The 144,179-nt window shown below is 32.0% G+C and overlaps 3 protein-coding genes and 1 long non-coding RNA gene across 7 annotated transcripts in view; 1 reads left to right on the plus strand and 3 right to left on the minus strand.

Moving 5' to 3' along the window:
• Nucleotides 1-4,785: 4,785 nt before the first annotated feature.
• LOC139517918 (uncharacterized) lies at nt 4,786-7,139 on the minus strand. The gene is made up of 4 exons (XR_011663234.1): nt 7,020-7,139; nt 6,463-6,529; nt 6,075-6,146; nt 4,786-5,133 (listed from the first exon to the last, which is right to left on the minus strand). It is a non-coding gene; the product is annotated as an uncharacterized lncRNA (long non-coding RNA).
• A 5,057-nt stretch (nt 7,140-12,196) lies between these two features.
• On the plus strand, nt 12,197-38,588 carry LOC139517925 (protein IWS1 homolog A-like). The gene is made up of 16 exons (XM_071309476.1): nt 12,197-12,360; nt 14,867-15,075; nt 16,271-17,168; nt 17,739-17,769; nt 21,715-21,778; nt 23,212-23,272; nt 25,987-26,110; nt 27,369-27,519; nt 28,651-28,733; nt 29,147-29,198; nt 29,574-29,651; nt 30,434-30,551; nt 31,403-31,511; nt 34,310-34,366; nt 35,058-35,175; nt 35,740-38,588. Exons 1-16 carry the CDS (start codon nt 12,339-12,341, stop codon nt 35,863-35,865), a joined length of 2,301 nt encoding a protein of 766 aa, XP_071165577.1. The 5' UTR covers nt 12,197-12,338; the 3' UTR covers nt 35,866-38,588.
• Nucleotides 38,589-39,831: 1,243 nt separating this feature from the next.
• Nucleotides 39,832-93,977, minus strand: LOC139517926 (A disintegrin and metalloproteinase with thrombospondin motifs 18-like). Its single transcript, XM_071309477.1, has 27 exons — nt 93,842-93,977; nt 90,665-90,878; nt 88,302-88,365; nt 86,976-87,036; nt 85,484-85,742; nt 82,712-82,868; nt 80,739-80,917; nt 78,515-78,601; nt 77,959-78,059; nt 77,183-77,308; nt 76,654-76,770; nt 75,476-75,573; nt 75,061-75,140; nt 71,123-71,239; nt 69,720-69,877; nt 69,125-69,185; nt 68,707-68,842; nt 67,671-67,849; nt 66,559-66,676; nt 65,816-65,905; nt 58,633-58,805; nt 55,089-55,152; nt 53,861-53,944; nt 50,855-51,094; nt 50,420-50,476; nt 49,508-49,607; nt 39,832-39,963 (listed from the first exon to the last, which is right to left on the minus strand). Exons 2-26 carry the CDS (start codon nt 90,728-90,730, stop codon nt 49,534-49,536), a joined length of 2,946 nt encoding a protein of 981 aa, XP_071165578.1. The 5' UTR covers nt 90,731-90,878; nt 93,842-93,977; the 3' UTR covers nt 39,832-39,963; nt 49,508-49,533.
• Nucleotides 93,978-97,052: 3,075 nt separating this feature from the next.
• LOC139517928 (A disintegrin and metalloproteinase with thrombospondin motifs 16-like) overlaps nt 97,053-144,179 on the minus strand; it is a 78,852-nt gene continuing 31,725 nt past the window's right edge. For all 4 annotated transcript variants that reach the window (XM_071309482.1, XM_071309480.1, XM_071309483.1 and 1 more), the window contains 26 exons: nt 143,795-143,858; nt 142,813-142,873; nt 141,730-141,988; nt 141,061-141,217; nt 140,511-140,689; nt 138,160-138,246; nt 136,910-137,010; nt 135,767-135,892; nt 134,999-135,115; nt 132,811-132,908; nt 130,554-130,633; nt 129,877-129,987; nt 120,881-121,038; nt 120,440-120,500; nt 115,465-115,600; nt 114,808-114,986; nt 113,807-113,924; nt 111,964-112,053; nt 109,985-110,157; nt 108,566-108,629; nt 104,042-104,125; nt 102,344-102,583; nt 101,940-102,056; nt 100,527-100,583; nt 99,408-99,445; nt 97,053-97,394 (listed from right to left, as the gene is read on the minus strand). In XM_071309482.1, coding sequence (XP_071165583.1) covers nt 97,368-97,394; nt 99,408-99,445; nt 100,527-100,583; nt 101,940-102,056; nt 102,344-102,583; nt 104,042-104,125; nt 108,566-108,629; nt 109,985-110,157; nt 111,964-112,053; nt 113,807-113,924; nt 114,808-114,986; nt 115,465-115,600; nt 120,440-120,500; nt 120,881-121,038; nt 129,877-129,987; nt 130,554-130,633; nt 132,811-132,908; nt 134,999-135,115; nt 135,767-135,892; nt 136,910-137,010; nt 138,160-138,246; nt 140,511-140,689; nt 141,061-141,217; nt 141,730-141,894 — 2,763 coding nt within the window. In that variant the 5' untranslated portion in view covers nt 141,895-141,988; nt 142,813-142,873; nt 143,795-143,858 and the 3' untranslated portion in view covers nt 97,053-97,367. The remainder of the gene's footprint in view (nt 97,395-99,407; nt 99,446-100,526; nt 100,584-101,939; nt 102,057-102,343; nt 102,584-104,041; nt 104,126-108,565; nt 108,630-109,984; nt 110,158-111,963; nt 112,054-113,806; nt 113,925-114,807; nt 114,987-115,464; nt 115,601-120,439; nt 120,501-120,880; nt 121,039-129,876; nt 129,988-130,553; nt 130,634-132,810; nt 132,909-134,998; nt 135,116-135,766; nt 135,893-136,909; nt 137,011-138,159; nt 138,247-140,510; nt 140,690-141,060; nt 141,218-141,729; nt 141,989-142,812; nt 142,874-143,794; nt 143,859-144,179) is intronic.

Here is a 144,179-nt window from a genome sequence, read left to right on the forward strand (position 1 = left end):
TCACCAAGCTTTTTAAAAAATGCAATTTTGATATTGCAATACCAGTTTTTATTTGTTTAATGACTGGGTAAATAGTCAATGTCAAAGTGCCATAAATAGACTGAAAGATTGTGAAAAGTTTAAATTTCAGAAAGTATTGTTTGAGCCAAATCTCAGATATTTTTTATGCTTGGTTTCATTATGCCTTATAGGATGATAAAGAAGCCTTATGATCTGTATGTCAAAAGGGTTAAAGTATTCATAGACTAAAATTTGGCAAAAAATGTTGGATGGAGGCCAATGAGCCATGATTTAAACCTTTTTCGTATTTGAATATCTTTTTTTGTTGTTTGTATATTCGATCTTACAGGAGGAATGGACACATGAGAGGAAAACCTCCATGATTAATTGTGATGTCTATGGGTCCAAATGTCAAAGTTACAGCAGAGATTGAAAAACAGATTTGTCTGTCAGACAGACAGTTAGCCTGATCTCGACCTCATTCAATGTATCAGTGATTAAGGTTAGAGTTAATACATAGTTGGGTCCATTTCTCAAATACTATAAGCAGTAGGTAAACTATATTTGATGTATGAAATGATTGTAATGGGTAAATTTCAGTCTGGCAGGTTTCGTCCGAACGTGACCTCATTATCATAGTTCATGTGTCAATGTTGAGGGTTTTTTTGTGTGTCTGTTTTTCAAGTACTTTAAGCAATATATATACTATATTTGGTGTATCAAAAATTGTAAGGTGTATATGGTTGTCTGACTCAATTTATCTGACCTTGAACTCATTGTTACTGCTTTTATACGACCACAAACATTTTTGCGGTCGTATATTGGTATCACGTCGTCGTCGCCGTCAGCGGCATCCGAAGACGGATGGTTTCCAGATAATAACTGTAGTATAAGTAAATAAAGATCAATAAATAATTTTAACACACTGTTTATAATCACAAAAGGAAGGTTGGGATTGATTTTGAAGGTTATGGTCCCATCGGTTTAGGAATTAGGGGCCCAAAGGGGCCCAAAACATTCATTTATCTAGTTTCAGGACAATAAGTTGTGTGTATTAGTATTTCAATTACTCTGAAATTGTACCATAATTTTCATACCATTAAGTAGCATGTTGGGATTTATTTTAAAAAAAAGGGCCAAAAAGAAGCATTTTTCTAGTTTACAGACAATAACTTAGTGTGTAAGTGTATGTATCTCACTGAAAATACACTACAAGGTTTTTTACTACAAAGGAAAAACTGGAATTGAGTTTTGGGGTTCTTGCTCCAAGGGGGTTTCAATAAGTGAGGGGCCAAAAAGGGGCCCAAATAAGCATTTTTGTAGTTTTTAGTCAATAACTTGTGTTTAAGTGTATAAATCTGTCTGAAATTATACCACAAGTTTCCATACTACAAAGGGTGGTAACAGGGGGTAATGGAACAAATCATTAAGCATTTAGGGGCAAAAAAAGGGGGAAAACAAGGGTTTTTCTGGTTACAGGACAATTTAGACAATTTCAAAGCAGTGTAAGGGAGGTAATCAAATCAAAATTAGAATTTAAAGAATACTGTTATATATGTTTGATTACCTCCCTTACACTGTTTGAAAATTATGTTAAAGGAAGTGATAATTGTCTTGAGATGTGTAGCTGTAAATTTATTTTCAGAAGTTACTGTTAATTAATATCAGTTTTAACCATGACTGTAAGTTATTTTATATTTTAATACTTTATGATATATTTAAATGAATAGTTATTGTTGCCATCTTAATTAGAAATTTGAATTGAGATTATTTTTGGAATAGGGGATTGGGGGGAGGTAAAAAAAAATGGGGAAGAGTGGGGGTAAACATTTTCTCATTTCAGATTTCAGAAATTAAAAAGAATTTTTCATCAAATAATTTTTTTGAGGAGATTTATATTCAACAGGTGTCAGAAACTTTTGCTGTGTCAGCTATTTAATCGCGATCCAAATTAAGAGCTGTACCAAGCTTGAATTTTGTGTCCATACTTGCCCCAACTGTTCAGAGTTCAACCTCTGTGGTCGTATAAAGCTGCGCCCTGCGGAGCATCTTGTTATAAATGTTAAGTGTCTGTAATGCGTTTAGTAAAACCTTTATCTTTAAGACTTCCAACAGAACATCAATTGGCAAGGGGCGGACCCAGCCATTTTAAAAAGGGGGGTCCTAACCCACATGTTCCCATTGATCGTCCGAAAAAAAGGGGGTGCCCCCCCCCCCCCCAAAAAAAAACCCATTGGATCCGGCACTGGTCAGTTTAACAGGCAACACATTTCAGCGTGTGCACTCTTGATTAGAATATTAGCTCCTTTTTTGCCAACAAAATTCAACACATGTACTTTATATTAAACGTAAATTACTTCTGGAATTATGTTTCCTTAAATAGTTAAACATTTTTAAAGTATAACAGTAAACACAAAATGAATATACATACATAATATAACTATATTTGTGGTGAAACTATCAGTATTTACAGGACAGATAGCTTGTGGGTGAAAGCTGTAATAGTCGGGATGCAGTAACTGGCATTCTCCTGTTTGGATCAACAATACAATACACAACAGCATTCTGTATAACTTCATTCTGACAGAGAAAACAAAATTAAAACGATATAAAAATACAATGTTCTTCCTATTTATTTCTTCAAAATAGTGTATAAATAATTAGATAAATGGATCTTTTCATTTCTCTGGCATATTCTCGTCTCACCAGAGTTATTAACTCATTCCAAGGAATTGTATATTTAAATTTCTAACATCCCAGTAAGCATATATCAGTACGCAATAATTAAACCTTGCATCGTCATTGTTTTTCTGTTCTTTCTACAACAAGCTCGTATCCCGGATTTGTTTTTTCTCAATCGATTTATGACTTTCGAACAGCGGTATACTACTGTTGCCTTTATAGATTAATTTTCTAATATGATTTACTCCTGACCTTCCATCGATTCATTCTCAACTCATCCTAGCAAAACTGCTTTAATAAGTATTTGATTGGTCTAGGAACATTATATCTAAAGCCGAAATATATGTTCCTGATTGATATACAAATAGAAACTAATAGTATGGTTGTTAACTATACGCCACTGACGACTAGAATGGGAACAATTATAGGCCATCGTACGGCCATCGACAATGCGCATAACCTATACTGTTAGCTGTTAAAATGTGAAATTACTCAAACCAGAAAACAAATAAATCCAACGACACAAGAACCATGAACAACAGACAGGCACATAACAAATCTGACAAGGCATGTTTAAGAGCGCTTAGTCATCCCCTAACCTATAACAGTGATGTAACAGAACATTGTAACGCTCAGTTGGAAATCGGCATAGTATACAAACATGGACAAAATGTAAGCTCTAGTGAGCTTTTAACCGACATATACATAAGTTATCTGAACTTAACGATTTTACCATGCAGAGTTTACGTCTCTGCACTGTGGATTTCACTAAAATGACATTAATTTTATTAAGATAGTATGACATCTTCATGGCAAATGAATGAAGTAACACACACTTTTTTAATCGTTTACATTTAAAAACATAAATTATTTCTTATTAATTATGAGTGAATTCTAAGATCAAATACAATCGTATCATGTCGATGTTACCATGTTGTTCGTTTTTTCTTTGTCATTAAATATCATTAATGTACGGATGACTTTTTGAGTGTATGTTTAAGGTGGATCCCTACAGATATAGCAAAATTTTTTTCACCATTGAATTTTTCTTAAAATTTGCATACATATACTATGCAATGGCCTCTATGAAAATTTGAGTTAAAAATAGTATGTCACCAGACTCGTTTCCATGGTAACGGTCACCAAAGTTGGTACATCACGTGTATGCATAAATACATACCTGATGTAGAAACTCTGGATTTTTTTCAAGCCTTTGAAAGTATTTTGAAGGGTTTGTTCTTCATTTATTACAAAATTATTATTTAAAATGTAAATAAAACACAAATAATGGCAGTTTAATTCATTTTCATTTATTTCGTCTCAAATTTCATCAACACTGCTCCACAAAAAAAAACACAGATTTTGTTAAAAATTTCTATTTTTCTTAAATTTCCAAAAAAATGGTCCAATGAATATTTTTTTAAATTTGACATAAGATGGTCATAACAATGAGCTTTAAAAAGAAATAAAAAAAAATATGGGTCACCAGACTATTTTTTGCACGAAAAATGTTTTTGTGACCCCTAACGAAACAGTGATCAACAGCAGTTTTTTGTATATCTTTCATCATCGGTGATCAAAGTGTGACATATGTTGTCATATCCTTTGTTTAACTAACACAGAATAAAACAGTTTCACAAGGCAATCAAATGAGAACAATTTTTTGGTTTCTATGAACAACGGTTACCATGGCAACAGGACATGAAGTTGGAAAATTCAAGTTTTTGCATTGTTCTGATGTGCAAGATTAACAACCTAACAGACAATGGCAGATCAAATACCATGATTTCAGACCAACAACACATGGCTTCTATGTAAATGTAAACAAATATTATGAAACATTGTAATGCAGCTTATATTAGCATTACTGTGGTCTTAAATGAGCAAAATAAATTACTCAGAAGTTAGTGAAAATCACCAAATATATTTTTTTTTAAATTATCGATTCATAGGTAACAGTCATGCAAGTAAATGGATTAAAAAAGACTTTGTCACCTTTTCCCCAGTTAATGATTTAAGTTTGATCGAGCATAATGATAATACATTATATATTTCAGTTGTCATAGTAACATAACCAAAAAATGATGAAATAATAACTTTTTCAAAGGTTTTTCAACTTTCTTTATTTTGAATGCCTCAATAATCAAGCAAACATATAACTGTTATATTTACAAATGTGTAAATAGTTTACTCCTCTGATTCAGTCAAGTACTTATTGATAGTCATAGCATTATTAGAGTTCACTTTGTTCTCAGTCAAAATTGTAAATCCTTCCATATTAAATAGTACATGTTGTTCCCAGTCAGATATATCATATTACTATTAGTGGTAATTCTTTTCTTTTAAAATCTTTGTTTTCTGGTTATCTGTTTGCCTCTCTAATTTCTTAGTCATACTTTCCCAAACTTTCTGCGTAAATTTTCCAGGGGAACATTCCATTGCTGCATTTACCTGAAAGGTGTAATGTATACTAATAAACTACTAAATCTATATAATATTTCAGTGAGTGCAAAATTAATCCAATCATGCATTACAACATCAATTTAAAAAGATTATATTATACCTGACTAACAAAGGTACTCATTAAGAGTTTTATAATATGATATATGGCCAGGTTTTTGAAGTGATTGCAATAATTAGGTCAGCTGATGGGTATGCATTTTATATTGCTTTTGCATATGATGGCCATCCTTTTTAGTGGTTTTTGTTTTGTGTACAATCATGGCAATTTGGATTGCATTAATTGACAACATAAATGATATAGGGAGCATTATAGGGTCCAATTCAAATTCAAGGTATACATGTATATTTAATATGTGTGACCTTTACCATATACCTTAAATCAATACAGTTGAACTGTTCTTTTTGGTAAAAATTTACATATACAGCATGTGACCAAGTTTGCAATAAACATAAGTTATCTACATCACATAGTTATCTTCATTGTCAGAATTGTGGCACATAAGAACCAGTGGCAGTCTTGATAATATACTTTGTATTTAAATTATAAAATAAAGTACAAATCAATAGTGTAAAATGTGGATCACTGTGACCTTCTTTGCCTGGAAGCTGAGTTACTGAGACTCTGAGAGTGTATATATAAGTTTGCATGATCTGACACCTTTTAGTTGCTGAGATATACATTTGTTGGATATGAAATTGGATGTTTAATGTAACCAAAGTCAGTGAAGTGGAAAATGTAGGTCAGTGACATCTGTGTACAAGTTTACATGATCCTACATTTTATAGTTGAGTCTACTAAATATATTGTCCAAAAAGAAATGTTATAAATGCCTGCAAAACACCATTATCAGATTAAAAAGTCTCAAATGAAACCTAAGTTTTTTTTCAAAGGTAACTACATGTAATTATCCTAAAATGTATGTATTTACCATTGACAGTCATCCTTCATTTTTCTACAAAACTTCTGCTAATAACCTGCTGTTAAATGATAACCATGAGACCTACATGTACAATTGATAACAAATATAACAAAAATTAAATAAGTAAATTAATATGATATAGGATTCATAAAAAGTGAGAGTTTTATATTACTTGTTATCAATGTTGGTTGTTGAATATCAAAATAGTGAAAATAATGATAAAAAAGCCATATTCCATATAATAACAAGAGCATTAATGCTAAGTATGGCATCCTCTCACCATAGAAGACTGTTGCTTTCACATGGGTGTTTAGAATCTACAATGTCCACTTTCACCTTGACATTTGGGAATATCTTTTCTATTAATAAAGTTAAAGTCTAAATTCTTTAAATTTACCTGTATTACTTTCATAGTTTCAACCAGTACCAAACATTTGCAATTCTGCAACAAAACTAGCTTCAACCTAATGAAAAAAAGTGATAACAAATATATATAAATGAAAGTGCATGCAGTGTTCAAATACTATAGCTAAAACATATTACATTTAAAATTAACTGGAAACTCAGGCTGTTAACAATGAAATTTGTAATAATAATATGTATAAAGGCTTTCAAAACCCAATAGGTTTCATTAAATTTGTTGAAATTATACTTAATATAGATTTCATTTAATAAATACAAATGTAACTAATTCTAGTTCAATATTTTTGTTGAAACAAATTCTGTCATGTTCTATACATGAAAGTCTTCAAGTATATATAACAATGCTTTACCACAAAATTGATTTGAAATATTGACCCTAAACTTGAAATTATTACCAAGATCTGTTAATTCATTTTTATGACTGCTTAAGTGCAAATATGAATATAATTATGGTCCTCTTATACTTTATATATCTTCTTATGAAAATTATCAAAAAATACTTTGAAATTATATGACTAAAGGTTTAATTACCTTCTAATTATTCATTAAATTAACCATGTTTAAAACTGTTTCTTCTTTTGACTTTATTTACAGGATTCTTTTGCAACTGCAAATATTTTCTTTCCAGTTTAATTCTCCTTTTGCTTTAAGTATGGCTGATAAATTCACAGAAAGTACTATCAATCCATTAAGGAAATTGTTGAAATGTGTGGCACAAATTTCTGCATGTATCATTACTGAAAAATATGATATGAAATGTCAGTTTGCACATGTATTTGTTAATTAGATAAACTATAAACTATTTAGACTTGAGTTCATAATTTTATTTGGAATATACAATTGATTTTTTGAATTTATATTTATATAATATGATTGTGCATTCATGTTTACCTTTATTCTTATAGATCACAGACTCACATTTATTTCTAATAATGTGGAATGAGAATGGCTGCCCCCCTTCTTAATTTTCTTTTTTGCCTTCATGCATTATCCTGCATTCTACACATCATTCTAGGTGTTTTTAAATGACTAAATATGTAAGGTATCAGACCACTTGGTCTCTGATCACATGCAAAAGATGACTTAATATGAAAATTCTGATTATAAAATAAAGAAAACTAATATTTTGAGTTTGTAAAACATTATTTTTGTGAATGAATCATTGTGACTGCAATTGTTTACTTTTTCAATTATAATTTTATGTATGGTTATATATTAAATTGCTACCAAATAAGTATTTACAAAATAATCCTCTCCTTTTGGATACAAAACTAAAAAGCCCCTTATGTATAGATGTCTTTGTGTTCATTGCAAAAATGATAAATAACTTCCAGGGGCAAAATTCCAGAAAAATTACTAAGTCCAGCTTCATTAAAAATTTGGGCAGCACTTCCCCTCAAAATAAAGCTTTTTACCCTCAAACCACATAAACCCCAGACCATAATAGAGTGGAATTAAAGAAAGAAAATTGAAAGAGAGGTGTGGGGCAGGTTCATTTATTCAAGACATGAAACCATACACCTTCTCCAACCAGTAAAATGTGTAAAGAGAATATATAATAAAGAGAAAATTGAACTCTCTTACCATGTGCAGCTTTTGAATTGATAAAAAATTCACCAGTCCCATTTTCCCCCTCGTTTCTACACTGTCACACATGATATGCAGGTTACATGCACTGCAGCTACAACGATATGGTATGGACAAAATGCTCCACGGCCTCCACCTCCTGGTACAAGCCTTGAAGGTCGTATTTCCGTTCACAGACAGTATCCGCAGGGGACAGTTTTACATCTTAACGAACATATTCTGCGCTAGGTGATCAACCAGAGCTAGCCGTCGACCTTCTTTCCAGGTTTCGTCAAACAAAACATCACTGTCTGTGATCGGACGCCGAATTTCTCCAACTTCCAAAAACTTATATCATATGATATTATAAGTTGAGAATCATTTAAGACTGAGTGAACTTTCAGGCTGAAGCTATTCATATTCTTTATTTTTAAAGAACGCATGCATTTATCCTTTATGATAAACCTTCCTTTCTTCTGAGCGATGAGCTGTAACTTGGAAGTTGTTTACACACGTTGACAACAGACGACATCGGAACTGTTACCGTGACCTAGATATACAGGCGATATATCCTAAATTTTTAAACGGGAACCAGTTTTACATCAGTAAAATGTTGTTATCTCCCTTAGTATCGGAAGTCACCTTAATATATTCTCTAGTACACCATGAAGTGTAAGACGTAAACAAATAATGATTTGTTATTTCTTCTATTTTCTTGCCTCGTTTCTAAGACTTGTGATTTTTTTTCTGTCTTGACGCTAATGGATTTCCGTTTTTTTTCCTAAATTCGTTCTACACTTCGATATCTGAAAATCATATAAAATGTACCACACTGACAGAAATAATTAGTCAGTACGACTATTTAAAATAGTTATAACGACTTCAAAATAAGAACCAAAAGAAGATGATGGACATTCAAACAAAAAGTTCGCTTTGAAACCAGCAAATTTACTAGAGGTCGGCATAGTTGTAGCAACAATATGTATACGTAGTCCCATTTTGGAATTAGTATACATATTTCGTTAAAGACAGACCATTCGTAGCCTCGGTGAACAATATAAAGAACTAATGTATAATTTCGACCATTAATAAAACAGTCTTTGTTGAAATTCCTCAAATATTCAAAATAACATTAATCTTATTATTTACCTGATGCTTGAATTTTTCTCATTTTTTTCTAGATTTCTAATACACGATGTAAAGTAATCATTTCGATATGATGATAGATTTATGATGTGTTCCGACAAATAGCCGTAAGGTTAAATGTTACATTGGAAAATATTACACCTCCTGAGTTGAATTAAGTGTTAATATCTGAGGCCCGGTAAAACAGGGAGAGATCTGTTTGCGCCAAAAATGCGCCACAACTTTTTTTCTTCAATGCTACGTTTGCGCCACCTGTTTTAAAATTACATAGTATCATTTGCGCCCAAAACAACATACGATTGTGCCAATTAGAAGAAAAATTACTTCCCACCTATTTTATTCGGACTTGGAACCGGCAGTTTACACGGCAAATTTTCCTTTTCTGAAACAAACTTTCTGCTGCTGTTGCATGGGTCTTTCCCAATTTAATATATGCAGTAGCTTGTAACTTCTATCGTCCAAAAACAAAAACATTGAAGGATGAAATGCATAAAACAGTTTATAATGATTCCTGTGGAATGTTTCTGCTCCATTACTGTTACGTCTTGTGTAGACGTATATAGTTTCATCCAATACGGATGGTGGGAAGTGTTGGCCATCGACATATGTGGCTAACACATAATCACTTTTCTTCTCTTTTGGTATATCTTGTAATGAATATCCAGCAAAGCAATAAGTTTTCTCCTCATTCTGTACATGGACTATCTAATGCATTTCAAGTAATTTCTCTTCAGATGCTCATCTTCATGGTGAAATATCTCCGAAAGATTGAAAAATGTTAAGCCAAAAATAAGAATAAATATTAATCATTAATATTTATGATAGATATGTGAACATGTAAATTGGCGCAAATGAGTTCCCGATTAATGGCGCAATTGATACATTTTGAGAACAAAATTTGGCGCAAATGATACCCCTGAAAAACAGTTATTGGCGCAAAAGGACTGCTGTCGTAAAACATGTATTTTGCCTACCATTTTTTTTTTTTAAATATTCAATAAACACGAGGGGACGGTGACGCAAAGGAAATAAAAAGTTTTCAAATGTTTGACATGCATTCAGTTCTTTATTTAGATGTCAATAAGGAGTCTTAAATTTTGTCATTGTTTGCAAATTAATACATTGTGACTGTATAATTAAAGATTAAAAACTCTTTATCTGTTGTTTCAAACTTGCGCAGGTCTCAGTTTGAACACAGTCTGAGATGCGGTGTCGGAACATTATGTCATCGTTAATATAATAACTCCAAGATTTGATCTTCGTTTTATGACACTGTAAAGTTATCAAGTAACGAAAGTCGTCATCTTCGAATGACCACAGACATGCGTTCCAGTTGCGAGTGTCGTAACCACAATCCAACCTCTTTTCCTTTCCTTGATTTGGTCATGATCATCACCGAATTTGTATTAACTAGTGGCACAGGATCTTCTAACTTTAAAGAGCACATGTTAGTATCGCTTGGTTTTTTTTTGGTTTTTTTAAAGTTTTATATGTATTGTTTTATGGACTTGTTTGTCTTTTCGTTTTTTTGTTGCTATAGTGTTGTCAGTTTTACTTCGATTTATGAGTTTTGAATGTCCCCTTGGACCCGAATTTCACGTCACCTGAATAATTGTCGGATCTATAAATGAATAAATTGGTTTCTATTCTTTAAATACTTTTTGAATGAGTCTGGATGCATACGATCGGTAATAGAGCAGGAGACTCTTATCCTCAGCGAATAGATGTTTTACTAACGACTATGCAAAACACATTTAATAACAAGATCAAGACTTTAATGTATCAGTATTGTAATATTGAATGTATTCTGAGCAAGTCTGTTATTAAAGGTATTGAAAACAAACTATTTAGTATGTACCAGAATAAATTGCATTCAAATTTACTAGTTAATAAAAGCAGTAAATTGAATACTTACAAGTTATTCAAATCAAATTATTGTAAAGAAAAAATATTTAAGTATTTATACTATGCCGGAAAAATATAGAAGTGCAAATATGCTAAATTCAGAGCAGGTGTTGCTTCGATCAGAATTGAAACTGGTAGGTATGAAGTTATAAATTTAATGAAAGGTTTTGAATTAATTGTAGAAAAAACGGTTTGAATATAATTGTAGAAAAAATTATTTGAATATAATTGAAGATGAAAAATGTTTTGTTAGACTGTCCAGAATATGCAGATTTGCGAACGATATTTTTTTTAACAGTATGTGTTATATATCTAGAAAGTAGTTTTAGTAATTTGAGTAATGAGGAAAAGTTTTTATTTAGGTTTATTGATGACAGAGTTTGCTATTTTACAACCAAAATTGCACTTTTTTGTACGAGAATTTACCAATTTTTTTTTTTTTTTTTTTTTTTTTTTTTTTTTTTTTTTTTTTTAGATATTTCGTTCATCAAATCTTTGACTGGCATTTTTTTTATCTGGCTGAGAGTTTCAACCAATCTTTTACCCGAAAATACCAGTAAATCCCTTGTTAGAAGTAAATAAAACATTGCCTGAAACTAAACTATGAAACTTTGCATACATTCCACCGTTTTGTTTATCCAAATTATTTGTGGTGTCAATTTAAGAAAAATTTATACTTTGAAAGTTTGTGGAAAATACTGCACTAGACTTGTTGAAAACTTATAGTAAGAAATGCATTTCTTGATCAAACGTCACAAAGAGCTATAAAATTATATCTAGATATAACACAATAGAAAAAGATATTCCAGAGACATATAATACATTATATGTCTCTGGATATACTAAAGATCACTAAACAAATTTTGTCAATGAATGAAATCTAAAAGTATCTAAAATTTCTCTTTTGAAAGTGGTCTACTAGACTTGTGATTGCCTCGCCGATACCGTATAGTATCCCCACAGGCACTTGCAATTTCCCCCCCTATATACCTTAATAAATAGACAAGTGCATGTGAGTATCTCCCTGTATAAAGCGAATCCCAAATTACACCGTTTGTTGGTGCGCCCGACAGAGGCGGAATTTACAGATTACATAACAGGTAAGGAACAGGTGCTCGCCCTTGTTTCAAAATGTTGAACTTCCGCTTTAAGGAAAACGCATGAAAATAGACATTATCCATATATACTATACAGCTTCTTCAAGTTCTTATTTAGTGCTAAGATTGTTAACCCATGGATGTGGTAACTTCCCCAAGTAAGATTATACATTAAAGTTTCTGTCTTTATTCAGAGTATTCTGAGTATAAGGAACGAAAACAATTTTGTTTTGGGTTCGGCATATTGACAAACATTTGAACATACATGATACAATCATAACAATGACATTTTCTCCGAATATGCAAACAAACATCACTAACCTTTTACATTTTATCTGCGCCTGTCTTCCCTACGTAACATAACTTAATATAAACTCATCTTCTTTCAAACTTTAAATGTTTATCAGGTCAGGAATAACCTCCAATTCAGGCAATTGGTGGATTATACCTCAATTGACGTATAATCCCATATAAGGCACCAATTGAGGTATTGTGTAGTAATCTGTTCTCGATAGTAATCAGTTCTTGATAGCAATACGCGTGGTTAAAATAAAAGTAGTTCGAGAAATCACACTATAAGTTTGGGCCATACATGTACATGTATCTTATGAACTATAAAATTTAATTCAATTCAATTATTGGAAAAGTAATGCCATTAAATATTGTTACTGTGACAGTAATAATAGTTGTGACAACATCTTATGACATATAAGAATTGTTTCAATAATTTAAAATCCTCTAAATTTTATATCAAATGCATATTATTGTCCTTGAGTGATAATTCCTAGGATATCGGTTAAAGATGCCTTAATTGATCGATAAGGCTAAAATTCATTAAATTTTTTTTTTCTAGAAACAAATGCAGTCTGCAAGGTTAGCCACTAGTCCGATGCCCCAGACTAGTTAAATTCATTCGGACTAGTGAGTTTTTGCAAAATTTTGTTTGGACCAATAAGAAAAATGTCAGAATATTGGTCTTCGGACTAGAAGTTGAAAAAGTTTTTGGTGCAGCCTGCAAATGATAGTTAATCATGTTAATTGATACTTTTCTTCAATTTGCACACTTTTAAATCTTCTATTAATATCAAACATGCTTACCTAACTATACTTTTCACAACTATCGAGAACTGATGACGTATTGCACACAATTTCAAAATTGAGCACAACAGATGTTTTGATTTTTTTCTTGATTTACGCAAGAGAAAATTGTGAGAATAATAGGAAATGAATAAAAGTATCTACTAAATTAACACAATCAGCTTTGACCAAATTTGTTTGAAGAATTGGCCCAACGGAGCGAAAGTTTGTTACACTATCGAGAACAGATACATGTAACACCAGGATATACATGTATTGGTATAGACCAATTGAAGTATAATGCAAGTTTTTTTGTAATAAAAGGCTGGTGTGAGTTAGGAGCATCATTTTGAAACTTGCAACCTATTTAATGACCATTGTTGAGTCCTCCTAAAATTTCAGTTTTGTCAAAACCTGCTGCATCTCTTGAGAATGCATGTGTACAAGAATTCTTTTGTTTAAACATCTGTACTATTGACCATAATTGACTTTTAATAATGAAAGTCAAGTATTAACAAAGAGCTCCATCCGCCTGTGGAATTGTACTCATAATCACATAACTGCAGACAGTATTGATGTTCATTGACAAGTGATTAGTGCCAATAGTGGTTAATTTGCCAATCAAGAATTGACAAGATAACAATAGAAGAAACTGCAAATACAATTATTGATTAAATGCATTATGTTATGTCACTATACTAAACTAGAAATTTTTGACATGTTTTCATACCATAATATGGTTTTAAGAAAACAATGCTCCATTTGTCTTGAATAATTTGATTTGAAAAACAAAGAATTATACATCCATGACATCAATTGGTTTATACCATTATATGTCAATTGGTGGATTATACGTCAATTGAGGTATAATCCACCAATTGGTGGTTATTCCTGACCTGTTTTATATGTCTTTATCCTAATCATGCTAATCCTGATCATAAGGTCAATATTTTGGTACAACTGTTCTCTTTGTGCTGGATTTTTTCACACTGGCAGTCCCTGGTACTTAATTTCTCCGTTAGTATTTCCACACAATACACATTGGTTAATTTGTTAGGCACAGGATCAGGGTTTATCAAGGCTAAATGAATCTTTAAATCGCCCTGAACTCTTTACTTATTCTCCAATTATATCTGCTGTTTTTTTGTATCTCCTTACTTTCTGGTGCTAATAGGGTTCGAAGATCTATTTTGATGTTTTGAATCTCCAGCTGTCTTTCCATTTCTTCTCTTTCCTGGCGGATTAGGATATTTAGTACATTGTAGGTAGTGTTCAGTGTTTTCTGTTTCTCTACATTCACCTTTGTCAGGAAAACAACACATTAACAGACAGGAACTTCATTTCTGGTCAAAATAAACCATAATTTATAAGATGTCTCCTTCAGTATAATTCTGTGCTCCTGTAAATATGTGTGTGAAAAAGCATACATGATCCTACATCAATGAACTGTAAATGAACATTTGATGAAAGAAAATTAAATCTGGCAGCACAATCTTTATACACAAGTGTGGTCTGCAAAGAAATTAAAAAAACATTCATGTAGACTTAAATGAGAAATAAACGACATTATCTGTTTGTACATTACAGGAAGTGGTGGAAGTACACCAGTACAAGATGAAGATGGAAGAGCTACTCCTGTGATGGATGAGATGGAAGGGGGAGGTACCCCAACACAGGATGAGGGAGGGTGTACACCAGTACAGGATGAGGGAGGGTGTACCCCAGTACAGGATGAAGGCAGATTAACCCCAGTACAAGATGAACCTCCAACATATGATATGAGAGCTTCACCACAAGTAATTACATAATAAAAAGGACTAATCAATCAAAATAAAAAATACAGGACATTTCTCACAAAAAATTGTTTGAATAAGGTATGAATAAACATGATAAAAGATTGAGAGCATAAACTAATCGGATTATACCTATTTTAAAAGTAGATCACATGATTGGTTCATTATCTTAAACCATAACCCAATTTTACCCAGAGTAGATCACATGACTTGTTCCTTATCTTAAACCATAACCCAATTTTACCCAGAGTAGATCACATGACTTGTTCCTTATCCTCAACCATAACCCAATTTCACCCAGAGTAGATCACATGACTTGTTCCTTCTCTGAAACCATAACCCAATTCACCCAGAGTAGATCACTTGACTGGTTCCTGATCTTAAACCTTAACATTATTACCACTGATATAAAATATCACTTGACTTGATCCAAGATTCCTTACGTGTTGTTTACTTCCAACCATAACAAGATTACACCCAGAATAGATTCCTTGGAATGTTGGTTACTACAAATGACTACAAGAGATCTCATGACTTGTTGTTTACTTCAAACCATAACAAGATTACAATCATGACAATAAGAACATTCAATTAATTAGTGATATAAAATTAAAAGGCATGAATGAAAGAAGAAAATGAAAGTTTAATTTTCAGACAATCATATAAGGGTCTGATATTTTTAAAGATATATTACTTATTAAAAAAATATTCATTCATTTCCTTTAAAGTCATATGATAGTGGATGGCATACAAAGGAATATTTTTTTTCAGTAAAAATTAAGTGAGCATGTTTATTGTATTTTACATGTATATACATGATAAGATAGGGAAAATGCTAGTACTGTGGATTCATTATTATTCGTTGGATACCAATTTTCGTGGATTTCGTGGGAACAGTTGAACCACGAAATTAAATGTTCAACGAATGACAAATTTTCTTCTGGCTTGTATGCAGACTTCGGCAAAACCACGAAATCAAATATCCACGAACATGTAAGTTTTCCTCAATCCACGAAAATTGGTACCCACGAAAATAAATGAATCCACAGTATTGTGTTTGGTGAATTTCATTTTTTATTTGTGGGCTATCCCAAAAATTTAAATGAAATTAAATGTTCATGAAAATGTAGGTTTCCCTCAATCCAAGAAAATTAGTATTCACAAAATAAACGAATCAACATTATATCATTTATTTTAGGATGCAGAAATGGAAAGTGATAATGAAACAGACAGAGGTGGAGGAGGAATTCTGGGTAATAATGATGATGAATATGTAAGTGATGGTGGAGAAGTTGAACGTGAAGAAGTAGAGCCTCAGTCACCAAATAGTGGTCCAGCATCACCTGACCAGAGTCCACCTAGATCACCTGATGTCAGTATGTCTCCAATGGGTAGTCCAAGAAGTCCACCACGGTCTCCTGGTAGTCCGGTCATGGATGAAAATGGACCCCAGTCCCCTATAGGTAGTCCAGCGGGTAGTGGTAGCCCACGCTCTATGAGAAGTGGAAGTGCACCTGCTTCACCAGTAGGAAGCCCACGATCAGTTCATAGTGAAAGTCAAAAGTCACGTTCAAGAAGTCGCAGTAGGTCAGGCTCTCCAGTAAGAAGTAGATCTGGGTCTCCAGTGAGAAGCAGGTCAGGTTCACCTGTCAGAAGTAGATCTGGGTCTCCTAGAAGTAGGTCAAGATCACCAGCTAGAAGTAGGTCAGGATCTCCAAGAAGTAGGTCAGCATCACCTGTAAAAAGTAGGTCAGGTTCTCCTAGAAGTAGATCAGGATCACCAGCCAGAAGTCGTTCAGGATCTCCCAGAAGTAGATCAGGATCCCAAGTAAGAAGCAGGTCAGGATCTCCTAGAAGTAGATCAGCTTCGCCAGCAAGAAGTAGATCAGGGTCTCCAAGAAGTAGGTCAAGATCACCAGCAAGAAGCAGATCAGGGTCACCTGTCAGAAGTAGATCAGGATCACCAGCCAGAAGTAGATCAGGGTCAAGGAATAGGAGTAGATCTGGATCACCAGCAAGAAGCAGATCAGCATCTCCAGCGGGAAGTGGACGAGGATCAGACAGTGAAGATGAGGTTAAAACAAAGAAAAAGAAAGGTATTCAAATCTTATTTCTAATTAAGTTATAAAGTCAGATTTTTAAATGAAATTACAGAGTGGTTGAAATAGTTTGAATTAAGGATTGGGTTTGTTCCCTTTGTTGATCCAGTAATGCTAACTCTATGTTATTGCACAAGATTTTAAGATGGAGCAGGTGTCTAAATTGATGGGATATTTTGAAACCTATGTTGTGTTTTATGCGAAAAGTAAATACCACTGCTATCATATACTACCAACTTTTGACATGTAAATTGCCAATTGATTGAAAAAGTAAGTTCACAAATGCTACTTAATTCTAACTTCTAAAATATCAAGTTTATATGGGAAAAAATCCATACTTATTTCAAATACTATTTTAACAATTAAGTTATTGACAACTGCCATAATTAACAAAGCAATTCAACTCAATGTACATGTATGTGTTTTGATTGGAACATAGCACATGTTATTTATTCCAATGAAGAATGAACACTTGTTTGATAAGAATATAAATGTTTACATACATTTTTGTTACGATGAAAAGTTTTGGTTTAAATACAAATTATTTATGATTATTTTGTTTAACAGGTAGTGATGATGAAGATGAAAGTGACAAAGAGTAAGTATAAAGCTGTCAACATTTCCTCCTATATACATGATATACAAGTACTACTTACTTAAAGTATAAATGTACTTATTTATGCATGAAATATATAAAATTGAGAACAGAAATGGAGAATGTGTCAAAGAGACAACAACCCTACCAAATAGCAGATGACAACAGAAATTATTCACATATACAAATATATAATAATTTACATATAAAATGCAAACTTATTCACTTATACAAATGTATATTTATTCACTTATACAAATGTATATTTATTCACTTATACACATAGACTTATACAAATGTATACAGGGTTTCCCCTCGGTCAATTATTTTTTTCGCCACCTCTTTCGCCAAAACAATATATTTTTCGCCACTTTATTATTTTTTTCGCCAATGAACATAAATATATTTTTCGTTTCAAATTTACCTTTTATCTACCCCCCCTTAAATAAGATGATTTTGCCCCATTGTGTCTATGACTATTCTCTCAAACTTATTTTAGAGTCTACATTTTAATGAATAAACACTAAACATTTACTTTAAAACAACAGAATTTTTTCAACCTAAAAGGGAAAAATATTCATTGTATTTTAAACAACTTTCCTAGAGTAGTGAGGGGCCCACTATACTTTGATAATAAAGAAGATATAAGTCCTGGAATATAACAAAATTAATGGACATGTATTAGTCATATAATACCAGTATAGTTCGTAGGGAATTTTTTTTTTTTAAAGAAAAATACTAATGTTCCCTTTTATACTAAGGAGTGGTTTTTAAAACAAAACAAAAGCTTTTATCATATGAAATTGAGCCCTCATTTCATGTGTAGTCGTTACATTAAAGGGTTAATCTCATTTGAGGGGTTGTTCCCAACCTTTTGGATAGATTTCTTCATAACAGTTTTCTGTCCTTGACCATCGTAAATGAAACAGTTGAGACGTAAAACTATGCTTGTAACACGTGTGTCACTTAAACGACTTTAAAGTAGTCTCTCTAATCAATTACGTATATTAAAGTCAAAGGATAATTAAAGTTTTAAATCGGAGATTTTTCTTGCTTTCGAACATTTTTCGTCACAAAATCATCTTTCTTTTCTAAACTATCTTTAAAAGGGGAGGAGACGTCAAAAGTTTTCTTCAAACACGTGCGTCGCAAAGTGGTAAATAAGTTCTGTATTTGACATTTAGTAGAAGCCATTTAACCGTATCATCTTGTAAAACAATTCAATCAACACCTTTATTAATTAGTCTTTTGTTGTCGATAGCTATAAAATGCAATCAGCTGATTATTGATGGTCTGTCCAAATCTTAATGATGTCAACGTGAGTTCCGAGTATTGTCTATCAGGTAAAGTCTGAGAAACTCGAAAAAAAAGTAAATAAACAAGATGGAGGAAAATAAATGTTGTATATATTTTTTTTGCCAAATTCTTTCACAGATGACTAATTTTTATCGCCACAATTATTATTTTTTCGCAAATGGCGAAAATGGCAACCGCCAGCGGAAACCCTGGTACACTTATTCACTTATACAAATGTATGCACATTCACATATACAAATGTATACTTTCACTATACTGTATCAAAATGTTTATGAGGCTGTAACAAATAAAGATATTACTCTGAAGAGTTCAATTTCAGTGGACCTCATCTAACATACAAGTATGTTGACCCTAGATGTCATTTTGTTGTTTATGTTGATAGGTTTCTGTATCAAATCAAATCAAAGTTTTATTTATTGTTGATACATAGTAAACAAAGTAACACAAGCTCTAGTGAGCTTTCAAAATTGACATTATAATAAATTACACACAAGCAAATAACATGCAAACAAAACACACATATTAAGACAAACATAAATACATTACAGCATGATATTTAAGATGGCACAGTAGTATTTCCTCGCCCATAAGGGATAATGATAGCCTTTTTAGAATTTTCACCACTTTCTAACACTGCAAAAAATTCTACATTCAAAGTTAACTGAAGTACTTTCATTTTACTATTCAGAAATGAATTTGAATATGTATCATGACCGTTTACTTTTTTTGCTATTTTTAAAAACCTAAGGCCACTAGTACTTTTAGGTCTTTTATGGTGCAGTGAATACAAAATTAAAAAAAATTCTCAAAAATTCATTTTCATCTGTATGTAAAATTATTTCATATTTTTCTACACCGGATTCATCCCTCAGTTTGGGAAAGTAAGTTCAGTTGATACTGTATTTTTTGTCCAATCACACTGTTTAGATACATTTACCTAAGTAGGGTACACAAAAGAGCAACCTAAATTCTGGAATGCAAATACTACCGTGCCACCTAAAAGCACATACATGACATAAGCAAATAAATTAATACTGTTCATGCAGATAAAATATAAAATTATAGCTAGCTAATTTTAGTATTTATGAAAAAAGGGGAAAAAAGCAAAAATAAGCTCAAATCCCAAAGCACTAATGGCATGCATTACAATGGCATGAGCTGTCATTCCAGGTCTGTATTATATTGGAAAATTGAGTTAGAGAATTTACCTGTCTACATGGTTTGGCAGCTCATTCCATAACCATGATAACTGCAGCACTGAAACGAAATGATTTTAACCTATATTTTGTAGTTAACTCTGGGTATGTCAGCTGTATCCTTAGATCTAAGTTAGAACGTTGAGTTTTGATATTTATTAGGTCATGAAGATAACTGGGACTTTTCTTGTGTACAATTTTAAATGTTTCAATTCCAATGGTTCTAAGTCTGTGAATTTTTAAAGATGGAATTTTAGAAGTTAAAAGTAAATTTTCATAGCCACTTACCAAGGTATACAATCTTCATATATGAAGTGGAGAGCTCTTTCCTGTATTTTTTCAATTTTTTGTGTTTATTTTTCACTACAGAAATGCCAAATTACTGGACAATAATAACAATTTGAAAGAATGAAAGAGAAGTAAGCTGTTAGACGTCCCAACCTGTTTAGATATTTGCCAATACCTTTAAGAATGTTTAGTTGTTTAGAAGTTTTTTTTACAAATTTATGAGATATGTTTATCAAAATTTAGTTCAAAATCTATCGTTACACCAAGGGCAAGGAGTTTAACATCTTCATCACATGAAATTTTATTGCCTTCTAAATTAAAAGTTAAATTATAATTTTTTTGTCTTTTTCCTAATAGCAATTGCTTTCATTAAATTTTGTGAAAACCATTTTATCATTTTTTCACTGTCATTTTCAAGTGTTTTTACTAAATTATCTACATTATTGTCACAGTAAGACAGTGTATTATCATCTGCATAATTATAAATTGTAATGTCTTGAACACAGTAGAAAATATCATTAATAAAGACATTAAACAACACTGGACCAAGAATCAACCCTTGGGGCCCCCTTATCAGTATTTCACAGTCACTGTAAGTGTTGCCAATCTTTATACGTTGCCTTCTTTTTTCAAGGTAACTTTTTAATAATTTTAACGAGCTTTCAGAGACGCCATAAACCGTAATTTTAATAAAAGTAAATCGTGGGGCAAACAGTCGAAATCCTTTTATTCATGCTTGGACTGTTTATAATAAATGGAGCATGAGTAATGGCATATATTCACATTTGCTGATAGTCTAATCAATATAGCAGTTAACCTTAAACAAATTGCAACAGAATATTTTTTTTCATAGAAATACATTGTTGGACAGTTTAAACAATATATCAAAAATCTACAATTATCTGGACTGCCATACACTATTTTTTTTGCAACATGAATAACATGGCTATAATGTTTATTTTTTCTTCAACATCTTCAGAAATGCATATATTCACTGTATGTCCTTCATAAATTAGTTTATAAAAACAACATATCAACTTCTTCTTGTGTGACCAAAAGCATTTGGGATCCCAAATTAAAATTTAGTTCAATGAAAACACAACTATATACAATTTCAGTCTATAATTTTATGATAACTTTTTTACAGATCAGAAGTTGGTGAATTGATTGCAAACATTTTTGGCTCCAGTGATGAAGAAGAAGAATTTGAAGTAAGTTTATAGTTTGGTGTCACAATATCTCAGTAGCATGGGTTCGAATCCTGGTGAGGGAAGAACAAAAAAAATGCGAAAGCAAATTTACAGATCTAACATTGTTGGGTTGATGTTTATACAAGTTGTATATACAGAATGTACACAGCCATGTATCAACATCACTGCTGGTGATCTGCTGGATAAATCTGTTGTAGAGTTGTCACTGGTTCAGACGTACTTATAAATATAATTATTTCTGTGACTGTATCTTACATTAATTTGTAGGATTCTTTACTATAGATAATTTAGCTGATCTGTAACAATAACATCTTCATGCCTTATATATCATGTACTGTAGTACGCCGCTAAATTAAAACTGACGAGGAAAGGTAACACACGGCCAGCGAAAGCTCTTTTTATGAGAGCCCAGGTGGTCGTGTGGTCGTGTGGTCTAGCGGGACGGCTGCAGTGCAGGCGATTTGGTGTCACGATATCACAGTAGCATGGGTTCGAATCCCGGCGAGGGAAGAACCAAAAATTGGCGAAAGCAAATTTACAGATCTAACATTGTTGGGTTGATGTTTAGACGAGTTATATATATATATAAACATATATGTAGCCGTCAAGCTACAAAATTTTTTTTGTCATGCATCTGATTTCACCTAGATAGATGCACACGCCCGATGAAGCTAATTTGTTTAGCGAAATATTGCATGAATAATATATAAAATATAACAACTAATTTTATAACACTCATTAGTGTGTTAAAGTTACATTCTTAGACACTTATATCAATTAATTTAGTAACTGCATCAGTTTATTTACAAACTGATCCACACCTAGATAGATTGAATGTTGATTGTTGCTATTTTTAGACACTATATAAACATATACATATATAAATAGTGTCTAGAAAATCAACCTAGAGATGTAAGAGTAGATCTGATAATATATATATATATGAACGTTAGGACTGCATGAATTTGAAATTATCTCAACTAGACAATTTCCTTTTCAAAAGTAATTTTATACCTTGCCATTCTGTGTGGTCCCTTTATCATTATTTGGAGTACATTCGGTGTATGATGACATTCACCCTTTTTCTTTTTTATCTTTTTCAACTGACAATACATTAGATGTTTGCACTTTCATGGTGGGGATCAAATATATAGATGTTATCAGCTTATAATTTTACCTTGAATATTTTATTTGTTAAAAATTGTTACCTCGAGAAGAAGGTACAAAAAGTTCTAATTAAAATAGTACAAAGACAAGTGATTAACTGTCAGTCAAACTGATAGTATTTTTAGCAGCTTTCAGCATTTAACAAAAAATGTTACAAAAATCATTTGAAATTTACTAAACCATCTTTTTAATCAAACTCAGGTTTGGCAGATTTTTAAGGACAGTTCAAATAAAACTATTTATTAAAATAATTCTTTGAATTTCAGGGTTTTGATGAAGATGACATTGAGGCAGCAAATAAAAAGAAAGAGAAGAAAAAGTCAACAGGTTTGTCTTGTCTATTTCTTACTTATTTAAAAAAAATGTCAAATGAATATGTTCACAGTAAATGTTAATCCTACAGTAGGTTGTACTTATCTATGTCAAATGAATATGTTCACAGTAAATGTTAATCCTACAGTAGGTTGTACTTATCTATGTCAAATGAATATGTTCACAGTAAATGTTAATCCTACAGTAGGTTGTACTTATCTATGTCAAATGAATATGTTCACAGTAAATGTTAATCCTACAGTAGGTTGTACTTATCTACTTTTTTTCAAAATTTATTTTGCTGTCAATGTTATACCATATTATGGCTTTTTTACGAAATTTTCCTTTGATTTTACTGACTTATAATTTCCTTTCTCAGCACAGTAGAGTGATATGAAAAAATAATTGCTAGAAACTAAGGGTGCACGTGCCTGTTGTCAATGAAATTAACAACACTGTCATAGGTAAAATAGTGATAAACAGATTATCATTGGTCATCTCAACTCCATTGTTTTTCTCATTTTCACGATATTGACTCAAGTGAGAAAATCAATGTTGTTGAGATGATCAACGATAATCTATAAATATCAGTATATGGAAGATTTGGATTGTGGGTGCTCATTCATTCATTCATGTCTTTATTTCCTCATAATTGAGATAAAATTAATACATACAGTTAACTAAATATCAGACAACAAAAAGAATAAACAAAATAGGAACAGAACAAAAACAGTTTTTAACCGGATTTTTGTGACAAAAATGTCGGTTATTGATTTGGGGATGTACGGCGGGCGGGCGGGTGGGCGGGCAGTCGGGCGGGCGGGCGGCAATCAAATGTTGTCCGTGCATTAACTCATGAACCGTTCAATCAAAGCTTTTAAAATTTTAATATGGTGTTACTGACAACTAAATGAAGGTCAAGTTCAATAATGGCGATTTTGACTTTTACCGTTCAGGAGTTATGGTTCTTGAAAGATTGAAAAATGAAGTTTCCAGTCGTGTCCGTGCATTTACGCATGAACTGTTCTACTATAGCTTCCCAAATTTTAATATGTTGTTACTGATGACAAAATGGAGGTCATGTTTAATAATGACGATTTTGACTTTTACCCTTCAGGAGTTATGGTTCTTGAAAGATTGAAAAATGGAGTTTCCAGTCATGTCCGTGCATTTACGCATGAACTGTTATACCAAAGCTTCCCAAATTTTAATATGTTGTTACTGATGACAAAATAGAGGTCAAGTTCAATAAAGACGATTTTGACTTTTACCCTTCAGGAGTTATGGTTCTTGAAAGATTGAAAAATTGTGTTTCCAGTCGTGTCCATGCATTTTCTCATGAACCATTCAACCAAAGCTTTTGAAATTTTTATATGGTGTTACTGATGACAAAATGGAGGTCAAGTTTAATAATGACGATTTTGACTTTTACCGTTCAGGAGTTATGGTTCTTGAAAGATTGAAAAATGGAGTTTCCAGTCGTGTCCGTGCATTTACGCATGAACTGTTCTTCAAAAGCTTCCCAAATTTTAATATGTTGTTACTGATGACAAAATAGAGGTCAAGTTCAATAATGACGATTTTGACTTTTACCGTTCAGGAGTTATGGTTCTTGAAAGATTGAAAAATGGTGTTTCCAGTAGTGTCCGTGCATTTTCTCATGAACCATTTTGAAATTTTTATATGTTGTTACTGATAGCAAAATAGAGGTCAAGTTCAATAATGACGATTTTGACTTTTACCGTTCAGGAGTTATGGTTCTTGAAAGATTGTAAAATGACGTTTCCATTCACATTGTTGCATTTACTCATGAACCATTCAATCTAAGCTTTTCAAATTTTAATATGTTGATACTGATGACAAAATGGAGGTCAAATTTAATATTGACGATTGTCACTTTCACCATTCATCAGTAATGGTTCTTGTGATATTGCCAGGACACAAATAAATATTAATAAATCCGGTTTGCTGTCGTTGTGACAGCCTCTTGCATTGTTTACATATACAGACACATATATACACTTTAGTCTCTCAGCATTAAGGCCTTATGTAATCTCCAATGATGACATATCATGAATTGCCTAACCTGACACAACGTCCATATGTAGCTATACACTGAACCACAGGGGCGTGACAAAGCCTCTCAAACTCCGAATGTTCAGCACTTAAATTTAATGGAATTCTTCCTAGTAAAATTTGATATATATCCTCACCATCATATTCACTTAGTTCAGAATAAAGTTGTAGCGAAAAATTCTCGATAATAATATCCCACCACTAATCACTCTGTAGTACAGATGCAGGAACAACATGCATCTACATAGACATCATTAAAGTCATTTTCGCATGCGACGCACTTATTTCCTGATGAATTTGATATATCAGCTAATAGTTTTGTAATAAAATATGAATTTCGTATTTCTGCAAACGATTGTGTTTTTTTCCAGAAGTTTGTCATAGAAACTGTTGTGTGAATATTTCTAAAACGTATAAAATTGTCATCTAACGCAATACGGTTTAACCAGTTGACTGACTGTTGTTCGTTAACTGTTTTGTGAACAATCGATTTCCATGGACTTTTTGATGGGAAACTACCAGTATCAATATATTCAGTAAGATATTGAATAAGTCCATATGTTCTTAGAATGTCAATAACATCAGGAATGTATCCATAGACTTGGAAAGTGGGTATCTAGTTTCTAGCCAAAAACTGTATTTCTTGCTTTTAGCTATTGTATCAGATGATGAAAATGATGAAGGAATGGCCACAGGGAAAGATGATGGTCAGGTTCTACCAGAATTATCTGATGATGAGAACGAAGAAGCACTTAGACAGCAAGCAAGGGATCAAGAGTAAGATTTACATCAGCAGTTTGTAATGTCGGATTACTGTAAATTCAGAAATTATTGCGAAAAATGCAACTAGGTTATAATCACAATAATTAAAACTTTTTTTTATTTTTTTTATATGAACATGATGAATCAAACAGGATTTTTCTGAATATCGCAAAAATTAAAATCTCATTTTAGTCTAAAATGACAAAATAGCCATATTAAATGCACACAATAATTTCTGAATTTACAGTAGTAAGAAAATCATTAATTATGGATGTCATTTACTGTGGTTTACTGTGAAAAACAAAAATATATAAACATGTAAAAAAATTACATTTGTATACATTGTTACTTTTATAAAAAACCAGTGTGAATTTAAATTGTTAAACTGACACATAAAAGGTATGAATCAGTGAGTCTGTCTTGTATAATCTGGTTATATAAATATTGTCCTGAATATGCATGTAGAATTTGCAGGGCTAGATGTTAAGAAGTTATCAATTAATCTTTCCACTACTTTTGTCTATGAAATCATTATTTCAGGGTTTCTCAAAACATGTCACATGTGGAAAAATATGCAATTAGATGAGTTTCACATTATGTTGTAATGTGTTTATGTGATAGAAAACACATAAATTGACAAAAAACACCCAAAAATCTACAAAGATGACCTCTGAACACTTTCTGAATGTTCGTAGTAAAGGGAGGAGATGTGCCCCTACTTTTTTTCTTCTCAATCTCAAGATGAGAAAGAAGTATAGTGAAAGGCTCACAATAAAAAATATAAAAAAAAGGAGCTCAAAAGATGCTTGTATCACAAATGACAAATAAAAAAACCTAGGCCCAATAAAGCAGTACTTAATATTGTTATATCATTGAATGCCCAGAGGAACTTAAAGCATGCTCCGTAGGTAATTGAGCTACTGATCTTGAAGTCAGGTTGTCTTACACATTGAAAATTGTAACTTCATTCATAATCATTGATTACATCAATTTCATTGAAAATATGTGATCTTATGCTATGTCTAATTCAGATGTGATCTTATGCTATGTCTAATTCAGATGTGATCTTATGCTATGTCTAATTCAGATGTGATCTTATGCTATGTCTAATTCAGATGTGATCTTATGCTATGTCTAATTCAGATGTGATCTTATGCTATGTCTAATTCAGATGTGATCTTATGCTATGTCTAATTCAGATGTGATCTTATGCTATGTCTAATTCAGATTAAACTTTCTGCTTATTTTCTTTGATATTTAATTTACATTTTAGAGATTTCGTCTCAGACTTTGATTTAATGATTGAAAGAAAGAAAGCAGAACAAAGAAAACAAAAAGGAAGGAAGAAAAATGAAGGAGATCTTATAAATGATAACGATGATTTAATTGCTGACATGATTTGTAAAATGAAGGAAGCTGCAGAGGTAAAATGTCATGGTATTAAGTTACTCGACTTGCAGCCCATTTAAGCTAGGTCAATAACAAACTCATCTCTTGATAAGCTTAATATATTTCTATATTATACATTGTTGTTGATTTTCATTGAAATGAAAGATGGGTTAAACAAAAACTGACAAAGGATATGTTAATACACAAGAATTGTTCAGATGTCACCCTATATTATGGTAGTTTTAGTTTCTGCAAATTGTGTAACAGAATAGAACATAATCCCAAGTTTATTTATATTTCAAAGAGGGGGGAGGGGGTGGGTGGCGGAGGGGTCATGATCCCAAGATCCTGGGCTTAAAAACATGAAATCCTGAGGTCCTGATTTTATGAAAATTAAATCTCGACTTCCCGAAATTTGTAAAAAGAAATCCCATTATACTGAAAGGGTCAATCCCGAAATCCCAAGCTTAAAAACACCGGATCCTGACACCCTGAAAAAGGTCCTGTCTCCCCCCCCCCCTTAAAAGTAGATCTAGATATAGAACTGATTTAATATTTAAACCTTTCAATTTTAGGATAAGGAAATGTATTGCCAGTTATTGTCAACTTAGAAAATGCTAGCAACCAAAATAAACAACTTATTTGTTTAATCAACTTTTATCAGAGAAAACTTTTTGTTTAAACTGTAATCTTCCTGTTGAGGGTTAACAACATGCCTTTTAACTTGTCCTGAGTACAACAAATTATAATATTGGGGGGGTTCTGATCCCGGATCCCGGTAACTGTTTTGACAGATTCCCGTAGCATGTACTTAATAAGCAATTCTCATTTTTTTGTAATTTCCCAGTTCCCGCTAGACTCCATTTTCCGTTTTTCACGGCACAAAAATTTGACTTTCACGTGTCACACTTACAAAAAATCAGCAATCCCGCGTCACGCTTAGACCCTTTTATTCCTTTTCTTTCCCCTACATTTTTTTCCTTTATTCCATTACGTATGCTTAGTGACTCTCCCAAACATTATTGTTCATATATATTTGACTTATAAATAGTGTTGATTAATACATGTCTCAAGGTACGTTTTGTAATTAACACAGGTTTGTTTTACAAATTATAGGGAGATGTTAAAACTATTTTACAAATTTTTATCATTATTTTTGTTTGTAGGGTGACAGGGAATTGAACAGAGCAAAGAAACCTGCAATCAAAAAGTTAAAATTTCTTCTTTCTGTTACTTCACAGTTACGCAAGTATGTACAGATGCTTAATATGATTAATAATAGGAATATTATTGAACAGATGGAATATGTTTGTCATCCATGTCTACTTTCTTGTATATATGTTCAAATTTAGTTCTCAGCATAGTCATTTAAATTGGTTTACAGATTATTTGAGAGACAAAGTTTATTACATGTCAAAGTTTGATTAGGTTATTTGCTGGTGCACAACTGATTATTTGATTGATTGGTGTTTTACACCACTTTTAACACTATTGTGCTATTTCGGGACAATAATTTTTATCGGTGGAGGAAGGGAAGTGAATAGAGAGAACCACAGACCTTCAGTAGGAAAACTGACAATCCTAGTCCATAACGATTGAAGTCTAAATTTTATTTAGATTTCAGATATGTTTGTCTCATGAGGTGAATATTTTATTTTACAGGGCTGATTTACAGGAAGCTTTTCTGGATCAAGGAATTCTCAATGCAATGACAGTAAGACTTCTCTTTGTTTATTTATACATCTGCTGATTTTGACAATTATTGACATATTCTGACAACGTTTTACATGCAATTCTTCATTTTGTTAAAGCTTATTCAAGTCTAATGCTTACAACTCTGGATGGCTAAAACAAGTTAAAGGGTTAATATTAGCACAACACTAGCCAAAATAATATAACTCTGATGCATTTTATCATTATCTACTTGTTGAATGTATGCTCATTTAGCCAAAAGGTAAAAATGAGGCTATGTTTTGATATCATAGTGAAATTTTTGCATCCAGAGCCAAAAATGCTTTCTTTCCATTATACATTTGCATACATGTTTACACTGTTTTATAACCAATAGAACATTTTCATTTTATTTCAGGAATGGTTAGCTCCCTTACCAGACAAAAGTTTACCACATTTACAGATCAGAGAAAACTTTCTGAAAGTTTTGCAAGAGGTAGATATTTCTTTTAATTTATAACACAAAAAATACAATTTAGATTGCAATAGCACCAACATTCTTTACCAGAGACACACTGATTGGAAAGCATCTTGACATCTAAGCTGGTAACTGCTGCCTAACATGCTTTAAGCTGAAGTGGTTATAAGTTCAAGATTGACGTATAACTATGTAATGTTTGATATTTCCAATATTTTCAGCTCAAACTGGTCATTATAAGTTTTTGCCATGACTTTTCAATTGTTGTGTGTCAACATTTTTATTTTCATTGCCAAAAACTAAACAAAACTCTGCAGGAAATATGAAAAAGCTGATGAAAACAGGCAAAAGAGACAGCTCTTGAATTTGTGATCTTTTATCCTTTGAAACTACAACATGTACAAGGCCAGATTGTTGAACTGGCTTCATTCATTATGCTACTTTTCTACAATGTGTACAAATAAAAAACATGTAGACTTCTTATTTAGGATTCTGACCAGATTTTCCACCTTCAAACTTGGTCATTTAGAGTATGATGTGGGTACAAATAATAGACAAAAACAAGAAATAACTTTGAGTAAATTTCAGTAGTCTCCCATTACAAATTGTTTATGATGTGGGCCAATTTTTTTGTAAGCTATGTTTATACATTGACTGAAATAAAAAAATATAAAAAATAGGTGAAAAGGCTACATGCAACAAAATGTAACCTCATAAAGAGACATAGAAATATTTTGTTGAAACCCAATCCTATCTTCTTATCTATAAATTGTGTAAATACATGTATCTAACTTTTGTAGTTTCCAATTATAAATCAAGATTCATTAAAAAGTAGTGGCATTGGTAAAGCTGTTATGTACTTATATAAACACCCAAGAGAGACGAAGGAAAATAGAGAAAGATGTGGGAAACTTATTAGTAAGTATCATATTCAGGACTAATATCTTTATAAAAACACCAGAGAGAGATGCAAGAAAACAGAGAACTGATGTTACTTCTTATTATATCCTCACTTTAGGAGAAGGGGCTATATTGCAGTAATCTTTTCTGTCTGTTTTGTAGAACAGATTTTCAAGCATTTGTCAGCTAATCCTGAACAGGATGATTTCATATTTAGTCAGCAGCTTGACAGTAACAAGGTTTAGCATGCAAAGACTTAAAACATATCTCAAGACACCTGCATTCTGTTTGCTTAGTATAATATGAATTTTTCATTATGCTGAATGCACTTTTAATCTTTTGTCACACATTTCTCTAGTACTACATCATGTACATTAGAAAAGAGAACAAAGGCAAAAGATACTATATTCAAACTCATAAGTAGAAAATAAACTGACAACTCCATGGCTAAAATAGAAACTATATGCTAAGCATGACATGCAATCTTGTTGTGACCATTCAGACATGATACATATATAATTAGAATTTGCATAAATGAGTAATCAGTAAAGTGTACAGGAGTAAAGCAACTCCTCAAAGCTTGTATGAATCAAATTTAAATATGTGGATGATTATATGTTTTAGTTTCTCAATTTCAGAATGTTCACTTCTTTGGCCACATTGAATACTTACATGTGAAGAAGTAAATTTTTGAATAGTGCATATCATGATGAACTTAATACAGGGTTTCATTAGAGACGACAAGGGATATTTAGCTACAGCATATCAATCTATTATTGCAGAAAAAAATGTTTAAAGGAGTTTGTATAAATTTGTATAAATTTATGTATGAGAGACTGAGATTAAATTTTGTTTTCTATCTTTTGTAGATGAATGGTCCCGCCCAATTTTCAGTTTAACAGCTAATCACAAATCAATGTCCAAAGAGGAAAGAGAAGAAAGAGACTATGCTCATTTACCAAAGAGAAGAAGAATAAGGTATAATCTGATACAATTGTGTATTATAAGAAATTACCATCCATAAATGTTTACTACAACTAAGCCTTTTTCCTTCAGATATAGTTTCCAGAGAAGATTGTAATTTTAAAATGATGAAGGCCTTGGTCAAGGGAAATCAACTCTAAATCAGTTCTGATTTGTAAAAGTAGTTTTCTTAAATTTTTGTCAAACACTCATGTGAAACAGAGTTGAATAGTCTGGGTTACAGTACTTAGAGGTGTAGGGTATTTTTTATGAAAATTGATAACACAAATGTGTTCCATAAACCTAGGTTTATATTTTGGTTTTGTTTTCCTGCATCTCGTGTTGTATCAAATGTGTTCTGGAATTTCCTGTCTCTGTGCGGTATACTATAAAAAGACTTGTCATACTCTCTGATAATCATTTAATTGTATAAACAAAAGTTTGATCAACAGGGAAGTGTGAAGTCCCTGAAGTCAGAGAAGATAATAACTAGTAATAAGTTTTATAATAAGTCCTGAATATGATAACTACAAAAAAAGAAACAACCACTCATGTTACCACACTAGTGATGAGTAAACAAAACAAGATTCTTATTTATCATTCTTTATCTACATTCATATTAATTTGAATGGTATCTGCCTCAATAGTTACTTGTAAAAGTGTATGCATATTTGGTGGTGGTAATCAGTTGCATCAGATACTGGGATAAATGAAAGTCGGAAATGTAAATTGATTGCTTCTGCACTAAGCCACTAAGTGCATGTCGTTTATGGAGAATAAGACCTGACTTGTTGGTCTTAAGTCAGAATTTTATGTCTTCCTGTGACATTTTACTTTGCTCATAACAACAACTTGTTTAAAATATCAGACTGAAAAATTATCCTTACAATTGATATACAGGCATTTATATGCTAAATTATTCTGTTTCTTTGATGGTTTGATGTTTTACAGAGCTGAACGGGATAAAAGGTATAAGATGCTGGAAAATTTTATTGTTGTTTTTATTATTGATTTTGTTGTTACATTGTATAATTAAATTTTGCTTCTTGTGCTTCTTGAATCTTATTATTGAATTTATTTCTTTGGATACAGGTCATAATTGTAAGGAAAGAATTCTTAACTTCAAATTGTCAGAATCTTGCTGTTATCATGTTGGATTTATGTATCAACAACATTTATTGATTCTGCTTTAAATTTAGATATAAGATATGGTATGAGTGCCAATGAGACAACTCTCCATCCAAGTCACAATGTGTAAAGAGTAAACAATTATAGGTCAAAGTACATTTCAGTCATACAAATCAGCTGGAATTGTATGAACCATTGTGTTAACTGTTGATCAAATAAACATAATACTATAGACAGATGAATGGACATACAAATGTTTCTTGCTGCATTGCAGACCTGTTGGTGACCTTCTGCTGTTGTCTGTTCTATGGTCGGGTTGTTGTCTCTTTGACACATTCCCTATTTTCATTCTCAATTTTAACATGATCTATAAGGTCAGATACCATCAAAGTGGACTATAACTTTGTATTTTGTTATTCTGACTCATCAAAGTTTACTGCATCAATGTTCAGGTGTTGGTTTCACAAAAAAAATTATGATTAAGATAAATTGTAAGTCATGAATAATTCAGTATACCTGCGATAAATCTTTGCCGTAAGTGTTTTTGTGAAATCGACTCCAGATCTTTTAAAATGTTAATTTTCATAGTAAATAATTACATCAATGATAGTTGTAACTTAATTGATAGTTTTGTAATGGTTATAGCTAATGATCTATATGCTTTGCCTAAGATGGAAGGTTGCATTGTTTTTTTCCAAATTGCGTCTGTCCACATTTGTATGTCCATTCATCTGTCTACTGTATAGGAGGTCATAGTTTTAGTTTAAGGTAGATAGGGTGTCTTCCTCCATCTTGGATTTTGAAATACCAGAAAACAAGGACTAGATCTTTGATAAAATGTGCAAATTTTGAGATTAGCAGGTAATTCATGTGTAAGAATTTTCATTATGATATAGAAAATGCCATGTTTTATCATATTTATGATTGTACTTTACAAAAACGAATAATTTTGTTTGATTTAACTTTTTCCAACTTTGCCAAATAAGGGGAGTCAACTCAAATGCAAGGGCAGATAATTCAGATAGTGTTACTTTTACAATAGAATGTGTTAGGAATTTACCCATTTTATTATATAGCAAGAAAACGAGTCTGGTGACCCCGTTTTTTCTTTTTCTTATATAAAAGCATAATATTGGAGCTATCTTCTCATATTTTATCTCAAAATTCTATGGTGTGATTTTCGTTTTATGGCAGAAAATTAGGTTTTCTATGCATAAGCTATACAAAATCTGACAATTTTGCACAACCTGTAGTGTGAAAATAAGTCCCAAAACCCATTCTTTTTATTAATGTTTTTAAACAAGCAGGATATAAACTACATTTTGGCAAATTATTAAAAAATTCTATGGATTATAATTTTAACACCCCATCTACCTTAAGGTAGTTTCCCATGAAGTTGTGCTTAAATCAGCAGAAAACTTAGTACACATGTTAAGTTATGTGAATATTTTAACACATATATTAAATTAGAGTCTGACCCAGATATCAAAGTTCACAGTGCAGGGCATGGTGTTTTATTTTATGAGGCCTTACAGTAAATTTAGACTAATATTGTTGAGAAGTGAAAACTAATTGAAATTCAAGTAAAAAGCTATTCAAACATTTATGATTGTTGTTACAGTAAAAGCTTGTACTTTTCCTTGAAAAATAGCTAGATTAATGTATTGAACTAATTATGTTTGTAGTGCTGAAGGAATGACACCCAGAAGAGATATAGATAAAGTATTGGCTGGAGAAGACCAGTAAGTACAATGTATATACAGAAGACTTGGTATTGTCAATGAAACATCCGTCAAAATGATTTATAAACAAGCATTTTTGCGCCTGTCCCAAGTCAGGAGCCTCTGGCCTTTGTTAGTCTTGTATGATTTTTAATTTTAGTTTCTTGTGTATAATTTGAAGTTTAGTATGACGTTCATTTTCACTGAACTAGTAAACATATTTGTTTGGGGGCCATCTAAAGGACTCCTCCTGGTGCGTGAGTTTCCCGCTGCATTGAAGACCCATTGGTGGCCTTCGGCTGTTGTCTGCTCTATTTTTGGGTTGTTGTCAGCTCTATTTTCGGGTTGTTGTCTGCTCTATTTTCCGGTTGTTGTCTCTTTGACACATTCCACTTTTCCATTCTCAATTTAAAGGTGTGAACACGATTAACTTTTGATGTCTTATCCATGTAGACGTTTTCTTCATATAAATGTTGAGTATGGTTTTAAAATAACTGAAAGGAAATGTATGATTTAGGTAACAGACTTCCACTTTTTTGTATACATGAATAATATTTACTTTATGACATACACTACTCATAGTGAATTGGTAGGATTTTGGCATGGAGATTGGATTTCTGACTTTGCTGCTTAATGTTTGTCCATCTGTCAAAAAAGATTTTAGATATCACATTAAGTTATTACTATCAATTTTATATCTTTTAATTTACAGATCTGTTAGACCTGGTGAAAAGGGTTTTGTTATGAGAGCAAGAGTGCCCATGCCATCTAATAAAGATTATGTCGTAAGACCTAAGTGGGCCTCAGAATACGAAATGGAACAACACAAGGTATCATATTTAATTATTTCCATTCCATTTAGTAGAAAAAGATAACAGGTTAACAATTTAACCGAAAGGGTGTGCCCCAGGCTCATCAAAATACACTTTTGTACATCATATATTTTTAGGTCTAATGAAAAATTTACTCGCTTGTATCAGACAAGATTGATATTGTGTCATCGTATAACAGACTTTGCGATTTTTATCATTCAAATATTCTAGGCTGGACCCTTAAAAAAAATTTGTTATATAATATACATATATAAATCTCACGAGTCTTGCAGTAGGGATTTCATTGGTTGACTGTTAAAAAAGCCATATAATATAACACGTTATGATATACCACAAGTAGATGCTTTTCATATAACATCATATATAGGTGTCTGGCATATCAAATTAAAAGCCTAAGGAGTTTTGACAGTTCTACCTGCAAGAAAATTTTTACTTTGTTGAAAACATCATTTCATGTTTTATTTATTACCACAAGAATAATAATATATTAACAGCATACACTTCATAGCGATGAAAGTAAATAACAAAATATTTGAGATGTTATTATTTATATATTTTCAGTCCAGAGGTAAAAAGGATATTTCCAGGTATGAAAAACATGTCCGTGCTTTTGCTGATAAAAAGAAACATGGGAAAGCTCAGAGGGCAGTAGGTATCAGTGTAGAAGGCAGAAATATGGCTCTGTGATACTACCAATGGAAGAACACTACAGATTGTGTATAGATTGTGCTGGCCAATAAACTGAGAGGTCTCTTCAGTAACAGTTTTAATTGGACCAGATAATGGTTGGATTGGTAAAATCATTCACACTATTCTGAAATTAATATTTGGAGCCAACCAATCTGTTTAAAGTCAAATAATCTGACAAAAGGAGATGTTTAAATGATTGGCAGAATACTGAAGTGTAGCTGAATTGTTCAATTGTATTCAGCCAACACACATTAAACCTTTTTGAGGGGATGTTTCTTTAAAAAAAATAATTTAACATTGTAGATTCTAAATGTTTTGAAAAAAGAGTAAGTGTTAAAGAAAATGGTAAAAAAATCATTTCTTTCCTTTAAAAAATTTGTGAAAAAAACACAAATTGTTTTTTGTATATTAATAAATAAAATTATGTTTTTTCATTGAGAAAGTTGGAGAAAAAAATGTCTGGAAAAAAATCATGCGCTTCAATATAGATGTCATTTAACTGGTGCAGCCAAATTACTAAATTATAGCTCCAATACAAGTGAAAAACACTATGATTTGAAATTATAAAGTTAATATTTCATTTTTGCTCAGTTGATTAGAAGTTATAACAGTATTTTTATCAGTATTAAATTCTGATGGAAGTAATTTAATAGAAACACAGCATAAGTATTGATATGAAAATTGATTTCAAAGTCATTTTTCAAATAAACAAAGAGAGACAATTCAATCTCAGGTACTTAAAATTATAAACAGATGACATTTACAAATATTCTTGACTTGGTAATGCTATATGTAAATAACAAAATTCTACTAAGTAGGAGACCTTAATGCAAAGTCCCAAGCATATCCTTTCAGATAACTTAGAAAAAAAACCTTCAACAAATGCATTAGTTGAAATATTTGTTCAGAAATTATTTCTTGTCATGATTAACATGTATGGATGTGCTTCTGTTTATCATATTCGATTGGCTGGCTCACAGCATTGACAGTGCTTTGAAACTTGTAATGTTATAAACTTGTGTATATGATTAAACTTTATGTAAAAAGATACATTTTTGTCAACAATTAGTTGAGAGAAAAAAATGATCAGGAATTACAAAATGGTTTGTAATGATTTCTATTGATTTAGGATTCTTTTTTTTTTTTTTTTTTTTTTTAAATATTTGCATGATGGTTATTGGAAGTTTTCATTTTCAGAAATCACTAGAGTTTGACTTATTGCTGAGATTTGACAATTTACAAATGATTCATCTTGTAAAAAGTACGTCTAGTAGGGATTAAAATTAGAACCTTTTGTGACTTCTGTACAATGATAATTAGACTATATACAAAGTCACAGGTCAGGTTATCCAACTGTACATTAAATATCAAAATCTTCTGCTTTAGTGGAAACTGAGAGTGGTCTCAATTTGCATAATCATAGAAGTATTTATTTTTTTGCTGTAACATTCTTTAATATTTAAGATGAAGAACAGCAATACAATGTTGTTTTATTGATATATTAATTATTCCCAAATATTTGATGTGAATATTCTTCCTTATGCAAGCATTCTATACATTTCTTATATAAATCAAAATAAAATCAAAATTACCTATTTCATAAATGAAGGATTGTGAGTTGTGATTGGGACACTGAAGTGTGATGGTCTGATTTGATTTATGTTGGTCCTATGTCACTGTTCCACTTCAGCATGCTTAAAAAGCACTTCTGCATAGATCAAACAATCACACTCCATCATGACCATCACAGTTATGAATACTATGTCGAGTCCTACATATAAATTACTAAAAATTCAAATTTTGATCTTTCCTCTTTAATAGTGATAAATCTTTTTAAAACCATTTGTCAACAAATTTTAGAAAGATAATTTTACCATCTATTGTTATAATGAGTAATAATATTGTGAATATGGCGAATAAGAGTAGAAGTGTGAGAAACAGTGCAGCTTTCTTGTGTAATTGAGGATAATGAATGCCTAATTAAGTATGTATTTGGATAAAGCAACCCAAAAAGTTGTACAGCTTTAACCTTACCAGTCATTCTGGGTGTTATGCCAGTAGATAACACCTGTGAATTAGTTACATTATGCCTAAAATGTATTATAGATTTAGTGGTCATTGTTAAGGAGAGGTATGATAAATGACATTATTTGGCTCCTGATTTACAAAATTTGTAAAATTTTAATAGCATTAACCCAGAAAGATATTTTACTCACAGTAGTTTTTTGTAAAATACATCTTGAAGTAGAATATCTTTTTGAGTAAAGCTAAGTTCATATCAAACTGTTTAAGTCAAGATGTCAAAATGTGACTATCTTGACAGCTTTTCCACTGTTGAACTTAATGCAAGAAGTTTGCAAATATGCAAGACAAAATTCAAAACATAGCTACTAATGATAGACACACTATTGTCTATTAAAAGAATGCCTGAAGCATGTTATTTGGCATTTTAAAATAATTTATATATTCACAGTCGGGTGCTTAAAGAGGCATTATCATACCATATCCTTTATGAAAAATATCTAAAATAGTGTTGACTTGTATATTATAAATATTAAGGCAATGCCACATTAATGTCTTCTTTTAAGCGTCCAGATCTATAAAGGTACAGTTCATTTGTATTTAATCATTATTTCATTATTTTTGTTTTGTTTTTGTAAAAGAAGAATAAATGATTGGATTTGTTGAATGTGTATGTACATAAAACATTTAAATATATATATATCTTATTTGTCTTATTTTATAATATCTAAATAAGAAGATGTGGTATGATTGTCAATGAGACAACTCTCCACCAGAGACTAAATAACATAGATTGTTACAACTATAGTTCACTAAACTTCAACAATGAAGAAAACCCATACAGCAATATCAGTTATAAAAGGCCTGGAAAAGATAAATTATAAAAAAACAAAACAAAGAAGAAAACTAATGGAATGGTTAATGTACAAATAATGAACGAAAAACAAAAATGTAACACAGCAACAAACAACTACTGAATTACAGGCTCCTAGTTTGGAACATGCACATACAGAATGTGGCTGGGTTAAACTGGTTTGTTGGTGCCTTACCTTTCCCCTTATCTGGGACAGTGGTGCAAAAGTACAACATAAGAACATACTATAAAAATCAGTTGAAAAGAGCGTAACTCATTATATAGAAACAAAGAAGAAAAATTTCAAACAAAAACATGATTTGGCATGGTACTTGTACAGACTAGACTAAACTAGACTAGTCTATTTTTATTTCCCAAATTACAGGGCCCATAAAGGGCATAAAATTAATTACAATTGATTGTCATAATTGGTTATTACAACAATAAACATCACAGTGTACATGGAAATGTATATTTAGTATGTTAGCTGTGGTCAGAATCAGAGCCAACAACAAAATATATATTGTGAATAAAAGAATAAATTGAAATAACATTTTATGCATACATTCTCTATTTACTAAACTAAGTGACAATATTCATGTACATCCCCACAACCAAAAAGATACGAGTTACAGAATTAAGAGTACTCCCAGTTACTGACAGCTACTAGTACATGTCTATTCTATAAGCATAACATGCTCTGACAGTTATGTTTTGAATTACATTTGACCATATCTTTCTCTTAATATATATTCTACATATTTAATGAGAATATGAAAGAACAAAGGCTTTACTGATTCAATATGTATTATAAAAAGATCTTTAAAAAAGATAAAATAACATTAGCTTCGGAGAAAAGTAACACAAAATATAAGAATACAGAATTTAAACACTTAACACTTAACTCTATTTGGACACAACTAACAATATCTTTTATTGAAATTCCTTTATATCTGTTCATCAGAGACATTATGGTTGTCCTACATATCAAAATCTTAGATATAAGCCAATGGTAATAATCTTAGTAAGAAATAAGCCTTCAAGTTATATACATTGTAAGTCATAATTATAATAGTAGTTTAAGATACATATGAATATGTTAACAGTAGCATTTAGTCATCATTAAACTGGATCTTTTTTTGTAAAGACAGTTTAATCTGAACATCTATTGGAGAGAACACAATATCCGTTTTAGACCACACAACAACTGTTTAAGACATCTGAAAGTAAAAACAAAAACAGTTTTTAGCTGTTGCAGAATTATTGGGAATACACATCTGACGGGACACAAAATATTGGGAGTTGTTAAATTTTGTGAAGTTTGACTACATAAGTATAATGTTCAAAATCACAAATTAAATGACCAAAACAAACAGTTTTTTTTCGTTCACAGAACTTGAAATCTTACGACTAAGACAACAGAATAGTGGTCTTATCTGTAAGATTGTGTCCTCCCTATAATTACATTCTTTTTACAGAGTCTTGATTCAAAGCCAAGGGATGCATGCACAGGAGACACACATCTTATTACTTTGGATATAAAACGTTTTCTTCGGTTTTTCTTCTGTTGTGTGATGAAATTTTTCGAGAAATCATATATTCTTGAGGGTAACCTGGGTCTACAGGAATTGTTAGTTGACTTGACTTGTACCATTTTATAGATTTATGAAATTAGAATATCTGTGAGCTACTATTGCCTCTAATAAAGCATAATTATGTTCCAAATTACGAAAAATACTGGTTCGATTTTCATTTAGGTTTACGTAACAAGTCCTTTCATAATTGCTATTTCCTACTTTTTCATAAAAAAAAATCTAAATATGATTATCGTTTTATTAAATGTTGAAAATGAGTTATTTGGACAGAACAATCTGTGTCATATGTAAAAATGGACGGAATTATAAACGTTGCCGTCCGACTAACAGTTATGTCAAATATATCTCTAGTATTTTGCCTTTGTTTTTGAATGAAAGTTTTGTTACTGTGTATTTATGTTTGACCAAAAGCTTTTTCAGTGACCAAACGCATTGATTAACATGAGACGATGAAGATAGTAAAGTTTACTGGCATTGGTGTTTTCTTGAAGTTATATATTTAACACATTCAGTTTAAATGTGAGTAGTGTTTGTGGGACACTACGAGCCTTAAACCTCGGACGTCGGACATGAACTCTATATTTAGACCTGCGCCGCTATATTAAGACCTGCGCGCGTACGCTAACGCTATATTTGGGTCTCAGCGCGGACGTCAGAGTTGGACTTGACATTGGGACGCGAACCTAAGGGTATGACTCTCACGAACGCCGTATTTAGGCGCGGACACTGACGCTATAGTTGGACTTCAACTCTGGACGCCATACCTAAATGTTGGACCAGGCTACCCTCCAAGGTGGACACTGTCAATGACCCTAGAAAGTGGACGGTTTACCCTCGAAAACGGACGCGAACTTTTATTAGATAAATGCTAACCCTTTAAACCCAATTTCTAGAAAATAAGTCTGTGATAAATCTGAATAGAATATTCTACCTCTTAAATTAGTTATTACTAAGACATGCTTATAACAACTGTAAGAATTCTCCAAGATATACTATTTATATTAATCAGTTAATCGAATAAACTGTCACTCAATCCTATAGGCGGTACTATAAATAGATGCACGTGTAAAGATAATTTGATTAAAATGTTTGATATCAATACATAAAATATTTATCTTAGTTTTTGGATTGCTTATCTTATTAACATGACAATCGTGAAATATTCAGTAGTATTGTTATGAATATGGTATACTCGGAACTACATATAACTGGTCTTACTATTACCAATGTACATTCGGACAACTACCACGTCATATTAAGGAATTCCGGGATTCCCCATGGTATGTTTGGCAGTCATTACCCTAGTTGTTATCCAGATCGGACGTCCCCACATTGATGAGCGGCCTATTAGACGACTAATGACTCAAGCATAGGATTGTGATATTATAGGTAATATATTGCATACACTATCCCTATAAAATCATTACAGTGGTGTCAGAAGTGGGATAGAATCCACTGATTTACACTGTTAATCGGTGACATCCATTCGCGCCATATTTTCATATTTTTTCTTTGTTTTCGCGAGAGGAAAATCTTTGTATCTTCTCTCCCGCGATTGTATTATTTCATGGCGCGCTGATTTATCAGTACTATTGATATTTGCGCGAGTAATATATTTGTTTCATATTTATATTGTGATTATCAGACTTTCCGTGTGATAAAAATCCCATCCCCTTTTTTGTAACACATTTACAAAATACACAGATTTGCATACACCTTGAGAATAAGACAAAAATAACCTTATAAACAAACAACTAGTGGATAGTTTTTGATTATCTATTTGGTTTATTTCATGTTTTGTTTATTTATATAAATACAAATCAACACATTTTTTTTCATTCATTGATATTCCGTTGAGCGTCAGATCTTCTGATGCCAGATATCATTTATATGTTTTTCTTTTCTTTTTCATAAATAATTGATACAACTGTGTGCGTCAGATCTTCTAATGTCATAGTTGTTATCAAATTTTTTTTTCTTTCATTTTGTTAATTTTTACCGTCTGAAAAGTGTTCACCCATTAAAGAATGTGTTGATAATAAACTTGTACTGTACTACTAGTTGTTGTGAATTGTGTATACATACGTCATTGTTTACAATTTCATACCTGTGTTTAAATAGTTTTTTTTCTGAGTTTATGAATTTGTATATTTGATATTAAAAAGACAGACAAACATATTTGATTGTGTCACTTATATGTTATTTACATGTATGGATATGTGAAAGTTTTGAATATTTAGGTCCCTTGACTTATATGATGATATAAACAGGGTTATTAAAATTATTTAATTCCTGAAGCAGCTTTGCGCGTTAGATCCTCTGATGTCATAGATGTTTTCAGATTGTTTTTATTTTTGCTATACTTTTGTTTTCATTGGCAAATCAGAATACAATCAGTATACCATTTTTTCTGATATTGCTGATTGTATGTACAGGTGTTGGTGATTTTGTTTTTAAATCTTGTTTGTGAGATTTGTGTTGTGTTACACAGTTGTATTGTATATATTTTGTGTGAAATTCCTTGTAATTTTCGTTTTTTTGTAAAGCTTTTATTGTAATCTTAGATAGTAAATTACAACTAAACTCAAAGTATGAGTAGCTCAAGTCATTTTGATGGAACAGCGACGCTCGGATGGTCCCTGCTGAAAGCTGATATTGAGTCTACAGCTTTTGTGAAAGGATGGAATAGTGAACAAAAGTTACAAACATTGGTATCGAGAATTACCGGAAAAGCATTCAAGTTCTATGAGAACAGGTCAAATACAGTACAAACAGACTACGAAACATTGTGCGAACTCTTTAACGACCGATTTGACAAAGTGGGCTATCAATTACTCATTTTGAAACATCTAGAGAATATCTTCCCATATCCAGATGAGTTATTGGACGAATTTACAGACAGGATTGAAGAGTTAGTAGAAGGGGCATTTCAAAATGAATCAGAAAATGCAAAAGAACTTCTGGTCATAAAGTACCTCACTAATGCTTGTTGTGATGAGGAAGGGAAAGAGTTAGTGAAAGCAGTCGCCGAAGGTTCTGTTTATGTAGCAAAAAGTTATCTTTGTGTATTGGCAAAATGTAATAGATATTTAAAGCTCAATAGTTTATGGGAACCTGAAATGGAAAACAAAATAGATGATCCCAATATACAGATTGAAAAGAATGAAGACCAGGATCCAATGGTAAGAAACCAGGGAAGAGAGGAATGTGTTGATTTAGATGAGAAAGTTGACACAGTACAAGTACATAACGGTGACCCAGAATATGATTACCTCGCTAAACATCTGAGTGAAGAGAAAGATTATACTATGAAAACAAGGGAGAGTCCAAAGAAAGAACAAGATTCTTTATTGGAAACAGATGAAAAAGAGCAAACACTACCTACAACTCCCCAATGTTTAAATAAACCGAAAATTAATGGTGGATTAAAGATAAACGAAAGAAAAGTAAATGTAACAGAACAGACAGAGTCCCCAAGGTTAATTACACGACAAAAACTCCATGTTATGGTTGAGTCAATTGTCGATGAAAATAACAAATTGAATAGAAAGATATTATCAAACAGACGGGAACGAATACCAGAGAAAGACAACAACCTTAGTGCAGATGCTTGTATTCAAAAGTACGACGAGGCCAAACAAACTCAGACCAAATATGAACCAGGAGAAAACAAAGACACTAAAATTGAAGAAGAAAGAACTTTGACATCGAAATATGAAATAAAAAGAGCTTCATGTCATGAGAGTCGGTTAAATCACTATGAGTTAAAAATGCTCAGTGACATCATTGACCGATTAGCTCCAACTTCTGTTTATCGTTCAGATAGGTGGCTGACTTGTGAACTGAAGAGTAGGAAATATCGTTACTGGATGACATCACATGGCAATACGAAGACCCATAATCATGATGAAGGAGAAGATAGAGAACATGATAGTAATAAGGAGGGGAAAAGTCTTCAAAATACTTGGAGTAACTGCGACAAAAGACAAATTATGAAGACAGAACAAGGGACACAAATTGATGACTTATCTTCAGGAAAAGAATCCAGTCTTACAAAAAGAAAAGAGGTGAAAGATCAGAGTACACAAACAACAGATGATCAACAAACTCCAATACACTTTGATCAAATACATAAATGGAGCATGCATTTTACACAGACAGCCATCAACCATCGCAATACTGTCAAAGCAGAAGATGAACATATTGATCCTGGTTTCCTTGAAGGTACACTATTAAAAGGAAAAACATGTACAGAAAAAAATCAGGAAGCAAAGAGATGTACAAGAGCATACGAGACTAACAATCTGGTCAGAGATGATTTGAAACATACAGGAAAGAAAGCTTACGTGAAGACTGAAAGGTCCAAATACAAGAAAATAAACTTGGAACAACAGATAAAAATGACAAAGCAGAACTTGATCACCAAGAAAAAAGAAACTGCTACAAGTAAAAGGAAGATAATGAGAACAATTAGGAGAAAAGAAGAACAAGTAGCAATTAGAGTGTTACCAAAGACGAGTAGTTGGGGTAAAGACGTGAAACTTAGATGGAAGAAACCTAAGGCTAAAAGATTCCATAGTAAAACATTGGTGGTATAGGATTGGAACCTTAACCGTGACAGAAAGGATGGTCAGTCTGAACGTTTGGTGACGGACACATCATTTGATATTTCTGCAATCGAAGATGAAGATATTGTTGCCATACAAAAACTAGTTTCTTGAGTTGTGTTTTAATGTTTTTAATTTGATTGAAATCAAATGTATATAGTTGCTGTATTATTTATATCAGAATTACATTTATATTGAATGCTATAGTTACTGCCATGTATATAATTATGTACAAGTGTTGGTTCAGAAAACTAGTGGTTTAGTTTTTTAATTTTTATATTCGAAATGCATATATAATTGTATGAAATTCATGTCTTTAGATATTCGCCACTGGACATCAATGAGCAAAAGACAATCCATCCATTTATTCATTTTAAACTGATGTTTCTGCATAAAAACTACAATAATTTCAGCTTTACTTTAGGTTTATGTCGGCATCATTTTATTCATATTAAACATTTATATGTCTCTTTCTTATACCAGAAATATCCTTTCTTCCAAGATTTCTACTGGTAGGATCTTTACAACAACGAAGTGAACTATTTTACCCCACATAAATTGTAGTTGCATTCATATGAGCGTACGCAACTAATGCTTTTAGAATAGAATCATTGTTTTTATGGAAGAGGGAGGAAGTGGAAAGGATATTCATTTCATATTTAGCATTGGCGTTTTAAGAGACATGCATATTGTATTCTTTGAATAATTCTACTTCCAAATTGGCTATCCTCTGAATAGAAGAACTTGTTCAGCAATCACAAGATGTCGTGTTGAAACTAAAGCTATGTTATCAATATTATTGTATAGGACGTTTTAAAATAAACCTTTACGATACAATATATTTCATTATCGTCAGAATCGTATATAGAGATTGTTTTATATATTTGTGTACAGAAGGAAAAGGATAGCTGTTTTTCATAACTTAAATGATTATAGCTTTATACTGTATAACAATGGAGAATCTATCTCCATGTATCAACCATATGTGTATCAACTACAACTTTACGGACTAGTGTATTCCAATTAAGGATGTATTTTTCGCATTTAAACATCAAACAGTTTATACAATTTAGTGTTGAGATATAAAAGAAGGTGCCATGACTTTATTCTAGAAGAGGTCCATTTCTATGAAAGAGGGAGGAATGTTATGAATATGGTATACTCGGAACTACATATAACTGGTCTTACTATTACCAATGTACATTCGGACAACTACCACGTCATATTAAGGAATTCCGGGATTCCCCATGGTATATTTGGCAGTCATTACCCTAGTTGTTATCCAGATCGGACGTCCCCACATTGATGAGCGGCCTATTAGACGACTAATGACTCAAGCATAGGATTGTGATATTATAGGTAATATATTGCATACACTATCCCTATAAAATCATTACAGTATTGCTTTTCGATTTCTTTCAACCACTTTTAATAATTAGTATCATATGGTGCTGATTAAAATGACACCTCAAATAATTAGATTTAGAGATAAGGCACATCTGGTGATTAGAAATAAGTATCTTTTATATATTAACGGTCAACAACTATAGAAATATCGTCTGTGACATAAAATAATTATCTTTAGTTTTTAGATTTCTTATCTTATATTAAACCGTAAATATTCAGTAGTATTGCTTTCCAACTCATTTTGAACCACTAATATGTTATATCATTTCATTAAAATTACACCCCAAATGATTAACTAAAATCCACATCTGATCATTACAAATTGTTTCTCATTTAACATAATTATAAAGTCAACGGCCGTAATTGGTTTTTATTTTCAAAAATACACGGATAATGTATTAATCTATCTATATTTATATACGAGGAGTTTCTGATAGAGTTTAAAAAATAGAGAATAATGGACAAACAAATTAATAAATAAAGACTAAAGAAAGATGATGATTTTTTTTAATAAGAAATAGAGAAATGTAGGCTGCTAATCTGTATGGAATAGAAAAATATACAGCTGCTAAACTATAAGGAATAAAGACCTATGGGCTGCTAAAATATAAAATAAAATAAAACTAGAGGCTCTAAAGAGCCTGTGTAGCTCACCTTGGTCTGTGTAAATATTAAACAAACGAAGCAGATGGATTCATGACAAAATTGTGTTTTGGTGATGGTGATGTGTTTGTAAATCTTACTTGACTGAACATTCTTGCTGAAATTACAATTATCTCTATCTATAATGAACTTGGCCCAGTAGTTTCAGTGGAAAATGTTAGTAAAAATTTACAAATTTTATGAAAATTGTTAAAAATTGACTATAAAGGACAATAACTCTATAGGGGGTCAATTGACCATTTCAGTCATGTTGACTTATTTGTAAATCTTACTTTGCTGAACATTATTGCTGTTTACAGTTTATCTCTATCTATAATAATATTCAAGATAATAATCAAAAACAGCAAAATTTCCTTAAAATTACCAATTCAGGGGCAGCAACCCAACAACGGGTTGTCTGATTCATCTGAAAATTCCAGGGCCGATAGATTTTGCCTGATAAACAATTTTTTCCATATCAGATTTGCTCTAAATGCTTTGGTTTTTGAGTTATAATACAAAAACTGCATTTTACCCCTATGTTTTATTTTTAGCCCTGATCGCCATCTTGGTTGGTTGGCCGGGTCACCGGACACATTTTTTAAACTAGATTCCCCAATGATGCCTCTATTACAAGCCCTAAACCTATTGTATTTCTGGTTGACTTTTTCTGAACATGCTTGAACTATTTGCCACTGGACGTTAAGCAATTTTATATATACTTACTATTTACGTTTATTTCTTAACTACGGGTTTGAGTATAATAAAGCTGTAAGAGAGAGACTAAAGGTTACAATGGAATAAACACTACGGACCAGTTTTGTTCTCTTTAATAACCCCATTGATCGACAGCCCATCATGACTCTTGGTCGACATATGTATCCTTCTCGAGGGGACTTCTTTCTTCGGAAATTCGAAGAGGCAACGAGGACACCTTTCTGGTACCTTCTTGTTGACCTAAAAGCTAGAACCCCGGAAGCCTCCAGATTTGCCACAGAGGTCTTGCAGATCGGTCAAGGAGAGACACCAGACGAAAAGAGAAAGGACGACCGTCTCTCCGAAGACGATAGTTCGGTCTCATTAGACGAAGACATGACCGAAGAGACAATAGACGCATCGTCCGACAATGCTGAGAGACGAGAAGATCTCATCACCTGTCGGGATTGCGGATTAGTGTTTGCTCATATTCGTGGATTGGATTCCCATAGTCAGCAAGGATATGGGAAGAAAAACGGCATTGGTCTCCCGATGACCGGGAAAGATGTTGAGGATGCTTTAATCGGATTGCCCGTTACTGTGTACTGTGCAGAAGACTTGCCTAGCTATGTGAGCGACGTTTGTGGTTAATACGGACAACATTGATCAAAAGAGGAGTCATTGGGTGGCTTTTCATTTTCCCGCATCGGGTCCCCCTTAAATTGTTTGACTCCTACGGACGATACCCGGAAACGTACCAACGTTATTTTAGAAATGTACTCATCGTAAACGGACCGGAATAATGTGTGGTTGGCAATCAAATTCAACCCAATGATTCAAATACCTGCGGCCTGTATTGCATTTATTACGTCAAATTGAGATGTAGGGGACTGGTCATGAAGGACATTTTTAACACCTTTTCATCCACTGACTTGATTAAGAATGACAGCAAACTCGTAGCCCTCAGTGGCGGATCCAGAACTTTTCCTAAGGGGGGCCGCTGACTGACCTAAAGGGGGGGGGGGGGGGGGGCCGCTCCAGTCATGCTTCAGTGATTTCCTATATAATCAACCAAATTTTTCCCACGAAAGGGGGGCCCGGGCCCCCCAGCCCCCCCTGGATCCGCCTATGGCCCTATTTGGTTAAATACAAAAAATAATAATTTGGTTAGATACAAAAAAATAATAACAAAAAAGAATGAAAAAAAAAAGGAAAAAAAGAAAAAAAATCTTAAACCACCAACATGGATATGTAGCAGGTCTCAAGTCCTGAACCAGATCTGGTATCTGGAAGTGTGAGAGAGATTTACTCGAAAACCACTTTCTAGGGTCATTAATAGTGTCCACCTTGGAGGGTAGCCTGGTCCAACATTAAGGTATAGCGTCCAGGGTTTAAGCCCAACTATAGCGTCAGCGTACGCGCCCAAATACGGCGTTCGTGAGAGTCATACCCTTAGGTTCGCGTCCCGATGTCAGGTCCAACTATTGCGTCCTCGCTGAGGCCCAAATATAGCGTCAGCGTACGCGCGCAGGTCTAAATATAGCGGCGCAGGTCTAAAATAGTTCATGTCCGACGTCCACATCTATGGGGGTCATACTGCTCATACTATTACTACTAATGTGTGTCTTGCAATCCAAATTTTCAGCCTGGTATCTTCCATATTTATTAATAATGTGATTGTTATAAAAATAACGTGATATCATTTGGGGCAATATAAAAAAATGATTCCCATGAAAGTGGGTATAACAATTTATTTTACAATGTAGCATTTCTTGTTCAAATGTAGAATTTTCTTGTATAAATTTAAAATAACTTACTTTTTACAGATAATAAACATGATAAATCACGATCCTATAATAACTACCGCTAAGACTGCCACTCCCATTACCACATTAACGATAACAATATTGGAGTTCCCTGTGAAATACAAAGTTTTAAATTGTAGTAATTATCACGATTGACTCCCTTATAACTCGCATAGCTAATACTAGGACCTCGAAAATCACTGTAGTATATATCTTGAATATGTTAGATCTACATCTTAGGTAGATCACCTGAAAGCGAGAAGAACGAAAAAAAAAAACAGAGGCGGACTCTATCCGAGATTTACCTCATTAATTCATAGACTTCATGTCAAGGGCTTCACTCCTTAAATGAATACTGCTTATATAGAGTAACAAGGATGGACGACTGAGATTGACACAGTCCAAATCTTTCAAGCACTATCATTAATTGACTGAAGGGAACAATGTGTTGGTGTCTTAAAAGTAAAATCACAAAAATTTTAACTCTGATGAAAATTCAAAACTGAAAGTCCGTAGCCAAATGGCAAAATCAAAAGATCAAACACATCAAACGAATGGACAACAACAGGTATATAACTGACTTGATTCAGATTTGGTACAGGTATTTTCTTATTCAACTCACTGTGACATGTTTCTGCTATCTTAGAACTTTAGATACCACTATAGTTGTCTGATTCTAATTTTATCGATTGCGTGCTACTTCCGAGTGTGGACTTGCCTGTCGGACAATACATTCATATCATGTCGACGCATCCAGTCTCGCTCTTTTAGATTTCAGGCAATTCCCCCCAGTTTTTGTATGTTGTATAGATTTTCACATTTTGGATCCATTCATCAGATTTGAATATAAACTCAATATAGATATCGAACGAATGTTGCCGTTATTCATAAGAGTTAATTTGCTGTATTTACCATTATACTCACCGGAATTGAAACCACTTGAAATTGTAGTACTGGAAACAGTAGTCGTTGACTGTTCAACTTAAAAAGAAGAGTAAAAAAACATTGAGTGTGATGAAATGTGTAAGGATAAGCAGAATTTTGTTATATCATTCTTGATGATTTGAATTTGGGAATTTTTCATGTTAGCGCTTGAAAACGATTTTAATTGGTATCATGCATATTATAAAGTTATTACCTATATACCAACTCGTATCTACTTCTAATTCTTGTAAGCGAGGAGCATATTCAAAATGAAAATAACCATATTTGGATAATTTATGAAGAAACAAAAATTGCCCAGAGTATAGCATGTCGAAGCAAACTTTAATACATCCAATTTACTGAACATTCACGTTTTGTTTTAAAAAGAAAAGTCATTATGTCAAATTATATAATTCATCATATCGTTTTACTCACCTTTACATTGAGGATCACCATTATCATCTAAGCATGTGCAACTACATGATGTTGCACTAAATATACCACCATTTTCACAAGTAACAAATGCACACGTATCACAGTAACCACCAGTAAAGGGATAAAGACAGTCACATTTGCTTCCGGTCTGTTTTTCGTTGCATATGCAATCACATGTGGATTCGTTGACGGCTGCTCCATTATTACATAGCGTAGAACATTGACTTGTGCATAGATTTCCTGTTTAATGATATTCAAATTTACTTTTACTCTTGTAAAATATTTAGCCTTCGTGGATTATTTCCTTTTGGAATAATACAAATTATATTTCTTAAAATTCGGCTTCAAAACATGTTTTACCTTTTTGAAAATTAATGCCACTTTTGTTTGTTTAGAACCATCAACATTCCATGATATATGATATATTATATATTGTCTAACCTTGTGTTTGTGTGATTACATTTAAGAATTGCATGCTCTTTTTTGTAAATTTATTGGGGTGTAAAAGCGTTGACCGAAGTACATTTTGTATGAAGAAGCGCTTCATACTAAAAATGTGCGCACGGTCAACGCTTTTACAACCCTATAAAGTTACAAAAAAAGCATTCAATACTTATAATTACATTTTTACCTATAGGAAGATGAAAACACGCCTTTTATCAAGTTTTTATTTCATTTACCTGTGCACTTTATTGTGGGACCTCGTGTCATCATGAATGAAAAGTTGCATTGTGTAATGAAATTGATTAAGGAATATCACGAGATTGCTAGTTAGCCAATCAGAATAACGTATTATAATGAAACATACATCTAATGTAATTATTGAGTCATAACGTGTTGACATTCTTGAATTCAATATTTAATATTCTTATTTTCATTTTTGCTTGATAGAAAAATTTTATCAGGTTTTTTTTTTTTATATCAAAAAGTACACATCTACACAGTAATGAGTCTTGAAATCCAGACAGAAGCCTTGAAATTGTGTTGGGTAAGTGATTTAAGAATTTTTGGGTCCTTAATGCTCTTCAACTTTATACTTGTTTGGCTTTCTAACTATTTTGATCTGAGCGTCACTGATGAGTCTTATGACGACGAAACGCGCGTCTGGCTTTTCAAATTATAAGCCTGGTACCTTTGAATACTATTTTCTAGTATATTTAAGACAGTATTTGTTGTTTTGTGTATTTTGGGCATTGCGTGTGCGTTGTTTGTTTGACTAACGGTTGTGGCTGTTTCTTACTTATGCATTAACAAATGTAGCAATCATATACTGGGTATATATATATGTTAGCGGCAATAAGTGAAATTAGGCATTAAGATTAAATCCTAGACAATAAGCTAACGCCTAGGCAATAGGCTAACGCCTAGGCAGTAAGTCTATTGCCAAAATGATGTTAGGCATTAGTCTTAAATCCTAGGATTTAAGCTTAAATCCTGAAAAATGTTTGCAGGCATTAGGCTTAATGCCTAAAATATAAATGCGAGTAAATAAAAGACATTTATTTATTTGAATAAAATCATTTGTTACATAATAACATTATGAGAACTGGGGCCTGTTTATCGAAACTATCCTTAGATCGGTCATACAAAATATTCTTAGGACAAAAATTATGATAAAGCTGGGACCGACTTACGACATGTCTGAGCCTGCACATCGAAGATATCTGAGGATTATTTTTAGCTAGGATGTCCTAACCGCTGTCCTAAGTATTGACGTAAAAGAAAATAGCAAATGAAACATTGATTATTGTATCCAAACACTGGACACTTTTAATTTGCAAAAACTCATTTGAAAATCCGCCGCCGTCTCAAATAAGAGCTACAATGTCATGTATATAACCAAAATGTGCGGAATTACATGGGATTCAATAATTATAGTGATTTTCTACTAGTACTATTATATTTATTTTGCTATTTGACTTATAAAAACATGGGATTTTCAATATCCCATGGGACAGGGCAAAATCCCATGGGATTGACCATTATCCCATGGGATTTATTTTGGTCCCATGGGATAAATAAAATTCTATGGGATTCAAATTATAAATATAAGCTCTTTGAAACAAAACATTAGTCAAAAAAATATAAACTAATCGTAAATAGTTAAAATTAAATATATAATCGTGCATCTTTCATATAAATACTGAGTACTTCAAATATTTTATTCTATTACTGCAATTAACATACATTTGAATATGAGCAAAAGAAAAAAATCTAATTTTACTGATGCAAAAGTCATCCTATATATAAAAAAGAAGATGTGGTATGATTGCCAATGAGACAACTGTCACAAGAGATCGGAAATAAAATCACTAATAAAATATGTTATTTATATTAAAACGCATCAATTAATAATCTAAAAATATGAAAACTTGATAGAAATTGTGTTCAAATCATTTTGTTATCACAAGTTGTGGAACTGTTATCAAAGAAAATTTACTTATCCAAAATGGTGTGAGCAAAAAATCATATCTTAATTTTGTTTACTTTTAACCAGTTCAAACCACCTCGACTAGTTAAGTGTACACATTTTCAAATAAATATTATAATTATTCTATAGAATCTCTACCCCCCCCCCCCCCATTTTATTTTTTGGAATACCTCAAATACATGAAAAAATTATGAGTTACTTCTGTTTTTTAACTTTTTAAATTACTAAATAAACTTACTTTTGAAGATCTGTCAAAGAATGTATATTTATTCATGCATTATTAGAAATATAATTAAGAAACGACTTTAAATCAAGAATAAATCACCAAATATGCATAAATTCCAGAGTTTACTTATTGCATAAAATTATGTTCGGCAAAAGGATGAATAATCATCATCAGATTTCAGGAAATAAGCTTAATGCCTGAAAATATCAGGCAATAACTTAATGCCTAGGCGCTCGCTTATTGCCTAGGATTTAAGGTTAATGCCTAATTTCACTTATTGCCGCTAACATATATATAATGAAAAATTCCCTAAAAAGTAAATCTTTGTTTCAGTATGAATATGCCATACCATAATATCCACTTGAACAATCGCAAACACATATATCTGTATTCCACGTGCCACCATTCTCACATGATCCTGAACATGTGTCAACTGTAAATAATTATCATGGTCAATAAGTTTAATTGCCGGCTTTCTTTCACAGAGGTTATTGATTTTCACTGGTGTTGGAACAGACAAACCAATTGATTGTCTTTGCATCAAACAAACTCTTGATCGTTTTATTGTGCATGACAAAAAACAGTAACAACCACTGTTATTTAGATTCTGATGTATTTGACTTGTCTTCTTTATAATAGTATCATTCTTACTTGAGTCAATATAAAACGATGTTTTTACAATAAAAAATTACAATTATGATTGCCCTATCATCAGTGATCTATAACAAATAGGAACTGGTACTTCCATACTTCCATACTAATTTGGCCAATCCACGAAAATGAATCCAAAAAACATGTTCAGAGCTGTTTTTAGCTTATTAAGGAGATCAATAACAAATTGAACTTTTCTTGGTGAATAATTGTTAAAAGTAAAATAACAAAAATACCGAACTCCGAGGAATACTGGTATTCAAAATGTAAAGTCCAAAGTCAAATGGCAAAATCAAAGCTCAAACGAAGGGATAACATCTGTCATATTCCTCACTTGGTGCAGGCATTTTCTTATGTAGAAAATGGTGGATTGAAAACTGATTTTGTAGATAGCTGAAATTTTCACTTGTATGACAGTCGCATAAAATGTCAATGGCATATTCAGAAAAAGGCCTTCATGCGCATCAAACTTATAAATGATATTACCATTTCTAGTACAGAGTCGACTGCTGTTGGTCTGTAAGTTACCGAGGACACCGTAAGCACATTAGTCAGCGCATCGATCGTTACTGACACGATTTAAAACAGAACACGTTCATTTTTCATTTCATGTTTTTGCAGCGGTTCAGTGTTTCTGTTAATCCGTATTTTATGTGTTTCCCTCGGTTTTGGTTTATGACCCGGATTTGATTTAGTTTTATGACTATTGAACACCGGTATATTACTGTTTCCTAATTCCACATTGAAAAATAATGAATATAATCAACATGTTTTAATCCCCTCTGGTAGTTGACATTCTATAAATGTACATATGCTTGTGTGTAATTAAGCACTTTGATATCCATGGCTTTCAAATGTTTGCGATTTATGAGTAATATATAAATAGAAGGATATTTGTCAGTTAGCAAATGTATTAAAAAACTTACTGTCGGTGGGAACAGAATAAATATATTTCATTCCAGTATTACTGTTTGTTCCAAAACTGTACACCTGTTAATAAGAAAATAAGATTATTAAAGGTTTTAGATGCAGGAAAGCAGCAGAACTTACTCAATTGAAAAATGTTATTCCTTTCGCTTTCAGTTTTTTAAAGTTTGTTAAGAGACTTGTGTCATGAATAATAACTACAAGCCATACTTTTACAATCTAAATAATTATTTTGAATATAAATATCTCAGTTTCCCCTCACCTGTGAGAGTGTATATGTTTGAAAAGGAAATATTACCACTTCTTGTTCTGTATAGAATTATTTGAAAAAATATGATATAATTACAAAGTTAAACGGCAAAAACGACATTTTAAAGAAATCACTCAGTTATATTATCTACATAGTCAGTTACATGAATATATAATTACGTTAAAAAAAAATAGCTTTTATAAATGATATTGTGTTCTTATAAATATGTTTTAAAGGGTTACAATTTATAGTCACCGTGACCTTGACCTTTAACTGAAAAGATATGTTTTATGTATAAGTTTGAATCAATTCAAGCAAAAGAAATTTAGGTTACCGTGGATAAACAATTGCTTGAAAACTAATATGTTTTAAATCTCGGTCTATTTCTTAAATTTATTCTTACATACTTTTGATTTTTTAACCCTGTATGCTTACATTCCCATGAAAATTTTAAAATTGTTTGTACGTACATTGAACGACAAATTTATGTGACGTATACAATTTTCTGACGTCAGACACTCAAATCAATAAATGTGTTCGTAGATAGTAGATGTTTTTGTGTTCTGTTAAATTGTTCCTTTTAAAATTGTTAAACGATGATGACTGATGTACCCATATTTTGACTATTATATTTATTGTGTCTGTTTATTTAACACATCAATGTAAAAATATCGGAAATTGATGAGACTGTCATTAAAGTGAGAGGGTTGGCGCTATAGAACCAGGTTTAATCCACCATTTTCTACATTTGAAAATACCTGTACCAAGTCAGGAATATGACAGTTTTTGTCCATTCGTTTTTGATGCGTTTTGTTATTTGATTTTGCCATGTGATTATGGACTTTCCAAATTGATCTTCCTCTAAGTTCAGTATTTTTGTGATTTTACTTTTTGATAACAGTGACAATGACCTTTGACATGTTGACCCGAAACTCAATAGCTTCGTTACGTTCCTTATATCTCATATCTTTCTAAATGAAACTCTTAACAAGCAATGTTGCTGAAATTACCATTCTGAAACCAATTAATTCAGCATATACCTAAAAAGCGAAATCTATATTGTCTTAACATATTTTTAGGAGGAAAGTAATTTGGGGTATTGTACTGGTTTTCTCGGTGGATAACACAATTTGCATATTTACTTTTCATTTCTTGTTTCTTAAATTTAAGAGTCATACCCTGATTTAACAATGTTTTAAATGTTGAAATCATTAGATGATTTTCTCTCTTTTTTTTCTTAAAGTAAAGCAAAGTAGAGCCAATAAGCGATGTAAAGATGTAAAAAGTAAAATCACAAAAATACTGAACTTAGAGGAAGATCAATTTGGAAAGTCCATAATCACATGGCAAAATCAAATAACAAAACGCATCAAAAACGAATGGACAAAAACTGTCATATTCCTGACTTGGTACAGGTATTTTCAAATGTAGAAAATGGTGGATTAAACCTGGTTCTATAGCGCCAACACTCTCACTTTAATGACAGTCTCATCAATTTCCGATATTTTTACATTGATGTGTAAATTTTAATCTCCATTTCATTGAATAAATCGAATAGTCCAAAAAGAAAACTTCCTTCATATGTTAAGAAACTGTAAACAGTAAGTGCTATATCTATTTAAAAAACGGAAATGTGTGCACCATTGCAGTTAGCAAGATAATTGAATTTATGAAAAAAGTGTATCTTATTAAGTAGCTCACGCTTTGTGAATTCAAGTTGATAACTAGACATGTTCACCATAAGCCGATACCGAAACCGAAACCAAAACCGATACCGAAACCGATACCGAAACAAAAAATAGTAGTGCGGTAAATGGTTAATGTTTATAATTTTTGATTAATGCAACCCTGTTGCTCCATTATATATTGAGTGAATTTTGAATACACCAGATGGATATTACTTCAATTCAACAATTGACATGAATCTGTCAAAAAAGCAAAGTGAAATTCAACGAGTATTAGATATTGAATACACTAAAGCAAGTTATATACAATTAAGATGTGAATTTATATCTAATAAAATACATAAAAAATTAGAGAATAAGACACAGGAATAAAAGAGCGGTACGTATAATCTAGCAAAATAAACTTTTAATGGCTTCGAATTGGTTAGGTTATTACCCTACATTTGAACCCATGACTTTGATGTTTGATTTGAGCAAAATTTTAATTCATAAAGTTATCTATGAGATAATTCATGAAGCATTCATATTAATGATAACAGCTGAAGAATGGGAATCTATGAAGGGTTATTGGCTAGTATTGGAAACGGTATTTGGATCTATTGATGGCACCTCACAAAGAATAAATCGCCCAACCAAAAACATGCATTGTTTTATAGTGGACATTGTCATATACACTGTATCAATACGCAAGTCATAATAGACATAGAAAAGAAAAGAAAACACATAAAATCTGGTTTCCTAGATCATTTCAATGACGCAATGACTAACACATTGATGCATGCGATATTTCCGTTTCCTCGTGTGGACCGATCGTCACTTACTTGGCGAAATCCATTTGAAAATCATATTGCATCATCATATACTGTAAGGCAGTTACGCAATCAAAAAGCAAAATTCCGCTATATACGCAAATGTTTTCATAAAAAGATTCAAGAAGACGAATGGAAATTTTTAAAAGTAATAGCTTCCCATTGTAGACATAGTCGGAACGATATTGCACCTCGTGTAAACTTTGTTCAGCCTTTCCCCTATGACGATACCTGCTTCATAATTATGTACATCATGAACGAATTGCATCAACATCTTAAATTGTATATATCTTGTATTACTGTATTCAATAATTGTTGAATTTAAGTTTGCTTTTTTTTATTCATGTAAATTAATGAATTGATATACATAGTAATTAAATGTACAAACGTACAAGGATTATAATTCAATACGCCAGACGCGCGTTTCGTCTTCATAACAATAGTTAAAAAGACAAAACAAGTATAAAGATGAAGGGCATTGAGGACCAAAAATTACAAAAAGTTGTACAAAAAACGGCTAAAGTCATCTAAGCCTGGAGATAAATAATTAACACTTTTGAAATAATACTAGTACTCCTTCTAGTGTATTCAAATTTCACACAATATAATAGAGTTAACGGGTTGAGATACTTTACATTATGAACATTTATCATTCACCTCACTAGTATTTTTGTTTCGGTATCGGTTTCGGTATCGGTTTCGGTTTCGGCTATTGTGTACATGTCTATTACAAATGGAACAAACATTTAAATTTTGATTTGAAAACAAGTCAAACAACACGTTTCCAATTGTTGCTAACCTTCACTATCACCGGCTCTGTCAATGGTCCTTCGGCGTACATGATAGCAACAAAAGCATCATTATGCCACAAGGTTCCACCAAAACTAACCGGATTATCTCCAGTTTGAAAGATTCTGCTATCACCAGCTATGCTACTCGTAATTATTGGTGTTCCCTCTTTAGTGAATATTTCTGAAATAATGAAAATAACATTAAACTATAAAATATTTGTATTTTACTTTACCTAAAATAAATCCATGATTTAAAGACATTTTATGTAAAAGTCTATTGGTTTTCCCTTCTGAATTATTTCAAATCTATCACGCCGTTTGATTTCTCTATTGCCTATTATTACATTTAATTGTGTATTTTATACTAGTAGCTCTCTATACAATATGAGATTTGTCAAATGTTAAAAGACAGTACGGTGATCTCCAGTTGTTTACATCTTTTATTCGATGATAGATAGTTGTCTCACTGGCACATACGACATATTCGTATTTCTATGAATGTTTAGCATTCCTCATAAGTTCATTATGGTAACAGTCCCATGGCTTATTTAAGTAAAAAAACACATTTGTGTAAGAATTGGTTCTTTAATTGAATCTCATTCATGATTGTGATAAAAATTTCAGCCGATCAAATTTTGTTGTCGTGGTTTAAGTTATTTTGTTACTCTCAAAGTATATTCACTGTGTATCATCGCCACCGGAAATTGGGTACTAACGAAGCGGAGAGAAATAGAAAAAAAAGTAAACAAGTTAAGAATTCATTCAATTTAAAGCATATCCACTCATTTGATGAGTGTGCCGCTTAAGAAATGATTTTCTGATATATAATTCTTTAAATTATTATGCCGATAAGTACAAAATTAATACAAGATTTTGTGTAATACTCCAAAACTTGCCACTTAGTACCGGAAAATTTCGAGGTCGATGGTCCTCTGTCGCCCCATTCTCAAGATACTGAACTGTTTTTCATTATTTTTCCAGACACGTTATTATGTTATTAAAGTGTGGCATCATATTTACTGAAATTTGTTGTCAAAAAGATGTATTTTAAAGAATATAGACCATAAAAAATAAAGTCTAGGGTACAGCAACTTGCTCGTGTTGACAAATTTACTGTATGGCAACTTGTTTTCAGCTGTACGGCAACTTGCTAATTTTAGAATAGTTATTTACCGTCCTTTCAAAGAAAATAAAGTATTAAGTTCAAATATCTAAGGTGTGTGGGGGGGGGGGGGGGGGTACCCTTATATGTTAAACTGTTTTTGTCCTTTTCAAGGTTTTAATTTGTTTAAAACTGTTATTTGACTGATAAATTTTAAAAACTGTTAACTGTTTTCGACCCACTGTCTGTAATCGTTTTGTTAAAATTTGCAATGTTGTTAACTGTTTATTTGAAATTGAGATTCCTGTTATCTGTTACTTAATACTTAAAGTGTTCACTGTTTTTGACATTATTTTCTCTGTTAACTGATCTTAACTGTTATTTACAAGAATCACATTAAAATCTCCTGTCCATCTCTTTCTTTACGTTGCTTCCGCAAAGGAGTGACATAAACAGCATATATGTAATAAAATCAACGGTACCAATTTTGTTGCACCAGATGCGCATTTCGACAATACATGTCTCTTCAGTGATGCTCGTGTAACTGTACATGTCTTTAAAAAATCTTTGAGTATAGTAAATCCTTGATAAAATTGAGAATGGAAATGAGGATAATGTTAAAGAAACAGAAGCCCGACCAAATAGAAGAAAAAACCCAACGCAACGAGAAAATTATGCACTAGGGTGGGGTGTCAATTCACAGATAGGAAAACAACTTAGAAATGACACTCATAATTTTTAAACACCCTCTTTCCCTTTCTTCCTAATAAATAAGGCTTACTATTTGAGTTATGCATGTGTATATTTATGGAAAGAGAGTCGTCCATAGATTTGATTTCCAATAGTTATAATGGTGAAATATAATCTTTTTTTGTTTGTTTAACCATGGCAAGAATCAGCATTTATTTGATACCAAATATTGCAAAATAGGGGGTTGAACATGTCACAAAGATCTAAAAAATTTAGTCCAAAGGAAAATTTCAATCAATAAGAGTGATACCTTTCCTGAAACCATAGACATATATCTATCAAAAGGTAAAAAAAAATCATATGCATTTCTGCTGTTTTTTCCATAAAATTGAAAAGATCGAGCGTCAAATCTTTGTTGAAAAACAATACAAAATTTCTAAATCTATGGCGGTACGGATAGGAACGTATGGACGTTCAAACCGAAAAATGTCTTATAAAACATGCTAAAAACAATCTAAGTGTTCATATAAACCCACTAGGAAGGCCATATTATTATTCAACTATCTAAAAATCAATTCAATTGTACAAAAACTTTCATATTTAGAAAATTCGCCATGGCTATAATGCGAAACTACACTTGTAACTGTGTATTGATATACCTGAAGCTGTCTCCTAAGTGAGCAATCATTTAACTACAAAAAGGGGGTAGAAGTTCATTGTTTGTTTCTTGAAACATATAAATGAACCAAAATTTAAAAAATGAAATAAATACAAGACTATATACAAATGTAGCAAAGGTTACGGACTCAAGTTGGGTCATGCAGGTGCAACAAATGCGGCAGTGTTAAACATGTTTAGGGATATCTCATGCCCCTCTTTATACGTCTAACCAATGTAGTTATATCTGCCTTCTATTTGTAATGTACCCAAAACGTTAAAAGGAAAGGCCACTTCTTATCCAGCTAAAACTCTGGTCAGTCCTATGATGAAAATAATTCAGATGTATATGGAATGTTTGATAAGTTATATTGACCCAGAGTACCTGGACGGAATTGTGAAAAATAAATTACCTTTTCAATTTGCAATTCGTAAAATAACTGAACAGTGTGGCCTGGTAGACGAGGCCGAAAAAGGAGGACTATAAGGTTTTCAAATTGATGTCAAATTTTCTAGTCTAAGACTTCAGAAATGTAAAGATGGACCAAGGCTTTTTTTTTTATATATATCAGATCAGAGTTCTTGAGGCAGCAACCATTTGATTTTCTGGGGGGGGGGGGGGGGGGGGGGGGCTATGGTTTTTTTCTGTGCAAACTTTTTTTTTCGCGACAAGTCGAAAACAATTTTTTTCTTTCAATTTTAGCATTACATATAGTGGCAGCTGAGGGTGAAACAAACAATTTTTTTTTCTCAGAATCAAAAACAAATTATTTTTTTCTCCAAAAACTGGAAACAAGAGTGCTTCAACTTGTGACACCTTACATGGTTTTTTTTCTGATTTATACACTGGTTTTGATGATTTAAAATAAAAATCAGTAAACCTTCGTAATTCTTTTTAATAAAATCATGTAAGCAATGAGTCGCATGAATACCCTGACTGAGATGTAACCATAATTTATAAGAGCCCCCGCCATAAAAAAAATAATGTTCGCGCCCTATAGTATTCACTCATTCTATCTGGGTGTTACACTTTCCTACGTCATGACGATAACCCAAATTTGCTACGACTGATGACATAAAACATTTACTAAACAATATACATAACCAGAAGAAGCCTCCTTTTTGCTGTTTGAAGCATTTTCGATTATTCATGACATAGTCCTTTTTCTTGGAGTCAATCACTCCGTCTGCTTTTCCATCCGTTCAATTGTCTGGCCATGTGTCAATAAAAAAAATATGGTACTTGCGTGTGTCTTCTGAAAATTAGTCAGCTTTATAAAAGATTCCTTATGGAGCTTGGCATTTCTGCGACTTTATACAGTGGTTTTCAAACTTTTGAATACATTGAAGATATGCACTTGCCCTTTTCATTGCTTTTGGGTTCGTTTGGAAAAAAGGGTAAATTAAAGTTGCTGTTAACTCTTATCAGCATTTAAAATTTGTTGTTAACTGTTTTTGCCAAAATCGGGGTGTTGTTAACATGTTAACGGACCCCTCCTCCTATCTAATTATGCATTAGATAAAATGCATTAGATAGAAACACCATTTGCTTGACAGCATTTAAGATGTATACAAATGAAATTTTTCAAAAAGAAACTGACAAGAAAATTAATTTGAAATACAATTCACGATTTGTTTCTCCTTACTTTCGATGAAATCAAAGTCTTTTCTTAATTTTGTCTGTCCGAATTCTCGATCCTGTGGTTCGGTGGTTGTCTTTGCTTCATCTCTATTTGATTTGTTGTTTTCATAAATTGTTTTGTTACACTGTATATGAGTTAGGCCGTTAGTTTTCTTTTTGAGTCCTTCCACATTTTTCTGTCGGTGCTTTTTATAGCCGACTATAAGGTACGAGTTTTCGTTGTTGAAGGCCGTACGATAGCATATAATTGCTTGCATACACTTTATTTTATCCTGATGGATAGTTATCTTATTTGCTATCATACCACATCCCCACTGTTTTTATCTATAAAAAAAAGCCAGCACCAACAAAAGATGAACGGACGGTTTATTTTATTGAACTTACACAATTTCAACCTAACAACAAATAACAACAGTTGTAAGTAGTATAACGATATATAAATGTATTTAGGATATGGTTGAAAAAAAACTTTTTGTACAAAATCAAAAAGCGGTACGCAACGAGGCCTTCTGAACTGAATTAACGGCATATATTTAATAATATTTGATAAGTAAGACATTTGGTATATTTGTAAGCCTGTAAAGCTTTGATATCAACAAAATATCGTCACTTGATATTATCTAAACAGCGATTAATTTCCTCTTAAAATTATAATATATGGCAAGACGCCGTACAGACAAAAGTTGTTATTTTGCAATTCGCCGTACAACGTCCTGCAATTCGCCGTACAACAAACAAACAATGTTTTTGTCCATATTCTTTAAAAAACATGTTTTTGACAACAAATTTCAGTAAATATGATGCCACACTATAATAATCTAAAAACGTGTCTGGAAAAATAATGAAAAACAGTTCAATATCTTGAGAATGGGGCGACAGAGGATGATCGACCTCGAAATTTTCCGGTACTAAGTGTCAAGTTTTGGAGTATTACTCAAAATCTTGTATCAATTTTGTACTTATCGGCCTAATAATTTAAAGAATTATATATCAGAAAATCATTTCTTAAGCGGCACCCTCATCACATGAGTGGAAATGCTTTAAATTGAATGAATTCTTAACTTGTTTACTTTTTTTTCTATTTCTCTCCGCTTCGTTAGTACCCAATTTCCGGTGGCGATGATACACAGTGATATTGTCTTAGTTATTCAGAGTGCTATTTATGCCCGTTTGGCGTTGTGTTCTCCAATATTTTATAGTCGATCTTGATTCCAGATCTCGTGTTGTTTTAAGGGCATGTTATCGAGACTTTTTTGCGTGAACTCCTGTAGGGTAAGATTCCCATACGTATAATTTTTAAAGAATAATAATGATTCAAAACATGGACACATGTACCTCAGTCTTTCAAAATTTCATTAAATAAATCTAAAAATAATAAATGAGGCATTACGAAATGGTCAACTAGTAGGAGACATTAATTGATGTTCCTTACGACTGATCATCCGAATAAGCGTAACTCTCCTATGAGACGCATTGAGAGATTAAATGATCTAATATAAAACCATTTTTGAAGAGGCATAACTTTTAAGTTTAAGATACAAAAGGTTTCATTAACAAAACACACGAGGTAAATAGGGAATGCATTTTAATTGCCTATGATCATGATGATAAAACGTTAATGTACACAAATATGATCATTGATAAATTAAAAGAAATGGTTATATGCAGAAGAATTAATTGACACAAAAGAAAATCCTTTAAAGATTCTGAACCAAAAAAAAAAGATTAAATGCATTTGTTTAATCAATTCTAAGAAACAATAAATTTGAGTTTAATGGAAAGTAATACAAATTATAGGCCCGAGCGTCTCCTCCATATGTGGTATATTTTCACCATCATGCACATATCTGCATCTGTCTGTCTTATTAATAAATGTCTCAGATAAGTTCAAATGGAAAGAAAACATCAAATAATACCCAAACAACAACGAAAAACAGACACGATAATAATCAAAACAAAAAACAGGCTCCGGATATGGACAGGTATACTGAGTATTCATTGTGTGTTAATTTGCTTTTTTTTTTTATTAAGTTAAGCCTTCCAATTGATATTTGATAGTGTGTCTTTCTATGTTCTGATGTTATACTATTGTTTCAGAAAAGGTTTGGTACTTTTAAAACATTTAATCCCGCTGCAAAGGTTTGCACCTGTCCTAAGTCAGGTATCTGATGTACAGTGGTTGCCGTCTGTTTATGTAGTTCATATACGTGTTTCTCGTTTTTATATAGATCATCCGTTTTTCCCCCATTTGAATGGGTTTCACTAATAATTTTTGGGGCTCTTTAAAGCTTGCTGTTCGGTGTGAGCCAAGGCTCCGTTTTGAAGGCCGTACCTTGACCTATAATGGTTTACAATTTTATAAATTGTTACTTGGATTGGGAGTTGTCTAATTGACACTCATAGCACATCTTCCTATATCTATGTATAAGCAGCAAAATTAATTATTTACTGGATCCAAACTTATTTCTAAAGTGGGACAGGATATTACGGCACAAAATAGAATGATAATCAAGTAGATTTTGTCTTATTTGGTATGAATAAAACTTCCACATTTTATGAAACAAAATATCTTACTTGCTCTAAAATATGTATTTTGAAAAGAATAATAATTATATAAATTACTGAGGTATTCTAGGTGAAATATTACCTCTGCCAATAAACACCATAGATGTTTCATATATTGGTAGTAGTTTGACTATTCAAACTGGTAAAAATGGATGCTAACACCATCCAGAAACGAACTATTAAAATAAAAACATTCCTTATCTCCCTACTTTATGTGTAACACCCCTCTCAACATGTCATAATTGTCCTGATTTACAATAAACAGAAAATATTATTCTCCACACACAATGAAAATTCTGAGATATAATTTAGTATTCAGTTGAAATAGGAATTAGCATAAAAAAAGTTCTAAGGTTCACGTATTGATTTTTTTTTAAAGCAACTTGTTTATGTATCTGTTATCATGTTGATATCTCATGCAGTTAGGGTGATAAGGTGAATAAGTCTTAAGTGTAAAGTTCATGAGTTGGGTATGTACGTAATTTTCGACTCATACGATGATGATGAGTCAGTAGACGTGAAGTTAAGTTGTTACCTGTGTAATATTGTTTCATATCGTTCCATACAAATGATATTTCTATGTTATATGCACCAACAGGTATTTCTGTCCAATCCCTTCGTACCCCTGTTTGAAAAATAAATAATTTTCATAACACCATTTCATAATTATAAAAAAGGTAAAGGAAATGTTCGTGGAGATTAGAAATATTCATGCTTAGATTGTCCATCTTATATTGCTATACAACTATATTATTTAAAACATCGAGGAAATGAGTCTTACTTCGTACCTCGAAAACTCAACTACATATGTAAAAAGAGTTATCAAAGGCACAAGGATTATAATTTAGTACGCCAGACGCGTGATTCATCTACATAAGACTCATCAGTGACGCTCATATCAAAATATTTATAAAGCCAAACAAGTACAAAATTGAAGAGCATTGAGGATCCGGAATTCCAAAAAGTTGTGCCAAATACGGCTAAGGTAATCTATAAAAATATGATTCGAAACGAGCTTACATACATATCCATGTTTACGACAAGGACAGAGTGATTGAGATAAAGACTACATTTACTGCTTATCTGAACTGAATTGTGCATGTTGTCTGATTTGACACTCAGGGGAGCGCACAGTATAATGTATGATTTCATTCGAACTATTTGAATTATTCAAAACACTAAGGTCTTAAGATATGACATAGAACACACAATCCGTATATTGAATATTTAATATATTTAAACAGATATTATCAATAACAAGCAAATAATATTATTTACATTGTGCCACATCATGACTAAAATTTCCCTCTCGGATAATACATGTACTATTGTCACCATTACACACACCACATCCATCAAATACTCCAGCATTCAGAGTATTGTTACAGTCGAATCTCTACAACAGTAACAAAATATTATTAAACAAGTTTATCCTTTTTACTTATATTACAAGTTTATGATACATATTCATACCAGGTTCAGTCTTTTGTCTCTTAATTAAGGTACATGATTTAGAATTAGATCAGCCTAAGGTCTTTTATGCTTCTAATATTAATTATGTAATATCTGATCGTACCAGTCAGGTTCCAATTAGATAAATTTAAGGTGGTACCAAACACATTCAGTAAAAAATAATTTAGCTCCTTTGATTTTCATAAAAATTTGCTAAAATATTTACTTTGACCCATTGACAAAAATATAAAAATGTCAAAAGACTTGAACCACACACTCGATAAGAATATTTCATTGGATATATAGCAGTTTGACATTGAGAACCTTAACATTCCCTTAACAACCGAACTTGATTAAAACGTCGGTGGATCTTTACAGTGTTATCTCCCCGTAGTGTTATATACTTCTTAAGTTGGCTTCATACAATTAATTGGTTATTATGCCTCGGTTTGTGCTGAACGTTTTGTTTTAAATAATCAAATGATTGACTGGGACGTGTATTTCTAAATATTTGATTACCATGGTGTAAGGCAAACATGTTCTTAAATTTCAACAAATAAGGAGCATCTGGTGTTTTAACATTCAATGTTGAATTGATTACCAGATGAAGTTCATATGGTAGGTACGTATATAACGCATGCTTTTGTTCTTTCAGACTAGTATGATATGAATCCTCTGTACATTCTTGACATAGTACCATCTTTTCGAAGGAGCCACTTACCGTCAAATAGTAGATGATGCTGAGTATTCCATGCATGCATTGATAGTTATGGAAATTATTAACCTGCCGCCGTTTAAGGCTATCTCTCATTTTTCTGCATAAACGAATTGACTCTTTAAATTTGATTATATTTTGACATCTTCAATTATTTAAACTGTTGTTTTTCGTAAATTCAAATTCATCTATACCCCCTAAAGCGCTTATTGGTATGTATTACCTGACAATAACCTTCTAAGCAAGCATAATAAAACCCTGGACGTCGGGAATATTGATTCGCATCAGCTGTATCTAAAGTTCCAGGGCACGGCGTACCGTTTTCTATCAATCCAAATCTTGTATAAGCAGGTCTTGTATACTCCGGAGTCGATTTACACAAAACTTCACATACACCATGGTCTATAATAAAATCGTATACAATGTTTTATGAAAGGAAATATGAGGTTAATACCTACAAGATCGTAACTAGAAAAGCACAAACGACTTTTATATGTATGAATAATTTCATCAAGCTGCACACCGTCCACAATCTCGAAAAGTAGTCAATAAATATGTCATAAAGTATGCATCATCTGTCATTAGCTTCAGACTTCCAAAAATATGAAAACACATATTGATATGACAGACAATAACAATGAAATTGTAACTTCAAACAAAACAATAATCAGAAGACATGTGATAAGCATCAATACTCTCGTAATTTAAAATATCAGAAAACAGGAAATTATGAAATTATAAGTCAATTCAACATATCTAAAGTCAAGCAGGAATTATGTTTCTTAAAATCAGAATAGTTTTTTACACACAACAACTCACAAAAGTTGGACTGCTTACTCAATATGAAGTTATTTTTCTACGTATTTAAAAAAAGGTTGGCCGAATAATAATACATTTACCAAATTGAAAAATTTGACAATGTAATTGAAATATAGCCTACACTTTTAGAAAAGATGTATTATTTGTTAACGTATGAAATAATGACAAGAGTTACTGAAACGAAATTGTATATTATTTCATTGGTAATATATCTACTGAAAAAACCCTGATGAATTGTCGAGTTCAGATAAACAGATAATATCGTTGATTCATTTGCTAATGATCTCATTTTTCACCAACAAATTTAAGTATTAGTTTAGAACGAAAATTTTGACTTATTTTTGTATTTGATAAAGTGTGCGATAGTCCCGAAATGAACACTATTTCCAATCTATCTGCAGTTAATAAACGTGAAAGAGCCAAATGGTTTTTCTACATACTTAATGACGAGTAAATGGTTCCTGAAGCTGTATATTCTGTTCCATTAATGATGTTGTTATCAATAAGTCTTTGACATGTCTCTGATGCACGTTGATTTATAAGATAAGAATCTATACTTATGTCCCCAACGCATGGCTGAAAAATATTATAAAATGGATAAAGAGAAAATGTAGAGGGTAGTTTTTCAATTTTGATTATGTTCATTTGTATCGTTGCACGACTGGATTGACAATTTTCCGTGTGTCCTGTTGCTATGATTTTGCTTGACTTGATTTTAACTATTTGTATTGTCCTTTTGGTATCTTCTTCCTCTCCTTTTGTAAGTGATATATAGTATGTAAATATTAATCTGCAACACTGGAATAGTTTGATAAACCAATCACTATGCAAAACAAAAATGTACCAAGCAATAATTACCGTTAGACTGCAACATTCAGCTTCATATTCATTCCCATCGCAAGTTGCACTATTTTTTGGACTGAAATATAAAAAGTTTTAACATTATTCACTAATTATTATAGTAAAAGATAAGAATTCCAAAATTTGATCGCATATTTTTATTTGTGTTCCAATCATTTTTCTCTGTGACGTTATTCTATATAGTGAGAAAATATAGTGGAAAGCCATGAGTCATATTTAGATACATGTCCGATTTCAAATACATTGTTCGTCTGTGATGTAATAAATCATACGAAATCTCAACAGTTATAATATGTAAAAGTTCCTAAAAGACGTATAGTTTTTCACTAATGAGAGTTAAGTGCTGAATTCAAAATATTTTCCACATTTGATTTGTATTCCCATGCATCTTTTCTATATCAGCGATCTCAAGCTTAATTTTCTGTCTTCTGTTTTCGTAGATGTGAAGTATAAAAATACAGTAAGTACATAAGTGATATGTAGCATAACAATGTGATTACAGTCACTTTGGATTACTTAACAATCTTAAATTCTTTTTATACGTATATTTATCATTATCTTAATATAGAATTTAATACCAAAACAAACATACGTTGGGTTATTACATATTCTTCGTCTGTAAAGCATTCCTCGACCACATGTCCGGGAACAGGTTGTCCAGGTCCCCCAATCTGACCATCCTCCAGCTCGTACTTCAGGATTAATTAACTGAGCTACAGACCAATCAATACAATCACCACTAAAGCAGATCTAAGTAAAGATTCAAATGGACGTGTTGCAATCAATACATTTCGCAAATAGCATGGTTTAACATTAAAATTGTGTTCGATCAAGAACGCGAAAGTAACAAATAAACACCGAATAAGATTAAACAATCACATGAATGCAAACAATACGTCAATACACAGTTATTAAATATTATAAAATCATAGACTATAATAATATTTATCGATGCCACTGCTGGTGGACGTTTCGTCCCCGAGGGTATCACCAGCCCAGTAGTCAGCACTTCGGTGTTGACATGAATATCAATTATATGGTCATTTTTATAAATTTGCTGTTTACAAAACTTTGAATTTTTCGAAAAACTAAGGATTTTCTTACCTCAGGAGTAGATTACCTTAGCCGTATTTGGCACAACTTTTAGGAATTTTGGGTCCTCAATGCTCTTCAACTTTGTATTTGTTTGGCTTTTAAACTATTTTGATCTGAGCGTCACTGATGAGTCTTATGTAGACGAAACGCGCGTCTGGCGTATAAAATTATAATCCTGGTACTTTTGATAACTATTATTTCAAATGTTCACGTTGGAATTTGTTGGGCAATTAATTGTTTTTTTTTTTGTCCCCATCCGACATTATTTTCTCCAGGGACTATGTTTATTCATCTGTATTTTTACAGCCATGTTATCCTCTATTCCGATTGCAAGAACACTTAACCTGGTACAGTCATGCCATGATATCGCGATACGAATTGAATGTGCCAGAGGAAACAAGTTGTTCATTGTTTTAGCCATTATTCCCTCTATGACATTAAGCTTATATAATATATGTGCTTATCATAACAAACAACGTGTAAAACAAAAGTGAAGGAAGAACATAGTTTTCCTTCCGAAAAAACTCCAGTGTTGAGTGAGGTTTATTTTTATTGTTGTAAAATTTTCTTTTTCTCATTACTGAAAATCTTTTTCGACCGGAAATGGTCTATTGATTACTTTTCTCTCCGGTATCATGTATCCAGAACAGGTGGAATTTAACCGCCTAAAAATTTACGTTTTACAAAAATTCACGAAAAACCGCTCAGAAACCTCACATAACATGTCGTAGCTTTTTATATTATAAAAATGTATAAGTTGCTAAACTAATGAACCGAAGGAAAATAAATTGTGTGTATATGCTATTTCAGATACTAGTATATAACTTATTTCCTTTATACAATGAAAACAGAACTTTACACAATATTTGATCACTAACAACATTGATACTTTATACTCACCTTTTGATCTCCACAGTATAGACCGATTATAGAATAAGATTGCTTGAACATCTGACCATATGCATTTCCTACGTTATGATCAACGCAGCTATACATGATACAAGCAGCAATGGTCTCCTGTCGACAGATAGAAGCTTAATAAATGTTTTATTCCCTTGCCCGTACAAACTATAGCTCTAATTTTGTTTCATATTAGTGACGACTTTGACGGCATTATGATTTGGAAAATCTCAAATAATAAGATATAAGTTGTCACGAACGCCATCACGAGTTGGATGACAGTTTTGTATTTTCTGTGTCACAAACGATCATGGAAATGTCAGGTGTTGCAACCACACACCCGTTCTTCTTTAATTCGATTGTGACATCAAATGAATTTATCACCGTGTTCAACATTACGGTTTTGAGATATGGGTAGGATATTCTCTCTTGCGGAACACCTCATATTAACACAGTGCATATTGTTTTTCGTATTTGACTTTTTTTTTCATAAGCCATCAGTTTAAGTTTAAACATATGTCGAGTGCACCTCACCTTAATATAGACGTAAAATGTTTGCTCCTGTTATTGTGTTATTATTTCTATAGGATTTGGATATTACCAGCCGGATTTAGTAAATATACATTTAACTAGTGTCACAGTAATGTAAGTTAAAAAAAAAGAGGGACGAAAGATACCAAAAGGACAGTCAAACTCATAAATCTAAAACAAACTGACAACGCCATGACTAAAAATGAAAAAGACAAACAGAAAAACAATAGTACACATGACACAACATAGAAAACTAAAGAATAAACAACACGAACCCCACCAAAAACTAAGGGTGATCTCAGGTGCTCCGGAAGGGTAAGCAGATCCTGCTCCACATGTGGCACCCGTCGTGTTGCTTATGTGATTACAAATCCGGTAAATAGTCTAATTCGGTAGGTCACATTCATAAAAGGGAAGGGGATTGTAGTAACGACGTAAGTAACATATCCGATATCATTTGTGAAACGGTTATTCCATAACGGTCAACCAAATTAAATTACTTACATTTTTGAAAATTATTTGGGGTTAAATTGTTGTTTTGTGAACTTTACTACTTCTTGTGAACCATTGAGGTACCTATCAGGGAAATAATAATGGAAAGATTGTCGAAGCCTTTAGTCGCATTAATTAACAGTATTAATGATGAATATGAGCAACTGACATGGAATTCACATAACTTAGGTGAAAAATGCGAATTTCATTGGTTTGGACAAGGGGGGATTTAATACACTTCAGTAGAGGAGTAAACATAAGTCAAAATCAAATAGAGAGAGAGAGAGACAATAAAAGGATGAAAACATGGAAGGAAAGAGCAGAAAATACAAACAACGACGTTGATAAAACATTTAATGTTAATAGCGATAATCATGATAATTCAGAAGTTATAATGGATTCGGGAGATGAATTTCAACACGATGATCAGATAGATCTCCCATTAGTAGCCCCCGAACAGATGAACATTACACCTGTAATGAAAGTTGTTCAACCGGTTGTAATGAAAATTGTTCAACCGGTTAGTGTATCGCTGGACAAAACAAATAAGGGCAATGAAATAACGGTAAGAATAGTGTGAAACGGTCGAGAAATAAAAAGAATGTATACACCGAAGTTTGAAATATAGAAAATAAAGAAAAAGACGAAATAAAATCTGTCGATCCGAAATTAATAATAACTGGGAACAATCTTAGTATAGACAGTCATTATCACAAAATTGTTTTTAATAGACGATCAGACGGAAGTTGCATAATAGGAAAAGTGAAAAACAGAGACGCCGTAGTTATATGTAGTAAAGCGAAACGAGAAATTAGACAAGTAAATTTGGACACCGAAAAATCGGACTTTGAAAACGCAATGATTGATTGATTGATTGTTGGTTGTTTAATGTCCAGTGGCAAATATTTCATGCATATTCAGGACGAGAACAAGTTAACAATAAACACAATAGGTGGGTTGATATAATAGAGGATGATGGTCGGTGAAATTTGGACTGCCACTGGAAAATGAGGGTATATTGGATAGAGACAGAAATTTTGCCTTGTAACAGGAGAGTTGTTACAAGGGTTCTTAACGTGCAAAGAGAGTGGCACTCTCTTTACACGAGGCATCGGATTTAACGTCCCACTTCTGACCGGACGTGACTGCAAACTTGATACATCCCGCACAGCCAAACGGACGCCCCACTTCGGCAAGCGTTTTACTGCTGGTCGGGAGAAGACCAAGTGACCATATTTCTGTACCCCAGTCACCCTTGAGGTGTGAAAACGCAATGCATTGTGTAAATAGATTTAACGACGTAAGAAAAAGGGAAACTTGTGACATTGATTGTTAGGTTCGTGATTTTCCAAGGATGGTAAGATACGCAGAGAAATATAGACTGTGTTCATGATGTTTCGATGAAGAAACAGTTCAGATGGAAAACAATATATGTTTTTACGCGAAAAATATATTAAATATTTTTTGTGATGAATCAAAACTCTGGTCTGGAAACCAACCGTTTTTTAATGTATAATATGGAACATAAATTAAAATAGAACATTTGCGTATGTAAACATTTAGGTTTTTTTTCTTGAATTGTTTCAAATGTTGTTTTTTTTATTGTTTTATATAAAAAAGAGAAAAAACTTTAAAAAAAAATGAATACGATACAAGTATACAAAAGTTTTTATTCTAACAGTCATGTTATGAAGTGTGATCATAATACCGTCAGGATTCCTCTTCGTCAAAATTATCTCCCCATTACGCCAATTAATTTTCACTATCGTAGAAATGGAAGCCATTATAGGGATTACGCGCTGCCAAATTTTCTCTTGAAAACCGATAAATTTATCCGCATAGCACCATTACGATCCTTATATGTCAGTTGTATTTTAAAAGACAAATGTACCTTCTAGCTAATAATTATCAGTTAATGATCTTGTCTGCATTGATTCAACTTAAAACTATTGTCTAATCGGTTGTCAGGTGTATTTTTTGAAAAATTCATAAACATTTAAAATAATTCTACTTTAAAATTTCGTGGAAGGGCAGACTAGATTGTTTTAGTGGTTAAGGACTAAAAACCTTAGTTATCACACACAATTTTTTTTCTCTCGAAGATATGCATTTTCATCATCCAACTTGAAAGACTGTCGTCAAGTACTTTTAGTAAAAACAAATGGCTATTAGAACATACCTACTCTGTTTTTATGATTCATTAAATAGGTACTTCTTGACCCATATATTTCATCTTTTAGTACTGTGTTTTTTTTATGTTATAAAGTCAACCTATAGCTTTGATATATGAAAAATGATACAATCTGAAGCGAGATGATGTATCAAATATTCTTTTTTATACGTTTTCAAGACAAAATATTCAACTCAAACACGTCCTAACATAAAAAGGTGCACTCGATTTTCTTTTTTCGATACAATTGTTACCCATTTTTTAGATTTTTTTCATAAGTCACATAATAGAAGGGCAAACACGAAAATTACTGAACTAATAGATTGATATGTTCTCTGTCCGAGGTAATTTTTTCAAAAAAATCGGAGTTTATGCATTTTCTACATCCAACTTGATAGATACCCATGTCGTCGACTTGATATCTAATTGTTCTGTTTAACTATGTAATAGATAAATTGAAACCTTATGCAAATGGTGTTTTAGAAATAGAACACTGCGTAATTGAGAAGAAAATTGTCATTTTATTTGTTTGTATTAACTTTTTGATTTTTCGTTACTATAGTAAACATTGCAGTAAGCATTTATCACCTTCTCTAACAAAGAGCTTCGATTCTTCTATTCGTTTTCAAAAACCTATGTTATTGTTCAAAATGACAAATTGGTCAGACACAAGTTTACCTTCTTCTAATGAGTTTACGATTTAGTGTCTTAAAGGAGAAATGCTTTGAATTTAAAATTTGCTCACCACAACATTCGGATATTTACGATATCTAAATCCACTTCCGTATAACTGTTCACATATTTCATCTGCTGTATACATCTGACCTGGTAGTAAAGACATAGTAAGAGTATAAGTAGACATTTATTTGTTTGAGTATAGAGCGTGTATCTATGTAAACATCAACAACTATGGTTGTCAATTGATCATAGAAAAACTTGTTCTGGTTCGAAAGTATACAAACATGTTTAAATGGACACTAGCTGTCACATTCATGTTCAAAGATTTGACTCATATTATCATATTTGATGTATAACAGCACTCTCGCACATGGTGACCAGAATTCACCAAAATATATTTATATATATATATCGGACGTGCCTTCTGCCTTCCCCTTCCTCTTACAACTGCAAAATATTACCGTTATCTATAATGTGTTTACCTGGTAGTTCTGGCACTAAAGTTTTATCAAGTAAGGATGCTGGAGTTACCTCAATATCAGCAATATTGTCTATCCAAAGACATCCATGATTGCCAGTCCTGTGAAACAAAGTACGTATATTTAACAAGTCAAATAACACAGTAACATACCAAATTGAAAATCAAGTAGAAATACAAATTCCATTCTGATTTCCGGCCACAATTTTTCGAAAAAAATGAAAGCTTCAGTTATCAAGTGATTCACATGAAAACAGGTTTATGATTCAGTACTTTATGCCATTGTTCCGTGCACAGAGACCAAATCATTTTATAGCCTGGGTCAATTACAAAATTACAAAGAAATGATAACGAAAATCCACAAAAAGTTATGCAAAATCAAGGTTTTATCTATGTCCTGTGGCAAACATTACTGAAAATTCACTAGCTTTTTGTTTTTTTGTGTCCCCCCCCCCCCATATTACAAAATTACATTAAGAAATGTCTGTGCTTCTTATTATGTCTTATTGTCCAGTTCACATGACACTTATTCCAATGAGCTGTTCTTTTTACTTCTTGTTCTGCTAAATAACATAATAAGGTTTTCCCATCATCATTACATCGTCGTCCTTAAACATATCATAAACATCACAAAGGGTATTACATTTTGTACACAAACTGGTTGTCTATCTTTAACATCGGTGATGTATGTACCTCAGCAATTAATGATACTTTTGTTAAACACTCTGTGTTTTTTTTTGTTTTTAACATCCTGAATCACTAGAACGGTCCAAACAAGTGATGCAAGTTTTAATAACTTGCATCCGTGTTAAATATAAAAACAACTTTATATCAATATTCGGTAGACATTTTAATTCAATTATTCTTTAAACCATTGTGACTTGGATGGAGAGTTGTCTCATTGGCACTCATACCACACTTTCTTATATCTAAATATACTTCGCTTGAAATGTGCAAAGAATATATCAATTTTACTAAGAAAAGAAAAAATTTTTAAATTTTTTTAATTGAAAACATTAAATGGGCGACGAATTATGTTCTTTTTCATTACTTACTTTTTTATTTTTCATGTATGGATTTTTACTAAAAATATTTTATTAGCATATAAGTCACGAAATGGACAATGCTTTTAAGATACAATGGTATTTTTATATAGTGATATTGTATATGATGTGTTCTTACTGTAACATTGTGTTCATATCATTGCAACTACATGTACTCCATCCGACGCCAGCACCACCCATTATACCAACGTCCGGGGGTAAACAATTTCTATCAGCGTCATGCAGCATACCCATGCTGAAATCAATGACATAAGTTATAATGGTTGATTATTCCTACAATTACTAAAAATGGATTTTTAGTGACGTGAAATGCAAGTATTTAAGCCTATTTCTCCTTTGTCAAAAACAATATGTTAAGAGAACATTCAAAACTCAAAATGAAAGATAAAACTGACAAAAGCACAACAAAACAAGAAATAACGACGAAACAGTGGCGATTGTAAATTGGGTTTACATTACTTAGAATTCCCATATCTCGTTACAACTACAATTATATCTATATTGATAATATTTTATAATACGTGTATCGACTTGTAATGTTAAATTAACCAATGAATGTTATGCTGTCATTTCAAGCTATTTGCCAGAAACATCGCAGATGGAAGATAAAATCGTAGTTAATCAAAGTACATATAGAATAAACATACTTATGGCCTATTTCATGAACTGTCGTTGCATATGTTGATATCCCATCCGCAGAAACACCACATCTGTACCTAGCATCACATACTTTACTTTGGTAAGCTAATCCTCCTAATTCTGGATTAGGTATGCTGTAAATATAGAAAACTTTATCATTCACTAAGCACACCTTAGTCTCGCTTTCGTGACATTCATTGGACGCGCGAAAATATATGATATCGAGTAAATACATCAAACCTTTTGATACAGTACAGCAAAAGACAATAAGAGTTATAAGACGGATTATTTTCAATCGTAATAAATAATGCAACGATAAATGTACATCAACGGCATAGTATAATTAGGCATTTTAATGGTTTAGGTCTTTTTAAGTTGTATTAGAAACTTGAATTATAATTTTGTATTAAAATCTTTGAATTATAATTTTGTTTTCAAAATATTGGCTCGAAAAAAACTGCTTTACCGCCGACAAAATTTTCAATATTTCATGTTTGTACCAATATCTTAAAAGATCTTTAAATAGTTTGGTTAAAACACCGACTTTAAAGTTTACATAACAATCGTCAGATACTAGCTTCTGAAAGCAATAGTTAAGACAATATTATTCACCTCAAACATTCAAATAAAGCAATTCCCAATGGCAATATTGTTTACTTTAAGGATGGTTGTGTGGGTAAAAGGATACACGTCGTATTAACTTGACACAGACATAAAAATGCGTGGTATGCTGTCATTTGGCTGTTTGTCTTTAGTAAACTGTCGGAATGATTTTATTTCTTACCCTGTGTGAACATGAACATGATCGTAAGCTGAATCAGCTTGAGTTCCCGTACATATTGTGTTCAAAGGAACCGACAGAGATGTGGAAGTATTGTACCAGGACTGAAATAGAAAATCAGAAGATGTATGGAAGCTGTGTTTTCTAAAACAATTATCGGCACTTGTAAAAGTGCATGATCACAATCTTGACACTAGTTAGTGGTTGGTTTTAGAGATATGTTGTTATTTTTTAGCCCATTAAGAAATGTGTTTCTATGATGCCTTTTGACTATCTTAATCAGTTTTTACTCAATTTTGGTTATCATTTTTGGTATTAGGACAAATGCAGTAGAAAAGTGTCAGTGTCAATGATCAAGAGTATTATAGGTGAATTCGAACTAAATATATTAAAGACGTTTTACAAATTAAAACTTTCTTTTATTTTTAAACATTTTATTTTGAATACTCTTTTTTTTTTTAACTTTATTATCAGTCAGTTATGATAATTCATAAGTGATAATTGTATATAACAAAATTCAACCAATAATATATGAAACTGTTAAAGCATATGATCTCACCGGGTTTGTGTCAAAAAACGTCATCAGCTTTATTGATAGAGTGACGTTATAATTTAACACATCTGCACGACTCCATTCATACTGTACCTGCAAAGATACAAATACAATACATCATAACATAACAAATCTATTACGATTTCAATACTTTCGTGTTGCTGTTTTTTGTTGTTGTTCATATGACAATGCTTGGTAGTGATATACCACTATTAACAATCGCCATGCCAAAGCTCAAACGAAAGAACTTTCAACAGTTGAGGAAGCTCTTGATTGCTGTTTTAAAGCTGTTTTGATGGTGTAAAAAGGGGTTGAGGGAAAGTTGCTCATATCTTGATATACATCTAATAATTGACATTGAGGGTCGGTTGAAAACGATACCTAACGACAAATGAGATGATTTCAGCTTACGAATAATGAACTTTCCATTTCTATATAGCAATATTTCAGCAGCGCCTGTATACAGAGTCTATATCTCCCAATTGATATGATATTCCCGGGCTTGTTTTTTCTATCATGATTTCTTTGATAGAGGGTTGCTGCTCAAAAGGGAGGTATTAAACCAAAAGTTCCAAATGGTGAAGTTGAAATATTCGTAAATTTTACGGACGCAATCACGAGTTGGTTAAAAGATGATATCGGATATGTTTCATGTGTCATAACTTCAATCCCGTTCCCTTTTCACGATTGTGACCCACATAATAAGACTATTTACCGAATTGTAATAACATGAGCCACAAGACTGGTGCCACAAGTGGAGCAGGATTTACTTACAATTCTGAGGCACCTGATATCACCCCCAGTTTTGGTGGACATCGTGTTGCCCAGTCTTCTATTATGTGTCCTGTGTACTATTATTTGTCTGTTTGTCTTTTAGCCATGCCGTTGTCAGTTTATTTTTTTACCTACGAGATTGAATGTCCATCTGGAATCTTTCGCCACTCTTTTGGAGTGCAATGGTTAAGCAAAATGGGCACACTATGTAAAAAAAAGTGTGTGGCTGCCAACTTTTGACATTTCCAAGTCACAACACTGTATGAAATAGTTTTCATGATTATTATTAGAAAACAATTGGTATGTCTTTTTATCAGGTTGAGTTTCATGAATAACATTTAATCTGCTATCAAAAAGAATAATAGTAAGTTATGTATGAACGAAAACGGTTTTCCATGCAATGGACAATTTACAGAGCTGACTCAATCAGTTAAAGTTAACCGGAAATTGATTTTGCAATTCTTTTCGGTCTTCTATTGTTGTCACGTATTTTTACACCCTTGCCTATCGAATGTTAAGATCTTGTCGCTTCTGCTTACGGTTAATCAACAAAGTGTTTAAGATCATTGATAAAGTTATTTTTTATTTACAAGTATTCTCTTTGCACTTTTCTCACATGTACAAATCAACCTGACAACATTCCCATTTTGACAAAATTTGGCTCCGTATCATTTTATTCCGAACAAACAACCACTATAGCTATGATCTGTCGATCCTTTTCGGTGTGGGTCTTCCAACTTTTTTCATCTGAGCGTCACTGGCTAGTCTTGTGTGGACGAAACGCACTTCTGGCGTATTAAATTTTAAATCTGGTACCTTTTGTTAGCTATTATTCGTGTGTTCTCTGTCCTATATGTTTCCCATTTATTTGTATTGTAGTTCTGTCATGTATTGTTGTCATTTAATGTCATATTTAACATTGCCATAAAAGCGGGAGGTTTGGCACGCCATAAAAACTAGGTTTAACCCACCATTTCCCCCCTAAAATGTCTTGTAACGATTCAGAAAAATGGCCATTGTTATATTATAGTTCGTTTCTATGTGTGTTACGTTTTAATGATGTGTTTCTGTTGTGTCGTAGTTCTCCTCTTATATTTGATGCGTTTCCCTCAATTTTAGTTTGTAACCAGGATTTGTTTTTTTTTCTCATTCGATTTATGAATTTCGAACAGCGGTATACTATTGTTGCCTTTCTTTGTACATCTACAAAATCCCTTTATTATTAAACCAAAATCATTATGTGGGGTCTTCAAATGTGGGGTCTAAATCTATACAGGTGTATATGTATTTGAACGAAAACTAAATGTTTAGTTTGAATTAAAATTTATCAAATGATGGGGACGTGGATTATGACAAATCCATACCAAGCGTTTATTTGAGGGAGCTGATACATCAAAATTTAGATTTTTTTAAGGATAAAAAAACCTTAAAAACCTCATTAAATAAATACACTAACTGCATTATACTTGTTCAGCATGATTTCAATTCTTTGATTCATGTCAGTAACTTGTAATTTATAAGCCAAGAAGTCAGCATCACAATACACGGCCAATTCTATTGTAAAGTCTGATGAAGGCACCGACCGTCTATGTATTCTTGTGTGGTTATATTCTGTCTGATGAATAGGTGTTTTATCTAAAAACAAGCATGAAACATGTACAGAAATCAGTAAACTTCATTTTTTATTATCACCGGGGTAAATAAAGGCAACAGTAGTATACCGCTGTTCAAACTCATAAATCCATGGACAAAAAACAAAATCGGGGTAACAAACTAAAACTGAGGGAAACGCATAAATATAAGAGGAGAACAATGACACAACACTACAAAGTAACTAACACACACAGAAACGGACCAAGCATCAAACAAAATCCCACGAGAATAACAAATATAACATCAGAACCAAATACATGAATTTGGGATAGACAAGTACCGTGACACGTCTTATCGCAATGTCAATTTACACTAAAAAAATAAGAGAAAACAAACGACGCAAGGTTAAATTGTAACACACACAGAAACGAACTATAATATAACAATGGCCATATTCCTGACTTGGTACATGACATTTTTAAAGGAAAACATGGTGGGTTGAACCTGGTTTTGTGGCATGCCAAACCTCGCACTTTAATGGCACTGTTAAATTTAACATAGAAATGACAACATGATATTACAGGACTACAATACAAATAAATAGGAAAACGTATTAGACAAAGAAATACATGATTAATGAATAACCAAAAGCATAAGGTTTAAAATTTAATACGCCAAAAACGCGCCTCGTCCACACAAGACTCACCAGTGACGCCCAGATATAAAAGATCGAAAGTTGTACAGCACTGAAGATGAAAAGTTGAAAAAGGTTTTGTCAAATACGGCAGAGTTTTTATGCTTGGGATAAGAACATCCTTATTATTTAGAACAATTAATGCTATTGTAAACAGTAAATTTTATCAAATGAATATAACAGATATACATAATGAAACTGAAGTATTTACTCATTACATAAAACAAACACGAATACATAATGAATGACCAACACAGAATAGACACACCCGACTCAGTCCAGGCCTCAACGCAGTAAATTATGAAAATGACGTCACATACGATTGTGAAAAGGCATTAAAAATTACGTCACATACGATGGTGAAAAGGCATTAAAAATTACGTCACATATGAAAAACTATATCTCAAAAGTAAGATAGAATTAGGATTGATTAAAGATTAAAATAGAAATAAATACTGATATTGCATTTAAACACAATGCATATTGCAATACTTATTAATAGCAATTAACTATAATATATATATGTGCAGTTTGTTATGAATCCAACTTCAAGGTTTACATATACTTATTTTATTCAACTTTTTGTATGTTTTTATCTCTTTTCATGACATTTCTAACTGATGAAATAAAGTAATAAGTAGTTTTCAAAAGTACCAGGATTATAATTTAGTACGCCAGACGCGCGTTTCGTCTACATAAGACTCATCAGTGACGCTCATATCAAAATATTTATAAATCCAAACAAGTACAAAATTGAAGAGCATTGAGGATCCAAAATTCCAAAAAGTTGTGCCAAATACGGCTGAGGTAATCTATTCCTGGGACAAGAAAATCCTTAATTTTTCGAAAAATTCAAAGTTTTGTAAACAGGAAATTTATAAAAATGATCACATAATTGATATTCATGTCAACACCGACGTGCTGACTACTGGACTTGAATTACTATCAATAAGACTATCAATTGATACATGTGTTTGAACCAACCGATACCAAATAAAATAACAAAATATTGTCATAATAAAGGCAAATAAAAGTATATTTTCAAAATCAATATGCTACTAATATCTACGTGTTTATGGTAATTAAGGTACCCATTTGTAACAGCCAATACAATTTTGAAATAGAAAATCATTACTACTTACCATTATTTTGGATTAAATCTGTGAATATGGAGTATTCTCGTCGTTTTCTGGCTACAAGTGTGGTATGCTGTTTTCTTTTTAATGTACTCCGTTTTCGAATATGATGTGGTAAATCTTCGAAGTGAAATTCATAGTCTGGAGTTGACATCATTCCTCGCTAAATTGATTAATCTCATTTTTACCTTACATTCATATGCAACATAGAAGATTAAGATTACATATGGTTAGAATTGAATATTTTTCCTATAGTGTTTTATGATGACAACTTTATAAACTATGCTATAACTTAAAGTGCACAATTATATAGCATCATGCAAGTTAAAAAGAGGCAAACGATACCAGAGGGACATTCGAACTCAAAAGACGAAAATAAACTGACAACTACATGGCTTACAGACAAACAATCGTTCCACAAAAACAACATAGAAACTAAAGATCGCGCAACACGATCCCACTAAAACTGTAGATGATCTCGGGTGCTCAAGAAAGAAAAGCAAATCCTGTTCCACATATGGCACCAGTCTTGTTGCGCTTGCGAGTACAACCCCAGTGTTAAGTCTAACAAAGTACTTGTAACTTGTTGGATGTTACTCGCTGCCACAAGAGACGGATACAACATAGTAGTAGTTATCAAGAACAAGTTTAACTGAGTGTAATGCGTTTGTCACGTGTTGGGAAAGGCTCTCATCAAGTGGTTTCGAATCAAAACCGTTCATCGATACCAAACACCTTATACTGTCACAGTATTTTGATAAAATCAGTTTACCACGTTTCATTCTTTCGTGTACTAGTCTCGACATTTTATTTAGTAACATAACATATATTTTGAAAACGAAAATAGATATAGGAAGATGTGGTGTGAGTGCCAATGAGACAACTCTCCATCCAAGTAACAATTTATAAAAAGTAAACCATTATAGGTCAATGTACGGTCTTCAACATTGAACCTTGACTGACACTGAGCAGCAATCTATAAAGGGCTCAACAAATTACTAGTGTAAAACCAACGGTCTAATTTCTACTATTCTACAAAATAGTAAATGGGATGACAACTGCATAATTATATGAGTTAGTCCAGCCATATCTTCCCAGACAAACCCCTTATACTTTGAGGAATGAAAATAACACTTTTCACCCGCCTCTTGCTAGAACTAGCTCTTATTTTAATAGTTTCATTCCTTCTACTATAAGACTTTGGAATAGTCTTCCTTTGAGTTTACAAAAATCACCAAGTTTGGGTATATTTAGAAGTGGACTGAATAAGTTTTATAGGACTGATGATATATTTAAAATTTTCAACTATGAGATAAGGAAACTTAATATAAGTCATTGTCAACTCAGAAATAATGCTAGCAACCTTAAATCTTATTTGTTTAAAAGTGTTCTTATCCGAGAACACTTTTTGCACAAACTGTTACCATCCTGTTGAGGATAACCAACATTTCTTTTTTATTTGACATAAGTATAATGATGTAAGACAGATCCTTCTTGATTCCATCAACTCAATTGTTGATAATGTTGACATAAATATTGAATTACTACTTTTTGGAAACAGATTATTTTCATATGATATGAATATTGCTATTTTAAGGAGGCTCGAGGGTATAAAAATTTCAGAAAAAAATTAAACATTTGTTTTTCATTACAAATTGTATTTATTACCTTTTGTAGTTGTTACTTTATCATATGGTACAAAAAACATTCAAAACAATTAATTCGTGTTGGCCCCAGATGACTTTTAAAATGTAAACATCATTGAAAAAGTTCCAAATTATCTCCCTTTGGTTGAAAAATGCCATTTTTTTGCTTTAAAATTGAAATATCTCTTTTAACTCATCGGTGACCTATATTTTTAAATACAATTTCGATATATGCTGTACTTAAACTAAGTTATTGTGAAATTTGAGCGATTTCTGTAATAAATTTCTTTTTTTATTTCGATATTACCTTTATTTCTCCTATTAGTTCAACAGAAAAAAAACACTTTTACAAAGATGTATGCTTCTTTCGAAGGCAGATTGTGAGTGCAAATGAACGGTGACCCCATTTTTTTATTTTATTTTTCTATTAACTATAAGATAAAGTTCATTTATAGAAAAATATAGAGAAATCCTATATATGATTTAGACCCGCGAACCCCCTTAAAATCTGTTCAGAAATATATCAGTGACACTCATCGTTTTGTTTGAAACTTACTTAATTTTTGTTTCATCTAGTTTTATTTTTTTTATTTTTTTCTACACTGCAACATTAATTCATTTATTCCACTAAGCAAGCTTAGTGTCTCTTTCAAGCCATAAATATATTTCTAATGACTTGTAATGGATATTTGCATGTTTCAAGGTACTTTAAATAACTGATGATTAATTGCCTTTATATTTAAATATACTTTGCATTTAGTAAGTAACACTGTTAACATATATTTGCTCGTGTGTGCTCACAAGTAGCATGCATGTTCCACTATATTGCATTATTTGAAATACAGTTGTTGTAATTGAATTATACCTTGTACATGTAATATGGAGAGAGCTTTTATAGGCTGTGCCTATTGCTCAATCTTTTTCATATCTTAATAAATAAAATATGTTTAAAATAAAAAAAAACCGGTCTAATTTATATAGAAACGAGAAACGAGTAACACGTATGAACTACATAAACAGAAAAAAAAAACCAGGTGCAGTATTATTTCAAAATTGTAATCTATTCGTAAAAATATATTAAAACTCATGTAATCCATGCTAAATTAAATATCTAAAACGCATTTTTTTATACCAATTCTTTGCAAAATGATGCCGAGACCATTCCATTATGAGAATAGACCTTTCCAATCAAAAAGCAATCCGGATAATCTCCATTCCATGTCGTTTCTTTGTCATCAGTTATTATGGTAACTTTAGCTGAAGGGTGAAGTACAGACTTTGTATGTTGGAAAGTCATTTTGTAGGATTCCCCAAAGGCAGATATTTCAATATCATACGATTCTATGGAATCTACTGACCGTCTTCGTCGATGGATTGATGAAGAATTTAGGCTGCAATTAGAATAGTTCTACTATAAATTGAACATGTCATGCTTCTATTGATTTCTACATCTCAGTTGATTCTGTATCATTCTTTCCGTAACTGCAACCATTATTTGTTACTACATAATTGGTATTGTTCATCTTGAGATTGTGATGTAGACCGTTTATAAATTTGTTAATTATTAAAAAAGTAAAATTTCAAATACCTCAGGCAAGGTTGACTGTTTGATATTTTTAGGTTATATAGCGTCTCACAATATTCGATAATAATACATATTTTTCTTTTAACGTTCATAATGAAGGTAAGTCCAGTAGATAGCTTAGATTATTACCTTAGCCGTATTTGGCACAACTTTTTGGAATTTTGGATCCTCAATGCTCTTCAACTTTGTACGAAACGCGCGTCTGGCGTACTAAATTATAATCCTTGTACCTTTGATAACTATTTACCCAACTAGGTCGATGGCACTGCTGGTGGACGTTTCGTCCCCGAGGGTATCACCAGCCCAGTAGTCAACACTATGGTGTTGACATGAATATCAATAAAGTGGTAATTTTTATCAATTTCCTGTTTACAAAACTTTGAATGTTTCGAAAAAACTAAGGATTTTCTTATTCCAGGCATAGATTATTACCTTAGCCGTATTTGGCACAACTTTTTGGAATCTTGGATCCTCAATTTTCTTCAACTTTGTACTTGTTTGGCTTTATAAATATTTTGATATGAGTGTCACTGATGAGTCTTATGTAGACGAAACGTGCGTCTGGCGTACTAAATTATTATCCTGGTACCTTTGATAACTATTAGGGCGCATAAAATATTTTAAAATATTAATTTCATTTGTTGCTGAATTCAATACAATTGTTGCAGTGGTAAACACAGTTTCTATTGTATGATGGGTTTAGTCGCATGCTCTATGTTTCTTCTGTTATTTCAGCGACCAAGATAAATTTTAGTGTCTACTAGACGCATCATCTCATAAATACTCATGTGCTTTTCACATATTTCAATAGTCAGAAACCTCTTATGTAGAATTCTCTCTACATACTTTTAATGTTTTAGCGATCATTGAGACAATGAACAGCAATTGATGCGTTTCTCCTTTCAATTAGGTGTTATCAAGTATTTACAAAATGTATGAGTATTTATTACAATGAGTTAACACACAATATTTTTCTTTTGATTTATTTATGTGGATATTTTAATAATAAGGTTGTAATGCCTAACAAAAATTATCCTACCTCTGTTGATGTGAACTTGTTACCTCTTGGACTGATGTCAACTCGATTTCATTGAAGCCATCTAAAAAAAATTAAACAGATCTACATAAACCTAAATAAATGTTTGAAAAATTGCAAAAGAGAAACACGCTGATTGTGTTACTTATTTTATTTCTTATATTTTGTTATGTTCATAATGTTCATGATAAAAACGAAATCGTCATACGGTAAATTGACTTCACTGTCCAATACTGTATTCAGGCTAAAATTCAAAGCGTTTAATAAAAAAAGACTCGCATGTTCTAGTATCACTCACCTGATGAAATATTGCCAGTTTGCTAATGGGTTTTTAGTTCAAACATATTTGATTTTCTTGGATACCAATTTGAAAAGACACAAGTCTGACAGACTTATGAAGATAACTCCGTTAAAAACATTTCATAAAACAATATAAAGGAGCATGCATACCTTAAATATAAGTCCAATTTTGTTTAAATTGGACAGAAAATTCAAAAGGCGGAATGGAGAACAAGAAAAAAAGGTACCTTATAACGGGATGAGGGTGGTTATGTTTATTTATGAAAGCAATGAGTAATCGCTCCGACCCCATAAAGAATCAAAATGGAAAACAGAATGAAATCAGGGAATGTGTCAAAGAGAAAACAACCCGACCAAAGAGCAGAAAACAGCCCAATGACATCAATTGATCTGCACGCAGGAAGTTCGTGCATATGGTAGAGTCAATGTTTATGCAAAAAAATGTTAATCAATCTTGGTTTTAACTTCTCACTTGTAAGGCGGTCGTATATAATGTCATTATATTGACACGTAGCAGTCAAAATTGTGTTATTCTTAGTCACTATAAAACAAACAAGTATAAGCCTACTAAGAAAAACAAAAGATACTTTCTAAAAAAGTGAAAGACAAGAATACAGAGAAAATTACCATAGTACAATATTACAATGGCGTTATGAATAAATACAAGCCACGCTAGAAATATTCTCGTTATTTGGGGTTAAGCATAGGTATGTTCGTGCGACCGTCCTTCTTACACAGTCTTTGGTGTTTATATGCCTTTTACTACTTCATCATTCATATAATTGACAAGGTAGTGTCAATCTGACCAGTATACATTTTTCTTAGTTTATTTTACCTTTGTTATCTGCTATTCAGCTGAATGTGCAGAGTTTTTGTTTGATACAATTGTTTGAATTGAATACTATATATGCTTGAATTAATATTTGACTTTGTGTCATCGTTATCATATTCTAAGACATGCAGTTGCACTTTCTCATCTGCATTAGTTGTGGCGTAGCTTACACCTCCCCACTTAAATAATTTTATTACCATCACGAAGTTTTCTAGACTTGATGAATTCTTTTATGTGACTGTCTTCTAACAATGATTTTGCCTGCAATGAAAAAGTTCTTCTTTAAAAACGGAATTAAAAAAATCACATGATAGAGTACAGCCTTGCAATCATTCGGATTTTTTGATTTTTAATTTCTTTTTTACATAAAACTATTATTTGGTTTGTACAAAAAATCTATTCGTTTGATGTTTTTGATCTTTCGATTTTGCCATTTGCCATTTGTTTATGTAAGTGCCTGTCATAAGCTTGTAATTCTGTGGTTGCTGTTTGTGGCGGTATACAATATTTTTTCTTTCGTTGTTTTGTACAGGTGCTATAAAAAATAGGATGTGGTATGATTGCCAATGAGACAACTGTCAATAAGAGACCAACATGACACAGAATTAACAGCTATAGGTCACCGTACGGTCTTAGGCGGTCAGTTGACACATTTGAATTGTTTAACATTTGTCATTTCAATGCCTCTGTTAGCTTACTATACGGTATAGGTTTTGTAATTTATGAGGTTGTATGGTGATCTATAGTATTTTACTTCGATGTTATCACAGTATCTTTTTTATTTTACTTTTTTATATCACGATCCGTTGATCATTTGTATAATCTTTGCACAACCACTTTCGCAACAGTACTTTCAACGGGAAGTTGAAATATTAAAGAAACAGATCGAACTCATATTCTGGTTTATATATATAAAAAAAAAGAAGATGTGGTATGATTTTCAATGAGATAACTCTCCAAAAGAGACCAAATGACACAGAAATTATCAACCATAGTCGGTTTTTATGTTTAAAGAATAGGAGTCCTAGTATTTTAATCAAGATAAGTCATTTTATTTCACATAATTCTTTATAGATGCGTTTGACCAGACAGCACAATATTAGTTGAGTCAATTGTTAAAACATCAATGACTTTAAAATAATGCATGGGATTAAAAAAACAATAGTGAATTTACGACATATAAGCTGTTTTTAACAAACAATTAACCGTTATACTATAATTGTGCTAATGTGGCTTGAGTCAAGATATAGGAGTATGAATACAAAGTTAAAAAACTTTTTGTATTAAATTAAACCAAATTTCGTCAACCTGAATATGCCTTTAGATTGCGTTTTAACAGGGGTTGCACCATGTACTTAATAATACTCAACCGTTATACTGGACACACTTCTTTACAAAACAAAACACGAAAAATAGATGATCATTTATTAATCTACTTTATGTCTGAAGTCTTTATTCTATACAAATTAAGTTCGTATTATCAAATATCAGACATTAAATATCAAGATCAGATAGATGGCACTACGGGTTCGGTACACATGTAGAAACACTGATGTCAATACACAGATATATCGTTACATAATATGACAATTGTTCAAATATATGTATCCGTCATACTTCTTTGTCTAAATATAATCGTTAATATAGATTTGATGTTTTATAATTGTAAAGAATATCGTATTCATTAAATGATTCAATCAAAACAAACTTATAACCATTAATATTTCAAACGTTGCATAAGTTCTAATATATTCTATGAAATAAAACAAACATAATTCTTAAAATACATTGAATTTGTAAACATTGATACACACTCGCAATATTATTTAATGAGAGGCTAGCCTTCAATCACTGATAATTCTCTCAAAACTAAACCTTTCCTATTTAGTTGTTATATGTTGTTCTTATGTTATAATGTATCACACTTGTCCTATGTGAAGGAGAAGGTTCGAAGTCAGTAAGCATGCCATTTGGTCTCTGGCGGAGAGTTGTCTCATTTCGTACCATGACTATAAACCATTTCGTACCATATGGAGAAAAGGGATCTACCATTTCGTACCATGTGAAAAAAAAAAATCTTCCATTTTGTACCATATGGAAAAAATGCTTTTCCTTTCGTACCATTTGAAAAATTGCTGTATCTTTTTACCATATCATGAAGAAAATCATGAAATAATCCAAGCGTAACAACAGTTAAGGAATTCATTATGGACTTAAATAAAGTAAATGCTTTTTCCTTATTAATTGTTAAAATTTGACAGAAAAAAACAGGATATCATTTTTAAATGTTATAACATTTACAAGTTTTAAAAATATCTTTGTTTTAAGATGAAATACTATGAAAGTTTTTTGTATTAAAAATTAATTGATAGATAAATAAAAAAAACGAAATAAAGAAAGAAAGAAAGAAAAAAAAAAGATTTGAAGAAAGTTTGTCTTGAAAAGGAGGACCCAATCTTTTGGAAATATTTTGTCTTCTCATAAGTTTTTATAACCGATATTGAATATCTAATTAAGTATGTGATAGAGCAGAATATAATAAATGCGAGACAAATCTTACCACAATTTCGCTGTAGAAACATAAAATCAAAACTAGAATAATATTCAATCGTTGTTCTGGAGCCATTCTTAATCACTGTCTTCTGATTTAGACTATAAGACAGAAATACCGTATTCCATGAGTTTTATACCATGTGGCTTGCACGTCAATTTTTCTAATCTAGTCAATTATTGCTTCTTTAAAATCGGTTTCACATGAAAATCATGAAATGAAACTGAAAAGAGATACGGAATTTATTTATCACAACTTATTAAGAATATCTTTATCATAAAAAGTAAAATCACTAAAATACTGAACTCTGAGGAATATTACCACTGAACTAAAAGATTGTTTTTGCAATATATCTTTGAAAAGCCATCGACATAATCGATTCATCTTATTCTGAAATATTTGACAACACGATCTTTAAATATGTTTTGTTGTAAAATACACAAATCTAAATTAAATATGAATAAATTTTGTAACCAAACAAGTCTATATACACTTTAAGATGACTTTCGAATATGTAGAGTAATATTATTATGAATGTAGTGTTAAGAATGACATTTCTAAGATAAATGTTTCTCAATGTACTAAATTCTTACTAGTTACATGTTTGCATGTATGCATATGCGTTCTTTTCTTTAATGTCATTTTGTCCTTATTTAGTGTTGTCTTTTGACAATGGCCCTCCAACTTTTTTTTTATTATTATTATTGTTTTTATATTGCGTCATAGATCAAACTTATTCGTTCAGCTTCTATTTATTTTTTATGATTTAAATGTCTTTTTGATCTAGTTAAGCCATTTAAATTGATATTTTATAGTGTGTCTTTTAATGTTGCAATGGTACTTTTGTTAAAGAAACAAAAAGACACGTTATAACTAAATTACAAAAACTCAGGAAAAATAATTCTTAAATTATAATATGTAAATAGTTATCAAAGGTACCAGGCTAATAAGTAGAACTTCGATATCATTCACAGAGGGGTAACTACCTAAATGCATTCTTCATTTTAGCTTATGATGTCTTTCCGCCATGATTGCATTATCAATAAACAAATCACCACAGAACCAAATTCCACCACCTAATCACGGGCAATACAATAATTATCTACTCTTGACAGTTAAATTTCGAATTTAAAAATTAAGTTGTCTCGAGTAGATATCGTTTCCCACTAGATGTAGTTGTAAAATCTATATCCGAAATAATTCCTGGTTTACCTTTGTTGTGTCCCAATGTTTAACAATGTCTTAATAGCGCCAGTTGAAACAATGATTGATAGGATTCAAGGAAAGTCCGGTCTTCTTCGATTAGATACTCTAAGCTATATTATTTACATTCAAACTAGTAAAAAAAGTGTTAACAGTTGTATGATCACTACATCAGAAAGTACGATTTTGACAGTGGTAGCTATTATTACTAAGCCGCTAGATTCTCCCTTAAGATTAAACAATTCTGTTAAGATACATACTATGATAAACAAATCTTTCTATTTGTTATTTACTTCAAACTGAGCGAGACAAAATGTGTCCCAAACAAAGTGTTTTCTGTAACGCATGTTTCATTCACTAGACAAAATAATCAAGAAATGTTTCAATTGGGAAAAGAATAGCTAAATTAAAGGCCCAACTATGAATTCGATCCCAACACACTAGGTACATACTTTGATATTTTCACCAGCAAACTTGGGTTATATGACGTATATCAATACGCACACATTAAATGTATTTCCATATAAGACCCCCATCTCGTTTTGCCCATTAGGATTTAAACGATTTCTAGACCATTTTTTCCAATATAACGGAAATGTATGCTACTGTCGTACAAGTGACGGATTTAAGTAGCTATAAAACAAGGTTAAATCTATAGTTTTACTACATAATGAAATGAATATATCAAGTCAGGAATATGCTAGTTGCGTCCTATTTGTTTCATGTGTTTGAGCTTTTGATTTTGCCATTCGATTATGGACATCCGTTTAGAATTTTCTTTGGAGTTCGGTATTTTTATTTTAGTTTTCGCAATTGCGCTTACCTTAATGAATGAAAAGAAATCTATTTCTGTCCAGTTAAGCCCATGTGTGTGTTATTAGTTTGGATGTCAAGTTAGTTAAGTTTACTCTTAAGTAAAAACAGGTCTTAATATTTGGTTATAAAAAAATATTTTTTTACTGTTATTGGAAAAATAAAAAATCATAAACTCACTTTGAATTTCACAAAATATTTTTCATACCTCCATTTGTATAATGCAAGCATAACAATCATAAAAAAAATATATATTTGATATGTATAAAAAGACACTTTTAAAGATATTCATATTATTTGGGACGAGAAACAAGATACAATGTAACGATTACTTATTGTATCGGATTGCACTTAAGGGGGGCTTAAAATGATTGATATCGACAGATACTTTAAAACACTTAAAATTCAATGTGTATCAAGATAAATAAAGTCAAAATAGGAAAATTGGTCAATTATTTCAATCTTCCTTTTTAATAAATACGTCAAAAATGTTATTATCTCTGGAATGAATTTAGGAATTAGAACATTGAAACCCTTTATACATGAGTTACCAGATTTGTATCAAGATAAATTAAATGCTGGACACTAAGAGGTAAAAAATCTATTATTAGAGAAATATACAAACAAATAATATGAAAAAATAAATAAATCAAATTAAAACAAATTAATTTTTTTTTAAAAAAGCAGTAATGCCTAATTGAACCAAAAATAGTATGATTTTTATCAATAGTCTTATTGACGAAAACAGTCGAATATGAAATACTGTGAAAGCCAAAAAAAACCAAAAAACAACCCCACAACTTCATAGACGAAGTATCAATGCCAAAAAAAGAAGCAAAAACAAAAAGTTGGTAAGATATCCTTAATAGTAATCAAATCTAAAGGTAAACAGATTCACCCAAAAAAAAGGAAAATTATTCTAATCCTGAAAAAATATTACTTATTGTATTTATGGATATCATAGTACATATAATTTATATAGTTGTGTTATACAATATATATGAAGCAATTGATTTGTAACTGATGTATCTATAAAAAAAAGTTACGACATATGTTAATTCAAATTTGACGCATCACCATTCGCTAATAAGACCCTTTAATAACATTTATTTTACAACTTTGATTACATGAAGAAAGAAAAGAATATTTAAAAAAGATATAATACCTTACCTTTTGGTTCGAATCCAAAATAATGAAGATCAACATAAACAATATATCTTTGAATCATGCCTGCCAGCTAATTGTTATCTTTTTAAACGAGTTAAGTATGGTTTATATAAATGCCTGAACAGTATAAGGATGGAAAAGCAAAGGTCATTCCGGAACAGAATACGTCTTACCAAGTTAATTGATTTGGATTTATATATGTATGTAATATAAACTACGTACGTAACGAACAATTATAAAATTAGTGTTATCTTTATGACATCTTTTTTTTAAATACATTTATATACCATGGTACCTTGTTTGTAACGCTGTAACTCTATTGTAATGGTTACATCTTTATATGTTTTAAATGGTATAGATATATAAGAAGGGAAATGAGTGAGGGATTCGCTGGCAATGATGAACAAAACATAAGTAGTGGTATAGATAGATAAGATGGATGATTAGTTATACCTAAGCAGAAATTGTAGATACATAAAAGTATGATAAGAGATACACTAGCAGGGGTATAGATATGTGAGATTGAAAATAAGATATTCCCTAGCAGTGGTATAGAATATCAGATTGAAGATACTAATTTCCTCAGAAATTTTATATCAAAGATTTTTTCAGTGAGCATTCAGGAAAATCAAATATGCCTTCCTTTTCAGTTAGATAAATGTGAAAATATATTTACAATGTTTTATCACCAAAAGAGTATTTTTAAATGTTATTGCCCTTACCAGTCAAAGGTTAACGACCTTTCCCGATCAGATCAGAGAATGTTTACAAGAGGTCTGTTTTGCGACAATAAAAAAACGATTAAGAACAGAATAATACCAACATTACTGACCATGTAAACTCTGACTGCAATACCAGTTCATACTTAAGATGGTAACTGCTGCATAACAATGTTTAGCTGAGTTGGTTCAAAGAGCCACTGTGGCTTATAATTGTTTCGTGTTTGTTTTACTCTATTGACAAAAATTGCCACTATAGTGAGTGTGAGCTTTGGTCATGAGAGTGCGGTTTGTAAACAGTTCAGATTTCCATTACAAATCCAAAACTACTTTGCGCAATATGGAACAAAACATTGAAAAAAAGCGAAATAACTGTTAATGTCTTTTAAGACAGACAGCTAGATACCAGAAACATACTATTTATACACATGCCAGAATCTGAGCTTGATTTGCTATATGATATAAAAACTAAACTGACGAAAAAAGGTCATTTATTCAAAATCATAAAATGCAAAAAAATACATTTTGCAAATAAAACATTTGACATAAAAGTTCATATTCAATATGAAATAATAATACATAATTAATACGAAATAATATCAACTAATATCATCTCAAGTGAATAAATGACAAAAAATAGCAAAGGTGGGGAGAAAAATCTGCCCCATAAATAAACATATTAATATCTACTTCAAAAGATAACATTAAGGGAGGTATGTGGGTGGGAATTTTGAACAAATTGTTTGATAAGAATCACAAGTTAACACATCAAATGCTGATGATAAAAGGAAGTGACCATAATGCACTTACACGTGAACTCGTGCTGACCCGCAAGATCATTGACCAATTAGAAACATGAAATCCAATCATGCATTGGTCATTAAGTGAAATTTCTCTGCACGTGAAAACATGTAATCTAATTTCAACAATTTATCGTTTAATTAAGTAGGACACTCTGACCCTTTGAACAGACTAGAGACAACACACATTTAGAGTATTAATAGCTCACTCCCTTATTTAAGTCGGTTAGTAATAACCAATTAAAACAGAAGTATCTTCTCTGCTGTCTTAAATTATTTTATTCCGCTTAATTTTCAATTAGCAAATAAAATTGGTTATCTCTTTCTTTATATTCTATCCTTAACAAATAGAAGGCTAGATTATCGAGTATATCTCCTTTATAAATGAACTGTGTTGCTCTTGTGTCATACATTTTGGCAAAGATGAAATTTCAATACATACAGAAATTTTCACCAAATACATACAAATGACAACAAAAAGGTTAAAACATGAAAAATGTAAGTCCAATATAACAAAATCACAAATAAGAATAATATCTAAATAAGAAAATGTACCAAGTCAGGAATATGACAGTTGTTGACCATTCGTTTAATGTGATGATCTTTTCATTTTGCCATATGTTTAGGGACTTTCCTTTTTGAATATTTCCCGGAGTTCAGTATTTTTGTGATTTGATTTCTCACTAACAGAGAACTATGATTGTCAAAAGAATATTTTTATTTTGTGATATTTTATTTTTATCGGCATCCGATATTTCATATTTTAACCTTTTGTTGTCATTATGGATTGGCCATGTAGGTTAAGGGTTTGGGGAGGGTGGAGGGGTTGGTTTTGTTTATATTCTGTTTCCCACATTGATGAAACAAATATTATGTTCAAGTAGAGAACAAAAAACTAAAATTCTGACACCCAATACCTTGAAGTGATAAATTTTGAACAAAATAATATTACTGATACCGTTGAAAAACTAAAAAACACATTCACGTGAAAAAAAAAGTTTCTGAATCAAACAAAAAACTATAACCCTCCTTGAAGTAAAACTGTATTGTATTAAGTGAGATATTTTGTGAAAGACAAAAAAGAAAAAAAAGAAAAAAAGAAAGAAAACGATGTATTAATTGAAAAAAAATGAGGTGAAACCAGATATTTATTTTAGATGTATAATGTCCAATGATAGAACGGCATTACTAACTAGGACAAAATGCTATTGTCATGATTCAGTTTTAATTTGAATAGTCCATTAATATGTTATTGCTACCTACAATGCCTGTATGATGTACATTTTACAAAGCTGTTTGCAATCTGATACAAAATGGCTGTATGCTATCTGATACAAAATGGATGTCATTGTTTACAAATCATTATTTAATGAAATGCAATAACAATGAATTTCACACTGAAAGATACATCACGTAGCATACTATCTTGTTGGGTACAGCATTAGTCTACAATTAAGCTATTGATAGTATTATCCTGGTTTGATCAATAAAGATGTAGTTCTTTTGTATTTATACATTATTAATTCATTTTTGTTGTTTGTTTGTAAATTATAAAAGATGAATGAATGATTGGATTTGATGCATGTATATGTACTTACTACATAAAAATTCTAAATATATTCATCATTGATAATATAAAACTATATTTCAATGTTTTTCAAGTATGGTATAACAAAGGTACAATGACTCAACAAGTTTGATAAAAAACATCTTTATTTTAAAACAAAAATCTAGTAAAATGAAATACTTTGTGGAAATATACCCGTACAATAAAAAAACAGAGCTCAAACCTAACAAAATGAAGATAAACTTATTTGGACGGAAATAATATATCTTGTATGGGAATGCCTTTATATATGTTCATTTGAGATATTGTAATTGTCAAAATTTTATATGCAAATAACATTGTCAACCAAAATTCCAATATAAATGTTATGTACATGAAAATACTTTTGTGCACAGGAACATTTAGTCTTTTTTTTATTAGAACATTCTTCAATTCTTGTAAAATCAACTTTGTCCGAACAACAGTGCGACCTGAAAGTAAAAAAAGAAAATAATTTCTAAAAATAACTATTATTATCGGGGGGGGGGGGGGCATTTTGGAAGGAACAATAGATATAAGAATGACGAAGAAGAAAGAAAACACAACCTTTATGTTAACAATGACAAATGTCAATGAAGTTGATCAAAACAGAAAAGTTGGGTCTGAATTGATGACAGATATGTTGGCACCAGAAAAGTGGTCTGTTCTTTGAATTGTCTCCTTTTACCTATCATGTTATTTTCATTTAGTTATGATTAACAAGTTTTTTCAGTGTCGACAATAAATTTCAACCGACTAAACAATCTTTAAAGGGGTACTAGCTGTCAAATTCATAATCACCGATTTGACGCAAATTCTCATATTTGATTTATAACCATGTAAAACATTTCTCCAAATGATAAAAAGTCTAAAATAAAAAAATGTAAAGGTCATAGGCTTGATAATATGTAGCTTCGATTCGTGTGTATTTTAGCCTTGATGCCATCTAAATAACTGTCGAGCTGACCTCCGAAAAAAAAGTCTTTGATGGTGATATAAACAAAAATAAACAAAAACATAGATAGAAATACAAATCGAACACGGGGAATTCGATTTTTTTTCGGCTGTTTAATTTCATATTAAAGTCATATGCAAATTCAAATTGAAAAAATGCATATGATTTATAACTAAATAGCTAGTTTTTATTATTAAACTTATGTAAATATATTTTTTCTCAGGAAAATTCTCTAATTTGTTAATATTTAGAAAACAATTACTGTTTTTAATTGCTTTCTTTCAGTAAACAATTTGTCAATATGTTTTCCGTATGCAGTGAACTCAGCGTATTTTTTTTAACCTTACTCGTAAAAATGCGGTGATCGCAATACGCATGGATGAGTCATTGAAATACATTATTATAATCGTATTGTATATCTTAAACACGTTAAATATATATTCTTTTTTGTTGATTGTTTACAAAGGTGACAATCGATTAACTACGGCTTCAAAACACGACAATTAATTAGCTGCCATATTTTCACATCATAACAGACCGAGAGAATAATATTTACGATTATACTATATGGATGCGTACAAACATGATAAAAATCGTGCATAGAAGACTACGTTTATGATATATACATGCACTGGTTCAAGAATTGGATAAACATTAGTTTTCAACAATCACTCATATGACTTTAAGACTATATGTTTATCATTGATTTTACATGTTTAAGAATGATTTTTTGTGGATCGACTCAGTCAATCAAATGATTTACCTTTGTTTCACTTTAAACACAATTCTGACATTCTTTTTCTTTAAATAACCGAACAAACACACTGCATGTGTAATCCATCTCTACGTAAGGGGTTAAATTGAAGTTCACACGAAAACGGATTCAATGAGGTCTATTTATTCACTTGCAAGTGAATAATTCATTATCAATGTTTCTTAGCTTAATTCGACCAAATTAAACCATACTGGTTGCTAAAAGTGAATTATTATTTTCCTTTTTGACTTTCATTAATCATTGAACAAAATCCTACTTTAGATATTTGATATACCTCTCAGCTAGTTCCCCTTTAATTGTTATAATTTCAAAGGATTGAAATATAAATGCATAAGTCCGCCAAAATGAGAAACTAACAGTTATATCAAATATAATTCAAAATGGTTTATCATTGACTTAACGTAAAATTCTGGTAACTGTGTATTTTATGAAATAATTTGCAAGAAGAAGAAAAAATTACCAGGTTTAGAAAGTGTATATTTGTCAGTTCCAGATTACATGATAAACAGTACTTTCCCTTGATGTACCCACATTTAAGCCTAATATCTTTAACTTACTTTTTGTCACGTTATAATGATAATGTTTGGGACAATAAGAGAACAAGGTTTTATTTAGTGTTGGAATAAAAACAAATATTTTGAAAATATCAGAGGTTTTGGTTTACAAAAGTAAATAAACTTACTTTATTCTAATAATAGATTATAACCTAACTTATATAATCGACAATAAACCTACCGCAATAAGGATAATGATGATCTCCAAATCATAGTTCCCTGCTGAAATAAATAACTTTAAACTGTAATAAGTGTCATGTTAAGCTTTTCTTTTATCACTTTAACTGACAAAGATATGTATAAGGCCTCTAAAATCACCAAAAGACAGGTTCTATTGAAGATACAAGTTATAAGATGTTTGAGAGGATCATTAGGAATTAAAATTAGCCGGGGTTGAATTTAGTACATCCTGGTGCATGACACATGCAGAATTTTGTCTTAGTTGTAGATTTGGTAAGTATTGGTGTTCAAGCATGGCACTTATATAACGGTGTTAGCTTTATTGGTATAAACTGTAACCGGCAGCTTTTCTCCGAGTAATGTCTATTGAATTGTTTCTTTGTACATACCCTTTTTTCAGATAAACAAAGGAAGATAATGTTCCTATTTGAATAACAAAAAATGGGTGAAAAAACAAAGATTCTGATGGCCTCGAAAGTGATCACAATCGATAATACACCACCTTAATATTAAACCAGGTTCAATCAACCACTTTCTACATTTGAGAATGCCTGTACCAAGTCAGGAATATGACAGTTGTTGTTCATTCATTTGATGTTTTTTATCTTTTTATTTTGCCATTTGATTACGGACTTTCCGTTTTGAATATTCCTCGGAGTTCAGTATATTTGTTATTTTTCTTTTTTCCAACAGTACCAAACATTCTCGAGTTATAACTAAATTTTAAGGGCATACACAATTTTTTTTTGAATCAAAGTACAGTATTAATGTAAGGTTAGTCCAACGGTATCCTCCTATTGTTTTATGGTTGAGGATAACAGCGTTTTCGACAAAATAGATTTTAACTTCATGTTATTTCTATGGAAATGCCCTTTATGTTATGACATTTTAAATTTTTTTTCTTCATTTTAATAAATAATAAAATGCGATTAGTCGTATGCATATTACTAGGATACCAACAACTAATAGCTAAAAAAAAAACCACTTCAACATGAATATATGGACGATTGCTACCTTGGTGAGTATTTTAAATTCGATTTATAATATTTGAACATCAGTAAGCTACAGTCTCCTCAATCTATAATGCATATAAATGTGCTGCATATTGCACTATACTCACTGAAATCGGAACCACTTGAAGTTGTAGTACTTGGAACGGCAGAAGGTGATTGTTCAACTATAAACAAATGTAAATAAAGTGTAGTGTGTAAAGATATTTTAATAGTCGAGACTTATACTTGATATCTGCTTTCAAGAATTTTTATTATTAAAACATTAAATCGATGTCTATAAGCAAATCATTTTGAAGACAATCGGCAATATTTACGTATAACCACTCTCGGTTAGTAAAGCAGGTTTTTGTTTAAAATAATTGAATAATTGCAGAAAATGTTTTTCGGTGTATGAGTTTGTTTTCCCTACATTTCTCTGGTCAAAGAGAAATAACTCAAAAGAAACATATTGCTTAAATACGTTATATTAAGCAGATGATTAGAAGTTAGCACTGCAAGAAATAAAATCAAAGATACTCTACATGACATATAGGGAAAAATCCGACATGAGCGTGAAAGGAACTACAAACATTTGATGTTAGGTGAATGCTATTGGGAGTAGGGTGCCCTAACAAAAAAGTTTTTTGGTTTCTTTATTCACATATGTAGATACGTTTTTCACGAAGAGTTCGGAATTTGAAAACATTGAGCATCATGTAAACCGATAAGGACCTAGTGAGATAAGGTAAAATATTTTATGTCAACATTTGTAATTGTTAGCTTAGTCTTAGAAGAACTGAAAACTGGCCGTAGTTTTGTGTTCGAAAAAGGGGATGTATTCGAGGTTATAATAAAGAGATTTTTCAATTAAAGAACCTTCATCTTTACTAGAAGACACGTGGTTTTTGACAAAATTTTAGTTAGGAACACACATCTCATCGACATTGTTGACAGAGTCATGTGTTTAAAAGGAAAGTAAGAAGCGAAGCGTATACTTCATTTTAGTGACACACACCAGTGTTAACCATATTTGCGAAGTTTAATCCCATAAAATGCTGATGATTGTGACACCTAGCCCTGCAAAAAATAAACAACCTACCGTCATTAACAAAATAAGCTGTCAAAAGTATAGTTTGAGCATTACATGCGTTTCTGGAGAATAGGAAAAATACCGTTGTACATCTTTTATCACCAGCCCAGTAGTCAACGCTTCGGTGTTGACATGAATATCAATAATGTGGTCATTTTTGTAAATTTCCTTTTTACAAAACTTTGAATTTTTCGAAAAACTGAGGATTTTCTTATCCCAGGCATAGATTACCTTAGCCGTACTTGGCACAACCTTTTGGAATTTTGGATCCTCAATGCTCTTCAACTTTGTAATTGTTTGGCTTGATAAATATTTTGATATGAGCGTCACTGATGAGTCTTATGAAGACGAAACGCGCGTCTGGCGTACTAAAATTTAATCCTGGTACCTTTGATATGTTACATAAATCAGAAATTTAATTTGAACAAGCTGAGAAGAGATATTTTCTTACCACACAAATTACACGATACCATACATGTTTGCTCCATGTTCACATTATCTGATATACAATTTCCTGCGGTTGCTCCTGTCGTACATGTAGCGTTATCACCAGTATCTCCACACGTTACTGCAAACAAATGGCATTCATATATAAAGGAAACGTGTGAAAACAAAACTAAGAAAATTAGTGTTATTGCTCAAATGATTAATCTAAACCGAAAATAAATTCAAGTAGGCTATTGTAGTTTTAGGACACCTTAGAATTTTTTGAAAGACATCAGTAAAATTTGAAAATTTTGTGAAAGATACAATATTGTGAAAGCATGTCATGAATTTAAAAAAAAATCCCTTTAATATCAGTTAACATATTGTAATGCATAGCCCTGATATATAACATCATATTGTTTTACTCACCATCACACCGAAGTCCACCATAACCAGGTAAACATTCACAACGACATGAAATAGCATTAAATACACCATTATTCTCACAAGTTACATGTTTACACGTGTTACAGTTTCCACCAGTAAAGGGATATCGACAATTGCATTTACTTCCGAACTGTTTTTCGTTGCATATACATTCACAGTTAGATTCGTTCACGGCAGCTCCATTATAACATTGCGTTGAGCATTGACTGGTGCATAAATTCCCTGTTAAAGATAATGAACATTACTTTTATTCTGATGAAATATATATATCCTGCACGGATCGTTTATTTTGGGAATAATTAAAGATCAAATGTACTAAAATAGGAATATGTATTTAAACTAGGGATGTCAACTTGGTGAAGAATAACTCGAAAAATATATCTTAACAAGAATGTGTCCAAAGTACACGGATGCCCCACTCGCATTATCATTTTTCATGTTTAATGGACCGTGAAATTGGGTAAAAAATCTAATTTGGCCTTAAAAGTAAAAAGATCAACTAATAAGGAACATGTGTACTAAGTTTCAAGTTGATTGGAGTTTAACTTCATCAAAAACTGCCTTGACTTAAAACTTTAATCTGAAACTCACACTTTTAATTTCTATGTTCAGTGGACCATGAAAATGGTGTCAAAAGTCTAATTTAGTTTAAAAATATGAATGATCATATCATAAGAAACATGTGTACTAAGTTTCAAGTTGATTGGACTTCAGCTTCATCAAAAACTACCTTGACCAAAAACTTTAACCTGAAACTCATACTTTTAATTTCTTTGTTCAGTGGACCATGAAAATGGTGTCAAAAGTCTAATTTTGTTTTAAAATAAGACAGATCATATCATAAGGAACATGTGTACTAAGTTTCAAGTTGATTGGAGTTTAACTTCATCAAAAACTGCCTTGACCTAAAACTTTAACGTGAAACTCACACTTTTAATTTCTATGTTCAGTGGACCATGAAAATGGTGTTAAAAGTCAAATTTTGTTTTAAAATAAGAAAGATCATATCATAAGGATCATGTGTACTAAGTTTCAAGTTGATTGGACTTCAGCTTCATCAAAAACTACCTTGACCAAAAACTTTAACCTGAAGTAGGACGAACAGACGGACGCACAGACCAGAAAACATAATGCCCCTCTACTATCGTAGGTGGGGCATAAAAATCAGAACACATATTACGCTTCATAGGTCGTTATCTAATAGTCGTATAAAAAAAAACTTTACATACTCTAGAAAATACTCCTAGAATTATATATCCTAATGTATTGCACAAAAAGATAACTAATCTCATCATTTAATTGGAAAACATATTTTTAATTTGATTAATAAGTCGAACAAGATCAAACAATATTCACATTATTCAATCGCATAAAAAAGTAATTGTTTCGTTTAATCATTCGATGAGAGTCGCCATAAGATGAGAAATTTTATGGAAAATTACGGAAAAAAGTCTATAGTAAACGGAAACGATACTTGTACTATAATTTGCTATGCCAGTGGATCGTAAAATAGTAGTCAAAACTTTGGCATTAAAATTGAAAAAAAAAAATACCTTGACCAAAAATTCTGAAAGCGTGACAGAAAAACGAATGGACGCACACACAGAAAAAACAAAATGCTCCTAGCGGTGCATAAAAAACAACAACTATAAACTAAATTTACTTTTCGGATAAACTTACCGGTATGTCCAGGTGTACAATCACAAGCACACATATCTGTATTCCATGTACCACCATTCTCACATGTCCCAGTACATGAGTCAACTGTAAAATATAAGTATGAGTAACAAAAAAAAAGAAAAAAAAGAAAAAGAAATACGACTGAATATGATTGCCCCTGAAACATCACTGAAACTACCCTACACAGCTACTTTTGAAGAGGTACTATTTCTGTACTAAAAAATCTGTAGTACTAAAAATTTACTTTTAATATTTAGTCCTATTTCTTTACTTTAGAGTTATTGTAATATTTAGGTACTTGTATTTTTCAGTACTTGATTTCAATTGTACTTAAAATATTTGTACAACAAGAATGTGTCCAAAGTACACGTATGCCCCACTCGCACTATTATTTTACATGTTCAATGGACCGTGAAATTGGGTAAAAAATCTAATTTGGCATTAAATTAGAAAGATCACACCATAGGGAACATGTGTACTAAGTTTCAAGTTGATTGTACTTCAACTTCATCAAAAACTATCTTGACCAAAAACTTTAACCTGAAACTCACACTTTCAATTTCTATGTTCAATGGACCGTGAAATTAGGGTCAACAATTTAACTTGACTAAAATTAGAAAGATCATATCATAAGGAACATGTGTACTAAGTTTCAAGTTGATTGGACTTGATCAGCTTCATCAGAAACTACCTTGACCAAAAACATTAACCTGAAAATCACACTTTCATTTTCTATGTTCAGTGGACCGTGAAATTGGGGTCAAAAGTTTAATTTGGCTGTAAAATTAGAAAGATCATATCATAAGGAACATGTGTACTAAGTTTGAAGTTGATCAGACTTCAGCTTCATCAAAAACTACCTTGACCAAAAACTTTAACCTGAAGCGGGACAGACGGACGAACGAACGAACAGACGGACGGACGAACGTACGCACAGACCAGAAAACATAATGCCCCTCTACTATCGTAGGTGGGGCATAAAAATAATACCAACAATAATCACAGTATTCCGTGTTAACATGTTAACATTACTACAAGACACCCGCGAAATCGCGGGCATATACAGCTTGTGAACTGTTGTAGGATGATTTTTTGTAAAAGATATTATGTATGGAGAATAACATGAAAGGTATCAAAAGCCCTATCCCTTTTCCAAAGTCCGATATTTGTTTCCTTTCTGTTAAATTCAATTATACAAGAAAATATGTTTTTTTATTGAAAAACGCCCATTTGTTTTTCGTTCATTTTTTGTACATAAATAAGGCCGCTAGTTTTCTGATTTGAATTGTCTTACATTGTCAGTTCGGGGCCTTTTATAGCTGAGTATGCGGTATGGGCATTGTTCGTTGTTGAAGATCGTACGGTGACCTATAGTTGTTAATTTCTGTGTCATATTGGTCTCTTGTGGAGAGTTGTCTCAACATGGTAATCATACCACATCTTCTTTTTTTTTTGTAATCAATGAATTTTGTAAAAGATTTAATGACTGGAGAATTTCAGAAAAGGTATCAAAAGTTCACATGAATATTTGTAGCGCTTATATTTATATTATGAACATTCATTACTATATAAATATAGTGTATTTTCTTTCAATTCTAAGTTTACTAATCGATCCATGGTGGTCATTGATATAGTATGCAGACCCTCTCTATTTAATAAACTCTGTGACCGCCGGGGATAGTAAACTTGAAAATGATAGCAGATAGAATTCTGAAAATACACTTTATTCTTTATATATATGTATGTTCAAAGTATACAGAAAAACGCAAACCGGAAGTCTAATCTGACTTAAAATTTCATCCAATGACGGGACAATATCCGGATGACTTTTTTCTCGTTTTTCTCCCAAAATAACTCAATCTGAATAATCATATGAATGGATGACAAATGCGACTATGCACTGTACCTATAGGACACAGAGGTGTGTTGATTAATTTATTGTGGAAAGAAGAGTAGCGACACAGAAAATGAGGTCTTCTCGTTTAATAGTATAGATTCGTGTTTCTGGCCTACGACCACAATTATTCTTTTCCTTTGCTACACTGCTTCTTTTTGTAAAAGTCAAATCAAATAAAAATTTGCACCGTTTCAAACATGAAATAAATGTAACTGCTTATATATAGACCATTATTAGTCTAAAAAATATGCTTCTATGACAATCCATCAGTGATTTTTGGAAGAATTTGAATCATGTATATACATAAATGACTAATACCGACTAAGGCTAATTTGAGGGGTTGTCGGATGGGTCCTGATCCGGATATCCCGAGATGCAAAATTTAAAGAAATTCTTATCCCGAAATTGAAAAATATATTCTCGGATCCCGTAAGGATCAATCCCAAATCCCGCTTAAAAACACCCGATCCCGACACCCCGAAAAAGGTCCTGCCTCCTTTAATCTCTACCTACAATGTAACTTTCATTTTTGCCAAATCACTATTTTCCCTTTTAACAATAAATTTTCATCCCCCAATTATGGGCATTATGTTTTCTAGTCTGTGCATCCGTGCGTCCGTTTGTTCGGTCGTCCGTCCGTCCGTCTCGTCCGCCTGTCCCACTTCATTAAAAAAATTCTGGTCGAGGTAGTTTTAGATGAAGTTGAGCATGTTTTACTTAATTTAATATATATGCAAGTGGTATGACCCCTTAAATAGTAAACATTTCAAAGAAAACAGTAAACAGAATCAGGAACTTTCTATACAAACATAGAAATTCCCTGACAGAATACAGACATGTAGATAAACGCGAAAAATATTTGTCCCCTCTTAGTAGGTATAATAGTTGTGATTCTTGCGATCTAAACACCATAATATGGAGAATGCTCTACGATTGGTTGTACTTGTGTCACATGTTTTACTTATTTTAATATATATGCAACTGGTATGAACCCTTAAATAGTAAACATTTAAAAAAAAAAGTGGACAGAATACAGAGAGTCTCTATATATTAAAGTACTATAATCGTAGTTTACATGTAGATAAACACGAAAAATAATTACCATCTCTTAAGGAAGTAAAATAGTTGTGGTTCTTGCGATCTAAACACCATGATATGGAGTACGCTCTGATTGGCTTATCTATTTTTTCATTTTTGTTATCTATCATACGATTTGTTGTATTTGTCCATGTTTCAAACTGGAAGTCTTATCTATGACTAAAAGTTAGTCTGATGACGGAATCATATCCGGACTCCTTTTTTGTCGTTTTTCTCCCAAAATAACTCAGTCTGAATAATCATAAGAATGGATGACAAATGCGACTATGCATGTTACCTATAGGACACAAAGGCATGATGATTGATTTATTGTGGAAGGAAGAGAAGCGACACCCAAAATGAGGTCTTCTCGTTTAATAGTATAGATAACATTACGAGATTTCGAAAACGAAAAACTTTCAAAATGCTGAAAATGTAACGGTGTAACCAAAAATCTGTAGTACATAAATTTCAAGTACAAATCAAGTACTGTAAAATACAGGTACCTAAATATTACAATTATTTAACAGTAACAAAATATGTGTATTAAAAGTAGATTTCCATTACTACAGATTGTTTGATACAGAAATAGTACCTTTACAAAAGTAGCTGTGTACCAGAGACGCGATGACGTAGATGGTCAACAACCATATAAAACCGTACGGTTATTTTGACTACTGCTAGTTTCACAGACAATATATTCTTATTCGTTTAAATGTAGGAAAGAAGACCGATTGATCGTCTTTACATAAAAAAAAACTCATGGCAGTTTCATGGTACATCAAAATAAAGCAATGACAGACAATGCTTGGTCACATTCTGGTGTTTTCGATCTTATGTAACTTTTTGCTTTCATTACAGCAGAATTTCCACCCGGTTTCTGAACAAAATAAAATAATGTGTTTACCGAAGGTAACATATATGATTGGACTACCATAAATATTTGAGATCTATAAAGTGCATAAACTCTTGCTTCCATTCTCATTTGGTCAACCCGTGAATTGTTCATATTGTTATGCATTCAATATAAACAAACGCTTAGGTCAAATCATATTTATCATAGTGCTATGCATTTTTAGTGTATCGATTAAAGATGAAAAGATATTCAAAGATGAATATTATAAGCTATTTTGTTATTTTTTTTTTTACAGTATCCTCTTTAATCGCTTGAAGTATAGCTCAATATTTCCTGTAATACACATTGCGGAAGAAATAGTGACGACTGTTTAGATTGCAGCGGCAGTTTGGCAGACCGTTTCCAGAACCAGTTTCATAAATCCTGACTGTTGAAAGGGAAAGTTCGGTTTAAAAAAGATGAAAGGACAAAAAGTAAGTGAATATAACTATACAAGTACAAAAATGTATATGAATTTGTTTTTATTTTGATCGTCATTGTGAAGCTTTCAATAGGCACTTTTTTAAAGTTGAATTTATTAATGTTATAGAATTAGTACCTCTCCGTATTTACACTTTAATAAGGAACGCTCAAACAAAAGTATATGTCAGAATGTTAAGATAAATTGATAAAAGATTATATTAACATAACTTACTATTAGTTGGCGCAGAATAAATATACTCCATTCCAGTATTAGTGTTCGATCCCATGCTATACACCTGTAAATATATAGACAAAAACATACGAAACCAATAACAGCAGAACAAATTTTCGATTGGCAAAGTGTTGGCTAGCCATAAAACAAGGTAGAACACCCCATGTTTCTGTAAACATCCTGTACCACGTCAGGAATGTCGCATTATTTTCTACTGCAATTATCTATGTATGTTGGTGTTTGCTTTTGTTTTAAATCGGGATATAATGAGGAACTGTAAATTCATAAAGTTAGGTTTTTTTTCGACTTTGTTGAGGCGAGACATTTGCGAACTGTTTCCGGTATTTTGTTTCAGTTTGTAATGATGCCAGTTAAAAGCAAACCATCCTGATATGTCAATTATATTTTAAGCATGACCACTGAGTTTATTTGGTCCGTTTCCTCAGTCATGGTTTATAATTTGAAACCTCTGCCTTAAAACAACTATAGTCACCGTATTGCTTTCAACAATGATCAACGCGCATACTGCTTAGTCAGCAATAAAAGGCACACTTCAAAAGAGAAAAACAATCTCCTACTTTATGAACACAAAAAATGAACGATGAACAAATTTATAACATAGCAACAAACGACAACCACTGAATTACAGGCCCGGACTTGGGACGAGCATATACATACAGAATGTAGCGGTGTTAAACATGTTGGGGGGATCCGACCCCCTCCCCCAAAATAACTAATTAAAGATCTGCGAGTACTCGCAGTTACTGACAGCAAGTTCAACAAAATAATAAAAAAAATATGCATCTAAGGCTAAATTATCAATCAGTTCACATGAAACATCCAATAGATCTAGTGTAAAAACGTCATAAACAGTCAGAGAAAAACATAATTTTGTGCAATGTCAAGATACAGGTATCGACAGATTGTAGATCACTGATCATGCATGTGCATATATATATAACAATAATACTTAGTTAGCTTTTAAAATTTTACTGAAAACAAAATCAATATTAATACCAATAAAACAATATTCAAAGATCTAATTACATAGTCGAATTGGTAGCCTTTTAGAACAAGTTTATTTAAAAGGATTGATAAGTTTACCAGGATTGTTTCTAAATTTCCGGACACTGAAAAATGAGGATGTACTATCCTGTTTGAAATAAAGTTTTATACAGGTAAACCAAAACTTCAAAACGAAATCTTTATATCTATGAATGAATTTATTAAAAGATGTTTGTTTTTTAACCTGTGGTAACGTAAACCCTGGTTTTTTAATTTACCATTTTTATATTTAATGCATAATTGCAATAAAACAATGGTTTCAATTCATGAAAGATCCAAATCCACGAATTGCAAACACAGAACATTAATTTCTAAATACATAATTTTAACTACAAATGTAAAAATTTTACAAACTTTCACTATCACCGGCTCTGTCAATGGTCCTTTGGCATGCATTATCGTAACAAAAGCATCATTATGCCACAAAGTTCCGCCAAAACTAATCGGATTTTCTCCAGTTTGAAATATCCTGCTATCACCGGCTATGCTACTCGTTATAATTGGTGTTCCCTCTTTAGAAAATATTTCTGAAATGGAGGACAGTACAGTACCCATTTTTTAAATGTTTTCTTTTATACCTTTAAGAAAGGGTAAATTCCAAATTCATTAGAAATTGTATGGAGCCGACCGGTGATTTTCTTTAATGAATTATCTGACATAAACCAGGCCGTTTCATTTTTCTTCTTTTTTGAATGTTTCTCATTTTGTCGTGCCCAATTTAACTCTTTATACTTTAAATATGCTCAAAGTTGAAGGCAGTACTTTGACATATAATTGTTTACACTCTTCCGATTTTTCCTGATGGATAAGTGTTTCATATGCATAAGCCACATCTTCATATTTGTATGTGTGCAACTGATAAGCATTATACATAAGTTCATATGCTGACGATGGCATTTCCCTGTACTACAGTATTATATATAAAAATGTGTCAGCAAATACATAGAATTGTTCATGAGTGAGTAAAGATATATTTTATTCATTGTATTTCAGTATCATCGATATGTTTCATTGAAATTCTGAAGGACTGATTTTTCTTTTATTCAATTAATATTACAAAGGTCAGATAACATTTTATTTTTAAAAACTTCCTTTAAGGATGTACTTTTGGAATCGTGTAAAAAGTTCGGACTCCTTGGTGTTTTTCCATACAATACAATGTACAATATTTTGCCCCATAACATTTATTTTTTCATATAAGACTTAATAGCTCATGAAAGGTCATTCGAAGATTCTTAATTTTCTTTCTTTTGTTTTGAGACCTAATAATACCAATGCAAAAATAAGGTAAAAGTCCGAATCAGCCTTTTCCTGCCATATCTTAAATCTCAAATATCTCGAAAAGGAGGTCCAAGACCTATCAATATTTTTAGCTTATTTTTATCCGTAATTGATGCTCTACCAGCTTATAGTATCAATTTTATCTTCTTGACTTATTAATTTTTACCTTACCTCACCTAAGTACATCCTTAAATCTAATTTTGGTCTTGGGGTTCTCATGACAAAAACGATTTTGCAACATTTTTGCAGAACCATATCAGTAATTATTACTGTCAAGCGCTTTTCCTGATACATTGTAGTCACAAGCACTTTACTGTTTTATTTTGTGACTTCCTAAATTATCTGTAATACTATTACAAAGTTATATAGTTTCCACATCGCCTTCCAGACAACATAACATGATAATTATGTTCATGTAGCATTTGCTCCTGTTGGCACACATATGAATGCACGAAATTCGTCAATGACAACATAAGCTTTTGTCCACACCTTGTCTTAAGTACGAAATATAGTGTTCAAATAAGTAATACTTAGTCATGTGTGGTACAATTTTTTTTCTTTCAGTTTTCAATTAATAAAAATGATGTTATTGTGTTAAACAACTTATTTTCAATCTCTTTGGAAAATATTTTACACCGTTCTGTTCTAGCCTTTTCTAATAAGCTTTCAATTGCGTTTTATTTTTTGCTACTTAGGAATATGTATTGTGACCCTAGAAAAGTATATTTTATGTTTTAATGCATCGTTTTATTTAGATTTCCGTTAAATTTTGATGAATACGTATAAGTGTGAATGTATATACAGTTCGAAACGAGTAAGCATAATAGATAAACCGACTAGTAAATCCTCCAAATCTAAATAATAAAATGTTTGGTTGGGTATTTAGCTGATCCGATCATCCTCGACTCGTTACACATATAAATGAATGTAAAAGTAAACACTTGAGTCGCAAATAACCAGTTCAGTTTGATATCGAGATCACACAGATGACCCTACATTGCATTTTGAATGATGAAACTAATAACTTATAAATGCAGCGCTTCAGTTGTTACCTGTGTAATATTGCTTCATATCGTTCCATACAAATGATATTTCTATGTTATATGCACCAACTGGAATTTGTGTCCACTCTTTTCGTTGCCCTATATAAAATATACATACTTTAAAAAAATATTCATATTAAAAGCGAAAAAACATTGATAGTTTGCACGGACATTCGTGAAGACTGTTAATGTCTGATTGCTATTGACCTGCCTTATATTTTACTGAAAATATATGTTTCGTCCTAAGAAGGACGACGGGTGACGGAATATTTTCATAAGCAATAGGGTATTCATGATAAGGATATACTTGTTAAAACCATATAAGTCTTAGGGAAAAACAAAAAAATAAAAATTAATGGTACAGCGCATGAACCTTATTTGGTAGCTACAATTTTAATTTTCGATAGTTATTGGTGAATGTATTTGACTACATAATAAATTTCAAAAACATATATTACTATTCTAATTTGAAATGCAATATCAAACGAAGACTATGCAAATAACCTTGATAGAGTCGCAAACAATGCATAGATAATACTTTAAACTTCAAGAATATGAAAGTTGTTATCCATTCCCTTGATGTTTTTGAGATTTTGCCATTTGATTACGGACTTTCCGTTTTGAATTTTCCTCGGAGTTCGATATGATTTGTTATCATAGTTTTAGAAAAGTAATGAATTTTAATATTAAATGCAAAAAAACTTAAAACACATCGGTCACCTAGGTCAATCATATTTAATTAAAACAACTAATTTGGAAAATATGTTGAACGCATCTATCCAATCGAACTTGTGATAAAGGATAGTTGCAATTAACTCATATCTTGAATTACGTCTGGAAATTGACAATAAGTGTCGGTTGAAAACAAAACTATACGATAAAAGAGATGATCTCCGTATATATCTCCTAATTGATACGCTATTCCCAGGCTTGTATTACCTGTCATGATTTCCTTGATATTTGTCCTTTAATTTTGGTACAATATAAGAAAACAATTTTAGTTACTGTAAGCTTGAAACAGATAATATCAAAGATCATTAAAAAAAATCCGGATTCATATAAATTTATAGCCATCGTGATGAGAGAGATTTTTATCGATTATACATTTTTTTTGTGATTCAGTGAATCATGTTATGTCACATTGGACGCCGATAAGATGGTTAAAATATTATAGTCGCCGTCAGCTGAAATTCGTAGCGGTTATCGTTAAAAATAAGCTAAACTATCAATCGCGTTCACTCGAGATATAGTTTTTCACATTCCATTCATAAATCGTCAAAAGAAAAACCCCTACTGACCTACCTTTTAAATGATCGCACTGTAACAATCCTGACCCTCACATTTTCCAGAATGTTTTCCATTGTAATTCCGCCATCTTCGTTTCTAAGAGGATCTTTTGTTTACATATGACACACGTCACTTTCGGAGTTTCCTGTAATGTTCTTTTCATTGATGTGATAAAGTTTCCCGCGCTTTATGCAAATTTTATGATATTGAACTCCACGGAAACACTTCCAGTATAAACAATGGTGGATTCCGCCATTCAAAATCGTCTTGGAAAATGTGGAGATCAGGATTATCACAGTGCAATCACTTAAAAGGTAGGTCAGTAGTGGTTTTTCTTTTTGTGATTTATGAATGGAATGTGAAAAGCTATATCACGAGTGAACGTGGTTGATAGTTTAGACTATTTTTACCGATAACCGCTACGAATTTCAGCTGACGGCGACTATAGACAATGATTTGAGGAACAGGCGTTGATAATAGACCGGACGTTGATCTGAGTTTAACATAGAAAACATTATGTATTTTAGGAAATACATGACAATAACAAACAAATATCAATATTTACATGCTGCCACATTATCAGTATAATTTCCCTCTCGGATAATACATGTTCTATTGTCACCATTACACACACCACATCCATCAAATACTCCAGCATTCAGAGTATTGTTACAGTCGAATCTCTACAACAGTAACAACTTTACATCAAAGAAGTGTATACTCTTATTTATCATTTAAATTTTATAATAGATATTCTAATATATATATCTATATCAGTTTAAGTCATTTGCTCGCTCCTTTATAAATTTTGAAATGTAAAAACTTCACAAACAACATTTTAAAATTGATTTTAGAGACATTTTGGATATCATCTTTCATTTCGGTTTTTTTATCGAGTATGACGTGTTTTTGCTGAAATAGATTTGTCTCAGAGATTTTTTAACCGAAAGTTTGAGAAATATTCTCTTTGACAGAAGGAATTATGTGCATGTGCTGTTTACACATTGCTTGTTAAAATAACATTAAAAAGGTAGAGTTTTGATACTTGGATTGACACAGTTTTGTTGTATTGTGTTATCTTCCGTAAATTACTACTATTTCTTTTGATTATAATTGTTGCCTAATCATACACCATGTCTTAACACAAGATATCAGATGTTTCTTTTTGTTATATTTTTTGGAATAGAAGGGAAAGTTCTTTTGTTCCTAAATACCACTGTAATTAAATCCAATATCTAAATTGCAAGGATACATATATAGAAATTGAAGTTAGAAGCTTATTTTACACTGTATGATGGATTTTATGCCTATTTTTCTGATTTCAGCAGGTGCGCCCTCGCCTGAATCCGCCCCTGTGACAAGACACTTGATGTAAACAAAAATATTAAATGGCTGCAAACATCGTTTTTTAAAACGTTTTTATCTTAAAAAGTCATTCCATGTTGTTTTTTATAGAAAAAAATCATCACTAGCACAAATCAACACCAAGTTTACACATGATACTTTCTTCTGTTGTCTATCTCCACTTTAATATTACTTTAAGATAACTCGTAACAAATACATTACCTGACAATAACCCTCTAAGCAAGCAGAATAAAACCCTGGACGTCGGGAATATTGCTTTGCATCAGCTGCATCTAAAGTTCCAGGACATGGTGTACCGTTTTCTATCAATCCAAATCTTGTTAAATCAGGTCTAGTAAACCCCGGAGCTGATTCACACAAAACTTCACATACACCATGGTCTATTTAGAAAGTGATATGTGATGCAAAAATCAATACGGCAGGCAAAAAAACGACAAAAAAAATCCTACAAAACCCACAAACCAGAAAGGGTTGTAAAGGATAACATTATATCGTCAACAATACATGTTTTCCTATAAATTAAAAAGTCATAAAAATAGTTTTTCATCAACATTATACATCCTAAAATGAACTAAAAATCGTTTATATATAACAGCCTTTTCCGATGCTCCTGGCAGGCATAACAAGGGGCGTTTATTCTGTCGACATATCCAGTCTCGTTCCTGTGAGGTCATTAATTCAAATCAGAATTAGGAAACTAATTGAGTCTATTAATATCTATGATACACCAATATTCGAAGACCAAAATGTTGCAAAACAATTGTCCAGTCTCCATGACAGATATGTTATTTCCTCGCTAATAAAAACCCAAACAATAGTATTTTTGTGTGTAAATCTGAATTAATTTTTTCTACGTACTTAGTGATGAGTAAATTGATCCTGAAGCTGTATATTTAGTCCCATTAATGATGTTGTTATCAATTAGTCTTTGACATGTCTCTGATGCTCTTTGTATTATGAGATTAGAATTCTTGTTACTGTCCCCAGCACAGGGCTGAAAAATATTTGTAAAAATACATGTGAACAATACTTGGAGGGTGATTTTTCCATTCAGTTAAAGGGAAATTCCGCGATTTTTTACTTATCATCTAATTATGTTCATCTTAACATAAAAAACACATTTGCAAAGTTTTAAATTTATATTCCTTCTAATAACGGAGAAAATCAAGTATTTGTAACTTTTTTGGTTGAATTCTCGAGTGGGTCGTGACGTATTAGCCCGATTTATTGAATTCTGGGAAAAAATAAAATCTGTTTAACTCTTATAGCTTATCGACAATATACGTAATTAAAAGCGCACAGCTGACGAATGGTCGAAGTTATAAACCACAATATAAGAATGAACGAAAGTGAATATGCATATATATACCGTTTTGTATTGATTGAATTAAACTCCTATAAAATTATCTCTAGTAAATGTTTTTGAATAAATTTAATTAATTATTGTTGAGATTTTTTTCATAAAATATTTATTGAACATTTTTACTGATATTGAACTGAAAATATTTCAGTTCTATTTACCGTTATTGTTTTGATAATCATTTCAATGCAACTAATGTGTGAGCAGAGTGTGTATATTATTTTGTAAAGGTCACTGTATATTTCTCGGCTTGAGGTCAATTCGTTTACCTTGTAGCTATTTAGCCGCAGGTGTGAGTTCAAGCGTACACAGGTATAAATGTTGTTATTTGGAAAGGATAAATAGAAAGGATTAGAGTATATGCTGTCATGATGTTAATACATTAAGATTAAATACACGATGAGAATAAAGATACAATAATTAAATTGTGTAAATTAATTGAAAATAAAATTCAGATTCGTAATTCCGAAAGTGTATAAAAATAAAAGGAAACAATTTTTGATTACTTTCTTAGCGGCAATTGGCGTAAAGATTCAAATATGAAGCAAAAAATAGTAGTTTTAATCTTTAATAAAAACTAAATGCAATATTACCCAATTTGATATACCATTGTACATCTGTTTGATATCATTGACTTTACCGGAATTTCTTAACTTGTATTCAAATCTGGCTGTGTTTACATGCTAATAAAACTATTGCAATTTTAAAGTTTTTAATTGACAAAAAAATACAACATACAACATGCATAATTTTTTTTTAGTTTCTTTTTAACATTTTATTCTTACATAATTAAATTCATTTGACAATCATTTACACGAACTTTTTGTGAAAAGAATACTAATTATCTAAGCTAAGGCATTATATCTTTTGAGGATTTTTGAGGATTTTTTTTAAAATTCTATGATAATAGTTGTGCAATGTTGAACATGATAGCCGTCATTAATCCAAATAAGTAATACAGTAGTTGTAATAAAAGTTATACTTTAGTCATGCATTACAGATATTGACGAATTTATAATAGTTCGTTCATACATCGTTGTTCATGAAACAATCATTATTAGTATACATGTAAGTTTCCTGACGTATAAGAGCCATTGAGGATGAGCTCCAGAGAAATCAGACTAGTTGCGTTTCGTTCGTTTGTTTGTTGGGAAAGGAGAGGAAATGCAACCGCTTGTACAGATAAACGACAGAATTACCATACAAGCATTTATAGTCAACACAATCAGAAAGAGTTCCCATCGTTAGACGGGGAATATGAAGGCTTCCAAGAATGAACAAGTGACATGTCTAACTCTGAACAGTTAGAGAACAGACTATCGACATCGAACGCTTGTTCTTGATATTTGAAACTGTATGCATATATATATACGTATACGTTTATGATATAGTGATGAGTTCTGACAAAAACTAAATTCCTTCATGGTTATATCTTGCCATACGTTTATATTGGTTTGTAAGGTGATTACTCAAAATCGTTATTTGAAAATCCTGTTTGTGAGATGTAGATTCATTTCAATACAGAAATTTCGTCTATATATTTCACAAGTGTATAACACGGAGAAGCTCTGAAGGTTCATTACTCCCATTTTGTTTGGGTGTGAACCATCGATGTTTACAGCAATATCAAGGAATAAGGTGATGATGGTAGAAAGAACTATGGGCGTCATGTGGCAAATATTACATGCATATCGGACAATGAGTTGTCAATCTGTATGAAAAGTTTTCCAATACAACCATATTATTGAGAAGGAATGTTTACATGCTATACTCTCGTACTAGTATTACAGGGTTCTTGTGGCGTTCACCTTAGACACACATCGTTTTAACGATGTTTAAAAAAAGACAGAACCAATTTAATGTCATATTTCCCTATTTTTTAAATATAACTAAAATTCTTTTATCTGACAAGAATATCCCTATTTAGCGAACAAGTAATTTATTCTTTTTTCGGTTATTGAATACCAAGAAAGAAAATAAATCCCGAAATTAATTTGAAACTTTGATACTCAAAAGTTTCCCAGCAAAATATTCACATCCCCTGGGGATAATTAGTGTTCGTCCAGTGGCATATATAACAATTGTGATGACGAATTCCTTCCTTTGTTTGAGAACAATCTTATTGAAATATAAATCTGTGATTTTCCTAGGTCCACAGCTTCAATGAACCAAAGCAAAAGTTATACATCGACCTGTATTTAAATCAAATTGGTTCTCTTCTTCTTTTGGTATACAACTGTAGTCTATCGACATTCGATGATTACATACTGTTGGGATACGTTGGCTAGTCTATTTACAACACTTTTACCCCTATTTATTCAAAATATATGTTTTTTCTTATGTTCAATGTATACACGTATATATTTTAAATTGCGCTATAGTTCCGTAACTTTATATCCAGTCGTATAAACGAATCGTCGGCAAGTGCGTACATTTTTTTAAATCAATATTTCTGGTCTGTTCCAATCTGTCCTTCACTATTGACAATGACTATATATTACATTTTCCCAAATTCACCCTTGGAAAAAATATTTAAATAGATTTTAATTTCATCAAATCTTATTTTTTGGGTATTATTTATATATTATGAATTATATTCTTTACACCAGAAATGTTATTTATAAACAAGCGTATGAGTTTAGTAATGACAAGTAAGACAGAGTTGTATATTATACATCTGATAGTTCAAAATGGAAAGTTATAAGTTATAAGTTATCAGCCGTGTACACTGATCAATACCTGCAGAAGTGAAACGATGCATGAACTTGCAAGCCCGACAGGAAATCGCTTGAATACCTGGACGTGTCACCTCACACCCCTCACACTACCTTTGGAAGTAATACCTTTAGCCATGCTGGTGATCAGATAAGGGAAGATCAAAATATATTTGAAAAAAGTTTATTACTTTAAAGAATTATGAACAAATTAGATTTTCGAAAACAATTTTCACGGAACACTTATTTATGATTTCAACTTTGACTTTTCACCTAATTCCAATATCAACAGTTTAAAAACAACAGACCATGGTAATTAAAAAAAAAGTAAGAATATTTTCCGTATCAAGTTAGTTAGTCGTATTAAACAACCGTACGATTGACAAGATATCGACACGCAATTACGACTACATCGGTTACTGTAGTTTTGTTTCTTTGTGGTTTATAGACATATCGTTTTTATTCATCGGGAAAGAAGACAAGATGGCGGATCTCGGAGAATTGATACTCTAAATTTAAAATCGATGGTGATCGCTTATCTAGCGGAATAAAACTTTAATATCTATGAATTTGAACATTTTTATACAGAATGAACATAATATCAATTTTTGATTTTTTTGCGAAGTTTCCCTTTAATAATAACCATTGGTATCACATTTTTTTAAAGACAATTTAACGTATAGTTTTTTTTATTCTATTCAATTCTACTATGGAAAAAAGCTCATCACAGATACCAAGATCAGAAAGTTACACAGAATATTATCTCCAAATGCATAAAATCTATACGAGAGAATCTATAAAAAGATAAAATCTAATTTTTAATTTGAACCTTTATCTAATGTCAACCCGGAAATAAGGAACACACATGAATACTTTTCGAGATAATGTCCTAGTGATTGAAACAGATAGATACAAGTGAAAAGTTTAGCTAGCTATAAAACCAGTTTTAATCCAACATTTTCTACATTAGAAAATGCCTGTACCAAGTCAGGAATATGACAGTTATTCTTTAGTTGATGTGTTTGGGCATTTGATTTTAGCTTTTGCTTTCTGATTTTCCGTATAATATTTTACTAGGAGATCGGTATTTTGATATTTAACTTTATACAATACAGTAGAGACAAACACACGTATTTGTAAGTTATTCCACAATGCTTTAGAGCACGAATAACATTTCCCTTTTAAATGTTCACTTTTATGATCGGAAGCGTCACCGTTACAAAGATAATGTTCAATCTAAAATGAAAAGTTAAATACTTGAATGATGAGGCCAAATTCATCTTGTAAATGATGAATGAAAGGGTATATCATAGAGATCTTTTCAGCGGCCCACAGAACTATTTAAAAAGAACTGATAGATAATATCTAATAATAATTAATAATATAATCATAATTATAATTAAAAATAATAAAAACTTAATTATAATTGGGAAAGTAGAGTATCTTGTATCTTATTCAGATGCTAACAGTTATTTTTTAATATTATCATTTTATTTTGAAGCAGATAGATCTTTTGCAGAACAATTTGTATGGTGTATGTACACTGTAGAGATTAACAACAGTATTTCGGATTGCTCAGTCCCTTGTTTTCTGAATCTTAATTGAACTTTTGAAGATTTAGTGCCCTTTTGTTGTTACCGTTGTCCAAATATATCAATATAAATCCAATACTGTTTTCAAACTCACAGGTCAATCATCATATACAAAACAGCTTTAAAATGAAAATGGTCAAAGCAAATAAATATAATACAATGATTACCGTAAGATTGCAGCCTTCGGCTTCGTACTCTTTTCCAATGCAATTTGCACTGTTCTTTGGACTGTAATATATATATAAAACGATGTACCAATTGTTTATAAAACATTAAGCCCGAAACAACAATTATAGGAAAAGAAAAGGAACAACAGAAACACTGAAATGCTGCAAAATTAAACTCCAACATACATGAAAACAGACTATTTGATAACCACTGTCGTATTTCTGACTTGGTATAAAACCGTCAGAACCGTCCCATTGATTTTTTTACTTATAATTAAAATCGTCGGCATTACCGTTTTTGAGGATGTAGAGTGTAACAATTCAGCAAGTAAGTAAGCAAGTTAGTGAATTATTTATTTTAGTGAAATTTGTAATAGCAATTTGCCATAGAGATATTCGAAAAACAAATAATTACAATTAAATCCCCCCCCAACAACGTACGTTGGGTTATCACATCTTCTTCGTCTGTATACCAGGCCTCGCCCACATGTCCGGGAACAGGTTGTCCATGATTCCCAGGATGACCATACTCCTGCACGTACTTCTAGATTAGATAATTGAGCGTCAGACCAATCTTTACAGGCACCGGCAAAGCAGATCTATGATATTAGGACATCATTTTATGTACAACCATTAAACTATGCAACTAACAAAGTTGGAATAAAGTATAAAAAAAACCGGTTATAAGATAGATACAAACTGAAAAAAACTTTATTCCCGAAGAATATACGGATAATTGTTTCTTTTTTATGGTCTCGATTAATTTTGTTTCATGTGAAGTTTTGTTCATTTAACCTGCATTTACAAGTCAATTTGGTCAAAATCGAGCGCGGGTCTTTACTCGACATTTAGTTTTCTTAGTACCTGTATGACTGTTTAATTGTCTACAGTCCGTGCTTAAGTTGATTATATTGAAAGAAAATTAAACCTGACGCCCTCGTGACCATGAAGCACGATACGTGTTATCGAAGCCATATTTCAGTCCTTCTTTCCTACTTTTTGACAGAAATATAATGCAACAAGAAGTAATTGTAACAGGATGCTGTTACGAAGTCTCCCAAACAAAGCTCCCATAACTCGCCATTTATATGGTCCCATGTTCATTTGATTTGATTTTTTGTCCAATACAAGAATATATATGGCTTACAGATGGGGATCTCCACCATTTACAAGTATTCAAACAGGAGGGGGTGGTGGTGACCCCCAGGGACTTTACCTACATTTCATTTGATTTTTTTTATTGTCCCATACAAGAATATATGTGGTTTAGGGGTGGGGATGTTGACCGTTTACAAGTTTTCAAACAAGAGGGGGTGGGGGTGACTCCCTCGGGACTTCCCTTTTATTTCATTTCATTTGTTTTATTGTCCCATACAAGAATATATATGGTTTAGGGGTGGGGATCTGGACCGTTTACAAGATAATAGCACATTCTCAAATTGAACGGGGTGGGGGGCAACCCCCAATAACTTCCATTTAATTTCATTTGATTAGTTTTATTGTCCCATATACGAATAGATATGGTTTAGGGGTGGGGATGTTGACCGTTTACAAGTTTTCAAACAAGAGGGCGTGGGGTGAGCCCCTATGGACATCATTTTTATTTCATTTCATTTGTTTTATTGTCCCCTACAAGAATATATATGGTTTAGGGGTGGGGATCTGGACTGTTTACAAGATAATAGCACATTATCAAATTGAACGTGGTGGGGATGACCCCCCGGGGACTTCCCTTTAATTTAATTTAATTTGTTTTATCGTCCCATTGAAGAATGTATATGGTTTAGGGGTGGGGATCTGGACCGTTTACAAGATAATAGTACATTCTCAAATTGAACGGGGTGGGGGTGACCCCAAGGAACTTCCATTTAATTTCATTTGATTAGTTTTATTGTCCCATACAAGAATAGATATGGTTTAGGGGTGGGGATGTTGACCCTTTACAAGTTTTCAAACAAGAGGGGGTGGGGTGAGCCCCTAGTGACATCACTTTTATTTCATTTCATTTGTTTTATTGTCCCGTACAAGAATATATATGGTTTAGGGGTGGGGATCTGGACCGTTTACAAGATAATAGCACATTCTCAAATTGAACGTGGTTGGGATGACCCCCCGGGGACCTCCCTTTAATTTCATTTGATTTGTTTTATCGTCCCATTGAAGAATATATATGGTTTAGGGGTGGGGATCTGGACCGTTTACAAGATAATAGCACATTCTCAAATTGAACGGGGTGGGGATGACCCCCAGGGACTTCCCTTTAATTTCATTTGATTTGTTTTATTGTCTCATTCAAGAATATATAGGGTTTAGGGGTGGGGATCTGGACCGTTTACAAGATAAAAGCACATTCTCAAATTGAAGGGGGTGGGGATGAACCCCCAGGGACTTCCCCTATATTTCATGTGATTAGTTTTATTGTCCTATAATCATTTCTGAAGACTGCATGTATCTATCACTTACAGTTTTCAAGTTATATTCATTTGAAAATTTTAGAAAATAAAATCCCATAGGGTTCTATAGTAAACCCCTCCCTCCTTTCTAACCCCCAAAATACCCCTTAACAGACCCCAATGCACAAACGAAAGGTTGATGGCTCACCTAGACATGTTAGCCTAACATATTGTAAAATCCTAAGTAAATCTGACAAGCCGTTTAGGAGAACCGCTGCGGACAAGTTCATTTTTAAAGTGGCGGAAGAAGAAGAAGAGGAAGAGGAAGAATAATAAAAATAACAAGTAATCCTGTGTTAGGATGCTAACACAAAAGTCACCAAAACGGACCCCACATCATTGTTCTGCGGTATCATTGATGCCAAATAATGTGTGTGTAAAGTTTAATTCAATATGAAAATTTTTATTTATTTTGGACATTTTTGCTGTTTCCATGGCAACGGCGGCCATTTTGAAAATTTCAAACTCAAAATTAAAGTCTACACAAGTTAGGCAACATTTGTTATAAGTTTCATTAAATTTGAAGCATTTTGATTTTTTTCATATTTTTGCTGTTTCCATGGTTACGGCGGCCATTTTGAAAATTTAAAACTCAAAAGTCAATTCTACACAAGATAGTCAACATTAGTTATAAGTTTCATTAAATTTGAAGCATTTTGAAGTTTTTCATATTTTTGCTGTTTCCATGGTAACGGCGGCCATTTTGAATATTCCAAAGACAAAGTGCTGCTGCAAATTGTTCTCTCCATAATTATATACCATCATTTACCATTAAATGTGTCTAGAATAAATTTAACTTTGATGTTCTGGAATGTTCCATGAAAATTCACCCCCCTAAAATTATGCCAGGAGACCCCCTACTGAAATAAAAAAAGTTCCATGTTGAAGCAGACATGTGTCTCTTAATATTCATAGAAGTAATCATTATTCCATCTACTCTACATACAGTAGAAAATTTAAGAAATGTAAAAAAAAATTGACCCCACCCATCTTTGAGCCCCCCTAATTATGCCAAGATGACACCCTGGTATCACGGACATTGGGTTCTGCAACCCCCATGATGCAGACCCATACCCAGAAAAAATATAAAGTTTCCATCCCCTACTGCTTCCAAAAAAATGGTAGGACAGTTTAAGGGGTCAGAAAGAGAAGAATAAGAATAATAACTAGAATTGCTATTGCAAGCAATAGCGGATGTCACCCTTCCCCCCATTGCCACTAAGCGGCAGCCATTTCAAAAACTTTTAACAGTGAATGCACATATTTGCATGGCTATACATTTTTCTGTAAATTTTCAGTACAATTAGATCATTTTTAAAAACATGACATTTTTGCTGTTTCCATGGCAACGGCAGCCATTTTGAAAGTTTCAAATTCAAAAGTCTCATCTATACATGCCAGTTTACAATAATATTAAGTTTCATTAAGTTTGGTGCATTTTGAAAATATTTGACATTTTTGCAGTTTCCATGGCAACGGTGGCCATTTTTGAAATTCCAACTTTAAAGTCTCATCCAGACTTGCCAGTCTACAATCCTATTAAGTTTCATCAAATTTGGAGCATTTTGAAATTTTTGAAATTTTTGACATTTGTGATGGTTCCTATGGCAACAGAGACCATTCCCAAAATTTAATGGCATATACCACATTGGTACATGGGAGGGACCATACCATCAAAGTTTGGATCAATTTGACCTACCATTTTAAGAAAGTAAATGCCACTTTAAGATTTTTGGACCATTTTGACCTGTTTTGCATTGTTTCCATGGTAACGGCAGACATTTTCGAAATTCCAACGCCAAATTCTACATCTACCAATGTTGCTCATCGTTACTGTGAAGTTTCATTAAATTTGGAGCATTTCCATATTTTTGAAATTTTTGGTGTGGTATCCGTGGCAACATAGCAGTTCCAATGATTGCCAAAATCATCCAAAAGCAGTATATAGTGGGCACCTACATTGTATTAATGCCAGTTAACAATAATATTAAGTTTCATTAAGTTTGGAGCATTTTGAAAATATTTGACATTTCTGCAGTTTCCATGGCAACGGTGGCCATTTTGGAAATTCCAAAGTCAAAAGTCTCATCCAGACTTGACAGTCAACAATCATATTAAGTTTCATCAATTTTGGAGCATTTTGAAATTTTTGAAATATTTGATCCTGTATCCATGGTAACAGAGTAGTTCCAATGATTGTCAAAATCATTCAAAACCTGTATATAGTGGACAACTATATTGTATAAAAATTTGATGATTTTAAGTTCAAGCATACCAAAGTTATTCACCAAACCCGGAAGTTTTTGGAGCATTTTGACCTTTTTGCATTGTTTCCATGGAAACGGCAGACATTTTGGAAATTCCAACGCCAAGTTCCACATCTACCAAAGTTGCTCATCGTTATGCTAGAATTTCAAAAAATTTGGAGCATTTTCATTTTTTGGAAATTTTTGGTGTAGTATCCATGGCAACATAGCAGTTCCAATGATTGCCAAAATCATCCCAAAGCAGTATATAGTGGGCACCTACATTGTATTAATATCTAAAGATTTTAAGGTTAAGCATTCTCAAACAATTCACCTAACTCCAAAATTATATTTTTTCACCATTTTTCCGTTTCCATGGTGATGGCAGCCATTTTTTTAGTGCCAATATTGAAAAGCAACAGGAAAGTCAGGGTTCCTTGTTATAGTGCACCATCATTCAGATTGGTTCCTTTGGCTCTGAGAAAGCGAGCGGACAAAATTAGGAAGAAGAAAAATAATAATAATAATACGGAAAAAGAAACAGAGGAAAAGCAATATGTCACCCGACATTGTCGATCGGGTGACATAATAATAAGAAACGATACAAAAACAATAAGTCCCCAAAACTCCGTTTTGGTGACTTAATAAGAACTGACCAAAAACAATAAGTCTCCAAACTTTGTTTGGGAGACTTAATTACCCTGCTCATTTACTTACAGTTAATGAGACAACACTTCACAAGAGCCAAGATGACACAGAAATTAACAACTATAGGTGTAATCGTACGGCCTTTAACAATGAGCAAGGCCAATAACGCATAGTCATCTATAAAATAACCAGTTATGACAAATGTAATACAATTGAAACGAGAAAATTTACAGCCTTACTTATTAACAAATATGATAAAAAAACAAATATGAAACATACGTCAACCTCTGAGTTACAGTCTCCTGACTTGGGACAGGTACATACAAAATGGGGCGGGGTTAAGGTTAATCATAACAAATGGACAAAAATGACAGTATTTACACCTTAAAAACTACTCTAAATACAAACTAAACTGTGCAGTTGAAAAATGTAACGGTCTGGTGTCGACTCGAAAAACTAGAGGCTCTAAAGAGCCTGTGTCGCTCACCTTGGTCTATGTGCATATTAAACAAAGGACACAAATGGATTCATGACAAAATTGTATTTTGGTGATGGTGATGTGTTTGAAGTTCTTACTTTCTGAACGATTTTGCTTCTTACAATATTATCTATAATGAACTTTGCCCATTAGTAACAGAGAACTATATTTGGTAAAAATTTACATAAATTTACCAAATTAATGAAAATTGTTAAAAATTGACTATAAAGGGCAATAACTCCTTAAGGGGTCAATTGACCATTAAGGTCATGTTGACTTATTTGTAGATCTTACTTTGCTGAACATTATTGCTGTTTACAGTTTATCGCTATCTATAATAGTATTCAAGATAACCAAAAACGGCAAACTTTCTTTAAAAATTACCATTTGGAGGGCAGCAACCCAACAACCAGTTGTCCAATTCATCTGAAAAATTCAGGGCAGATAGATATTGACTTGATTAACAAATTAACTTCTTGTCAGATTTGCTCTAAATGCTTTGGTTTCATAGTTATAAGCCAAAAACTGCATTTTACCCCTATGTTTTATTTTTAGCTGTGGCGGCCATCTTAGTTGGTTGACCAAGTCATGCCACACATTTTTTAAACTAGATACCCCAAAGATGATTGTGGCCAAGTTTGGATTAGTTTGGCCCAGTAGTTTCAGAGGAGAAGATTTTTGTAAAAGATTACTTTAATTTACGAAAAATGGTTAAAAATTTACTATAAAGGGCAATAACTCCTAAACGGGTCAACTGACCATTTTCGTCATGTTGACCTTTTTGTAGATCTTACTTTGATGAACATTATTGCTTTTTACAGTTTATCTCTATCTATAATAATATTCAAGATAATAACCAAAAACAGCAAAATTTCCTCAAAATTACCAATTCAGGGGCAGCAACCCAACAACGGGTTGACTGATTCAACTGAAAATTTCAGGGCAGATAGATATTGACTTGATTAACAATTTAACTTTTTGTCAGATTTGCTCTAAATGCTTTGGTTTCATAGTTATAAGCCAACTAGAGGCTCTAAAGAGCCTGTGTCGCTCACCTTGGTCTATGTGCATATTAAACAAAGGACACAAATGGATTCATGACAAAATTGTATTTTGGTGATGGTGATGTGTTTGAAGTTCTTACTTTACTGAACGATTTTGCTTCTTACAATTATATCTATAATGAACTTTGCCCATTAGTAACAGAGAACTATATTTGGTAAAAATTTACATATATTTACCAAATTAATGAAAATTGTTAAAAATTGACTATAAAGGGCAATAACTCCTTAAGGGGTCAATTGACCATTTTGGTCATGTTGACTTATTTGTAGATCTTACTTTGCTGAACATTATTGCTGTTTACAATTTATCTCTATCTATAATAATATTCAAGATAATAACCAAAAACAGCAAAATTTCCTCAAAATTACCAATTCAGGGGCAGCAACCCAACAACCGATTGACCGATTCATCTGAAAATTTCAGGGCAGATAGATCTTGACCTGATAAACATTTTTATCCCTGTCAGATTTCCTCAAAATGCTTTGGTTTTTGAGTTATAAGCCAAAAACTGCATTTTACCCCTATGTTCTATTTTTAGCGGTGGCGGCCATCTTGGTTGGTTGACCAGGTCACGCCACACATTTTTTAAACTAGATACCCCAAAGATGATTGTGGCCAAGTTTGGATTAATTTGGCCCAGTAGTTTCAGAGAAGAAGATTTTTGTAAAAGATTAATTTAATTTATGAAAAATGGTTAAAATTGACTATAAAGGGCAATAACTCCTAAACGGGTCAACTGACCATTTTGGTCATGTTGACTTATTTGTAGATCTTACTTTGCTGAACATTATTGCTGTTTACAGTTTATCTCTATCTATAATAATATTCAAGATAATAACCAAAAACAGCAAAATTTCCTCAAAATTACCAATTCAGGGGCAGCAACCAAACAACTGATTGACTGATTCATCTGAAAATTTCAGGGCAGATAGATCTTGACCTGATAAACATTTTTATCCCGTCAGATTTCCTCAAAATGCTTTGGTTTTTGAGTTATAAGCCAAAAACTGCATTTTACCCCTTTGTTCTATTTTTAGCCGTGGCGGCCATCTTGGTTGATTGACCAGGTCACGCCACACATTTTTTAAACTAGATACCCCAAAGATGATTGTGGCCAAGTTTGGATTAATTTAGCCCAGTAGTTTCAGAGGAGAAGATTTTTGTAAAAGATTACTTTAATTAACGAAAAATGGTTAAAAATTGACTATAAAGGGCAATAACTCCTAAACGGGTCAACTGACCATTTTGGTCATGTTGACTTATTTGTAGATCTTACTTTGCTGAACATTATTGCTGTTTACAGTTTATCTCTATCTATAATAATATTCAAGATAATAACCAAAAACAGCAAAATTTCCTCAAAATTACCAATTCAGGGGCAGCAACCCAACAACCGATTGACCGATTCATCTGAAAATTTCAGGGCAGATAGATCTTGACCTGATAAACATTTTTACCCCATGTCAGATTTGCTCTAAATGCTTTGGTTTTTGAGTTATAAGCCAAAAACTGCATTTTACCCCTATGTTATATTTTTAGCCATGGCGGCCATCTTGGTTGGTTGACCGGGTCACGCCACACATTTTTTAAACTAGATACCCCAATGATGATTGTGGCCAAGTTTGCTTTGATTTGGCCCAGTAGTTTCAGAGGAGAAGATTTTTGTAAAAGTTAACGACGACGGACGACGACGACGACGGACGACGGACGACGGACGACGACGGACGACGGACGACGGACGACGACGGACGACGGACGACGACGGACGACGGACGCCAAGTGATGAGAAAAGCTCACTTGGCCCTTCGGGCCAGGTGAGCTAATAAAAGTGCATTTTGTGTTTCAGAAAGTTAAAAGCTTTTTTTAAGAATTTGACCGGATTTTTTTCGTTCAAGCTGTTGGTGTAAAAGTAAATACTTGAATTACATTTGATACTGTCCACTCAATTACACTCTTTAACTAACATATTGTTGTGCAGATATGTATTGTCCTTCAATCAAGGACAATCACTACTAAACAGTACAGTTGTAACCTAAGAGAGACAATGTTAAAGATTCAACTCAAGTTTATTTTTACTCATGCTGCAGGAACGGAAAAAAATATGCATATCAACATTCGTAAATGATTTTATCTTTCTGAAACACAACATGCATTTACCTTTGTACTGGTTAGTTGGTACTCATAGTAGTTTTTGATGTGCCAATACCGGCATGTTTGTCCGTTTGCTATGACCTTAAACATGTAAGATTGCGTAAAACCCTTCTCCTAGTCCTGGTACAGTGGTGATACATGCAGGATTTGAAAGGGAAGAGTGTAACTCCAACAAAATACCGTTAAAACAAATAGAACAAAACACATACGGAAACCTACCTCGCATATAAATGTAGTCGAAGCTTTTGAAAGTGGTTTAGATGCTTGACTTGAACCGAATAAAAGCAATGGGAGTGAATGTGCTAATTTTATATTCACAGCCTAGTTCCTATATTTAATGAAAACAGAACTTTACATACTATATGATTACTAACAATGATATGATGTTATATTTACCTTTTGATGTTCACAGTAGAGACCGGTAATAGAATGAGGCTGTTTGAACATCCGACCATGTGCATTCCCAACGTTATGATCGACACAGCTATACAGGTTACAAGAAGGGTTCTGTTGACGGAAGAAATGCTTTGTTAATGCATCGTTCACTTGCACATACGATTTTGTTCTTGACGACATTGAACATTGTGACATTCAACTACTGGGATATAAGTTTTTAAACGACAGTTGGCTGAACGTTATGGAATATCTGTTTCAAAGATGACCATGGGTATGTTCCAGTTGTCGTAACTACAATTCCGTCATTTCTTCTTCGATTGAAACATCACGATTGTGAAATCACTTAAAGAGGATTATCAACGAATTAGTATTAACCTTGACCAATATTACGGGTGTCACATATGGGATAAGATCTGCTTACCGTTTCGGAGAATTCCAGGTAGTGTAGTGACTTATAGTTGTAAACTTCTACTTTATTTTTGTCATTGATGTATATTTATCTCATTAGCGACTGCACCACATATTATTGATTATACTATGTTGACTTGTCAGTATTTTCGTCGTTAGTGGTTTTTTTTGTTTTGCATTGAGCTGTCAGTTCCTTTTCCAACTTATGAGTTGACGATTCTTAAATGTGTCAAAATGAAGTAAATGCTGTGAAAATAAAATTTGCTCACAACAACATCCGGATATTCTCGGTATCTAAATCCACTTCCGTATAACTGTTCACATACTTCATCTGCTGTCTTCAACTGACCTGGTAATAAAGACATAATATAAGTACCAGTATACAGAAATATAATGATAAAAAAAAATTCAAATATTCCGTGTAGCTATTTTAAACACCAACAGATATAGGTTTCTATCATTATTGAAACTTTATATTGTCTCGATAGCTTAAACATATGTCTTAAGCTTGCCTGCATGAATATTCAAGTTGTTATAATTTATTTTGTGAGACCTGTTTTTTTTTTTAATATATACGCAGTACCTTATTTGAAAATGTTGAGAAAAACAAGGAGGTATGTTAAAAATCACTCTTCAAAAGAAAAAAGGCCTGTAATTCAGTAGTTGTTGTTAGTTACTGTGTAACATATTTGATTTTCGTTTTTTTTTTTAACAAATTCGGCTGTTATTTTTCTCGTTTGAATTGTTTTACATTTGTCATTTCGCGACCTTTTATAACTATGACTATGCAGTATGCTCTTTGCTCGTAAGCTGACCTATAGATGTTAATTTGTTCGCATTTTGTCTCTTGTGAAGAGTTGTCTCAATTGCAATCATACCACATGTTCTTTTTTTTATATAATCTATATTATTCCAAGTCAGGTAAAAACATTGATGAAAGCAACTGAGTATTTTGAAAAAAAAACATAAGTCAATGAAAAACAGAATTAACCGTAGTCAAATGAATATACAGCTGCGATACCGGCCCTTTTAATGATATTTAAATTATTGCAAAAATAATAGAACGGTAAGAAGCATTTAGGCAGAAACAAATAATATGAAACTGTAGAAAACATGCCTGATGATACCCTTAGGCATATAATTACGGCATAAAGTTGAAGTGAAAGACAAACTTAAACTATAAATTTTCTGTCTACAAAACTTTGAATTTTTCGAAAAACTAAGGATTTTCTTACCCCAGGAGTAGATTACCTAAGCTGTATTTGGCACAACTTTTTGGAATTTTGGGTCCCCAATGCTCTTCAACTTTGTATTTGTTTGGTTTTTTTTAACTATTTTGATCTGAGCGTCACTGATGAGTCTTATGTAGACGAAACGCGCGTCTGGCGTATAAAATTATAATCCTGGTACTTTTGATAACTATTAAAAGTTTTTAAAAGAAAAACTACATACACTTATCCTTAACAGCGTTAAATTTGAAGTGATTTGGTCAAGGTATCATTATATCGTCTACATAATTAAAGAGTCACTGCTACAACCACTGCTGTTGGTTTTAAAGATTTAAAAAGAATTTCTGCTAAAGATGGCCTTTTATAGTTGGCTCTTCGATATGCGATTTGCTCATTGTTTAAAGCCATACGTTGACCTTATATTGTATGAATCTGCATCATAATGTCTATGTAATCTTCTTGACGCAAAATGCAATCATCCCACATTTCTTAATTTCATACATTTGTTGAATGTGTCATGAACATTTGACACAGACGGGCATGTGTTTGTTGCTGTAATACAATTGGCCAATTTGGTTCAGCATTTTGTCACGTATTCAGGATCCTAAATGAGTTAAGTCTTTTATGAAAAGAAAAATGGGTGATATAGGGCAAAATATTTTACCCTGTAACTTAAGGAAAACAATAATGTGTCCAAAGTACACGGATGCCCCACTCGCCCTATCATTTTCTATGTTCAGTATACTATGAAATTGGGGTAAACACTAAAATTTTGCATTAAAATATACAGATCATATCATAGGGAACAGGTGTACTAAGTTTCAAGTTGATTGGACTTCAACTTCATCAAAATCTACCTTGACCAAAAATTTTAACCTGAAGCTTGACAGACGGACTAACGAACGAACAAATGAACGGACGCACAGACCAGAAAATATAACGCCTCTCTACTATCGTAGTAGGTTGGGCATAAAAAAACGAATATTCCAAACATTTAACAAACATTAATAAACCTGACCTAACAAGGATGTAACACCATTGTCTCCAAAACACATCGTTTAAACTATCAAGAAAGACGATTCTATCTACGCAAACCTCAATCATTGACTCATGAATGGCATAGGATTTTATAGGTCTGATTAAAATTTGAAACAAACCATACCAAGGGGATGCAAACAGTGGTGTTAACAGTAAATTATGTCTTTAACGTAGCGGATATCGACCAAATCTATCCATTTTGTATATTGCCAGACTGTCCTCTTTCCAACTGCTGAAACATTATTTGAAATGTATTTACCTAAAAGTTCTGGCACTAATGTTTTTCCTAGTAGTGATGCTGGAGTAACTTCATTATCAGCAATATTGTCTATCCATAGACATCCATGGTTTCCAGTTCTGTAAGTAATGGTTGGTTACATGTTAACACAGAAACATACCACAGTGGAAACAACAAGTGGCAACTGAACTTTGACGGAACTGTCAAAGATTTCGAAAAAAATAAATGCAGAACTTAAGTTATCTTATTATTAAGAAAAGAAAACATGCTTAAAATTAAGTATTTTAGACGAGTGCGTTGTGTTCAAAAGACTTACCGGAGGCGCTCACAATCAAAACATTTGGAAGCCAAGAAATATTACAAAAATTACAAAACGATGTGCCGAATCTTGCCAAGACTATATATGCTCTTTGTTAAAAAATTATATTAAGTGTTTGAAACGATTTCAACATTTTATAGCACATTTAAGGGACGACATCAAAAGATCAATGTAGGATAAAAAACTTAAATCAAATAGTTTGGTGGTGGGTGGGGGGGGTGGTCAAAATTCTGCAAGTTTTGTATATCTAAAATCGATTTTTACATATATCCCTATTGGTAAATCAATTTTTCCCTAATTAAGTTAAGAGGGGGGTGTGGGGGTCAGTGAAAAAACTATGTGAATTAAGTTTATTATCCTACATTGAACTTTTGATGTCGTCCCTAAGCAGCACAGCCAGAAACCCTAAATAAAGGACCTGCAAAAGTGTATTTTTAAACTAATTCTTTTCAAAAATATATCTAATGTGTATGTTTTGTCGAATGTATTAATTTTTAATAGATAATAAGCAAAAATGTGTATCTGCGTTATATTTAGAACATAAGCCTGAAAAACGAAAAAAAAAATCATTCTCAATTATTTTTCTAAGAATAAGTGACCATTTAGACATTTTTTACATGATTTGATATGTGTCGCCATTCGTTGTCAATTAAAATAATTATTCAGAACTAAAAATATGGGAGAGAATTTTTCAGAAAAACTATTCATTGTCAAGAGTTGGTGCAACTGCCACTTCGAGAATCTGTCATAATTTATATCAAAATTCACTCACATTTATAATCTCAAAAATACATCACTAATGATGTAACTCCTGATACTCTTTTTTAACTTGAACAATATGATTATTTCTGAAATGTTAGATAAATAAATTCACATACTCAAACATTTATTGTATCTACTCTTACTTCATCTTCCGACTCTATTTACACGTCTATAAATATATCTAAAAGTTAGTAAATGCAAAATGAATCACTTTTACTTTGTTATAAAAAATAAATATCTTTAAAACCTTTAACTTAAATTGACGCCATCTGCTATTCTTTTTCAAACCTAATAGTCTAATTCGAATTATGCATATTCAATAGCTTTATAGAATAAACAAATACAAGTTGTATCCTACATTCACTTAAAATGTTGTTTGATTTTCTCTGTAGTCAATTTATAAGATTTGTATATTGCAAGTGTGACTTTTTGAACACAAACGTATTGCATGTATGTCGTACGGCTAATAATTGGTCTACCCTTTGAGTCTACATTTTTAGACATTCTGGATTACTAGAATTTTTATTAATTTTACATTGCACGTTATTATTTTGAAATGAAAACTACATTTTCTCCTAACAATTTTGAATCAAAGTTTACAGATTTAATGATCCTCAAATGTGCACTATTTATCCGAATGTTTACGGGAAAAAGAAATTTATTTGTCTTTAAATTACACCGAGGTGCGACAAAAGTTTTTTTTTTTTTTTTAACTCATCCCACTCTTCATCTAGGAATGAACTTTTACTGCGAAAACATCGTACAACCATATAGAATACAATGTTAAGCTTTAATCATACTAAAGTATATTGTGGATTCATCATTATTCGTTGGATACCAATTTTCGTGGATTTTGTGGGTAAAGAAGAACCAAGAAATTAAATGTTTAACCAGAAGCAAATTTCATATAGGCTTTTATGTAAACTTCGGCAAAACGAGGAAATTAAATATCCACAAACATGTTAGTTTTCCTTAATCCACGAAAATTGGTACCCACGAAAATACTTGAATTCACAGTACAATATTTTCTTACTGTAACATAGTGTTCATATCATTGACACTACATGTACTCCATCCAACTCCAGCACCACCCATTATACCAACGTCTGAAGATAAACATGTACTTACTGTAACATAGTGTTCATATCATTGACACTACATGTACTCCATCCGACGCCAGCACCACCCATGACACCAACATCCGGAGATAAACAATTTCTATCGGCGTCATGATACATACCCATGCTGTAAATAATAATGTAAAATGTAAAGCTTGTGGTTAATCATTCATAAAATTGCTTAACTTAAAGAAATGTCTCATGTTATTTAAAACATGTAGACCCTTTTCTCCTTGAATAGAATATCACCAATACTTAAACTTGATATATATATATAATGAATAATAAAAATAAAACTGAGGAAATGGGGAATGTGTCAAAGCGACAACAACCCGACCATAGAGCAGACAACAGCCGAAGGCCACCAATGGGTCTTCAATGTAGCGAGAAACTCCCGCACCCGGCGGTGTCCTTCAGCTGGCCCCTTAAAAAAATTTGTATACTAGTACAGAAATAATGGACGTCATACTAAACTCCGAATTATACACAAGAAACTAAAATTAAAAATCACACAAGACTAACAAAGGCCAGAGGCTCCTGACTTGGGACAGACGCATAATTGCGGCGGGTTAAACATGTTAATGAGATCTCAACCCTCCCCCTATAATACAAGTCGTGTTTATATTGTAAATAATGAAACATACATTATTTACAATATAAACACGACTTGTATTGTAAAATTACCATATAAATACAAAGCAATCATTACAAACATTTGAACGTAGCATTATTTATGGAAGGTTACTCGTAATTTATCAAAGTGGATGAAATAACATACTTATGACCAATTTCATGGACTGTTGCGACATATGTTGTAGCCCCATCTGCAGAAACACCACATCTGTACCTAGGCTTGCAAACTTGATTTTGGTAAGCTAGTCCTCCTAATGCTGGTTGCGGAATGCTATAAATATAGATAAAGGCAACAGTAGTATACCGCTGTTCAAACCCAATAAATCGATAGAAAATAACAAATTCGGGTTACAAACTTAAACTGAGGGAAATGCATTAAATATAAGAGAACAACGACACAAAATTAAAATGTAACACACACAGAAACGAACAAAGCATTATACGATGAGAATAACAAATATAACATCAAAATTGAATACATGAATTTGGGATAGAAAAGTACCATGACACGTCCTATAATAATGTGAATTCACACTCAAATATAAGAGGATTAAAATGTAACACACACAGAAACGAACTGTAATATAACAATGGCCATATTCCTGACTTGGTACAGGACATTTAAAAAACCTCAAACAGCCACTCACCGAAACTCAATCTCGCTTAAGAACTCACATCATCACATTATATGCATTAAATTCTACGTTTGATTATTTTAAGGTTGCTTTGATTTTGCCAGTTGATGAGGGACTTTCCTTTTTGGAATTTTACTGAGTTCAGCATTTTAGTGATTTTACTTTTTTTCTTTTTAAAGGCATAATATATTTTATATCTTTTATATCGCATTTATCTTTTCAAGATATATGAACTACTCTTCTCTTTTTCTTCAGACGGGTCATAACATAAATGGGCGCATATTCAAACGTTATATATAATTCTTGAAGTGAGGCAAGGGATTTATGAATATCACGGCAAAGGATAATTGAGGCATTTAGATTGTTTAGATCCAACATAGTTCTATCAAAATCTAGAAATTCTCATTTTCTTTTTTGTTTGATTTAACTCTGTTTGCTGTCTCAAAAATGTTAAATTCTATGAATATTTTTGTGAATAAGAAACTTGCAACTGATATTCAAAGCAGCTGTTGATAAGCATATTTTTTTTTATACTGGGATATAGAAAACTTTTGCTCAACTTTTAGGATGTGGAAATTGTGTCAGGACTAAAAGTTGCTTAAGCATATGCGAACATTTAATATTAAAGCAATTCCACTTCATATATTTCTTACCCTGTGTGAACATGAACATGATCGTAAGCTAGACCAGCTTGAGTTCCCATACATATAGTGTTCAAGGGATATGACAGAGCAGTGGAAGCATTGTACCAGGACTGTAATAGAACAATTTACAGAATTTACTTTAAGAAAGCTGTGTTCTAAAAAGCTCGTTTAATATCGCCACTTGTTCATGTGATGGTCCATAATCTTGGTTCTGGTTGTTTATGAGATAAATTATTTGTTTTTACTAAATTACGTATTTGTGTTTATAGACAATTCTAGAAATTCTCTATTACACTATTTCACAAACGGTTTAGACTTGGAATGCTAAAAAGCTTGGTGCATGGTACATACAATAGTTTGATTCCTGATTTTTTTTCGAATCCTCCTCATATACTTACATATACAAATCTGGCTGTGAATTCACATCCATCAGATCAACCAGAATATGTTCCAAAAAAGAGAGACACAAGATGAAAGGTATATTCAAACTCATTAGCCGAAAAATACAGTGACAGCGCAATGGCTAAAAAAGGACCAACATACAAACAATAGTTTGGGGGACTCGAAATATAAACAATCACAAAAATATGAGAAAACGCTTTAAGTGTCAATGTCGATAGTTAAAGGGTAGGATGCAAAGTCCGGGTCTTTTATGAGAAGAAACAAATATATTTTAGACGTTTAATAAATAAAGTTCTATTTTTTTTTAATTGTCTCATTTCTGTAGACTCTCTCTTCTCCTCACCTTATTTTAAAACTTATAGAAGATAAAAACTCACGGACAAGTCGTAGTTATTTATCATTATTCATTAAAAACTTATCAAAGGTACCAGGATTATAATTTAGTACGCCAGACGCGCGTTTTGTCTACATAAGACTCATCAGTGACGCTCAGATCAAAATAGTTGTAAAGCCAAATAAGTTCAAATTTGAAGAGTATTGAGGACCCAAAATTCCAAAAAGTTGTGCAAAATACGGCTAAGATAATCTATTCCTGGGATAAGAAAACCCTTAGTTTTTCGAAAAATTCAAAGTTTTGTAACAGGGAATTTACAAAAATGACCGTATAATTGATATTCATGTCAACACTGAAGTGCTGACTACTGGTCAACGGTACCAGTATTATAATTAAGTACGTCAGACGCGCGTTTCGTCTACATAAGACTCATCAGTGACGCTCAGTTAATATTAGTTACGACTGCATATTGGAGAAGTTACAAAAAATACATATAACTGCAACAGTATATATATAGTCTCACCGGATTTGTTTCAAAAAACGTCATAAGCTTTATTGATAGAGTGACGTTATAATTTAAAACTTCGGCACGACTCCATTCAAACTGTACCTGAAAAGAAAAAAATAAAAGACTTGAAAATAAAAAAGAACTCAACAGTTTTAATGCCACTGTCTTGCTGTTTGTCGTGTGCTTATATTATGAGTCTAAAAAGTGATAGATAAATATCAACAACCGTCATGACAAAGCTGAAAGACAACACCTTTCAACTTTTGATGATTTATTGATATATGTTTCGGAGCATTCCCTTTGAGGATGCAAAAGAATTGAAAAATGAACTGTCTATTAAATCTAAGTTTGTTGTTCTTTTGATTTTTGAAATAATGTCAAATGGCTCGTCTCGTATACTCGTGATTGTCGTACGAGCGGAAGGTCCTGATATGCATATAATTTTTGTCCCAAGACAATTCACCAATTCTTCATCATCATATTCAGTCTAGTGTCTTCATGTATTTTACTGACTCATAGACACTATATCCAGATAACATGTCATAATAATATCATCCTTATTCCACTTCTAAACAACGTGTTAGTTTTAAATTCTTATAACAATTACATCAAAAACACTTCATACGTTCAAGAGGTTATATTGGAAGATCAATATTGAAGTATTTAACCCCCAATCTTTTTTTAAGAAAAATGACAAGATAAATATATGTATTAATCATTTATCAAGTTGTTGTTATTAAATGGATACCACTTGAGATTTTGAACGCTTTCTTTGTAATATGAATAAGATTTTGATGATACACTGTCATTTATAATTATCTCTCAAAATAAAACTTGAGCAAGCCATTATTTTGGAAAATGCAAAAGATTTATAACTGTTTGAATATTACACGGCTTACGATATTATTTTTTGTATGCACCACACAAATATCTTAAATATGAATGCAACAACAATCTAAGCATGATTCAATCCATTACCGTGACGTCAGCCTATTCATTCATCGTGGTTTATTTTTCTAGAATAAGAGCTTCCTATATCTGTTGCTGGAATGGACTCACGAAATCATTTTCAATTTGTTTCCTTTTTGTGTATTAATCATTTAGCTTGAATTGAATGATTTCTGTTCATGTATAGAATAAATCAAAAAACTTAGCTTTAACTTTTGTTATCTTATATGCCTTCGAATTCTTGGAATCTGTTTCGTTAGACCGACATCAACGCATCGACGAAAACTCTCGGTAATTTAACAGGCTAATAGGGGAAAATCAATACATTTATATATATATCTAGAATTAGGTTCGACTATGTCTTTTCTTTTTGTAAATTACGGATAATATTCCGATGCGTAACAAGTTAAAGACAGACGCCGTATGTTATCTTTGCATTAATCAACACTTAACCATTAAATATGTAATGAATAAGTTGTTCCTTAAATAAATATTCAAGATTAAAATGTCTAAAACTCTATAGTATACTTTATTTATACTCAATACTCGGAGTTCAGTATTTTTGTGATTTTACTTTTTTCATGAAGTTACGCATATAAACTAAATACCAATTAAAGGCAGCAGTAGTATACCGGTGTTCAAAAGTCATTAATTGATTGAGAGAAAACAAATTCGGGTTACAAACCAAAACCGAGAGGAACATATCAACTATAAGAGGAAAACAAATGAACTACAGGAAAACCGAAGTGCAAAAAAAAAAAACCCAAAAAAACCGCCAACCTAATAGAAATGATCTATTTGGTAACAACTTCCATATACCTAACTTGGTTTAGGACATTTTAAGAAAAAACCTGGTGTAATGGCTAGCCAAACCTCCCGCTTTATGATAACGTTAAAAATAAAACGAACATTTTGAATTATTTATTTAGGTCTGGAAATCTGATTGTTAACTACAAGTATTCGAAGAAGTATGTGATTGGCAATATCCAAAACGATGTTGTTTATTTTTGATGAAAACTATTTAAGTTTGTTGAGTGATATTTTTTTCATAACACTTAAGCATATTATTCAGTTTCAAAAGGGTAACAACGGCTCTGTTAAATGACGAATGCCATCATTTGAAAGTTCACGAAAATGTTGGTAAGTTAATGGTTAACATCACTGGAGATATAAACGATCTAGGCATATCTAGGTCTATTCTGTTTGTAGTTCGTGCGATTCACCCTTTTTTTTACTCATATGATTGTCTTTTTATTCCTAGACTTATTTTTCAACTAATACGTCGTATTTTATTACTAAGCGTCCAGTGGCGAATATTTTATGCATAATAAGGAAAAGCACTACTGTACTATTAACGATGTGCTAGGTATTGTTAGTTTAAATGATGTTTATAATTCACATTACATAAATCTACTTACGGCATTATATTTCAAAAGCATGGTTTCAACTCTTCGTGTGATGTTAGTAGTTGTTAATTTATAAGTCAAGAAGTCAGCATCAACATACACGGCCAATTCTATTGTGAAATCAGTAGAAGGCACCGACCGTTTGTGTATTCTTTGGTTGTTGGGTTCAGTTTGATTAATAAGAATGTAATCTGAAATAGCATGAACAATTTACAGAACAGGTCCTGAAACGTATATTATTTCATTAGTTATAAACAGGATATGTTTAAGAAGATGGAAACTCTTTTCTAGTTCTATGGTCACTAGATGTAACGCTTATATGATTTCAGTTCGTTCACAATGTTGAATCATTGTTGTCAGACTTTCGCATGTCCTGTTTGATTATTTTTTTAAGAACACAATATATCTAACGCTTAAAAAATCAACTTATATCATTATCAATCGATACCAAATAAAAATAATTATTATCATTAAGACAAATATGTTGGTAATGGAACAACTTACTTAATAAAAGCCAACACTACTTTAAGATAAATATCTTTACCAGAAAATCTATGATTACCTTTCGTTTTGCTTAAATCTGAGAACTTAAAATCTTCACGTCGTTTTCTTGCTATCAGTGTTGTATGCTGTTCATCCCTTAATGCACTCCGTCTTCGAATATGATGTGGTAAAACTTCAAAGTGAAGTTCATGGTCGCTAGTTGACATCATTCCTTGCTTAATTGATAAATTCTATTTTAATATACGTTCATATGCAACATTGAAGATTACTTTGAGTTAATATATTGCTTTGTTATGAAAATTTTGCCTATCCCATTGAATTGAACTTATCACAGAATTTGTATTTGCATAACAAACACGAGTGCATTATTTTGAGCAGGATCTGCTTACCTGTTTGGAGCATCTAATGTAATCTTTTGTGTGATTTGTTCTGTACACTGATATTGTATTTTCGTCGTGTTTCGTTTTCCCCATGTTTCTGGTATGACCGTGATCAAGTGCACGCTAATCCGAACCAGTCATACATGTGTACTAACCATTTATACCACTTAAATGGATCAATTCGGACTTAAACATAAAATGTTATGTGAAACCAAGAATTCTATTGAAACACATGTGCATTAAAATTAGATATAAAGCAAAACTTTTAATGTTTACTATATATTTTCAAATTCTCATGTTCATTTCTATGTTAAGTGTTTGCCAATTTCTAGAATAAAATAGTATACCAATTCTTTGCAAAATGATGCCGAGACAGTTCCATCATGAGAATGGACATTTCCATTCAAGAAACAATCCGGATGATCTCCATTCCATTCAGTTTCTTGTTCCTCAGTTATTATGAAAACTTTAGCTGAAGGATGAAGTACTGACTGTGTATGTTGAAGAATCATATTGTACGCTTCCCCAAATGCAGATATTGTAATGTCAATTAATTTTCTAGAGTCTAATGATCTTCTTCGTCGATGGATTGACGCAGCATCAAGGCTTAAAAGGGAATTATTCTACTATTAATTGCATATCTTATTTTCCTTAAAAACAGGCGATGGTAAAATGAAAAAGATGTTTATTAATTTTTTTATTATCTTAGTTGATCAAGTTTTTGATTTAGTAACTGCAAGTGATGATTGATACAATTATATAAGTATAGTTTTATATTGTATGTCAAATACAATACAGTTACTACTTGATTGTGTTAATGAGAACAAACGTTTATGTTGTTATAAATATATTAAAACATGAGAAAACATGTGTATTGCTTTGCAGCTAAGAGCAGACAAGGACCTACATGCTGTCGATACTTATAATATATATAAGGAATTGCACAAGTTCATGTTATTTTCTGACTGTTTATGACGTATGTATACAAAATCCATTAGATGTCTACTGATTGACATTTGAAACTTGAATACATGATTTTATATTTATAGTTGTCTTTTTGTGTGTTAGGTCTCAATCTGATTAGTCAACCCTTTTCCAACTGATGGTTGCAAGTTGTTTGTGTGTGGATTTATTTATTGCGTCGCTGTCTTGGGTTGGGGATCGGGAGATTATCACCTGCAAACATTGGCCCAAAGACAATCTGAGTTACCTGTCCTGGTTTGGGAGCCTGTACTTCAGAGGTTATTTTTGTTTGCTGTGGGTCATATTTGTTTTTCGTTGATTTGTTTACACGAATCTTTTCCCTTTTGATTTTTTTAGCATTTGATAAATCGGGGTCTTATGTACATGTTAGTACAAACCCTGTAATAAGCCTTATTCGGTAGATAACATTCGGAAATAAGTTTGATATGCTAAAAACATAATTCTACCTCTTCTGATTTAAATTTATATTTTCTTGGACTGATGTCAACTCAAACTCATTAAAGCCATCTGAAAAAAAATATGTGGAGATTTACAAATACACATGAGCATATCTGAATGATTGTTGTTATATCAAAAAGTTATTACAAGAAGAAACAGAATTATTTTCAAACATTTTCCTGTATCTTTTTTGGTTAATGTATATATATTTTGTGTACAAGATGTTATTTTGTACAAGTTATAATTTGTACAGGGTTTTTGTACTACAAGTTATAAGTTTTTTGACACATACCTTCTTGCACCTGGTGATACAGGTTTATCTTCTAAAATGTACCAGTTTAATGTTCTAAATTCAGATGTATTTATTCCAATCTAACATTTAGTGATATCCTCTTTTTCCTCAAAATGTAAATGAGGATATCTAAATTGTTAAAATTCTAATTTTATTTTTCTCCTTATACTATATTCATATCCATAAAAAGTCTTTTTCAAGTTTTTGTGGTCTTTGTATCAATGCTCAGTGTGAGACTGTATCACTTATTTGTGAAAATATTACAGAAATATGCGAAACAAAAGACTGTGTGCTTGCATCATCCATTTGAGTTAAGCAGTTTATAAAACACTGATAACTTGTACGAAAAATCTGTACAAATTATAATCTGTACAAGATAACAACTTGTACAATGTTTCTTTTATTATTCTACTAGACTTGCTTGAAACAGAGAGTGTGATCGACATGATCAGATGAAGTGTTGATTAATATCAAACAGAAACTGGTGTGCGAATATTTAATGATACATTCAATATCGGATTCCTTGCCATCATTGTTTTTTTAATAATCATAAAAAAAATTTCCATGATAGAATGGCATATTGTTTTTCGATGAAGGGCACATTCAACACTTTAGAACCTTTGAATCTATCCGTTCTCTAGACTACCCCTAATGTTGCAAATCACACACATTTAAAACTTAAAAAGATATTTCCTTACCTTCACGAAGTTTCCTAGAGTTGATGAATTCATTTATGTGCTTATCATCTAACAATGATTTTGCCTATAAGAATAAGAATAATTTTATTTGTAGTAATAATAAAGCAGGTCAAGTTACAGTCAATGGACTACGTCGATAATGGTCACATTTTGCATACAACTTTGATTATTGAAATGGAAATCGAATAATTATGCATTTATATCCTTTGTTGTCTGAAATAATATTTTTTTATTCTTTAAAAGTAGGATTTATATGACTATGATTGGTCAGTTTATTTTTTTATTATACTGCAATCTGTCAAATATTGTTTATTTTCTCTTTGAGATCCGCGTTAATGTCATGTCGATTTGTAGATATTCTTGTGCGCGCAAGTTTCGCTTTACT

The sequence above is a fragment of the Mytilus edulis genome, chromosome 3 (genome assembly GCF_963676685.1).
Source record: "Mytilus edulis chromosome 3, xbMytEdul2.2, whole genome shotgun sequence".
NCBI classification, from domain to species: Eukaryota; Metazoa; Mollusca; class Bivalvia; order Mytilida; family Mytilidae; genus Mytilus; species Mytilus edulis.

Excerpts from the sequence above, each read along its gene's own strand:
- LOC139517926 (XM_071309477.1), bottom strand. The coding sequence starts at position 90,730 with ATGGCTCCAGAACAACGATTGAATATTATTCTAGTTTTGATTTTATGT. Across the intron at positions 76,771-77,182 it reads GTTCATGAAATAGGCCATAA|CATGGGTATGCTGCATGACG; the intron begins GTATGTTTATTC and ends CATTGATTTCAG. Across the intron at positions 67,850-68,706 it reads AACCATTTACTCGTCATTAA|ACCATGGTGTATGTGAAGTT; the intron begins GTATGTAGAAAA and ends ATTTTATTATAG.
- LOC139517925 (XM_071309476.1), top strand. The coding sequence starts at position 12,339 with ATGGATGTGGTAACTTCCCCAA. Across the intron at positions 30,552-31,402 it reads AAGATGTGGGAAACTTATTA|ATGAATGGTCCCGCCCAATT; the intron begins GTAAGTATCATA and ends TATCTTTTGTAG. Across the intron at positions 34,367-35,057 it reads GTATTGGCTGGAGAAGACCA|ATCTGTTAGACCTGGTGAAA; the intron begins GTAAGTACAATG and ends TTTAATTTACAG.